The sequence below is a fragment of the Moschus berezovskii genome, chromosome 1 (assembly GCF_049115385.1).
Source record: "Moschus berezovskii isolate FMDL1 chromosome 1, NW_MosBer_1.0, whole genome shotgun sequence".
Classification (NCBI taxonomy): domain Eukaryota; kingdom Metazoa; phylum Chordata; class Mammalia; order Artiodactyla; family Moschidae; genus Moschus; species Moschus berezovskii.
The window spans coordinates 124,212,827-124,357,005 of NC_142460.1; the positions used below are offsets into that span (position 1 = coordinate 124,212,827).

The 144,179-nt window shown below is 36.7% G+C and overlaps 1 protein-coding gene and 1 pseudogene across 2 annotated transcripts; one reads left to right on the forward strand and one right to left on the reverse strand.

Annotated features, from left to right (window-relative positions):
- Positions 1 to 5,262: 5,262 nt before the first annotated feature.
- Positions 5,263 to 100,494, forward strand: BCHE (butyrylcholinesterase). Of its 2 annotated transcripts, XM_055410476.2 has the most exons (4): positions 5,263 to 5,381; positions 12,018 to 13,542; positions 78,818 to 78,984; positions 90,583 to 100,494. In XM_055410476.2, exons 1-4 carry the CDS (start codon positions 5,267 to 5,269, stop codon positions 90,705 to 90,707), a joined length of 1,932 nt encoding a protein of 643 aa, XP_055266451.1. In that variant the 5' UTR covers positions 5,263 to 5,266; the 3' UTR covers positions 90,708 to 100,494. The 2 variants fall into 2 exon arrangements, with proteins under 2 accessions (XP_055266451.1, XP_088695455.1); XM_088839329.1 differs by lacking the exons at positions 78,818 to 78,984; positions 90,583 to 100,494 and adding an exon at positions 63,836 to 64,102.
- A 14,656-nt stretch (positions 100,495 to 115,150) lies between these two features.
- Positions 115,151 to 115,819, reverse strand: LOC129551772 (phosphomannomutase 2 pseudogene; annotated as a pseudogene).
- Between the last annotated feature and the right edge of the window lie 28,360 nt (positions 115,820 to 144,179).

The following is a 144,179-nucleotide window of genomic DNA, read 5'->3' on the forward strand; positions in this document are numbered from 1 at the left end:
CCTCAATAGCAGGGCTATTTAGTTTTGTATTGTATTTATCATACTGTTAGGAGAAGCATACTGATTGAAACCGCCCACCCTGGCCAGCCACCATAGTAACCATTTGCATGAGTTGTTTTAGGACAGGTGGTCCTGCTAAGAAACACAGAACTAATAAGCCACCACCAACTGGAAGAATTCAGGAAAGGTCAAAAGGAGACACCACATGTCCGACCACCTCCCAGAATCCTTCTCTCTGGCATCCATCTTGGCTGAACAAGGCATGCACCTCTAGGAAGGACTCTGAGTCAGAATAATTGACTAAGGACAACCCGGAAACTAATCCTATCACCATAAAACCTGAGGCTGCAAGCCATATGGCAGAGCAGTTCTCCTGGGTTCCCTTACCCTACTGCTCTCCACCTGGGTGCTCTTTTCCAATAAAATCTCTTGCTTTGTCAGCGCATGTGTCTCCTTGGACAATTCATTTCCGAATGTTAGACAAGAGTCCAGTTTCGGGCCCTAGAAGGGGTCCCCCTTCCTGCAACTATACTGCTGACTGAATTCACTTGTATCTGCAGCAGGTGAATTTCCATATATTTTAAAGGAGTATTCAAAGAAAATGAGAATTATGCCTGCAAATAACACTGAAATAATTTAGGAAAAATAATAGTCAATATATGCACATACGTATATATATTTCACATGAAGAAAGAGAGCATGATATTGAAAATACGTCAAAATAGTAGCATGCAGTGAATCTGGGGGCATCCCATGTGGTTTAGTGGTAAAGAACCTGCCTGCCAGTTCAACCAGTGTAAGAGACAAGAATTAGATCCCGCAGTCAGGAAGATCCCCTGGAGGAGGGCATGGCAATTTACTCCAGTATTCTTGCCTGTAGAATCCCATGGACACAGGAGCCTGGCAGGCTACGGTTCATAAGGTCGCAGGGTGTTGGATGTGACTGAAGCCACTTAGTATGCATTCATATGAATCTGGGTAAATGTATATGAGAGTTCTTTACAGTGTTTTGAAATTATGTCTAAATTAAAATACTATATTTCAGGAAACTGATAAACACATGGTTGATCACAGTAACACAAAATAGTTAAATATAAAGTCGTAGGTTATCAAGTGAAATGGAGAAACAGGAAAATACATAATCAGTTGTCTTTTAAACATAAAGAAGACACATTAGATTGCCAGTGGAAATATAAATTGATGATATTTTGTAGACATAGTTGGTGATATGTGTCTTAGCCATAAAAGTCCATGTACCTTTTGAAAATTCTGATTTAATTATTCCATGAAAAATAAGAAATGTATAAAAATATCTACAATTGTTATGCTTATGTTTATGTTACTATTCCGATAACTTTACAAGAACAAAAAAACAATGAGTTAGGTAAATTATAGTACATTGAAAAAACAATACACAGGCAATGAAATTAAAGTGAAGAGTATTTATTTGATATAATTAGTCATTTGAAAGTACATTATACAATATTACATTTGACACTTTTCCAAATTCAGTTCAGTTCAGTTCAGTCGCTCAGTCGTGTCCAACTCTCCGCGACCCCATGAATCACAGCACGCCAGGCCTCCCTGTCCATCACCAACTCCCGGAGCTCACTCAAACTCATGTCCACAGAGTCGGTGATGCCATCCAGCCATCTCATTCTCGGTCGTCCCCTTCTTCTCCCGCCCCCAACCTTTCCCAGCATCAGAGTCTTTTCCAGTGAGTCAATTCGTCGCATGAGGTGGCCAAAGTATTGCAGTTTCAGCTTCAGCATCAGTCCCTCCAATGAACACCCAGGATCGATCTCCCTTAGAATGGACTGGTTGGATGTCCTTGCGGTACAAGGGACTCTCAAGAGTCTTCTCCAACACCACAGTTCAAAAGCATCAATTCTTCGGCGATCAGCCTTCTTCACAGTCCAACTCTCACATCCGTACATGACCACGGGAAAAACCATAGCCTTGACTAGACGGACCTTTGTTGGCAAAGTAATGTCTCTGCTTTTTAATATATTATCAAGGTTGGTCATAACTTTCCTTCCAAGGAGTAAGCGTCTTTTAATTTCATGGCTGCAATCAGCATCTGCAGTGATTTTGGAGCCCAAAAAAATAAAGTCTGACACTGTTTCCACTGTTTTCCCATCTATTTCCCATGAAGTGATGGGACCAGATGCCATGATCTTTGTTTTCTGAATGTTGAGCTTCAAGCCAACCTTTTCACTCTCCTCTTTCACTTTCATCAAGAGGCTTTTGAGTTCCTCTTCACTTTCTGCCATAAGGGTAGTGTCATCTGCATATCTGAGATTATTAGCCAAAGCAAAAGGTGTAATTACATATGAGTATATCGCACAGAGTCAGACACGACTGAAGTGACTTAGCAGCAGCAGCAGCAGATAGAAAAAGATAAACCATAAATATGGTTTATTAAACATTTTAATAAAAATTAATAATGTGAAATAAATTTTAAAAGTAAGGAAAATTGTAATAACCTAATTGAGTATTGTTTTATACATTTCTGATTATAACTATGTACATAGATTTTTTTTAAAAGTAAAATGGAAAATTTCAAATGACTTTTTCCAACTCTGTGATACATAAAACATTGGGTATTTTTTTGGTAACCCATATTTTTTTAAAGAAGGCATTGTTCTTGTAAAAAAGAAAGTATTAATGAAAGATTAGGGCATTTTCATAGCATGAGTATGCCTAATGAAGACTAATGTATAACGTGGTATTGCTATTTCCCACACTGTCTCAAATCTCCTTCAGACCTGCTATCTAGAAAACAACCAGATAAGTGGTAATTAAGTAACAATAAAACCTTAAAAGTAAAAAGTCTGTGTGATAGACTAACTGAAAATGTTCAGTCAAGACCATATTGGTTGCCTTGCCAGACCTTTAGCGTATATGGTTGCAAAACCTGAGCGGTATTAACACCATTTAAACACTCTTGTGGTATTTGAGCAGCATTACTTAGGAGGCAGTCTCAACATTTAACAGTATGATCATGAACCCTCAAGGGTTCTGTCAGGTGATAGAACAACCCTTGCCAAATAACCTTGAAACAAAATTCATTTTGTGTGACCAAGTCCTCTTGCTGGATACATGTGAAAAAATATTCGCATCACAGAAGTAAAGTAGCTGCTATATGTTGAGCCAGAAATGAACAAAATCTCCAATAAGACAGGAAAAAGAAATACACTGAAATAATGCATTAAATAGGATGGCATGTCTGAGGAACGGCGAGGGTAAATGAAATAAAGAGAAAAAATTGCCAGATTTTGTCATCAGTTGACATTGCTAGTCAGCCAGTTTAAACATGTGTTAAAGATATAAGGATAAAAGATTTTATTGTTTACTTTCCTATTTAAAGATGAAAATGAAATATATTAATATCTGATATATTTTCATTGTGATGTGTAGATACTACAGGCAGAATGTTCTCCTGTATTCGCTAACATCAGAAACATTGCTCAGTAATTGCAGGAGAATAAGATCAACCACATGCTAACCCAGAACAATGCAGTGCAGCTGTGTTGGACAGAAGAAATTTGGCATTTCAATGAAAAAAAGGCACATATATTAAACTAATGAACTCTGTTCCACATGGATTACTAGAATGACTATATTTTAAACAGAAATGCCATCACATTACTATTCGCTGCGTTATTGTCAGTGTACTGTTTTCGAAAAAAAATCTTTATTCCTTTAGATAAACCATTTACTCTGTAAGTTTTGTGTTAATAGATTGTCATTACATAAACTATTCTAAATACAATATAAATCATTGTGACAGTGAAATTTATTGTCTAATAAATACCTCCTAAGGAGCAAATTTCCCAGAAAAGATTATTTAAAAAGGCCAAAGTGGTTAGTATCTTGGAAACAGTTGACATGAAATGACATCAGAAAAATCTAGGTTAAAATTCTGATGGCAATTCCTACTAGTGGTAAAATATATATATAGCCAAGTTTCTGATCTTTAAGAGCCTTCGTGTCCTCATCTGAAAATGCAATTAGTAATATTTAACATATATTTGTTGAAATAAAATAAGACAAGTTATGTAAGCCGCCAATTATAATAACTGACACAAGACAGAATTAATAACAAATGACAGCTCTTACATTTGCATATTTGAAATCTTAAACATTATGTTTTAAAAACAAAAAATAGGCTTATCCACAATTACATGCCTACCGGTTAGTCCATGACAAGCCCCATAGCGAGAGAGATTTAAAAGTGAAAGTGATCTTTTGTGAGAGATAAAGAATATAACTGCATTGAGAAGTCAGGCATTAAATGGTTCATTAAAAAAAAAAAAAAAAATTATGTGTTTTTTTCATTTGCCCGAAACATCAAGTCAGGAAAGATAAGGTTGAAAGACACATATACATCCTTGAGAGTTCACACAGTTTCAGCTGACAAGTATGTTTTTCTATAAAGTATAGTGATGAATGTTTGTTGTATTTTATTTTCCCTGTCTCAAGCAGAAAATTTGTGGCTTTTTATAACACTTGCCTGCCTGCAGGGTCCCCAATTAGGAAATTATCAAAGCTGAGATCTGTATGATTTACATGGATGTTGGGGTATAACAGATGGAAGGACATACATATCACATTCATTCATTGATAAAACTAGTCTTTTCATGTTCATAGTTTTATCGACAGAATAGTTTCCTATTTAATTTTTTACACTCCTTTATAACTACATGTGAAGAAGGAAATGGCAACCAACTCCAGAACCCTTGCCTGGAGAATCCCATAGACAGAAGGGCCTGGCAGCCTACAGTCCATGGGGTGGCAAAAGTGAGTAGGACACAACTGAGGGAGTAAACAACAATAATAACATAGCTACATGCTTGACAGACTGAAGGTACAACAGTTTCAACAACATTTCTTTAAAGCAACATATATATATTGAAATCAAAATCAGCATGAGAAAAATGTAGATTCCGTAAAGGAGAATAAAACCTTAAAAGTTCTGGTGGTGTTTAAAAAGATAATGAAAACAAAGGATTAAAAAAAAAAAAAAAAACACCTGTGTATTTTCTGTTCAATTTCAGCATCTGCACTGTAGCTTTCTATTTCTTCACTCTAGATGAGTGCCTGCAATCGTAAAACACGACTCCGGTAATACTTTTGTAAATGAATCACTACAGCGTTCATACAATTAGCCTCTGAACAGATGTCAGAAAGTAAAGACTGGCTGCTTCTAGATCAAGTTGCCGCTGCCAACTCTCGCGAGCTTTGTCAGTAACTGTTGATTGTAATGTCAGTGCAGTCCAATTTACAGGCTGGAGCAGCAGCTGCATACTGCATTTCCCTGAAGTATTATATGATTTCCACTCCTTGCAAACTTTATCATCTTTGTTGCAGTGAGTCGGGTAAGTTGCTCTGAATTTACGTCTTCCTGTAGAGATGAAAGTTACCCTGAAGCTCATTCTGTAGGAGGAATGTGATCCCTTCACGTGTTTGTTGTGCCCCTTTGGTGCTCTGTGGGAGGCAGTCATTGGAAATGGGACAGATGAGGAGAGAAGCCACATACATCAAATCTTCTGATTATTCAGGGGACACAGACTGAGTCCATTTAATTGCTAAGGAAATAATGAATTTGTTCAACTTTGTATAAAGGGCCGTAGCACTTAATGGGATCACTGTAATGTATGTTCCTAATGTACCCTCTAAGGGAAAACATTTTATGCTGTGTTTTACCCTTAAATGCTCTGTTTGGTGAATGTCTCCTTAAAAGAGTAACAAAAGTGTTTCTTGACCAACCTTACTCTCTATTTGTTTCTTTTTTTAAAGTGGTTTGAAATGAATAGTTCTCTTATTGTCTGGTTTTACAGAGTACTTAACATTTTGCCATCTGAAACTTTAACAAAATCAATTTGCAAAAGAAAGGTCTAAGTTTGTTTTATATAAAAGGAAAGAGCTATTTCTTGATTTGATTTACAAACTTTTGTCTAGTTTGCCCTGTTTATTCTCTTTTATAAATATGTGTATTTATAGAAAAGTATTTTACATTGTTATTTTTATTATTACAGAAATAATAGCAAATACACACTTTCTGCTCATCCTATATTTTTGTAAATCTACCTTTATTTTGATATCAATTCTTGTTTAACCAGAGGATTAAGCATTGAGTTTTTATAAAACCATATGAATGATTAAAAGTGAACTGAAATGTGAACAAAATTATTTCACTATTTATGATTTCTATTTATATATTTTTTCAAAATAAAGTTATCCCTTCCAACTTTTTATGAATATATTGCATAATAACAAACTCAGGAGTTACTGTTACTAGTCTGTATAATGCCTTCCATAATACGAGCTACCTCACAGCTATGATAAATATAATTATATGTCACTTATGTAGTTATTAAGGATAAACATGAGGTTTTAAAGAATGATTTTTACTTTAAATGCCAACCTTTAGAATTCTCTGTGTGTTTGAGATAGAGTGGTCTTTTGGATGCAAATTAAATTTCTAATTGAATTTGCCAAGTTCTGTTTTGTTCTCCTAGACATATTATTGTCCGTAGTTTTTTAATTATAAGAAAATATTTGGTGAAACTCCAACTATAAATCTTAGTATATTTATTTGAAACAAAAATTTGTATTATATAGTAGAACTATACATAACTTTGTTCTGTAATTTTAAAGTCTTCTGTAAATGTGTTAGCATATTTTCAGGATTTAAAAAAATAAAAAAGAAAGCTAAAAAAAGAAAATATAGGGATCTATTCCATATTTCAGCTTTTAAAATATAAGCAAATGATATCTTATTTACAGATTTAATTTCTGTTTTGATTTATTTCTCGGTAACAATGAATAATACATGCTTAAATTATATGTTGTCTTCATTTTAATGCTTTCTTGCCAAAATCTGCTAATTCTTATCAAAATTGAACTGTTCCAAATGGAGAATTATAAATGAATAGATGTCAACCTAAGAACAGATTGAACTTTGCAAGAAGACCCAAGATATCTAATATTAAATTTTCAAATTATTCACACAATAAAGTTTGTAAAATTTTTTCCTAATTGAGGAAAGTTATAAATCTGTGTTTCATACCTAATATAGTGTCTTCTATCTATTCATCCTTTTAGTGTCTATTGGGTATCTGAACGATCCCTGAAAGACAGTGGTGTAGTTTTTAAACAGACTTCCTCAATTCCCCGCTTCACTTAGCATACAACAAAACAAGCTTTTTAGGTTTGATATAAAGGCTCAGTTGTTTTAATTGGACTATCTACATTTTAGTGGCTCTTGTTCTAGATCATATTATCTAGATGGCTCTTTTCCTACCATTTTAACAGTCTTTATTTTTATATGGAAGTATACATTCTACTAAAACTTTTTTTAAAAGACAATAAAACTACATTCAGCAAAAACTATTAACAGGTTTTGCTTGACCATCCTTTAATAAGTCCTTGACTGCCCAATTATTTTGAAAATTTGGTTGATATCCAATTATGACAAATATATGGCAAATAAACAGCTTTTTATATCAATGATTTTCTTATACTCATATCTTATAGCATTGCATATTTTTAAAACTAGTCAAGAAATGTTGATACTACTTTCAAAATTGAATTAAAAATGCAAAAATAAGAAAATAAATTTTTACATTTTTAATTTTGAAAGTTTTTTTTTTTTTTAAGTTTAGAATAATTTCCCCAAATTGCCAGTAGATGTTGATGTCCTGGAGCATTTGATAAACTTGGAACACTATAGTATTCATTATTTTCCAGGTTTGTCTCCCTCCCCACTCCCATCAATTTTCTTTTGCAATTCCAAACAAAACTTCTGCCTTTAATCAAGTATTAAAGATTATTACAATAAATTAGTTGATCTAAGCCAAATATTTCTAAATTCATTTACTCAGTTGTCCTTGGTATGAAAATTTACCCCATTCTTGTGATGAACATGTTATGTGTTCTCAGAATTTAAATTGTTTAACGTACCAGTAGTCAATTTGCAACAGAATTTATAGGATGGAATAAATGAAATTTTATTGAATACTTTAATTATTAATAAACACTTAGAGATACAGAGCAATAACATTTTTTAATCTCCTTTGTCTACTTTTTGATTGCTTAATCATGTGATAATGTATATTAAAAACATAAACATCTCTTAATGGTAAAACTACAGTGCAATATGTTAGACTAGAGAATACTAGATTATGAAAAAAAAATTATTCTTATTTAAATAAAGGACTGCAGTGGCTCAGCAGTAAAGAATCCTCCTGCAATGCAGGAGCCACAGGTGACACAGAATTCAATCCCTGGGTTGGGGAGATCCCCTGGAGGACAGCATGGCAACCCACTCCAGTATTCTTGCCTGGAGAACCCCATGGACTGAGGAGCCTGGCAGGCTACAGTCCATAGGGTCACAAAGAGTTGGACATGACTGAAGTGACTTAGCATGCATGCAAATAAATATAAACATATTAGTCTACACTAATAATGAGTATGCAAATAGAAGCATATTTTCATGTTAAAACCTAGATTTAATAATATAGTTTTTAAAATGTACTCCAACAGGTTAACACCAAGGTGAATTAGAATTATATTGCCATTCTTGCTACAAACACAGGCTTATATGATTGAATGTTACTAATTACATTATTTACAATTACAAGGTGTAAGTACTTAATATTACTAATACCAAGATGATGACTCAAAGATATCACTGTTGAAAGATTATTGTTCATATAAATCATATTATATAACATTAAGTTCTACTTAGCACAAAATATAAATAAAAGCATACAAGTACTTATATAAATCAATTAAGTGACATGGAATGTTATTACAACCTTTTGGATGTTATAGTAGCCTTTCATAATACATGCAATGAAAATTATTATATTTATTAATTACATACAAATGCAAAATATGTTGGTAGTAATTTTATATTCGCTATGGAATAAAATTAATAAACAATAGAATGAAAGTTCGAAAACTGTCAGAAACCAAAAATTATCAGGATCTGTTATATGGTTTATATAAAACCAAACAAAAAGAATACAATCTTTATTAGACTCAGTAGAGATTGATTGAGCTAGGCCAAATGCCTACTTCTAATTATTTAGAAGAAATGTCTTAGGATTTATCAGAAGAGGGAAAAATAAAACTAGTATGTGGTAGTAGTATCTCTAAAACTAACTCTCTGAAATATAAAATTTTATTAGTGTCAAATTTGCTACTGCTGCTGCTATTTAGTCACTAATTTGTGTCTAACTCTTTGTGACCCAATGGACTGTAGCCTCCCATGTTCCTCTGTCCATGGGATTTCACAAGTGAGAATACTGGAATAGGTTGCCATTTCCTTCTACGGGGGATATTCCTGACCCAGGGATTCAACCAGGGCTCCTGAATTGGCAGGCAAATTCTTTATCACTGAGCCATCAGAGAAGCCTCAAGTGTCAAATTCACAGGAATCTTTACCATGCTGCTGCTGCTAAGTCACTTCAGTCGTGTCAGACTCTGTGCGACCCCATAGATGGCAGCCCACCAGGCTCCCCCATCCCTGGGATTCTCCAGGCAAGAACACTGGAGTGGGTTGCCATTTCCTTCTCCAATGCATGAAAGAGAAAAGTGAAAGTGAAGTCGCTCAGTCATGTCCGATTCTTAGCGATCCCTGGACTGTAGCCCACTAGGCTCCTCTGTCCATGGGATTTTCCAGGCAAAAGTATATACCATGACATTATATTTATTATTTTTAGGAAAAAATTACATTTGACTATAATATCTAAATTTCATAATAGTATATATATAGTGTTAAAATATTATATACTTCAACAGTATATTTTATTGGTAATAAAGAGTCATTTATTTCAAAATTGAGAGCTAAAAAATCTCATGGCTTGATTTTTTAAAGCCTTACTATTATAGCAATCATTATGTATAAATATATATGTATATATGCATAAACATGCAGATATAACTAGAATTAAATATATATAAATATAGACATAGCCATAATCATAGACAAAGAGACGGAGATAGAGGTAGAAGTGGATATACATCTATAAGTACTGTACACTGAACAAAGTAGTGTATACAATGGATTAGTTTATTCAGATATTTTGAGGGATCAAAAAATACCTGTTGGTTACTAGCTTTCCTATGAGCAGTGGTGAATGAGGCTCATTAACTGTGAGGATCATAGATCTAAGACAGTTATCTTAAAAGGTAGTGTCTAAATCACTGCCTTCTAAGACAATCTAAAATTTAAGAAAAAAAATAAAAAATCTAATACAAATTCGCAGTGCTCACAGGATTAGTTTCTCCGACACATAGTTTGGATTTATTATTACACTCTCAAAACATAATGAAGAAAATTTTTGTACATGTATGGAACTTTGCTATTGTTTTTTGGGTGAGAATCAGTGTTTGTATTTGACAATTTTAATCAGATTTTCTTTTTTTTATCAGTTGTATAAAGATATTAGTTCTTTCAGATGTTACCTGCATTACATTTTTCTATCCTTTGTCCCTTAGAGTTTCAGAATATGATTTAAATTGTTTTATTGAAAAGAAACTCAACTGTGCATTATGAATTTTTAATAAAACTTTGATTTCCCCAAATGTTCTTTTCATATTATTAAATAAATATTATTTCATTAAATGTCAAATAGTGATGATTTGGCAGGTATCAAAGATTACTTTTGCTTCCCCCACTTTTCCCAGTAATTCCTCAATTTTTAATCCTCTTATTTCACTGTCCACTACCAAAATATAAGCAAATCTGACCATGCTAACACATTTAACCTCCCTAGTTGCATATGCTTTTGAAGAAGGCAATGGCAAGCCACTCCAGTACTCTTGCCTAGAAAATCCCATGGATGAAGGAGCCACTGGTAGGCTGCAGTCCATGGGGTCGCTAAGGGTCGGACATGACTGAGCGACTTCACTTTCACTTTTCACTTTCACACATTGGAGAAGGAAATGGCAACCCACTCCAGTGTTCTTGCCTGGAGAATCCCGGGACGGGGGAGCCTGGTGGGCTTCTGTCTATGTGGTCACACAGAGTCGGACACGACTGAAGTGACTTAGCAGCAGCAGCAGCAGCAGTTGCATATGCTTTAATAAATTAACAGATTAAGACATGTATTGAGTCATCTCTGAGTGTAAAATTTCTTTTAAATTGATTTCCTCATCCACACATTACATTATCAGTCAGTCTCTTCATTGACAATATAATTTAGCTAGAAAAACTCTTCATGGTTATTCGGTTCCAAAGGACTGGTATATATTCAGTCTTCTCTATCTGATTTTTCTGGTAGACCTTTATAGTGGTAGAAGATTTGTTTGTTTTCACAATTTGTAGGATAAATGGCAGCTACTGTATTTTTTTGTTACTTAACATTTTATGAATTGCTTGTCCAAATTCTCTTCTGACCTTACACTATGCTTATGCTTATACAGAGGAAAAAACCACTAAGGCAAAAGGGACCACAGATAGGACTGTGGAAACAGAAAAATACAGTAATAGAAGTCTGAAGATCCTTAGAATTTCTTAACCTACTTCACAGCTCTGTCAAGAGCAAGTCAGCCATGATTATATTGAACTGTATATATTCCAGAGAATATGTGAGCTTGTATTTCTTCCCCTAACCATGGTAGAAATTTAATCTACTATATCTGTCATAAATAGACTGCCACTTAATGCCTGATAAAGTCATACACACACACACACACACACTTACACCTTGGACAAATTTTCTCCTTAAAATACTCAATCTCTCTTTCTTACAGAGGTTTGTAAATGAATCTCTTCAAATCGAAATCATTTCTTTTTCCATTTCTATTTCACTCATTTCTTTCCTAAATTGAAAAATGAAATATGTCCAACCATTTTCTATTGTTTGTAGCAGTAACAGATTAATTAGTTTTCATAATTTACAAGATTAATAAGAACTGCTAAATTTTAGTTAGTTATCATCAATAAAATATAACATTAGATGCATGAAGCTGTTATAACTTCCTGCTTACCTCTCTTGCAGAAACCAGTATGCAGAGCCGGAGTACAGTCATATACATCAGCTTTGTCTTGCGGTTCCTTCTGCTCTGGGTACTCTTTGAGACATCACACACTGAAGAAGACATCATAATTACCACGAAGAATGGGAAAGTCAGGGGGATGCGCTTGGCAGTACTTGGTGGCACAGTAACAGCCTTTCTTGGAATCCCGTATGCACAGCCACCTCTTGGTAGACTACGATTCAAAAAGCCACAATCCTTGACCAAGTGGCCTGATATTTGGAATGCCACAAAATATGCAAATTCTTGTTATCAGAACACAGATCAAAGTTTTCCAGGCTTCCTTGGATCAGAGATGTGGAACCCAAACACTGACCTCAGTGAAGACTGTTTATATCTGAATGTGTGGATTCCAACACCTAAACCAAAAAATGCTACTGTAATGATATGGATCTACGGTGGTAGTTTTCAGACTGGAACATCATCTTTGCATGTTTATGATGGCAAGTTTCTGGCACGGGTTGAAAGAGTTATTGTGGTTTCAATGAACTATAGAGTGGGTGCCCTTGGATTCTTAGCTTTACCAGGAAATCCTGAGGCACCAGGGAATGTGGGTCTATTTGATCAACAGTTGGCTCTTCAGTGGGTCCAAAAAAATATAGCAGCCTTTGGTGGAAATCCTAAAAGTGTAACTCTCTTTGGAGAAAGTGCAGGAGCAGCTTCAGTTAGCCTTCATTTACTTTCTCCTAAAAGCCACCCATTGTTTACCAGAGCTATTCTGCAAAGTGGATCCTCTAATGCTCCTTGGGCAGTGACATCTCTCTATGAAGCTAGGAACAGAACATTAACTTTAGCTAAATTTATTGGTTGCTCTAGAGAAAATGACACTGAGATAATCAAATGTCTTCGAAATAAAGATCCCCAGGAGATTCTTCTTCATGAAGTGTTTGTTGTCCCCTCTGGTACGCTCTTATCAGTAAATTTTGGTCCCACTGTGGATGGTGATTTTCTCACTGACATTCCAGACACACTACTCCAACTTGGACAGTTCAAAAAAACCCAGATCTTGGTGGGTGTTAATAAAGATGAAGGGACAGCATTTTTAGTATATGGTGCTCCTGGTTTCAGCAAAGATAACAACAGTATTATAACTAGAAAAGAATTTCAAGAAGGTTTAAAAATTTTTTTTCCAGGACTGAGTGAGTTTGGAAAGGAATCGATCCTTTTCCACTACATGGACTGGTTAGATGATCAGAGAGCTGAAAACTACCGTGAGGCCTTGGATGATGTTGTTGGGGATTATAATATCATATGTCCTGCTTTGGAGTTCACCAAAAAGTTCTCAGATATGGGAAACAATGCATTTTTCTACTATTTCGAGCACCGATCCTCCAAACTCCCTTGGCCAGAATGGATGGGAGTGATGCATGGTTATGAGATTGAGTTTGTCTTTGGTTTACCACTGGAAAGAAGAGTTAATTACACAAAAGCTGAGGAAATTTTTAGTAGATCCATTATGAAACGCTGGGCAAATTTTGCAAAATATGGGTAAGTGCCAATTTTTGTAACTGTTCTTGTTTGTTTTGTTTTGCTTAGCTTTGCATGGTTCCCAGGGTAGACTTCATTCAAGGTACAGAAACATTTTGATTATTTATTCTCTTCACACCTTAAGCTGGTTTAGTTTTTCATTATGTAGTACATTTCAGTCCCTTCCAACATAGTGCTTAAAAGAAATAATCAAAGAACATTTATGAAAAATATTTTCTGATTTCATTTCCAAAGCACCATAAAGTACTTTAACAACGCTTGCCAAAGTTTGTATGGAACTAGATGTCCACCTTGCAAATAAGATGTCCACCTTGTCAAGTATTTTTCAGCTTAAAAGTTCACAGCATTCACAGGTTTAAGAAGGATCAGGAATATCTCTCTTTTTCTCATGCTCTTAAGCAGTGGTACAGTTACATGATACTCAAAGAAAGACATACCATCACAGGAAAATCAAAGCTCAGGATGGTGTTAGGGTTGGCCCTCACATTACTCAAAATACAGAATTTGACATTTTATCAACGTTTTTTATTACCTAATATGTTTGTTCAGAGGTTTTAGGTAACCTTTGTTGAACAAGAGCTGCAAGGCTCATCTTGTTTAGCTAAGCTGTTTTCCACTTGAGTAGTCATAAGGGTGACATTACATAAAAACATATTTTCCCTCATATGTTATAAATATTGTGATAGTATCCTTCAATAGAGTAAAAAAGTTCTTTTAATATCAATATATTTTCTATGTTTTAATACTTCATGTGTAAAAAAAATAAGGATTTTGTAATAGTGTGTAACCTCAAATTGAATTTTATACACTGAAACAGTTTGTATCAGTGAGAATAACCAAAATATTTAAAATTGGGGCATCTCTTTTTTTGAAAAATGCTTATAGAAACTCACAAACTGATTGATGCATTAATCCAATATGTCATCCTGTCTTTATAATCAAAAAGAATTTGGGGAATGATTTTCTTTCTGGTTTTCTTTTCCATCCTCCATTTGGAATTCATTGTGTTGATGCTTCATGTTATTGTAGGTATCTCTCTACAAAGTACCTGTATGATATAATTCCTCTTAAAATGTTTTGACACTTATTCACTGTATATAAGGCTAAAACTTTTCCATCTGGCATTAAGATGCTTCTGTAACCTTGCCACAACCCATTCTCCCCAGTACCTGTTTCCTTGGTAGAGGAGTTATCTCATGAATATCAAAGATTTCAAATTTAACTACACCTTAGAGCCTGTTCTTGCTGTATGCCCTGTTTAGAAAATTTACCTCTCTGATTTTTAATGACACAAGTCCTACTATTTTATTAAGTTTTGACCAATTACATGTTTCATACAGAGTATCTTTAATTTTAACAGTTGTAGTTGCTTCAGACCTGTTTTACACTCAGAGAAACCATTGACAGTCATGTATCTAAATGTTATCTTTCATTGTATTCTGAGCCTCCTAAACTAGACTAAGAACTAACTTCTTGAAAGAGAAGTTGTGGTTTTATTGAATACTCACTGAAGTACTGACATTGGTATATGTCCCACTTAACAAATATTTAGATTCAGTAAGAACAAGTTAAACTTTTTTAAAGATATGCAGGCTATTATCTGTAGCTGTATAATATATTGCACCTTCTCAACATCAGCCTAAATTTCTGCTTAACGAGGAACATCTTATTTCTAGAGCTGCTTTAGAATTATGTATATTTCATTCTGCTCTCTCCCTCAAGGCTTTAATCCAGATTAAATCACTTGAGTATGTTTTTAATTCTGTCTGACAATTCTAGAGATTATAAATAATTTAAGGTGACTATTAAGGGACTTTAAGGGAAACATCAATAGTTCTTCAAATTATTGATGCCTATAATTTTTAAAAGACTTTATATCTTACATGTTTAAATTATCAAGAAATATATATTTTCTTATTGCACAATGGAGAACACAGAACCAGGTGAAATAATGGTCATATTTATGTCAAATGAGTGCAACAGGTCAAAGAAGAGAATATTTGATACTTAATGGAATAAAAGATTGTTTAATCCTAATTTACTTCTATGATTAGCATATTTTAATAGGGAATAAATGAATGTTCACAAATTTTTATTATAATAATAAATTCACATGAACAAGATTAAAACCATAAAGATTAAACTTTTTAATGTAGTTCAGCCATAGATAACATTCAGCAAGATACCATTTTAACCAGTGAGTTTATAGTCCATGCTTGCACAGTTGGACAGAGATAATAATATGTCAGATGTATTGAGATTTGACTTGATGGCAAACATAATGTTAATCTCCTGGTGTACGCTATATTTTTTCAAAGTATACCTATGTAATAAATATAGAAGCTTAGAATGATTAAATAAACTCCATGGTAACAAAGTTGGTTTAAGTGTTGGGTTTGGAAATCCACTCACATTCATTTTCCCACAAACATGATGTTTGATGTTCTCTTCCCAGGGAGATGCTCCCCTTTGGTTTGCCTCCATTCCCCATACCAAGGACATTTAATAATATCTGGAGTTATTTTTGCTTATTACTGCTGGAACGGGGCTGGGGTGGGGGGTGGGTACTAGCTATATAGAGGCCAGGGATGCTGCCAAACTTCTTACAACATTAAGGATAGTCCCCCAGCAACAAATTATTCATTCCAAATGTCAGTAATGCCTAGATTGGGAAACTACAGATTTTTACTCCCATATAACCCCAAAATCACACATAAAGAAAGTAAAAAGTAGAAATAAGAGTTGTAATTATCATTCAGGAAAGTGAATTTTCAAGTACATGGTTCATAAAATGTTTTAATGTATTTTTCTCTTTAAATAATGTTTAGTATATGTTATATTTCTTATTAGGACTAAGTTCAAAATAATTTTGAACTTTTCTTTGTGATATTTTATTTTCCCAATGGGTTGTTTAGTAGTCTTTGATTTAACTTCCAGCTATCAGGATAATTTCTAGATAGTTTGTTGTTGCTTTATAATTTAATTCAGTTCTGGTTAGAGACTCTACTCAAGATTTTCTGGTTTGAAATACGTTGAGAATTATTTTATGACCCAGAATATGATTCATATGGGTGATTATTTTATGTACTCTTGAAAAGAATGTGTGTTCTTACTTGATATGATATTTTCTGTAAATTAATTAGTCCATGATTTCTCAGGTCTTCTAATATTTTTGTCTATTTATTTTAAATACTGAGAGAAGGGTATTAACATCTTTGACTATAATTGTGATTCTGCTTATTTCTCCATTTAATTCTACTAATTTTCCTTTTACTATTTTAAATTTGTACTATTAATTCTATGTACGTTTAGGATTATGTATTCCTAACTAGTTGACTTTTATCATTTTGAAATGTCTCTGTCCTGAAATTGACTCTGCCTAATAGTAAGAGAGATACATCAAGTTTCTCATGCTATGTTTGCACAATATATTTTGTTCCATCCTTCTACTCTAACTCATCTAATTAAAAAAAAAGAAACCTTTCTTAGACTTAGCATGATTAACCCAATTGGCATTTAGTATAATTATCAATGTGTTTTGTTAAATCTACCATCTTTCTATTTTTATTTTTTACTGGGGTCCTAAACCCTTCAAAGGAAATTATTTATTTATTTTTTGTAAAATAAGCATTTTATTTATTTACTTATTTTATTTTTTTATGGAAGCTAATTATTTTACAATATTATATTGGTTGGTTTTGCCATACATTGACATGAGTCCGCCCCGGGTGTATATGAATTCCCCTTTCTGAAGCCCCCTCCCACTTCCCTCCTCTCCTTATCCTCCCTCTGGATCATCCCCGCACACCAGCACCGAGCATCCTGTATCATGCATTGACCCTGAACTGGCAATTAGTTTCACATATGATAATATACATGTTTCAATGCCATTCTCCCAAATCATCCCACCCTCACCCTCTCCCACAGAGTCCCAAAGACTGTTCTATACATCTGTGTCTCTTTTTAATCCATCCTTCTGATTGCTCATTTGCAACTCTTATTTCTTTAATGTTTATGCTATTGTATTTTTTATGGATGTTTAGTTTGTCTTTAATTTTTTCCCCAGTGTTTATTTTAACACTAAAATTGTTTCACTTATAACTGTCTACTTAGAGTTAATACTGACCTACTTTGCTGACATTTCCCACTTTCTAAACAATTCATGCTTCCTATTTTCCATTTTACTCTTAACTACTTCACAACTATAAGAAATTAACAATGAAGTTTCATGTATTCTCCTTATTTTTTATATTGTCCTACATTTATGCAATGTATAGTATAAAATATCTCTTAAAATTGTGTTTGTTTTTTACAATCAAGTTATATCAATGTAAATTCATAAAATAAAAAGCATAGTCTTTTATGTTTACTTGTGTATTTAGTGGGGTTTCCCTCGTGGCTCAGATGGTAAAGAATCTACCTGCAATTTAGGAGACCTGTATTCTATCACTGGGTTGGGAAGATCTGGAGAATGAACTGGCAATCCACTCCAGGAATCTTGCCTGGAAATTTCCATGGGCATATACCATTTCCAGTGTTCTTGGCCCTTCCTCTGTATTCTGATTGTCATCTGGAATTGTTTACCTTTGTGCTAAAAAACATCCTTTAGAATTTCTCATTGGCAGTTTGAAGAGTTACAAATTCTCTCGTCATTTTTTTCTCTTTTAATCTGAAGATACCTTTATTTTCCTTCAATTGAATTTTTTTTTAAGATAGATTTCTGGTTTAATCTTTTTTTTCTTTTTATTTCGTTAGTTTAAAGGTATGTTCCATTATCTTCTTGTCTCTTCAGTTCTGATGTAAAGTGAACCTTTATTTGTATGATTGTCCTCTCTATACAGTGTGAAAATTTTTTTCCTCTAGTTGATTTCAATATTTTCTCTTTATCTTTGGCTTCAATTGTTTGTTCATGGTATTTCCAAGAATGATTTCTTTGTCTAGAGATTTTTTCTTGTTTTGTTTTTGTCTGATGTTTGCTAAGCTTTTTCTCAGTAATTTTTAATATCATATTTGAGAAAATTTATATCAGCATTCCATCAAATATTATTTCTGTCCCATTCTTACTCTCAACTCTTTCTAGAACTCCAATTATAAATGCACTAGATTATTAAATTTTGTCCCGCAGGTCACTAAGCTTCTGTTGTCTTTTCATCAGATTTGCAAATTAGATACATTTAAAAATTTTCTCTACAAGCTCAATGACTCTTTCTCTATCATCTCCAATCTGTGACTGAAGGTAACCATGAATTTTTTATTTCACTTATTTTAGTTTCCAAATTGAATTTTTTCAATAGTTTCATTATTTTGCTGAGTTCCTCCCTGTTTTCTATTTAAAGATATTATTCTTTAAGTTTCTGAGCATATTTAAAATAGCTGCTTTAAGTTGCTCATTCAATGTATGGTTGATAGGTTCATGTACTGTTTTCCTATTTCTTTGCATGTCTAGAAATTTTCACATTTGTACTAGACTTTGTGGATGATACAGCAGAAATTCGATATTATTTTTGCTTTCTCTGAAGAATATATGCTTCCACTGAATGATGGTTGGTTGTTTTTAATTTTACCAGACAGTTCAGTTAAGGGTTGTATATATATTTCAATTTGTCTGAAGTATGTGTAGACTTGGTTTTATATTTTGAGTGAATCCATGAAAGGTCCAAAATATTTTATAGACTCTTTAAGTTGGCAAAACTTAAACTAATGTCTGTTTTCACTGAAGATATTGCAATTACTTGTTTTGTGTCTATTAGAGTGGAGATAGTGCTTCCCATGTGGTGCAGTGGTAAAGAATACACCTGCCAATGCAGGAGATGCGAGATACACGAGTTCAATCTTCCTGGGTCAGGAAGATCCCCTGGAATAAGAAATGGCAACCCATTCCAGTATTGTTGCCTGGTAAATCCCATGGAAAGAGGAGCCTGGCAGGCTACAGTCCATGGGGTCGCAAAGAGCCGGACATGACTGAGCACACACACGCACCATGGCAGAGATCGACTGGGTCTCCTTACTCTGAAGTTATGGCCTTCAACTCAGCTGGCCTGCATGTAAATGAGATGAAAGCAAAGTGTTGACAACATTATACTAGTTATTCACTCTCCAGCTGTCCCATCTCTTCTGCTCTCAGCCATGCAGTATCTTCTCTCTATTCCCAGCCTCTCATGTTCTCGCTCTGAATATATTCAGCCCAGGCCTCAGCCAAAGATGTGCAGGGAGACCTGTCCCACAGATTCTAGCTACTTTGATACCCCAGAATTCATATTTTCTGTTTTTTAGCCTCAGTGAAGCTACTGTACTCTGCTTAGTTTCAAGCTCCCTGCATCTTGGACAGCCAATTATCTTCATGTGAGTAATCACAGTAAACATGGCCTCACCTTGAAGTTCCTCTTCTCTCAAATAACATAGATTTGTGTTGCCTGTTATCCAGTTCCTGAAACTCGTCATTTTATTGTTTTGTTTTTTGCTTTTGGTCCAGTATATACTTGTTTATGGTGGGACAGTTAATCCAGTTTCAATTATTCCATCATGGATGACAATGAAAACCCAACCCCGTTTGTATTTTAAGAGAATCTTAACCTTTATGTATTTCATTCAGTTCCATGAAATTCATTTTTCCAGTTACTTTTAAAACACCAATTTCCAAGGTTAAAAAAAAAAAAAACTTTTAAAATTTCATCTCTTTGCAAAAATAAAAAAAATGTTATCCTGTGAAAGCACTGAAGAGTATTTGAATTTGGTTATCTTTAGTTGCAAGGTTTGAAATTCCTTATAAAATATATACAATATAACTTAAGCCTTAGCTAATTGGAATTACTACCTATATGCATTTTGCTTGCTTTTGCTTTTCCCTCAATCCCATCTCTAAAAATGAACTTAAATCTAGATCCAAATAGCAGGCATGTCCACATGTGCATCACACCCAGTATTCTATAACAGAAGATATTAAAATATCAATATATCATATATATATATATCCATCAGTTATTCATCTAGTCAATACCTTGATGACCAATAGATTAGATTAACCAGCACTTAATGATGTATCTTCAGCACTGCCTCAGTGATACAGGAAATTGGTGAAATCAAACTTGATTTGTCAAACAGACCAGAACAGCTAAAGGAGGAAAATAAGCCAAAATACAATTAGTAGTATAACGTCAGATAGAGGATCGTTATTCCTGGACCCCTCCAATTGCCTCCTGCTGCTGCAGAGCATCATTTGTTTACTGTGTTCTCTCTGGGTTCTATTTTCAGAATTCCTCCAGGGCACAGCCTCAAGTAGAGCTATTCACAGTGCAGTTACATAGCCTTCCCTATCATAAGTGATAGCCCTGACGTGTCCAGGGTTAATCTTACTAGGGATCCTTTATATATAATCTCAGTCAAGTTACTTAACATCCCTTACTGTGTTTTCCTATCTGAAAAAATGAGGCTATAAATATACCTCCCTTATTGACGTGTTGAAATAAACCTTATCATTGACAGGAAACTGCGTTCCTCTATTTCATTAAAAAAATTCTGTTTTTCCCCTACCAAGCATAAACTACTTCAATCTATTCTTATCTAAGTTTAAACTTGGCTTCCTCCCCCAAATGTACAATTGTTTAACTTCCTAGCTCAGCATTAGTCAAGTTTTCAAACAAATAAAAGTAAACTACAAAATTGAGGCAGTTAACTTTCTTCTCTTTGGTGAGAATTCTTTTATTCAGGATCCTCTAAATTGGTTAATGTTTCCTAATACTTTTTTTTTTTTTGTCAGAAATAAGTGGTATGACACAAATACTTTTTGTCCTATTTTGATGTCATGACACCAAAAAGTTACTTAGCAAAGTATTTTTAGTAATCTCACAGCAGTATACCTGCTGTTATCCTCATGTGTCTTATTTATTTATTATTTATTCCCTTGGAGTGTGAGGAACTACTTTTTACATAAGAACAAAAATATATTACTAAACTTTCAGTCCCCTGGTTTACTGATCTGTATAAAATAAATATGAATAGTTCATGACATTTGTCCTGGAAAGTAGGTGAGATTAAATGAATGCTGAGTCAGAGTTTCTTAGTGCACAAGATTATTTCAAATAGTTGTTGTAATTTAAAATAGGCTTGCTTTTGTGTACTAAATTATAATTACAACCATCAGAAATTTACAGATTTGCCAGATTTCTAAAATAATGAACTTTATAGCTATATTCCAGATATATATAAGATGGGTATTACACATGTACTTCCATAACTTCATTATACTAGTAAGAATATGCTTATTTTCTAATATTTATGTAAAGTTGATTTAATAATATTTAGTTTTTAATAGGTGTAGTTCTCTTGTGTTTACATATATATGACACAAGAAATAAAGTGATTGAAATAACACTTCAATTCCAGTTAATTTTCAAACAAATCTGTTTTCTTTGTATATTCTCTTTTTCATCTCCTGGAATCATTTTATATTTTTAAAAGGTAATAGAAAAACTGAAGAAAAGTTAAAAAGAAAATGTTAGTGGAGAACTGGTGCTCCTTTATTCTAATTCTCTGTATAGGGATTTAGTGTGTATCTGTTCTCATTTGATAGAGTTCATATACTGTCACCAAGAAATTAATTTTAAAATTACACAAGTTTATTTTTATTATTTTTTCAACTTGAAATAAATATTCTAGGACTTAATTACAATATACCTTTTAAGAAGTGATTTCTTAAATATACTAAAAGGGTAGCAGTTGAAGATAGTTTTAAAAGTGGACAGTACGATTAAATTGACAAGGTATGAAATATATGTATGCTATTATTAGAATGAAAATTTGCTGAAATGATGACACTATCTAACATTTTCTGATGAGAAAAGTGTGGTCCATAGAAGAATAGTGAATTGGAGCTAATAGGTGACAGAATAAAGATTAACTATGACTCAAGACTATTAACTTTCATTTCCTTCTATTATCCATTCACCAGGCTGCCTTCACCATGAATTATTGAAAGCAGTCATTAAATATGCTTATGAAATGCATTTGGTTACAAACTTATAATTTTAACATGTTAGCATGCTGATACTTGCCTGGATAATGTTACAGAGGTAAGGACAGAGAATAAACTAAAATTAAACATCATGACAAACAGAGACAAGTTTAAGTTTGTGAAAGACTCATCTGGCCATCTAGTCCAATTATTATCAGGCTTGTAATTAGATTTTTTGACAGATAATAGTTCATGTGGCTTCCAGACTCAGAGAAAAAGTCCTTGCCCTCCGATTCTATAATTATTTGTGGTGCCTTATCGTAATTAACTTTACTGGAACATTTTGATGACTTTACAAAGAGGTCAGGGTGTAGATCCTCTGGGATTTATTTTATTGTTATCATGAATGCATCAGTGTTGTATCACTTCAAATACTTTTCTCCCCCTTAGGAATTAGTTGAGGAATTAGCTGGGAATAAAACAATAAATGTTGTCTGCAATATTCCTAAAAATACCCTAGTTTAACAAATATATTATATATGTAGGTTAAATATATGTACATATATATGCATTAGGTGAAGGTCACTCAGTCGTGTATGACTCTTTGTGACCCCATGGACTATGCATTTCATGTAATTCTCCAGGCCAGAATACTGGAGTGGGTAGCCTTTCCCTTCTCCAGGTGATCTTCCCAACCCAGGGATCGAACCCCGGTCTGACATATTGCACGAGGATTCTTTACCAGCTGAGCCACAAGAGGAGCCCATTTTTGTGTTAGTGTAACCTATTTGAAAAGGAAGAATTATGTTCCATGACAACTTAAAATGTACGGAAGATGACTTGCAAACCGTTTCAGAGTGCAGTCATATTTTACCATCAGTGACAGTGGAATGAAAGGAGAAACCAGATTCCCCAAAGAGCTACTACATCTACAAAAATGTTTGACTGTTTTGAAGTACTGTGGTATTAAGGGAGCTCATTAAAACATGGAAAATCATATGTATACAATCAATTTACTTAGATTAATGTGATTTGTTCTCTGAGTTTTCCCAAAATTTTTGTGTATTTGGAAAAATTATAACATTCAATCTGCCTGTAAATCTTCTATTCAATCTGAAATTAGAATTAATCATTTTTTAAAAATCAAAGTCATATTTTCAGGAATGTACATATAAATGCAGTACTTCAAAGGATGTGTCAGGTACAAAATAACAACTTCAAAAAAAAACTGAATGTGGCTTTAAATATTTTGATGTTTAAAATACTATATTTTTCTGACTGTTCCAAAATCAGAAATTATTAAAATGTGTTTGGTTAGATTGATAAGTTCCAAGAAGTTATTCTTGCTGCAATTTTTCTCCCAAGTCAATAACACTCAAGATCAGAGTTAACAAGCATAACTCTACTCTCTTAAATTTTTTGCTTGTTAATATCCCTCCTGGACACCTTCACATTAGCATGATAAATACTATTAACCTGATGGGATAGTCTGTAGATTTTTTTATATATGAAATGTTAATATTAACTTTTCCACAGACCTCTGTTATGTAAAAGCAATTAAATCTTTATCTTATGCAAATTAAATTTAATTACTTATGAATTGATACATAATAATATCTGTCTTATGACTAGATTTTAAAATACTAGTTATAAATTATATTTTATCTGATAAACCATTATAAAACAATAAACCAATTATATCAAAATGTTAGAATTTCATATTTTTCTTAAAAGTCATAATGCCAAACATGCTCTTGCTGGTTTGATATTTATAAAATAGGAAAATTACACATTTTATGAAATTCCTTATAATAAAAGTTTGCATCTTTTATAGACCTACTAATCACAAGTTAATATTGTTTGTTTAGATGGGTCATTATGTTGATTGGTTTATTCATTCTTCCACTTAGTCATTCAACAAATATTAACATATCTGAAAGCTTACATGAACCAAGTATTACTTAGGTGATATGAATACAGTAGTCATCAAAATACACTCAAGGAATGAAAGAAAGGAAAAGCAAAACATTAGAGGGGAAAAAAAAAATCCCTGAGAAAGTTTCTACCTTCAGGGGCCATACAATTTAATAGAAGGAAAAAGACAACTAACATATATATATTAAAATTTTATAGTGACCAGAGTTCTGAAAAAATATTAAGCATAATTAGGAACCTAGAGCCTGAAGTGAGTGGAATGTGATGATATTTGTAGGATTGCCATGAAAAGTCTTTCACGAAGTTATATTAGAATGAAATGACAGAGTTAACAGGAGTAACAGGCAAATTTGGCCTAGGAGCATGGAATGAAGCAGGGTAAAGGCTAATAGAGTTTTGCCAAGAGAACGCACTGGTCATAGCAAACACCCTCTTTCAACAACACAAGAGAAGACTCTACACGTGGACATCTCCAGATGGTCAACAGCGAAATCAGATTCATTATATTCTTTGCAGCCAAAGATGGAGAATCTCTATACAGTCAGCAATAACAAGACTGGGAGCTGACTGTGGCTCAGATCATGAACTCCTTATTGCCAAATTCAGACAAACTGAAGAAAGTAGGGAAAACCACTAGACCATTCAGATATGACCTAAATCAAATCCCTTATGATTATACAGTAGAAGTGAGAAATAGATTTAAGGGACTAGATCTGATAGATAGAGTGCCTGATGAACTATGGACAGAGGTTTGTGACATTGTACAGGAGACAGGCATCAAGACCATCCCCATGGAAAAGAAATGCAAAAGGGTAAAATGGCTGTCTGAGGAGGCCTTACAAATAGCTGTGAAAAGAAGAGAAGCAAAAAGCAAAGGAGAAAAGGAAAGATATAAGCATCTGAATGCAGAGTTCCAAAGAATAGCAAGGAGAAATAAGAAAGTCTTCTTCAGCGATCGATGCAAAGAAATAGAGGAAAACAACAGAATAGGAAAGACAAGAGATCTCTTCAAGAAAATTAGAGATACCAAGGGAACATTTTATGCAAAGTTGGGCTCGATAAAGGACAGAAATGGTATGGACCTAACAGAAGCAGACGATATTAAGAAGAGGTGGCAAGAATACATGGAAGAACTGTACAAAAAATATCTTCATGACCAAGATAATCACAATGGTGTGATCACTGACCTAGAGCCAGACATCTTAGAATGTGAAGTCAAGTGGGCCTTAGAAAGCATCACTAAAAACAAAGCTAGTGGACGTGATAGAATTCCAGTTGAGCTGTTTCAAATCCTGAGAGATGATGCTGTGAAAGTGCTGCACTCAGTATGCCAACAAATTTGGAAAACTCAGCATTGGCATAGGACTGGAAAAGGTCAGTCTTCATGCCAATCCCAAAGAAAGGCAATGCCAAAGAATGCTCAAACTACCACACAATTGCACTCATCTCACACGCTAGTAAAGTCATGCTCAAAATTCTCCAAGCCAGGCTTCAGCAATACATGAACTGTGAACTTCCAGATGTTCAAGCTGGTTTTAGAAAAGGCAGAGGAACCAGAGATCAAATTGCCAACATCCACTGGATCATGGAAAAAGCAAGAGAGTTCCAGAAAAACATCTATTTCTGCTTTATTGACTATGGTAAAGCCTTTGACTGTGTGGATCACAATAAACTGTGGAACATTCTGAAAGAGATGGGAATCCCAGACCACCTGACCTCCCTCTTGAGAAACCTGTATGCACGTTTGGAAGCAACAGTTAGAACTGGAAATGGAACAACAGACTGGTTCCAAATAGGAAAATGAGTACGTCAAGGCTGTATATTGTCACCCTGCTTTTTTAACTTCTATGCAGAGTACATCATGAGGAACGCTGGGCTGGAAGAAGCACAAGTTGGAATCAAGATTGCCGGGAGAAATATCAATAACCTCAGATATGCAGATGACACCACCCTTATGGCAGAAAGTGAAGAACTAAAGAGCATTTTGATGAAAGTGAAAGAGGAGAGTGGAAAGGTTGGCTTAAAGGTCAACATTCAGAAAACTAAGATCATGGCATCTGATCCCATCACTTCATGGGAAATAGATGGGGAAACAGTGGAAACAGTGTCAGACTTTATTTTGGGGGGCTCCAAAATCACTGAGGATGCTGATTGCAGCCATGAAATTAAAAGATGCTTACTCCTTGGAAGGAAAGTTATGACCAACCTAGATAGCATATTAAAGAGCAGAGACATTACTTTGCCAACCAAGGTCCGTCTAGTCAAGGCTATGGTTTTTCCCGTGGTCATGTATGGATGTGAGAGTTGGACTATGAAGAAAGCTGATCGCCGAAGAATTGATGGCATCACCGACTCGATGGAGGTCAGTTTGAGTGAACTCTGGGAGTTGCTGATGGATAGGGAGGCCTGGCGTGCTGTGTCATGGGGTTGCAAAGAGTCAAAAACGACTGAGCAACTGAACTGAACTGACAAAGTTAATCATGCGGATTTCCAGGAGAAAAATGTAACGTTAGTTATCTTGAGAATAAGTTTTCTCCAGAGAAAAAGCAGCAAGGACATGCCCTAAGACTGAAATATTTAGGATGTTGCAATTCCCAGGTGGTGCAGTAATGAATCCGCTGGCCCAATGCAGGAGATGCCAGAGACACAGGTTCAGTCTCTGTGTTGGGAAGATCCCCTGGAGCAGGAAATGGCAACCCCCTGCATATTCTTGCCTAGAAAATTCCACAGACAAAGGAGCCTGGTGGGCTACAGTCCATGGGGTCACAAAGAGTCGGACATGGCTGAGTGACTGAACACAGACATAAGCTAACGTAGGAAAAGCCGGAAAGCAAGTGTATGTGAAGGTAAGTGGTGAAAAGCAAAGTCTGAGAAGTACAGAGTGTCAAAATATATAAAATGTGATGCTTAGATTGATTTTCTGGAATCTACTCTGAATGAAATGATAAGCCATGGGACATTTGGGGCAATTGAGTGGCATAATTTGACTCAAACTTTATAAGCATCTCTCTGACTGGTAGGTAAATAAGGGTGAAGCAGGGAGAGGAGATAGGAGACTCCTATTATAACAATCCAGGTGATGTCTTGAATTGTTTTTGATCTGAGTCACCAGAAGAACAGAGCTGCTGTTTTGTGAGATAGGGATGACTGTGTAGGATAGTGGTTGAGATTGTGTGATCAAAAGTGCTGATTTAAACATTTTTAAATTTAAGGTGCCTATTCTGCAGACACCTAGAGCAAAAAAATAAAAGCTATTCTGACACTGAAGTCTGAAATTCAAAGGAGCGGTAGAAGTTAGAGATCTAAACTTTGTACATAATAACATGAAAATGGTATTTAGAGCCACAGAATTATATCATTTATGGAGGCAGATATCTGAGCTCTTCAGAGATTTGGAGGAAAAGAGTAACCAGCAGAGAGAATGAGTAGCCAGTGAGTCAGACGTACAACTAGAACAAGGTATCTCCGAAGACCGATAAAGAAAGAACTTCAAGGAGGGTGTAGATATCTGCATCACATATAGGATAAGTATCAGGGAAACTATATGAAACTGTATATATAGGCTTGTGGGTTTGGAATTATGGAGGTTATTGGTGAGTGACAAAGATACCTGATATTTTGATGAAAACATAGAAACTAAAATCTTAGTGGAAAGTCAAAAAACAATGAGAGGAAAATGATTAGAAATTGCAACTCAAATCATCTTTTTAAAGAACTTTACTCTTAAGGGGAATTGACTCTGGGGATATGAGAATAAGAGAGAACAGAAGGGTTTTTGATTGTTTTTGTTTTTTTGTGGTAGATATTGCAACATGTTTGTGTGCTGATGGCAATGGTATAATGATTAATGTGACTAATTTTATTTTATGTCAGCAACATAACCATCTACCTAATTTTACTCTTTTATTTATTTTCTTTTGAGAAAACAATGCAGTTAAATGCAAAGCGCACCCTTTGGTTAGAAATCAGGCTGTCAGTAACTTGGATTTTGCAGAACACAAATTAAGGGACTCAAGAGATGGGAAGCAAAGGGAAAATAAAAACAGAACCCAAATATTCTGAACATCCAGAAAAAGGTTGTCATGAAATACTTCTTTGATATTTATTCCACAGAAAAGATTGTATTTCATTCTTTAGAACTTATGGACTTATAACGTGCCCTAAATTCTGGAAGAATTATTTCTTCATCTTTTAAGATGAGAGGCAAATCAAAAGCAGCAGATTTCTGAGAGCTAAGGCAGGAAGCAAGCAACTTTACAACAAAACTAAGAGGTCACAGACTAAGTCAGACCAACAGCTGTCGGGGTGGGGAGCCTATAACCTCTGGTATGTAAGCGCCTATAAGTAGTGACAAAATATTAGCCTTTAGACCAAAAAAAAAAAAAATTGTGTAATGCTTTCATTAATGTGTCCTTTAACATTCAGGGAAGAAATATACAATATCTATTAGGAAAATTTTCTTTGTTAAAATTAATGTGGTTACCACAAAAGTAACTTAGCCTTTAAGGACTATGCCTCACACATGACCTATACATAATAATAATTTAGCCTACTGTTGTAGTAGGGATATTATTAAGAAGGTACTGACCAAGTAGTATTTGGATTAATAAATTTAAGTCTATTGTAATATTCATGTTAATAATAACATTAGTTAAAAATTTATTAACTGCTAATGATAAGGACAGAGAGAAGGAACAAAGTAAATGATTAAATAGTTAATACCACTAGGGTATGGTAAATAGAAAATAAATGGGAGATCCCTGAAAGTTAATGATTACTCAAGAAAGTGGGTTTGCTTAACCACAAAACCAAGCAAGCATGCTTAGCAAAAATACCATTCAACAGATGAATGAGACATGCCCCCAAATAATAAAACAAGGTGGAATGAGACCCACATTCTGCCCAGGGAACTCCGTTCAATTCAGTTCAGTCACTCAGTCATGTCTGATGCTTTGAGACCCCATGGACTGCAGCATGCCAGAATTACCCGTCCATCACCAACTTTCGGAGTTTACTCAAACTCATGTCCATTGAGGCAGTGATGTCATCCAACCATCTCTGTCATCCCCTTCTCCTCCCACCGTCAATCTTTCTCAGCATCAGGGTTTTTTCAAATGAGTCAGTTCTTCGTATCAGGTGGCCAAAGTATTGGAGTTTCAGCTTCAGGATCAGTCCTTCCAATGAACATTCAGGACTAATTTCCTTTATGGTGGACTGGTTAAATCTCCTTGCAGTCCAAGGGACTCTCAAGAATCTTCTTCAGCACCACAGTTCAAAAGCAATTCTTTGGTGCTCAGCGTTCTTTATAGGCCAACTCTCACATCCATACATGACCACTGGAAAAACCATAGCTTTGATTAAACGGACCTTTGTTGTCAAAGTAATGTCTCTGCTGTTTAATATGCTATCTAGGTTGGTCATAACTTTTCTCCCAAAAAGCAAATGTCTTAATTTCATGGCTGCAGTCAACTCTGAAGTGATTTTGGAGAGCCCAAAAATAAAGTCTGTCACTTTTTCCATTGTTCCCCCATCTATTTGCCATGAACTGATAGGACCAGATGCCATGATCTTAGTTTTCTGAACGTTGAATTTTAAGCAAACATTTTCACTCTCCTCTTTCATTTTAATCAAGAGGCTCTTTAGTTCTTCTTTGGTTTCTGCCATAAGGGTGGTGTCATCTGCATATCTGAGGTATTGATATTTCTCCTGGCAATCTTGATTCCATCTTGTGCTTCATCCAGTCCAGCATTCTCGTGATGTACTCTGCATATAAGTTAAATAAGCAGGGTAATAATATGCAGCCTTGACGTACTCCTTTTCCTATTTGGAACCAGTCTGTTGTTCCATTTCCAGTTCTAACTGTTGCTTCCTGACCTGCATATAGATTTCTCAAGAAGCAGGTGAGATGGTCTGGTATTCCCATCTCTTGAAGAATTTTGCACAGTTTGTTGTGATTCACACAGTCAAAGGCTTGGTTTAGTCATAAAGCAGAAATAGACATTTTTCTGGAATGCTCTTGTTTCTTTGCTGATCCAACAGATGTTGGCAATTTGATCTCTGGTTCCTCTGCCTTATCTAAATCCAGTTTGAACATCTGGAAGTTCCTGGTTCATGTATTGTTGAAGCCTGGCTTGGAGAATTTTGAGCATGACTTTACTATTGTGTGAGATGAGTTCAATTATGCAGTAGTTTGAGCCTTCTTTGGCATTACATTTCTTTGGGATTGGAATGAAAACTGACCTTTTCCAGTCCTGTGGCCACTGCTGAGTTTTCCAAATTTGCTGGCATATTGAGTGCAGCACTTTTACAGCATGATCTTTTAGGTATTGAAATAGTTCAACTGCGATTCCATCACCTCCCCTAGCTTTGCGTAGTGATGCTTCCTAAGGCCCACTTGCACTCCAGGATGTCTGACTCTAGGTGAGTGATTATACCATCATGGTTACTGGGTTGTGAAGATTTTTTTTGTATACTTTTTCTGTGTATTCTTGCCACCTATTCTTAATATCTTCTTTCTGTTAGGTCCATACTATTTCTATCCTTTATTTCACCTATCTTTGCATGAAATGTTCCCTTGGTATCTCTAATTTTCTTGAGGAGATCTCTAGTCCTTCCCATTCTATTGTTTTCCTCTTTCTCTGCATTGATCACTGAGGAAGGCTTTCTTATCTCTCCTTGATATTCTTCAGAACTCTGCATTCAAATGGGTGTATCTTTCCTTTCCTCCTTTGCCTTTTGCTTCTCTTATTTTTTTAACTATTTGTAAGGCCTTGTCAGACAACTATTTTGCCTTTTTGCGTTTCTTTTCCTTGTGGATGGTCTCAATCCCTGCCTCCTGTACAATGTCACACACCTTTGTCCATAGTTCTTCAGGCACTCTATCAGATTTAATCCCTTGAATCTATTTCTCACTTCTACTGTATAATCATAAGGGATTTGATTTAGGTCATACCTGAATGCCTGGTTGTTTTCCCTACTTTCTTCAGTTTAAGTCTGGATTTGGCAGTAAGGAGTTCATGATCTGAGCCATAGTCAGCTCACAGCCTTGTTTTTGTGACTGTTTTTTCTACCCCCACCTTACTTTCTCCACCTTTGGCTGCAAAGAATATAATCAATCTGATTTCAGTGTTGACCATCTGGTGATGTCCATGTGTAGCATCTTATAGTGTGTCATTGGAAGAGGGTGTTTGCTATGATCAGTGCGTTCTCTTGGCAAAACTCTATTAGCCTTTGCCCTGCTTCGTTCTGTACTCCAAGGCCAAATTTGTCTGTTACTCCAGGTATCTCTTGGCTTCCTACTTTTGCATTCCAGTCCCCTATAATGAAAAGGACTTTTTTGGGTGTTAGTTCTAGAAGGTCTTGTAGATCTTCATAGAATCATTTAACTTCAGCTTCTTCAGCATTACTCACTGGGGCTTAAACTTGGATTACTGTGTTATTGAATGGTTTGCCTTGGAAATGAACAGAGATCATTCTGTTGTTTTTGAGATTGCATCCAAGTACTGCATTTTGGATTCTTTTATTTATTATGATGGCTACTCCATTTCTTCTAAGGGATTCTTGCCCACAATAGTAGATATAATGGTCATCTGAATTAAATTCACCCATTCCAGTCCATTTTAGTTTGCTGATTCCTAAAATGACCCCAGTGAACTAAGTTAATAATCCATAAAAAAAAAAACACATAAAAAACCATAGTTTATAAACTTAGCTTGACCATGCAGAAACAGGAAAACTCCCCTGCTCATCCTGGAGGAGTAACTGATGATGGAAACATGATATCTACTTAAGAAAGACAAATAAGTTCTTCTCCCCCCACCTTACTTTTCCTTTGATTTTAAAACTTTTTCCCTCTAAGTTCTGTGGTATGGCATTTCTTGCCCACTTACTTACAAGCCTCACAAACATCCTATTCTAATAAATCACTTCTTACCTATCACTTTGCTCTTACTGAATTCTTCTCTGCATTCAGACATAAAGGACTATGGTGCTGGGGCTATCCACAACCCCCGGAATGATGCCAGATTGTTTCACTGACATGTGTCTGTTCTCTGCATGGGACTTCACTTTCATTAGGACAGACAGCTTTCTAAGAAAGTATGATCATCATCAACAGATGGTGAGAAGGATATTGAGAGTATTTAAAGAACTTAAGCTGCTCAAAATTCTATAGGTATTAGTAAAAACCAGAGCTCTAGTTTGAACCCTGTGGTCTGATGGAAGAACCCAAGTCCATCTTTTCCACACTTTGCTTCTTTTGTATTAGAATTTTTATGGATCAGTGGGAAAGGGAAAGAGCAAAAACTGAATGTTTTCTGCCTTTGGTTTCCTTGTCTTTGATATGGGAGTGCTGATAACTATCTCCTAGCTGTCATGGAAATCTGAGAAACTGTATGTAAAATATCTAACATATTTCTAGACACATAGTGCAAGTAGGATTAATGCATAAGAAACAGGATACCCAGTTAAATTAGTACATGTTGTTTAGGTCAGCTAAACAAGAAATATTTTTTAATATAAGATTTCTCATAAATCCACATGGAGTATGCTGCTGCTGCTGCTAAGTCGCTTCAGTTGTGTCCGACTCTGTGCGACCCCATAGATGGCAACCCATGGCTCCCCTGTCCCTGGGATTCTCCAGGCAAGAATGCTGGAGTGGGTTGCCATTTCCTTCTTCAATGCATGAAAGCATACTTATACTAAAATAAAGTGATTACTTGTTTAGCTAAAATTCACAATTAGTTTGGTGTTCTGTTTTGTTTAGTTTTGTTTGTGCTGAATCTGGTAATCTTAACAAGAAGTCCGATAGCTTACAGAGAATGTGAAGTAACCCCAAGGAGCAAAGTTTGGTAAAGCTGAGAAAGGTGTCAAAAATTCAGTGAAAGTTCTGAAGCAAAATCTAGCCTCTGTATCCCGACACCAAATTGATTCTCAGAGACAGAGTTTTGGGTCAAGTGGAAAAGAATGGCTTTGTTGCTTTACCAGGCAAAGGAGGACACAATAGGCTCTAGCTCTCAAAACTGTGTATCCTAACCTGGAGGGGTAGTGAGAAGTTTTATAGTAATGGTTCAAAGAGGGTATTATCAGTTTGTGGACATTTTTCTAGTTGGTTGGTGGTGAGGCAAGTGGGGGTTAGCATCGTCAACTTCCTGGTTCTGACAGGTCTGGGGTCTACATCCTGGTGGGCAACATACTTTAACTTCTTCCACCTAGGGAGATTTCAGCATCTGCAAAACTGCTCAAAGATATTGCTATGTGTATCCCTTGAGGGGGAACCAGGACCCTGCCCCAAGACTGCTATATTGTTTCTTTTGACTGTTCCTCCTCTGTTTCCACATCCCCTCCCTTCAGCAGTTAGCAACTGTTTCAACCTGCTCATTGGAAACCAGGGAAGGCCAAGGAGGCTGAATGAAGCCTATTCCTATAACCAAGAAATTGGGGGGAAGAGAAAGGCTTTCGTGCCCAGCAGCCCCACAGGGCATTATACTTGGTATCAGGCTCACAGGTTGGTAAGAAGATGAACAAAATAAAAAACCAGATAATGAATTCTGTTGTGAGAATTCATTCTCACAACTGGATCAGACCAGCAGGATTAGGGAATCTGGGCTCTGAAGGGACTCACTGTATTTCTGTCCTGGCTGTTATTTCTCATGGTTGGCTTGGGTTAGGGAGGCCTCAGTCTGCATGTTTAGGGTTTCCATTATAAGTGAGCTGAGGAAAGTAAAGACCAACATCATAAAAGAAAAAGTTGGTCTAAATATTAACTTTATAATAGAAGCAAGACTTTCTTTTCCCTTAACCTAAATCTTTAAAGCTCTGAATATGTATTTACTTGTGTTTATTTCATTGTTTAATTTTGGATTTTTGTTTTCTTTTCTACTTTAAGGAAAGATAACCTCTGGGAAATGAATGTTTCATAAAATATATTCATAAAGACTTTTGAATAGTAGTAATGAACCCTGTAATAAAGAATGAGGGGGGAATGACATAAACTAGAAAATATGTTATTTGTATATTCTTCAAACTAATTCTGTTTATAACACTACACTGCAATCTCAGATTTCATTTTTATTACCTCCAAAAATTATTTACAGTGTTCTATATACTCATAAATTTGTGTTATTAGAAAATAAACTACTCAGACCTTGTAATATAAGAGGTTTTCTTACAAAATAATCATTGTGGAAGTGAGTGAACTCCGGGAGTTGGTGATGGACAGGGAGGCCTGGCGTGCTGTGATTCATGAGGTCACAAAGAGTCGGACACGACTGAGTGACTGAACTGAACTGAACTGCACTGAATAATTATAAAAATAATTAAAATTCAAGGATGTAGAAGTCTAAATCTTATCTCTTCCATCAACTTTGGAGTAGAGAGATCCTATTAGTTATCAAGGCTTCTACTGTATATAATGTAAGTAGATTTTTTGATCTCTACCTAAATTATAAAGCCACACTGGATGGTTTATACCTTTCCCTAATTACATTTTTTTCTACCATTAGTAACAATGGAGATCATTATTTATTTTTGCCTGCATGCTCAGTAACTCTGTTGTGTCTGACTCTTTGTGACACCATGGACAGTAGCCCACCAGGTTACTTGGTCCATGGGATTTTTCTGGGCAGGAATACTGGAGTGGGTTGCCATTTCCTCCTCTAGGGGTTCCTCCGAACCCAGAGATTGAGCCTGTGTCTCCTGCATTGGGAAGCCACCTGGGAAGCCCTATTTACATGCAATGACTAAGCAACTTTAAAATGAGAAAAGTTAACTTCTAAATATGAAGTTGAATCTCATCTTTGCAGTTGCCCTTTCTTATGTGGAAACTTTTACAGAAATTTTGCTTAAAACCTGTTTATATTCATTTTTGTCAAATGACAAAAATAAAACAATTTAGCAATGAGTTTGGTGTTCAAGGGGAAATAATATATAGACTACATATATATTCAAGGGGAAATAATCTATAGACTGGGGGAGTACAGTGCCTTACAAGCAGTGGAGCCTTCTTTCCAAGGTATGTTTGGACAGGAGCAAGTTTTATAGACTCTAGAAGCAGTAAGGAGGGACAGAACATGACTAACTGGGGTTACATATATGAACTTACTTAGAAAGATCAAGGATCAAGGAAATAAGTATGGAGTCCAGAACTGACCTGATGTTTGGGTATTGGCTACCTGGATGTACAGTTGACACTTGAACAATGCTGGGCTTACTGGGACTCAACTTCCTGTGAAATTGAAAATCCAGTATAATTTATAGTTATCCTCTGTATACATGGTCTACAGCCTTGGAGTCAAATCATGGAGGATCTTATAGTACTATAGTATTTATTATTAGGAAAAATTATTCCTATAAATGGAGCTGTGCATTTCAAACCCATGTTGTTTAAAGGTCTGAGAAATCTTTGAACAAGGATATTACAGTATATTTTTGTCTCTTCAAACTGTTTATTGATAAAATTGTGTATTCCAGAGTTAGTACCAAAATGTTAAGTGTATAAAGACTAAAAATATTTACTCATATAAATTTGTTTGTTCCTGATAGAATGATGTGGTCCTTTATCTGTTCTTGAAAGTCTCTATTCATAGAATCTTCAGGATCCACCTTGCAGATATTTTGAACTCTTGAACTGAGCTTCAATAAAAAAAAATCTCTAGAGAATGACAGGTGAGAATAAGAGAAAAGAAAGAAAGAAAAAAAAATAGGAAACTTAAATTTATCCAGTTTCTATCTTTGGACTAATGTGTTCACATATATTAACAAATTTAATTTAATTTTCATAACAAATTCATTTAGAAGGTATTATCTCTCCTAGTTAGATGAAGAGAGAGGGTGAATTAAACTGGGCAAAATCAAATGCTAGCTATGGTATAAAGTGGGCTTCTGACAAAATTATTTCTGAAACCAAAGCTGTTTTTTCCCACTTGGTCACGTGGCCAACTTGCTACTCTATATTTTACTATGTTTATTATTATTTTTTAATCCCAACTGCCTATAGTGTCTAGTACTTGCAATTCTGTGTTTAGGCTGAAATTCCATGCACTAGGAAGATAACAATGGTTATTCATGTATCCTACTATATTGTTGAGGGAATAAGAAATCTAAATTATCAGATTGAATTGTCTGTATTTCAAATTTAGAAATTAAATTTTTAATACTGAAAAGAGTAACAGAGAATTTTTGAAGAGCAAATCAAAATGATTTCTTTTGTCAGTTGAGTTTTGTGTTTCTTGGTAGATGCAGATAATTTATTTATTCCCAGAAATTACCACTGTTTTTTCATTTTATTTTAAACCTCTCTTATTTTAATTAACTAATAAAATAATTTTATTACTTTTCAGTTTATCCTTTATTCATGAATTCCCTCTCCACATTTATACTCCTCTATTTACACACATGTGGGGCATTTGCTCATGAATATATATAGGTGTTATTGCTGGCCAAAAGCTTGGCTTTCTCTGCTCACTGAAGTCGAATAAAAATTATGGAGACAAGTATGGAGGAAATAGAAAGGTGGCCTAAATTCTCAGTCTGTAGAGAGGGTAATATACTAGGCTCATGCCTCAATAACTGTGCCTGTCCCCATCCCCCGTGAGGAGTCTAGGGACTTATATAAGATAAGGGCTCACAGTCAGGAGTCTATGAGGACAAAAGTTGTTAGGATTTTGATTTCTTCCTCCTGATTGTTTCAAAGACAGTTATAGGCTGGCATCAGTAACCCAGTAATTGAGTCTGGCAGTCCAATGACTCTGAGGCCTTCTTTCTGATATGTAGAAAGAACTAGAAGGGGAAGAGTGTTGTAAGGGTAAACACCAGATAAAGGATATATTTTGCATAGAGTCAGAAAAATAGGTGCAAAGTGTAGTTCCTGTAGAGTTGGGGGCAGAAAAAGGAAACTTAGTTACAGACCCTTAAAAAAAAAGCTAGGAATGTTCAGGCCTGCTCACTGTTCTCAGGAAAAAAACAAACCACCCCCCCTTTTTTTTTCCCTATCAATGCAACAGTGTGTCTTCACTTTTATTTCAGACTCATGTCCTTTGATATTAAATAAGAAGAAGAATTAGACCTCCACTAGCATGAGCAGAATAATTTCTGATATCAATTCTTCTGTGAGGTTTGTAACTGCCTCTTAAATGGAGAGATCTAAATCCAAATCCCTCCTCTTTAGATTATTTAGCAGTTTGAGTCTTTGAGCCCGATTGTTTCATTTCTCAATGGTTATATTGTACTAGTTAAATTCAACATTGCTTCTGTTTTCATGTGTGTGCTAAGTCCCTTCAGTCCTGTCTGGCTCTTTGCAACCCCATGGACAGGAGCCCACCAGGCTCCTCTGTCGGTGGGATTCTCCAGGCAAGAATACTGGAGTGGGTTGCCATTTTCTTACTCCAGGGGATCTTGCCAACCCAGGGATTGAACCTGTGTCTCTTGTGTCTCCTGCATTGGGAGGCAAGTTCTTTACCACTAATGCCACTTGGAAGTTGTATTGGCCCACATTGGGCTTACATTCAAAGTGTTTTCAAGGCTGCATCCGTTCTGGAGGCCCTAAGGAAGAATGAGTTTCTCGCCTTTTCCAGATTCCAGAAGCCACACCCATTTCTTGGCTTGTGGGCCTCAATCTATCTTCAAAGCCAGCACAATTGTGTTTGAGTCTTTTTTTGTAATTATTTTAATTGGAGGCTAATTACTTTACATTATTGTATTGTTTTTGCCATATATTGACATGAATCTGCCCCGGGTGTACATGTGGTCCCCATCTTGAACCCCCCCTCCCACCTCCCTCCCCATCCCATCCCTCTGGTTCATCCAGTACACCAGCCCTGAGCATCCTGTATTATGCATTAAACCTGGACTGGAGATACGTTTCACATATGATAATATACATGTTTCAATGCCATTCTCCCAAATCATCCCACCCTCGCCCTCTCCCACAGAGGCCAAAAGACTGTTCGATACATCTGTGTCTCTTTTGCTGTCTCGTATACAGGGTTATCGTTATCATCTTTCTAAATTCCATATATATGCGTTAGTATACTGTATTGGTATTTTTCTTTCTGGCTTACTTCACTCTGTATAATAGGCTCCAGTTTCATCCATCTTTTTTAAAATGCCATCTCTCCAGTTCCCCACAGCCAGGATTTTGCTGTTGTTCAGTCACTAAGTCGTGTCTAACTCTTTGTGACCTCATGAACTGTAGCCCATTAGTCTCCTCTGTCCATGGAATTCTCTAGGAAACAATACTGGAGAGGGTTGCCATGCCCTCCTCTAGGGCATCTTCCCAACCCAGGAATCGAACCTGTGTTTCCTTCAATGGCAGGCAGGTTCTTTACCACTAGTATCATTCATGGCTGATTTTAAAAAATGGAATATTTATTATGTCTACTTTGGCTACCAATTGTGTTCAGTTCAGTTCAGTCACTCAGCTGTGTCCGACTCTTTGCGGCCCCATGACTGCCCCACAGCAGGCCTCCCTGTCCATCACCAACTCCCAGAGTTTTTTCAAACTCATGTCCATTAAGTCGGTGATGCCATCCAATGATCTCATCCTCTGTCGTCCCCTTCTCCTCCCACCTTCAATCTTTCCCAGCATCAGGGTCTTTTCAAATTAGTCAGTTCTTTGCATCAGGGCACCAAAGTGTTAAGAGTTTCAGCTTCAGCATCAGTCCTTCCAATGAATATTCAGGACTAATTTCCTTTAGGATGGACTGGTTGGATCTCCTTGCAGTCCAAGGGACTCTCAGGAGTCTTCTCCAACACCACAGTTCAAAAGCATCAATTCTTCGGCACTCAATTTTCTTTATAGTCCAACTCTCACATCCATACATGACTACTGGAAAAACCATAGCTTTGATAGATGGACTTTTGTTGGCAAAGTAATGTCTCTGCTTTTTAGTATGGTCTCTAATTTGGTTATAACTTTTCTTCCAAAAAGCAAATGTCTTTTAATTTCATGGCTGCAATCAGCATCTGCAGTGATTTTGGAGTCCAGAAAAATAAAGTCAGCCACTGTTTCCATTGTTCCCCCATCTATTTGCTATGAAGTGACGGGAGCTGATGCCATGATCTTAGTTTTCTGAATGTTGAGTTTTAAGCCAATTTTTCCACTGTCCTCTTTCACTTTCATCAAAATGCTCTTTAGTTCTTCTGCGCTTTCTGCCATAAGGGTGGTGTCATCTGCATATCTGAGGTTATTGATATTTCTCCTGGCAACCTTGATTCCAACTTGTGCTTCCTCCAGTCCAGCATTTCTCATGATGTACTCTGCATGTAAGTTAAATAAGCAGGTTGGCAATATACAGCTTTGACGTACTCCTTTCCCTATTTGGAACCAATCTGTTGTTCCATGTCCAGTTCTAACTGTTGGTTCCTGACCTGCATACAGATTTCTCAAGAGGCAGGTCAGGTGGTCTGTGATTCCCATCTCTTGAAGAACTTTCCACAATTTGTTGTGATTCACACAGTCAAAGGCTTTGGCATAGCCATAAAGCAGAAGTAAATATTTTTCTGGAACTCTCTTATTTTTTCAATGATCCAGCAGATGTTGGCAGTTTGATTTCTGGTTACTCTGCCTTTTCTAAACCCAGCTTGATCATCTGGAAATTCATGATTCACATACTCTTGAAGCCTGGCTTGGAGAATTTTGAGCATGACATTACTAGCATGTGAGATGAGTACAATTTTGCAGTAGTTTGAACATTCTTTGGCATTGCCTTTCTTTGGGATTATAATGAAAACTAACCTTTTCTAGTACTACAGCATAATTTTATCATTGTTTTGAAATAAATTTCAGTCAATTTATCTTATAACTCTTGAGTAAAATGTAAAACAAAAAATGCAATTAATTCAACTGGTGTTTTACTTAGAGGTTTAATATTAATCATGAATCAGATGTCTCTGCTTGTCCAGGAGTTTCCCTCAGTCTTATGTGTTGATCTTGCCACAGGTTGCCCTTTGAGATGAAAGCACCACACAAGTTCTTCATTTAATGTTATACTGAAGAACAAAATATTTGAAAGAGATAACAACTTACATCAAAATCTGCTAAGCAAGCCAATGTCTAATAACTTGCTATTAATTTCAAATGGAGAAACGATTCTCCAAATGGCCACCAAAACAGAGCTGATGAACATATTGCATCCTTATTCCCAATGGCATTGTGCCTAGTCCTGTTTGTCCCAGTATCACAGCCTAGCTTCTAAGCCATAAACTGGTAACAAAATAATACCCCAAGGACAAAATGGGAACAAATGGTATGAAGTGATAAAGCTATGCAAATATTCAGCAAATCCCTTAAAATACAACATTAGCACACAAATGAAGTATATATCCTGGAAAATCCACACTCCCGGGAAAAACTATATGGTGTATATCAAGATATTTTGATATGATTTTTCCAGTAGTCAGGTACAGATGGGAGAGTTGGACCATAAAGAAGGCTGAGCACTGAAGAATTGATGCTTTTGAATTGTGGGGCTGGAGAAGACTCTTGAGAATATCTTGGACTTCAAGGAGATCAAACCAGTCAATCCTAAAGGAAATTAACCCTGAATATTCATTGAAAGGACTGATTCTATGAAACAAGTGACATAGAAAATAATATAGCCATAGCTAGCAGTTATTAGTAAAATAAGAATTATAAGTCAAGAACTTTCATTAGATAAAGCCTGGTGTACCCCAAGTCACCTGACTTCATTTGTTAAATGATTGTAGTCTGGTGTTAATCTCCTGGTTGTACATTATGAAGCATCCCACCTTTATCTGAAGATTGGTTACTGAGGTAAGCCTTAGCAACTAACCTAGAGTGTTCTTTTTAATAACTTAATTAAATCTTTTAGCAGTATCATGTAACAAGGAACTGTCTCATCAGTGAGTCTTAGTAAACACTAGACATTAACAAAACTAGACACTTAATTTAACAATTTACAAAACTTAATATTCCGTAATTTTTCATTATGGAGGCCCTGCAGCCAGGGAGGCTTTAACCCATCAAATAAAAAATGAGGTTTGTCAGGGAGCTGGGAAAAGCCAAGCAGCCATCTTGGATTTCCCATAGCCCTGACTCTGATTTCCAGCTACTGTTTTTAATTTTCCAATTTAGAAGCAGACTGTTGCCATGGTTTAAGGACATTAGGACACAAGAGTTTTTGTATAAGCACAATTAGCTTTTACATGACTACAAACCCGACAATTGGATTAATTTCTAAAATTAACATAGGATCAGGCCTATGGTAGAAAAGCATTTGATTTATATGCAGAGGGCTAAGAAGTCAAGAAAACTTTATAAATGATCATACAAATCAAGTCCAGCATCTTGGGCAAGCTGTCTACCTCTGATGTCGTCGTCTTCTCATCCTGGTGTATTGTAGTTTCTTCTGAAAAATGTCCTTCCATCCAGGTTGGAGACAGTCCTTTAAATTTTAAATTATGTCCTTTTTTTTTTTTTTTTAGTCCTGGTTGCAGGTCATGAGGCATCTGATCTTCATCCAAAGATAGATCACTGAGATAAGCTTCAGAAACAAACTTAGGGTGTTCTTAAAAGCAACAAGAGGAAATATTTTCCTGGACCAGGAGGCTAGTAAGACAGTGGTCCAGAGACTTTTTCTACTTGCAAGGCCTGGTCCAATTTTAGCACACTGAGTGGCCCATCACTTCCCTAGACCTGGGCATGAGCCTTCCAAGCACCGTGGGACACAATGGCCATGAAATGGTGTCACATGGTCAGGTATGTGGCTATGAAGGGACCCTGCTGACTGGAAGTTGGTACTTGCTAGCTGCCTCTACAAAGATTACATCATGACCATTGCAAGCTGCTGACCTTCAACACCCCCTGAAAGTAGTTCAGGGTGAAAATCAGGAATGAGCCACTCAGTGCTCTGAAATAAAAAACAAAACAAAAAACTGGCAGAACAGGCCTTCAGATAGTTAGATCTTTTCAGAAAAAGGTTTTATGAATTCCAATTCTTGCATCTTCTCATACCTAGAAAAAACACTGATGTCATTAATGGTGACATCTGCTTTGGCTATTACAAAAAATTTTTTTTTTTTTTACAATTAAAATTCAAAATAGAGTAGCTATGGTTCAGACATCCTGGAAAATAACTATTTCCCAGATATCCTGGAAAATGGTATTGTGGGTGTGATTTCAGATTAGACACTGTGACCTAATGTAGAACTTAATGCTCCTGTAATGCATTTTTGCTTCTGTACTTTGCTTGCTGCTCGTAAAACTAAAGTTACTCCATTTTAAGATAAGATTGTTTTTAAGTAAAGATTCCTAAAATTGTTTTTGAAAAAAAATGAATGCAGATCTTCAAAAAAATAAAATAAAAAGACAAAGCATCAATCCCGAGGGAAAAAATAATAATAATAAAGTTATATGAATAAGCTATAAAAAAATAAAAAAGAAAGGACTGATTCTGAAGCTAAATCTCCAGTACTCTGGCCACCTGATGTGAAGAGTTAACTCATTTGAAAAGACCCTGATGCTGGGAAAGATTGAGGGCAGGATTAGAAGCAGGTGATAGAGGATAAGATGGTTTGATAGCATCACCAACTCAATAGGCATGAGTTTGCACAAACTCTGGGAGATAGTGAAGGACAGGGAAGCCTGGCATACTGCAGTCTATGGGGTTGCAAAGAGTTGCATATGACTTAGTGACTGAACAAACAACAGCAAAGATATTTGGCATGGGCATAATCCTCCTAGTAGACAATATGGAAAAATTTCATAAACATTTTGCCAATGAATTTGAATTTGCTGCTAGAAAAATCACAAATTGAACACAAAAAAATGTTCTGTAGCTCATATTGTGTATCAGTTTAGTTCAGTCACTCAGTCGTGTCCGACTGTTTGTGACCCCATGAATCACAGCACGCCAGGCATCCCTGCCCATCACCAACTCCCGGAGTTCACTCAAACCCACCTCCATCGAGTTGGTGATGCCATCCAGCCATCTCATTCTCTGTCCTCCCCTTCTCCTCCTGCCCCAAATCCCTCTCAGCATCAGAGTCTTTTCCAGTGAGTCAACTCTGCATGAGGTGGCCAAAGTATTGGAGCTTCAGCTTTAGCATCAGTCCTTCCAATGAACACCCAGGACTGATCTTTAGAATGGACTGGTTGGATCTCCTTGCAGTCCAAGGGACTCTCAAAAGTCTTCTCCAAGACCACAGTTCAAAAGCATCAATTCTTCAGCGATCAGCTTTCTCCACAGTCCAACTCTCACATCCATACATGACCACTGGAAAAACAATAGCCTTGACTAGACGGACCTTTGTTCTAATTCTTTTTCCCCAGTTTTATTGAGGAAAAATTGACATATATCGCTGTATGTTTAATGTGTACAGCATGATGGTTTTATTTATATATTTTGTGAAATTTTTACCACAATAGATTTAGTCAACTTCCATCATGTCACATAGATGCAATAAAAAGAAAAGAAAATATCTCCTTGTAATGAGAAATCTTGGCATCTATTCTCTTAACTTTCCTATGTATAATATCAAACAGCAGTCGTAATGTTTTACTAATATATCTTATAACTAGAAATTTGTTCCTTTTAACCACTTTGCTCCAGTTCTCCCTCCCCATTCTCTGCCTCTGATAACCACAAATCTGATCTCTTTTTATCTGAGTTGTTATGTTTTTGTTTTAGGATTCCAAGTATAATGACCTAATACAGTATTTTTCTTTCTCTAACTTATTTTATTTTGTATAATGCCTTCAAGGTCCATCCATATCATTGCATATGGTAAGATTTTCTCTTATTTTATGACTGACTGATATCCTATTGTGTGTATATATGTGTGTGTGTATGTATGCATGTGTGTGAGAGTGTATGTGTATGCGCATATATGTGATGGTGGTGGTTTAGTTGCTAAACCATGTTTGACTCATAACCCCATGGCAAAGTAGCCCACCAGGCTCATTTGTCAGTGAGATTTCTCAGGCAAGAATACTGGAGTGGGTTGCCATTTCCTTCTCCAGGGCATCTTCCTGACCCAGGGATCGAACCTGTGTCTCCTGCATTGTAGGAGGATTCTTTGACCTACTACTGAGTCATCAGTGAAGCCTGTGTGTGTGTGTGTGTGTATGTGTGTGTATATATGTATACACACATATGTATATATACTTCTCTATCCATACATCCATTAATGGATATGGATATATGTTTTTAAAAATTTAGTTAGCAAGAATACAGCCTACCTAAAACTCATTATTTTTGTCTCCAAAATAAATCTCAATTTCTACAATTAGTGTGAAAGTACAGAATGAATTTAAATCACCTAATATAATGTCTATCATAGAGTAAGCATGACTAGTAATGGAAATTTTTAATATTACTAATAATCATAAACATTAAAAATCTTCTTAAGAATGCCTAGTACTACTGACCACTATAAAATACTAAACAGATAGGGGTATTTCCAATAAATTATGTTAAAAACATAATTCTTATCTAGACAACACGTTTTTTTTTTATAGCTTGACAGTGAAGAAATTTAATTAAGTGCCATGCTCTACTAAACATGCTAAAGTCAGATTTTACTATAATAAATTTAATCATAAAAACCATGCCAGTTCTCTTAGGTAATTTTTGTATATTTTTATATTATGTGCTTTACATTGGCAGATACTGTAAATATGAAAATATGCTACTCTTAGATTATAAAAATACAGTTATATAAGTGAAATTAGTTAGAGAGGAATTTATTTAACACATAATTGTCTTAAGGTATCACTGATAAACTTATGCTAAACATGAGCAATGGATTTAAACAGTTATGCATTTGAAATTGTATCAGTTCAGTTCAGTCACTCAGTCATGTCTGACTCTTTGCGACCCCATGAATCACAGCACACCGGGCCTACTTGTCCATCACCAACTCCCGGAATTCACTCAAACTCATATCCATCCAGTCGGTGATGCCATGCAGCCATCTCATTCTCTGTCGTCCCCTTCTTCTCCTGCTCCCAATCCCTCCCAGCATCAAAGTCTTTTCCAGTGAGTCAACTCTTTGCATGAGGTGGCCAAAGTATTGGAGCTTCAGCTTTAGCATCAGTCCTTCCAATGAACACCACAGGACTGATCTCCTTTAGAATGGACTGGTTGGATCTCCTTGCAGTCCAAGGGACTCTCAAGAGTCTTCTACAACACCACAGTTCAAAAGCATTGAAATTGTATCAGTTCAGTTCAGTCGCTCAGTCGTGTCCGACTCTTTGCGACCCCATGAATCACAGCACGCCAGGCCTCCCTGTCCATCACCAACTCCCGGAGTTCACCCAAACTCATGTCCATAGAGTTGGTGATGCCATCCAGCCATCTCATTCTCTGTCGTCCCATTCTCCTCCCGCCCCCAATCTTTCCCAGCATCAGAGTCTTTTCCAGTGAGTCAACTCGTCGCATGAGGTGGCCAAAGTATTGGAGTTTCAGCTTTAGCATCAGTCCCTCCAATGAACACCCAGGATTGATCTCCTTTAGAATGGACTGGTTCGATCTCCTTGCAGGATAAGGGACTCTCAAGAGTCTTCTCCAGCACCACAGATGCATACAAAATGGCAAGTGACATATTTTAATATACCTTGAATATCAAAAAAATCTTTAAAATGTACTCATTCATCCTAATTTCTTGTTGAAGAAGTGAAAGTGTTAATCACTCAGTCATGTCCAACTCTTTGCAACCCCATGGACTCTAGCCCACCAGGCTTCTCTTGTCCATGGAATTCTCCAGGCAAGAATACTGGAGCAGGTTGCCATTCCCTTCTCCAAGGAATCTTCCCAACCCAGAGGTCAAAACCAGGTCTTCTACATTGCAGGTAGATTTTTTACTGCCTGAGCCACCAGGGAAGCCCAAATTCTTATTATATAACAATAAAATAAAAGTACCATGTATTTAAGTTGTTATGTTACACAAGAGACCTACAAACATTCAAATTTGATGATAGTTTGATGTCTTGACATAAAAGTTGAAAAATTCTCATAAAATTTCTAAATTGAAACCACATGGAAATTGGTTAAGGAATTTTTAACTTGGACTTCAATATTTTAATTGATTGACCATTTTATCCATCCAACCTCCAAAATAGTCCACAGATTAATTAAAGGATAAACATTTTTATAATACAGAAAAGTGAAAGTTCATAACAGTTTTGTCTTCTAAAAGCTAAATACTAAATAATATCATGGACACCCACTTATCATAATAACAAATGATTTCATATCAACTTGAGAAATGCTTGTAAATTATCTATTCTTTAAATATTAAAGGTAAAAATAGTCTTTAGCTTTCTTAGTGATGAAATAATAAATAATACATGTAAAGTCAAAAGGAATAAATAACTGTAATTCACCTCTCCATAATCGATGACAGTTTTCTTATTTTCCTACATTTTACTTTCTTAACTTAACCACAGGTAAGATTATAGTCAAGACTTTTCTGCAGTATACAAGTCTGTTTTGTAGATTTAAGTGGCATTTTGGAAGAATATTCATAGCAGTCTAAGTGCTTTCAAAATGGCCTTTTTGAGTTGTAGCAGAAATAAACTACAATATTGTCATAGTCTTTGAAATTAAATATTTATTATGTTTATGAAATAAGAAATAATGGTATTTGTTTAAAATAGAATATATTTCCTAATGACAATCTTACCATAATGGATTGATTACATAGCATTTGTTCACAAAATATCACTGGTATATTAGAAATTCAACATACCAAAAATTACTTTAAAAATTACAAATGTCTTTCATTGTTTCCTTACACTGTATGTAACTAGAAGAGAAAGATTAGGCATATATTTGACAGTCCAAAAATTTTCTTGAAATCAATTTTTGTCAGCGTTTGTGAATTCTTAAGGGGCACCTGACATATATATCATTCCTTTTCCAATAATTGATGTCAGAATACTTAATGTTGTTTAAAATAGGCAGGACTATACTACTTGGTAGTCAGTTTTTCTTAATGACATACAACTCAAAAAAAAAACCCTTAAATCATAAAAATGTTTCTGTGAGTAACATACTTTAAAAAATCTAATCAAATTTCATTTTAAGCGAAGTCATTTTTAAAATGAATATCTCAGTGTCTTCTGCAGTGATAACTGGTTATTGAAAACAATTGTAGCTATTTTATGAAAATATTATAATGTTCCAGTCAGGGAGAATTTCAACTCTGTTTTCTAAGGAAACTTATTGGGCAAATAAGCTTCTAAAAAATATTACTTTGCTTAAAAGGTGGCCTTTATCATGAGAAATTAGAACAAAAAAAAATTTTTAAAGGTCTTATATGATGTCAGAAAGGTAGACAAACATTGTAATTCAACTATAATTTACTTTAATCCATAGGATTTTTGTTCTGAATTTATTTGTAAAAAAAAAAACATGCTGGAAATTTTTAATAAATTAATGTGAGGAACCTAATGAAACATTTTTGTTCCACTGTAGTATTTACCTCAAAAAATAAATAGAAATGAAAATTATACGCTATCTGAGTTTCTGTATCCATTCCACCAACCAAAAAATAGTAATGCCTTCTTCAGGAAAATATGATAGATCATAGTTGCTTAAAATTTTGATAATATCTATTCAGAAACATAGGATCATTCTTTATAGTTGTTCCTCAAAGATTATAGTATTCTATCAAGCTATTTTTTCTAACAACTGAATTTTTCAGAATCAACCAACATAACCATGGAAAGCACCCAATTTAGTCATTAAAATAATCAGAACAATATTTCATGCACTTTGATTACTATTTAGGCAGATTAAAATAAATTACATAATCATTATGCTAAAGATATTATTATACCATTATTTCAGCATCTGGTTCTGGTCCCTTTTTGTTGTATCCAATGTTATGAACTTAAGTGATGATTATTAAAAAAATCAAATGCTTTATGTTAAATTTTATCTCACTTCTCTTTTAATATTTTATACTTTCATTTATTGAACAAATATTTATTGAGCAACAGTTACAAACCAGGCAATGTGCTAAATACTGTGGAGTCAGTAGGAATATAAGAAAATGCAGACCTGCTAGCAGGAGGTTACCACCTTCTGCTGGAAGACAGCAGCAAATAAGTAACGTACCATAAGGACTATACATGCTTAACTACAGACTTCTCAGACCAATCCTAGAAACCTTCCTGAAGGAGACAAACAAGCCTTTGGGAAGGTTATTGGTGGTTTTTTTTGTTTGTTATTTTCCCTTTAAGGCCATGCTCTATGATATGTGGACTATCACCAACCAAGGATTGAACTTGTGCCCCTTGCATTGGGAGCACAGAGTCTTAACCACTGGTCTTCGAGGGAAGTCCCTGGTAATATTAGTTTGTATTTGTAAAGACCCAGAGATGATAGAGGGCTTCCCTAGTGGCTCAGTGGTAAAGAATCACCTGCAATGCAGGAGACACAGGTTTGATCCTGGGTGAGGACGATACCCTGGAGAAGGAAATGGCAGCCCACTCCAGTATTCTAGTCTGGGAAATCACATGGACAGAGATGTCTAGCGGGCTAGAATCCATGGGCTTGCAAACTGTCAGATGTGACTGAGCGACTAAACAAGTGATAGAGTGATAGAAAGTAAGAAAGTGAGAGGGTAACAGGCAGGAAGGCCAGGCATCTCCAAATGGAGGAAACAGGCTGCAAGTGTCAATTTTGTCTCTCCCTTAAGTGGCAGGAGGAAACAAACTCTCTATGGAAATGTTTTTCTTAAGATATGTTCATGAAGTTATGTATTTGCTTTGGAATTTGCCTTTCTTTGAAATGGTTCCACCTAAGACTAACTTTTTTTTTTTTCTTTTCTCAAACCTTGAGCTGATAATAACTCAACAAACCAGTATTCATATCAATTGTTTTACGGCTGGGGGATGACACACCTCATGTCATCCTATCTCAAAAATGCATATTGTGGGAGAGGGGCCTGGTGAAACTCCTTCAGCCTTGAGGTGTCTCTGTTATCTGATTAACAGCTTTCTAACTTTGCCAACAAAGGTCCGTCTAGTCAAGGCTATGGTTTTTCCAGTGGTCATGTATGGTTGTGAGAGTTGGACTGTGAAGAAAGCTGATTGCCGAAGAATTGATGCTTTTGAACTGTGGTGCTGGAGAAGACTCTTGGACTGAAAGGTGATCCAACCAGTCCATTCTAAAGGAGATTGATCCTGGGTGTTCATTGGAAGGACTGATGCTAAAGCTGAAACTCCAATACTTTGGCCACCTCATGCAATGAGTTGACTCACTGGAAAAGACTGATCCTGGGAAGGATTGGGGGCAGGAGGAGAAGGGGACGACCGAGAATGAGATGGCTGGATGGCATCACCGACTCTATGGACATGAGTTTGAGTGAACTTCAGGAGTTGGTGATGGACAGGGAGGCCTGGCGTGCTGTGATTCATGGGGTCGCAAAGAGTCGGTCATGACTGAGTGACTGAACTGAACTGAACTGAACTGAACAGACATAAAAAAGCTTGCTACAACTAGCAAAAACTGGGCACTCCCTGTCCCTCTTCTGATGTCTCTGTCAGAAGATTCTCTGTCACTGTTCTTACTTAAATAAAACTCTCCTGCACAAAAGCTCTTCAGTGATCAAGCCTGGTCCCTGATCCTGAAGCTAAATCTTCTTCAGAGATCACGAATCCGACATCGTTCACAGTAAGCTATCAAAAGGAGGTGCAGAAAGATATGACTCTAGTGAGGTATGGAGGAACCAGGTGATACTTTTGCAGATTCCACCAGTTATGGATTATATTCTAAGGTTACCATGTGGAAACATTTTGTTTGTTTAAATCAGGGAATAATGCTTATTGACTTTAAATTTTGTCTGCAGAGGAGAGAATGACCTAATGAGCCAGAAAGGTGAAAGGGAGATAATTTGGAAACATGTCACAATCAGTTGGAGCAGAGGCAGCATATTAATGGTCTCAATTAGCAGTGTTTCACTGGAAATGAAAAGACTAGGTAGAAGATGGCTTTGAGGGCTTCAGTGGACATCAATCAAATTGTCTGGTGATTACTTAGGTATGGAGAAAGAAGTAAAGGTAATCAAGGAATGTTACCTGGTTTTCTGACTTGACTGCTGCTGCTGCTGCTAAGTCGCTTCAGTCGTGTCCGACTCTGTGCGACCCCACAGATGGCAGCCCACCAGGCTCCCCCGTCCCTGGGATTCTCCAGGCAAGAATACTGGAGTGGGTTGCCATTTCCTTCTCCATCTGACTTGACTAGCCAGGGTCTTTTGCTGAATTTGGTGCATGTGGAGGACAGGGTTAGATTGATAAGTTCAGTCATTCGTATGCTGAATTAGTGCTCAGGACACATCTGTGGGGATATGTTGAGTAGGCACTTGGATACAAATGATAATTTATCATTTACATCCACATCAAACTGGATGTGATCACTGAGATATTTTATGTAAGATGAGAAGCCTATTAGGTGTAGGACCTGACAATCTTCAATGTTAGGGAGGAAGAAAAGGTAAAGAAGCCTACAATTCAGAGTAAGAAGGAATGATTAGAAAATTAGAAGCAAAAAATAAGAAATTTGTGGTGTTTATAAAGACAATGAAAATTAGTTTTCAAAAAGAAATGTGAACAATTTTCAAGCAGGGGCTAAAAATATCACCTTTATAGGTAATAATTTAGGTCATTGGGGTGTATTTAAGTCACTGCGCTGTATCTTAGATCTTCCAGAATCATAAGAAGATAGAAAAATATTTCCCATCTGCCTATATACATATGACTGTGCAAGCATCGAGTTAAATATTCAAAATACATGACAAGCCATATTATGTCACTAAGGAATGTAACCTTGTGTTTAATAATCTCCTTGAAAACATAGTTTTGTTCCTTTAATAATCTGTACTAACAAATATACTAATCATATTACTACTTTTCTCAAACCTTCAAACCCCATCAACTCTTCTTTCTGGGATTCCAAAATTCACTACCGTTTCAACTTCTTGAATATTTTCTTAACTCTGGCTTTGAGTGATGTCTGGCTGATTGTAAAGATTCTATTTCAAAACCTTCAGTCTGTTCAACTGATGGCTGTTTTTATTTCACTATTCTTGTACCACAGAGTTTTATTTATATCCACCTGACTAGTGGTTACCATTTTTAAAACATTACTTCTCCCTCCTCTCTCACAATATTTCAATTTACTTGAAGCAGAGTCTGTCAGACTATATTGCACTATGCTATCCACTCCCCATTTTTGCTGTATCATCCTCTTAAATTCTGGTGAATCCTATTCATTCATTGGAGATTTTAAGCATCTAGTTTACTTTCCTTCTGTTTACTGTAAATCATACAGGCACTTTTAATTATTTTAGTGTTCATAATAATAACCTATCTAATGTTTTGACTCCTTTATCTCAATGTTTCTCATCATCAAGAATCAAAACTTTATGTATAAATATATAATTGTGGGCTTCTCTGGTGGCTCAGTGGTAAAGAATCTGCCTGCAATGCAGGAGAAACGGGGTTGATCCCTTGGTCAGGAAGATCCCCTGGAGGAGGAAATGACAACCCACTCCAGTATTCTTGCCAGGGAAAATCTTATGGACAGATGAACCTAGAGGCCTATAGTCCATGTGGTCGCAAAGAGTCAGACATGACTGAGAGACTGAATGCACAAAGACACACATATAATTGTAATCAAACAGCTTAAAGTGCCTGGAAACATTTACACACACACACATACACCTTGTTAATAAATTAACCTCAAAGTTTTTAATGTTGCCCACTGTTAAGTGTTCCCAGATAACATTTATATCTTGTCTCTCTTCAAAACTTAAAAATGCCTCCTCCAGACACACTTTCAGTTATAAACTTTCATTTTACATTGAAGTATAAAAAACCCAGACTCGATCAGCTCACCAATCAACCTATCAAAATCCGTACCAAAATATTTTACCTTCCTCCTTCCATAGTGGATATTCTGTCTCCCCTCTCTATGCATGGATGAGATTCTGCAGAGTTCACGCTTGACAGTGAAAGAACTTAAATCTTAAATTTATTTTTTTCTTTTTCTTTCATCATCATCTTTTCCTCTCTATGGAAACAGTCCCATCAGTTTACTAGTACATAACAGTATAAGCTTTACAAAAGACCTCACATTGGAATCTTCCTGGTGATCCAGTGATTAAGACTCTGCACTTCCAGTGTAGGGGAGGTGGTTTTGATCCCTGTTTGGGGAACTAAGATCCCATATGCCAGGCAGCTCAGTCAAAAATGGGGAAAGAAAGGACTCGTATTGTTCAATAACTATTTCCTCACTTTCCTATTCTCTTTGACCACAGTTCAGTTCAGTTCAGTCGCTCAGTCGTGTCCGACTCTCCGTGACCCCATGAATCACAGCACGCCAGGGCCTCCCTGTCCATCACCAACTCCCGGAGTACACTCAAACTCATGTCCATCGAGTCGGTGATGCCATCCAGCCATCTCATTCTCCGTCGTCCCCTTCTCCTCCCGCCCCCAACCTTTCCCAGCATCAGAGTCTTTTCCAGTGAGTCAACTCGTCGCATGAGGTGGCCAAAGTATTGCAGTTTCAGCTTTAGCATCAGTCCTTCCAATGAACATCCAGGATTGATCTCCTTTAGAATGGACTGGTTGGATCTCCTTGCAGTATAAGGGACTCTCAAGAGTCTTCTCCAACACCACAGTTCAAAAGCATCGATTCTTCGGCGATCAGCCTTCTTCACAGTCCAACTCTCACATCCATACATGACCACGGGAAAAACCATTGCCTTGACTAGACGGACCTTGGTTGGCAAAGTAATGTCTCTGCTTTTTAATTTACTATCAAGGTTGGTCATAACTTTCCTTCCAAGGAGCAAGCGTCTTTTAATTTCATGGCTGCAATCAGCATCTGCAGTGATTTTGGAGCCCAAAAAAACCAAAGTCTGACACTGTTTCCACTGTTTTTCCATCTATTTCCCATGAAGTGATGGGACCAGATGCCATGATCTTTGTTTTCTGAATGTTGAGCTTCAAGCCAACCTTTTCACTCTCCTCTTTTACTTTCATCAAGAGGCTTTTGAGTTCCTCTTCACTTTCTGCCATAAGGGTAGTGTCATCTGCATATCTGAGGTTATTGATATTTCTCCCAGCAATCTTGATTCCAGCTTGTGCTTCCTCCAGCCCAGCGTTCCTCATGATGTACTCTGCATATAAGTTAAATAAGCAGGGTGACAATATACAGCCTTGACATACTGCTTTTCCTATTTGGAACCAGTCCATTGTTCCATGTCCAATTCTAACTGTTGCTTCCTGACCTGCATACAGGCTTCTCAAGAGGCAGGTCAGGTGCTCTGGTATTCCCATCTCTTTCAGAATTTTCCACAGTTTGTTCTGATCCACACAGTCAAAGATTTTGGCATAGACAATGAAGCAGAAATAGATGTTTTTATGGAACTCTCTTGCTTTTTCCATGATCCAGTGGATGTTGGCAATTTGATCTCTGGTTCCTCTGCCTTTTCTAAAACCACCTTGAACATCTGGATGTTCACAGTTCACGTATTGCTGAAGCCTGGCTTGGAGAATTTTGAGCATGACTTTACTAGCATGTGAGATGAGTGCAATTGTGTGGTAGTTTGAGCATTCTTTGGCATTGCCTTTCTTTGGGATTGAAATGAAGACTGACCTTTTCCAGTCCTGTGGCCACTGCTGAGTTTTCCAGATTTGCTGGCATATTGAGTGCAGCACTTTCACAGCATCATCTTTCAAGACTTGAAATAGCTCAACTGGAATTCCATCACCTCCACTAGCTTTGTTCGTAGTGATGCTTTCTAAGGCCCACTTGACTTCACATTCCAAGATGTCTGGCTCTAGGTCAGTGATCACATTATCGTGACTATCTTGGTCGTCAAGATCTTTTTTGTACAGTTCTTCTGTGTATTCTTGCCACCTCTTCTTAATATCCTCTGCTTCTGTTAGGTCCATACCATTTCTGTCCTTTATCGAGCCCATCTTTGCATGAAATGTTCCCTTGGAATCTCTAATTTTCTTGAAGAGGTCTCTTGTTTTTCCTATTCTGTTGTTTTCCTCTATTTCTTTGCATTTATCACTGAGGAAGTCTTTCTTATCTCTCCTTGCTATTCTTTGGAACTCTGCATTCAGATGCTTATATCTTACCTTTTCTCCTTTGCTTTTCGCCTCTCTTCTTTTCACAGCTATTTGTAAGGCCTCCTCAGACAGCCATTTCGCTCTTTTGCATTTCTTTTCCATGGGGATGGTCTTGGTCCCTGTCTCCTGTACAATGTCACGAACCTCTGTCCAGAGTTCATCAGGCACTCTATCAATCAGATCTAGTCCCTTAAATCTATTTCTCACTTCCACTGTATAATCATAAGGGATTTGATTGAGGTCATATCTGAATGGTCGAGTGGTTTTCCCTACTTTCTTCAATTTAAGTCTGAACTTCGCAATAAGGAGTTCATGATCTGAGCCACAGTCAGCTCCTGGTCTTGTTCTCGCTAACTGTATACAGCTTCTCCATCTTTGGTTGCAAAGAATATAATCAATCTGATTTCGGTGTTGTCCATCTGGTGATGTCCATGTGTAGAGTCTTCTCTTGTGTTGTTGGAAGAGGGTGTTTGCTATGACCAGTGCATTCTCTTGACAAAACTCTATTAGCCTTTGCCCTGCTTCATTCTGTGCTCCAAGGCCAAATTTGCCAGTTACTCCAGGTGTTTATTGACTTCCTACTTTTGCATTCCAGTCCCCTATAATGAAAAGGACATCTTTTTTGGGTGTTAGTTCTAAAAGGTCTTGTAGGTCTTCATAGAACCGATTAACTTCGGCTTCTTCAGCATTACTGGTTGGGGCATAGGCCTGGATTACAGTAATATTGAATGGTTTGCCTTGGAAACGAACAGAAATCATCCTGTCATTTTTAAGATTGCATCCAAGTACTGCATTTCAGACTCTTTTGTTGACCATGATGGCTACTCCATTTCTTCTAAGGGATTCCTGCCCACAGTAGTAGATATAATGGTCATCCGAGTTAAATTCACCCATTCCAGTCCATTTTAATTCACTGATTCCTAGAATGTCTACGTTCACTCTTGCCATCTCCTGTTTGACCACTTCCAATTTGCCTTGATTCATGGACCTAACATTCCAGGTTCCTATGCCATATTGCTCTTTACAGCACCGGACCTTGCTTCTATCACTGGTCACATCCACAACTGGGTATTGGTTTTTCTTTTGCTCCATCCCTTTATTCCTTCTATAGTTATTTCTCCACTGAGCTCCAGAAGCATACTGGGCACCTACCGACCTGGGGAATTCCTCATTCAGTATCCTATCATTTTGCCCTTTGTTACTGTTCATGGGGTTCTCAAGGCAAGTATACTGAAGTGGTTTGCCATTCCCTTCTCCAGTGGACCACATTCAGCTGTGGTCCATGTGATCAGATTGGCTAGTTTCCTGTGATTATGATTTCAGTTTGTCTGCCCTCTGGTGCCCCCTAGCAATACCTACCGTCTTATTTGGGTTTCTCTTACCTTGGTCGTGGAAAATCTCTTCACAGCCGCTCCAGCAAAGTGCAGCCGCTGTACCTTACCTTGGGTGAGGGGTATCTCCTCAAGGCCGCCCCTCCTGACCTTGAACACGGAGTAGCTCCTCTCAGCCCTCCTGCGCCCGCGCAGCCACCGCCTGTTGGACGTGGGGTAGCTCCTCTCGGCCGCCGGCCCTGTCCTCAGGCGTGGGGTAGCTCCTCACGGCCGCACCTCTTTGCGTCGTTCATTGCGCCGGGGCCGGCGTCTCTCGCGTCGCGTCTGCGCTAAATGGAACTATCACTACTTACTTTTCTCCTTTTATTCTATATTTACACTTTTACTATCCCATTTATTTCATGTTAATTGCTCTCATCATAATTTGCAGTTACTTCCACTCTGTCAAATCATATAGTCATTTCTCCATTTCCTTATTTAACCTGTCATTGATACTCGATTCCTTTTGAATTCTCTCTTCCTTGAAACATTTTCTTCAGTTAGGTCTTGGGAATCCAGCAGTGACATGATTTTTGGCTAACCTTTCTAAACCTGCTATTTTAGTCTCCTTTTTGGTATTCCCTCCTCTCAGCTGTAGGGGCTTCCCTGGTGGCTCAGACAGTTAAAGAGTCTGCCTGCAATGAGAGAGACCCAGGTTCAATTCCTGGGTCGGAAAGATCCCCTGGAGAAGGGAATGACAACCCACTCTGATATTCTTGTCTGGGAAATATCATGGACAGAGGAGCCTTGCGGGCTACAGTTCATGGAGTCTCAAAGAGTAGAACATGACCAAGCAACTAACACTTTCACTTCCATTTCATCTGTAAACATTAGTGTTTCAAAACTCAGCTCTTGGACATGTTGTCTTTTCTTTATGTATTTATTCCGTAGATAATACCACCCAGTTTCATACCCACCATCTACATGTGGATGGCTTTCAAAGTTATATCTGCAGCCCAGATCTTTGCCTGAACCCCTGGACATAATGTACATATCCACTTAAATATCTAGTATCACAAACTTTTTATGACCATAGTTTTCTTTTAATATTTTCCTCCCAGGCTTTCCCATTTCAGTTAAAAACCACTCCATTATTCTACTTGCTTATGCCCCAAATTTCAAGAACTACGTTGTTGTCTCCCTCATCATTCCCCACATCCAGTTCAGTAAATTCTGTTAACTTGACCTTTAAAAAAGTAACCAATCACGCATTTCCCTGGTTGTCTGGGGCTTAAGAATCCACCTTGCAATGCAAGGGACACTGGTTCGATCCCTGGTCTGGGAAAATTCCACATGCTGTGGAGCAACTAAACCTGTGTGCCACAACTACTGAACCCTCACTCTAGTGCCAACACAGTGCAACAGAAGAATCCACAGCAATGGGAAAACCTTGCACCTCAAGGAAGAGTAGCCCTCACTCACTCCAACTAGAGAAAGCTTATGCACAGCAACAAGGACCCACCAGTCAAAAAATAAAAATAAATCTTTTTTTTTAAATGTAGCCAATCAGAATTCTCGTCAAGAGTACACACTGCTTACAATTGCTAATGTCCATTGTATATCTTTTAATCTAAAATAGTCTTAAATATAGTCTGGCCATTGTGTGTGTTAGTCACTCAGTTGTGTCCAACTCTTTGTGACCCCCTGGACTGTGGCCCACCAGTCTCTTCTCTCTATGGGATTTCCTAGGCAAAACACTGGAGTGGGTTGCCATTTTCTTCTCCTGGGGATCTTCCCATCCCAGGGATCAAACCCAGGTCCACTTCTTTGCAGGTAGATGCTCTAATGTCTGAGCTATGAGGACTAGCAGTCTGGCCAATAGGTGATTAAAAGATCGTTGTTAAATTTATTAGCTGTGATGTTATTTTGGATAAATAGAAAAAAATGTCTTTTTTGAGAGGAGAAAGATGCATCCTGAATTTTGTAAAGAATGTGATGTCTGTACTATAGCATAAAACAAACAAATAGAATGAGTTAGAAAATACATAGAATTTAACCAGTCTTGGCTACTTCCACTGCTGCTAAATAGGTTCAAACAAACATCATCCCATAGCTGTGAAAAGAAGGGAAATGAAAAACAAATGAAAAAAGGAAAGATATACCCATTTGAATGCAGAGTTCCAAAGAATAGCAAGGAGAGATAAGAAAGACTTCCTCAGCAATCAATGCAAAAAATAGAGGAAAACAACAGAATGGGAAAGACTAGAGATCTCTTCAAGAAAATTAGAGATACCAAGGAAACATTTCATGCAATTATGGGCTCAATAAAGGACAGAAATTGTAGGGACCTAGCTGGTAGGCTGCAGTCCGTGGTGTCGCTAGGGGTCGGACACGACTGAGCGACTTTACTTTCAGTTTCCACTTTCACACATTGGAGAAGGAAATGGCAACCCACTCCATTATTCTTGCCTGGAGAATCCCAGGGACGGGGGAGCCTGGTGGGCTTCCGTCTATGGGGTCACACAGAGTCGGACACGACTGAAGTGACTTAGCAGCAGCAGCAGCAACAGAAGCAGACGATATTAAGAAGAGGTGGCAAGCATACACAGAACTTGTACAAAAAAAGATCTTCACGACCCAGAAAACCATGATGGTGTGATCATTCACGTAGAGCCAGACATCCTGGAATGTGAAGTGGGCCTTAGGAAGCATCACTAGAAACAAAGCTAGTGGAGGTGATGGAATTCCAGTTGAGCTATTTCAAATCCTGAAAAATGATGCTGTGAAAGTGCTGCACTCAGTAAGCCAGCAAATTTGAAAACCTCAGCAGTGAACACAGGGCTGGAAAAGGTTAGTTTTCATTCCAATTCCAAAGAAAGGCAATGCCAAAGAATGCTCAAACTACCGCACAATTGCACTCATCTCACACGCTAGTAAAGTCATGCTCAAAATTCTCCAAGCCAGGCTTCAGCAACACATGAACCATGAACTTCCAGATGTTCAAGCTGGTTTTAGAGAAGGCAGAGGAACCAGAGATCAAAATGCCAACATCTGCTGGATCATTGAAAAAACAAGAGAGTTCCAGAAAAACATCTATTTCTGCTTCATTTACTATGCCAAAGCCTTTGACTATGTGGATCACAATAAACTGTGGAAAGTTCTTCAAGAGATGGGAATCCCAGACCACCTGACCTGCCTCTTGAGAAACCTGTGTACAGGTCAGTAGCAACAGTTAGAACTGGACATGGAACAACAGACTGGTTCCAAATAGGAAAAGGAGTATGTCAAGGCTGTATATTGTCACCCTGCTTATTTAACTTCTATGCAGAGTACATCATGAGAAAAGCTAGGCTGGAGGAATCAGAAGCTGGTTTCAAGATTGCCGGGAGAAATATCAATAACCTCAGATATGCAGATGACATCACCCTTATGGCAGAAAGTGAGGAAGAACTAAAGAGCCTCTTGATGAAAGTGAAAGAGGAGAGTGAAAATGTTGGCTTAATGCTCAACATTCAGAAAACTAAGATCATGGCATCTGGTCCCATCACTTCATGGCAAATAAATGGGGAAAGAGTGGACACAATGGCTGACTTTATGTTTCTGGGCTCCAAAATCACTGCAGATGGTGATTGCAGCCATGGAATTAATAGATGCTTGCTCCTTGGAAGGAGCAAGTTGTGACCGACTTAGATAGCATATTCAAAGGCAGAGACATTACTTTGCCAACAAAGGTCCATCTAGTCAAGGCTATGGTTTTTCCAGTGGTCATGTATGGATGTGAGAGTTGGACTATAAAGAAGGCTGAATGCCAAAGATTTGATGCTTTTGAACTGTGGTATTGAAGAAGACTCTTGTGAGTCCCTTGGACTGCAAGGAGATCCAACCAATCCATCTTAAATGAGATCAGTCCTGGGTGTTCAGTGGAAGGCCTGATGTTGAAGCTGAAACTCCAATCTTTTGGCCACCTGATGCGAAGAACTGACTCATTTGAAAAGACTCTGATCCTGGGAAAGATTGAGGGCAGGAGGAGAAGGGGACGGCAGAGGATGAGATGGTTGGATGGCATCATCAACTCTATGGGCATGGGTTTGGGTGGACTCCGGGAGTTGGTGATGGACAGGGAGGCCTGGAATGCTGTGGTTCATGGGGTCACAAAGAGTCGGACATGACTGAGCGACTGAACTGAACTGAACTTAACTGAACCGAACATGTATTTTTGCACTAGCCTCCTGTCTGGTATCAATTTTCTGTGTTTGTTCAACCTATCTGTTCTCAATGTAGAAGCCAAAAGAAGCTATTAAGTTTGTCAGGACATGTTAAGTCTTTTGTTCCAAGTCCTTCATTTATTTTCATCTTACTCAGCGTAAGAGGAAGTATTTTACAATGATTTATAGGCCCCTTGAATAATCTCTGCTCGACTTCATTTCCTCTACCTTTACCACCTCCATTCCACACCAGCCACACTGGTTTCCCTTCTGTTTTGAACTTCCTGGGCAAACTCCCATGCTAGTCAGAACATTTGCACGGAGTTTCCTTCAGTGGTCTCTTTGTCTCCTTCTCTAGAGAAGCATGTGAATATAGCTTTCATTTTCTTCAATTCAATCGAAAATCACCTTCTCAATAGAGACTTTCCTTGTCACCTTACCACATTTTCAACTTTCTGCATACTAAATATCTCTTTCTTAGTTTCTTTTGTCCCCTTAGTTTGTACTATTTAACTGGTTGATCTTACATACCCTCTCTTTCTTTCTCTCACCAAAATGCAAGCTCCAGAAGAAAAAGGAGTTTTATTTATTTTGTTCAGAACCATATAATCCAGTACCCGGAACATACTTAAGCACATAATAAGCAATAAATAATTGCTCAATAAGTGAATAATTGAATAATTAAGTGGATTCTTTTTATCTTCCCTTTATTTATAGCTTTCCAGAGCTTTAAATCTCTTCCCTCCTCTTTTCCTATGTGCTTCCCAAAGTAAGATTATCTTATTTCTATGATGTTAAACATCATGTATACACTCTTGTGAATTTTGCTTATATCTCTGTAAATATCTCCTATATTTACAAAAGTTACTCAAAACCAAATCTTTGCTCACTAGGAATCCTTATATTTTCCATTCCATATCAGCAAATTCTACAAGCTCAATCTTCAAAATATGTCAAAAGCTAACTCAGATAATACTATTCTCAGATAAGAACCTAATCAATGTCAGGAGTGTGACTGGGTTTCCTACAATAGCCAGCCTCCCTGGTTCCACCACTGTCTCTCTGTAGTTTATTCTCCTCAATGTGGTTGTAATTATCTCCTCAATGTGGTTGTAATTATCTTTCCAAGATGTAAGCTAGATCTTATCACTGCCTAGATAATAACTCTCCAGTGACTTCTTACTTTATATAGAATAAGATCCAAATTTCTTATCATCGTCTAAAAAAGCCTATATGGCATGTTCTTTGTCTACCTTGGTCTCTTTGATACAATTTATTGAAAATGTATGGATAACTAATCTCTGAGAAGTTGAAGAATTCTATGTAAGTTTAACCTGTTTTAGTAGTAGTTTCTGGTCACAAAACCTGTGGTTACAAATCAAATATTATGTGTTCCCTTGGATTGTAATGTGACACTTGATCCAGGTTGAGGACATCCACTGAATTAGATAAAACAAAAAGTGTGCACTTTTGTGGAGGTTAAACATCGTGTGGCCTCACTGAGTTGAAGGGAGAGGTAGAATGCTAAATATAGGTTTATACACAGTGGCTGGGATTTTCACTAGGGTCAAGCAAAGTGCTGTGGATGAAGAATGTGAAGAGAGGCAGGTGAGTTCACTACATAGAGGAACAATTAAAACTGAGAGTGGGCAAATTTGTTAAAGGAGTGAATAGAGGCAGAAAGGAAATTTAAGCTTGGGACTATGAACCTTAGAAAAAGCTATACCTGGGGAACCCAGAATCTGAATGGCAATTTGATTTTTACTTATTATAAACCTTTAAGTAGTAAAGTCTTATTTGCCTTTAGAATATTGAGTCACAATGATAGTGCTTTTAGCGATAGAGAATAGGACATCTATCGTCATCAACGTTTCTAGATAGGCACATGCAATTTTAAAAAGTCCTGCAAATAAGTCTGACATGATTCCAGATGGATGTGTCCCCTAATTCCCACCATTTCCTTCTACTCTTATTTCCCTTCCCATTAAGAATTGCTGATTTACAGTATAAGAAGCAGAAATACCTTAAAGTATTTTTCAAACTACATCAATAAGAAAAGGTTAAAAATATAACAGAAAATGATGGTAGTAGCTAAAGAGACACAGAGTAAAAATATATATTTTAAATTAAAAGCTGTATCATGGATAATAGTCATCATTGCACAGATAATGTAAATTACTGGTATGTGAGTGTCTGAAAGAATGTACCTTCTAAAAAAGAGTTGTGTGATAATATTTAAAAGTACAAATACATTTAAAAGATGCAATGCTTTTATTTTAATTACTTTTCAATCCTGAACATATTGAAATAAATTATGTTGAAAATCTAAACACATTAGTATGAACTTATTTTACCTCCACAAAAAATTTTTATAGAGGTCTTACTTTTTAGGCTTCTAAAAATGATGCATCAGAAATAGCATGCCCTTTAGACAAACACATAGTTGAATTTTCAAAACCATGTTTACCACAGAGTTGCCAAGGTAATTAATTCTGTCTCTGTTTCCTGAATAAAACCTATCTCACATCTTTATTGGCAAGTCTTGTCCAATAACTTGTGGATCCTACTGTGAGAAGTTGCAAACAGCAGCCAGAACAACTCCGGTGGTTACAGGATAGTGTGGGTTTTGCCTTCACCACTGCTGCCATCTTCCTCTTCATCATCATAGATTCAATTTGTTAAATATTCTATTCAGACTCAAGCATTTCTGTGAAATTATGTATAAATATTTCATATTTAATTTACAACTACTTTACGTAAAATGCATTAATATCCCTATATTACAAATCAACTAACAACTGGAGAATTTAGACAAATTGCTTAAGATCATGGGCTTCCCAGGTGGCGCTACTAGTAAAGAATCTGCCTGCCAAAGCAGGGGACATAAGAGACCCAGGTTAGATCCCTGGGTCCTGAAGACCCCCTAGAGAAAGGAATGGTAACCCATTACAGCATTCTTGCCTGGAGAATCCCATGGACAGAGTAGCCTGGTGGGCTACAGTCCTAGGGTTGCAAAGAGTCAGACAGTGAAGCCATTTATCATTCATGCATGCTCATGAACCACACAACCAGTAACATTTTAAACAAATACTTTTCCACCTCATTTTATGATATTAAAATTGTCTTTAAATTATGACACCTGCAATAACACTTTAATACTAGTATCAAAGCAAAAACCAAAAACACCTTTGAAACATAAGATTATATTTTTGGCAGTAATATTTATCTTCTTTAAATATCTACCTTTTCTATGCAGAAAATAAACATTTATCTCACCTGTCAGATTAAGGATATTTTAATAGCTTTAATTTCAAAAATCATACTTATATAATATAAATATTTGATAATTTATATTTCAGGTTTCATAGTTCTATAGTCATGTAAATTGTTGACAATATGTCTCATCATAACAAGATAAAGATATCTGTAGCTCTAATCATAAAACAGAATACAATTTAATAGGAAAGGTATTTTTAATCTTTCATTACCCTAATATTTTTGCATAAAATTCATGAAATAGTGTCCAAGAAAACCTGTCTTAAATTAACAAATTATTACATCATACTTCCTTAGTAAAATAATTATCTTTGTAGTTTTTGTTATTGTCCATCTGCCTTGGACATAAGAAGTTGGATCTTGTGATTGACTTAACTGTAATTCTCAAGTCATTCGGAAGTCATATGCATCACTGTCACTGAAGAAGAGTCCAGAAGGTATTGCCTGGGCTGTATTTAGCATCTATGAGAATTGCACAATCCATTGTTTCTCATGTTTCTCTTTCTAGGTAAAAGCCAGAAAGCTGTAGCCAAGAACCAGTGCTGGAAAGAAGGTTCGCTTTCATTACCCTTCCTCAGTTTGTCTCACTTCTCCTTTCCATGACCCAGTAGCCAGTTCTGAATTATTTCATGCTCTTTGAAGACATTTGGCCATACTGCTTATCTTTTCTTCATAGTAAATATAAGGACCTGAATTTTTACTTTATTTTAGTACCTGAATTTTTAATAATGTTACTTTACTTCTAGTCCATCTTCACTCATTAAATTGATCAATCTCTGTGATCAGGGACTTTATCAGTCTTGTCACTGCTATATCCATTGCCCATGGAGTTCCTGCTGCACACTGGGAAATAAAATTTAGTAAATGAATGACAAACAACTTCCTGAAAAAAGTAAGTTTGATATTTTATTGTGGATTAAGGAAAATTCAACAGAATATTGGCTATCATGTGACACATCTCCAGATAAGAAAACCTCATTGTCTCATGAAGGAAGAGATTATCTTTAGTCTGGAGGACTAAAAGAGGTATTTGGGTGAGGAGATGAATGTATCTGATTTCAAGTAAAACAAATATGTGTCAAATGTGTCATAAAGAGAGTTTGGATATATTCTTTGTGGACATAAACCAGGGAACCTTTGGGTAAAATTCATAGATATGTCAATTTAGCTTAATATTAAAAAAAAAACAAAACAGCAAACTACTTCTCTTTGAGAAAAAGTGAAAAATAGCTGCAGTGCCAGGAATTCTGGAAGTGCTTTAATACAAATGTGTTTTATCAACTAGAGTTAATAATGAATAAAGTTGTCAGGATTTGGAATGAACTTGTCCAGAATCTGACACACACCCCATGATGTAAAATGAGCAAATAAGCTAGAAGACCTTTAGCAGATATTCTATGCAGAATGAAACACTGAATAGGAGATGAAACAACATTACCTCAAGGAAATTTCAACTTTATTTAAATATCATAATATTTATCTCTGAGTAAAAAAAAAAATTAAAATTATTTAATTAATAGAAAAGCTAGGAAAAGTATCCAGAAAAGAGTCGAAACAATTTAAGAATAGAAAATCTTTCATTATAAAATATGTCCAACTTCATGCCAATAAAATACAAGGCTTGGAAATAAGAGCTTTCCTCATGGCTCAGACAGTAAAGAATCTACCTTCAATGTGGGAGACCCAGCTTTGATCCCTGGGTCAGGAAGATACCCTGGAGAAGGGAATAGCTACCTACTCCAGTATTCTTGCCTGGAGAATTCCATAGACAGAGGAGCCTGTTGGGCTACAGTCCATGGTGTCGCAAAGAGTCAGATACAACTGTAGTGACTTAACATGAATGCTTGCATGGGACATCATAAAAGTTTTAAATAATTGAAAATTATGAAGATGACTATTTTAATTTACTAATTATTAGTCAAATAATTAATATGATAGAAGAATTATTAAAACAATAGCATTGTTTTTTTATATGGTAGATAGCAAACATATAGATTTAATATCAGTTGGATCAAAGGATTTTACCAATTAGTTAGGTTATACAAAATTTATCTTAAATAAGATTATTTTATTTATATCACCGTGTTAATAATTAGAAATTCAGTATGCTTTGATGCTCAGTTTGAAAAAATTATCAATCATGAATTGGGTCTATTGTGTACATATGTGTATTGCAATAAAGCTTACTTAAAATATTTATTTATCCAAAAATAATGTCACTGCTATCTCTGCAGATTAACTTGGCATATTTTTTCCTTCATCTTACTTTCCTTAGAATCAGTGTCCTGTAAATAAAATCAAATATACATGGATATTTATATAATATTAGTTTGCAATGTATCATTCATCATATTACCTAAATCTTTGTGTGTGTGTGTGCTTTTGTGCTTTGTATTCAAAATTACATTGGGTTTTGGTACAATCAAATGGTTTACTTACTTAAGCAAGCCGTCTGTAAGGAAAAATCTTCAGCAAGCAGTTTTATTGAGTATAGACTATGCTAGGCTACAGGAATAACAAAACAGGCATGTTTATCTACTCTCATGGAGTTTTCCAGCCTAATGGAGTTGATTATTAAAACAAAGGAACCTCAAGTGAATGGTGTTACAATGAAAAATATTTGAATTCAAGAAGAAGTATTTTTTATATACTCAAAGTCTCCCATAAATAAAAAAAAATTGCAATTAAGTTTTTATGTAATTTCTTAGAGCATTTGATCTCCCAAGTCCCTTCTAATGTTCAAATGTTCCCTTAAAATCAACCTGTTTTAAGAATTGCATATGCTACTACAAAACTAAGTTTCCAAGACTTTTTCTTGGCATTTCCTAGGCTTATTCTTGAAACTGTGGGCTTGTTGTCATCAACTTTATGGCACAGATTAGAACAACCCGACATGAAGAACAAAACTGGTAAAATTTGGAAGACTCAAAAGAGAAGCCAATGTGTTTCAAGCTTGGGGTTATTTTCTCATCCATGATTAATACTAAGTCTGAACTCATTAAAAGAAATGCTCTGTTGCCACTATGTAAAAGTGCATTTGAACTTAATACAGACTATTGCCCTGTAGCCCTTCTGGGGTTAATATGATTGCATTCAATGATAGCAGTTGCTCTGATGTCACTGGAAGACAGATATAGGTACAAATATAATGTATTTTCACATTAGAAATTAGGCAGATTATCTGGATACACTTGCAAAACTAATAAAGAAAAGAAAGAAGGCAGGAGGAAAGGAGAAAGAGAAGGAGAGAGGGAAGAAAGAAGGAAGGAGGGAGGGAAAGAAGGGAGAGAGGAAACATTTCTGCTTCTCTTTAAATCAGTCTTAGTATTCAGTCCAGTTCATTTTTCTAGAGAGCTGGAGGAGGCTAAACATTGCCTGTTGTTTCTCTGTAGCTCTCTAGCTAATTAAGCCAACCCTTCTGTCCAAACAATGCAGAGGAAAGAAGAAAGAATAATCCTCCAAACCATGAAAGCTTTGTTCATCCATCATATCAACCATCTAGTCAGGATCTTAGAGATCTTTTGTCTGGCAACATTTTGCCCTTTCAACTGATGAACAACTGAAGCTGTGCTGTGCTACCTAATTGCTAAATGCAAGCTGTGTTCTGGAAATCGATTTGTTTGCATGATTCTATCCAAGTACTTTAGTCAAGCATTTAGGAGACTAGGTTAAGTACAGAAACCTCTCTTAAATACTAATTACAATCTAAATGTCGCTATAAAATAATAGAAAATATGCTTTAAAATGGGCATCTGACTTTTAGTTATATATTTAGAGAAAACAAAGAAAGAAACAATGTCTCAGCAAAGGTGAAAATGTGTTGGAACATACAGATTTGGATTAAGAGGAGAAGCATGTTTGTGTGTTTTTAAGATATTTTGAACTCTTTATTTTCCCCTTAAATATGATCAAGTTCAACAACACTGAAAATCTGTGGCAATTTCTTTATTAAGTGCTAGTAAAAAATAAAAATGAAAAGATCAGACAAGGTTCTGACAGTCAAGAAGTCTTACCTTTTATGAAATGTTCAGCTTTTAGACCGAATGTTTTTTCTTACTTCCCAGGCATCCATTTCATAGCGCCTATCTATCTATATTATATAATAATTGGCCTATGCTTATTGCTAGAGCTGAAACTTCATCCCATATTCTGAATGCCTCCAGTTACTACAGTTACTAATTTTATTTTTAAAGTTAGAAGATGATGTGCAGCTAAATATATCTCATCTTCCTAATGGCATTTATTTAACTGAAATGTAATTTGCTCCTTTTTATTAGTGCTGAGTGAAAATAAATCTTCCTTCTTTTTTTCCTTCCCCAGAAAATTTAGATCATTGGTGTGTTTTGCCTTTTGATCAAATTTTATAGCAGGATTATTTAATTTATATATTTCTATGGGACTCTCCTCTTTAGTTCCCTCTTTTCTCCTGCCTTCTCTTTTCTCTTCTCTTTCTCTCATAAAAATTCTGAATTCCTATCTCTCTGTGAAGTTGAGAATATATCCCAATCCACTAGTTAAGAATAATGAGATAATAAAAATTTAATAACCAACTTGACCATGGATCCTGCTTACATAGTATATTTAGATGGAAGAAATAATTTTTAGAGAATTTTTGAATTACTGCAAACTTTTACAGTCTACTAGTATAATTCTGCCACCCTGGGTACCCATATTCCTACCTTGAAAAACAAACCTGTCAAAGTAAGGAGGAAACTTAAACTCATGAAGCTAGGGAATGGTTCTTCAATAATTGCTTCTTTCATTTCCACAGTTTTCAATGAAAATGTCAGGAGATGGGGGAAACAAATACCAAAAGTGAACTAGATTAAGATATTTGCATTAAAATATAATCTAAATTGCAAGTGATCCACTTATAAAAAATTCTGTATGCACAAGTGAATTGTTATAAACTCCATATTGCTTTCGTAACATTTTTTTTGGCCCTTATTACCTCCAGGGAGAAAACAGTACAGTGATAAAAACCTTTCTGATAATGTACAGTGCATCTGGATGGAAGAAATAAGACTTGGAAAAGAGTTGAGATTCAGTCTGTGAACAGGCTTAAGAGTAACTCACACACATTGTGACCTTCCATTAGCTCATGTAGGACTTTGAAGTGAAATGTATTATTGCTTTAGGCACTTGAAGAATCAATGTGCGTTTTTAGGTTTTTATTCTTAAAAGAGTAATGTTTACCATACATTTTTATTCATCTTAACCCAAGAGAATAAAGTGAATTTCTCTCTTCATATAGTACTGTGAAAAATATTTTATAGCTCATATTGAATTAATTCAAAATATAGCCAAAGTAATGAGGGTTATTCACTTAGTTCTCATTTCAGCAAGCATTTATTGAGCATATACTTTTTGCTCAGGATTATTTCAGGTACTGAGCATACAAAAATAAATAAGATATGATTTATTTCATAGCTCGATATATAGTTGTTGTTATTATGTAATTTGTCACTGTTACAGTGAATTGCAATAATATGCTACTATGATATATCTTGGGCTTCCCTGGTGGCTCAGAGGTTAAGCGTCTGCCTCCAATGCGGGAGACCCGGGTTCAATCCGTGGGTCGGGAAGATCCCCTGGAGAAGGAAACGGTAACCCACTCCAGTGAGAATCCCATGGACGGAGCAGCCTGGTAGGCTATAGTCCACGGGGTCGCAAAGAGTCGGAAACGACTGAGAGACGGAACGGAACAGATGATATATCTTAATCTTTATGTAAATGATATTTGCTCAATTGTTTTTGGCTTCCTTAATATTTGGGCTTTCCAAGTGGCTCAGCAGTAAAGAATCTGCCTGCAGGACAGGAAAACTGGGTTCCATCCATGGGTCAGGAAAATCCCCTGGAGAAGGACATGGCAATTTGCCTGGAAAATCCCACAGACAGAGGAGCCTTATGGACTGCAGTCCATAGGTTCTCAAAGAGTTGGGCACGCATGCACATCCTAAGGAGAAGACAATGGCAAGCCACTCCGGTACTCTTGCCTAGAAAATCCCATGGACGGAGGAGCCTGGTAGGCTGCAGTCCGTGGGGTCGCTAAGGGTCGGACACGACTGAGCGACTTCACTTTCACACGTTGGAGAAGGAAATGGCAACCCACTCCAGTGTTCTTGCCTGGAGAATCCCAGGGAAAGGGGAGCCTGGTGGGCTTCCGTCTATGGGGTCACACAGAGTCGGAAACAACTGAAGTGACTTAGCAGCAGCAGCACATCCTAAATATTTAAGTTGTGTAATAAACACACACACATATATATGCACATGTAATATACAGTAATCAGGATCCATATTAACCAGAATATATACATTTACGTGTATATTTTTGAAGAAAACTTGTTTACATTATTAAATTCATCATTGAAGTTTCATCATGGAGGCTTGTAGAAAATCATGAGATTCAGGATAAGAAGTTTTATAAAACTAATTAGCCTAGGTTATAACCTTATAAATTAAGATGGAATCAGTATCCTTGAATTACTGAAATGGATTTATGAATTAATAGTTGTTTTAATAGAATTCAGTGGTTATTAGACTAATTTTATTTGGTTATATAATTAAGAAGAATGTTATAATTTATTTAATTTAAGAAAGCTATCTTTGGGTCAGTTTTAAAAGTGTTCGGATTTTTGAACACTTAATTAAATACAATTAGTAGTGGAACCTGATCAATTTTACAAATACTACAGTCACAGAAATTCTTCTGGAAGGAATCAAAAAACTACTTCAAAACATATTAAATGCTTATTTTTATCCTGAGAAGTTTACTATATGCAAGAAGATATGGAGAATATGACCTTGCAAGAAACAAGATGGTATTTACCCTTTTCTCTTTGTTATCCTTTTCTGTTTCACCTGTGTCTCCATATTTACTTAAAATAATAGATTCTGTTAGGAATACACGTTCCTTTTTATATGCTTAAACATGATGGGTAAATTTATTTGCTATATGAAAATTGCTTTGTCTGTTCTTTATGTAAATATGTCAGTATAATAGAAACAACATGTGAAATGATTCAAGTACTGCTCCTGCTACTAATCATGATACTCACTGAACGTCTACTTTTTTGAGCTCAATTTTGCTTAGTTGCTTCCTGATTTTTTTTTCTAAAGGTACTAAATCTGAACATCTCACTTTTAAAATGTGGATCCTTTAGGCACAGGCTAGGAAAAGGAGTACGTCGAGGTTGTATATTGTCACCCTGCTTATTTAACTTATATGCAGAGTACATCATGAGGAACACTGGGCTGGAAGAAGCACAAGCTGGAATCAAGATTGCTGGGAGAAATATCAATAACCTCAGATATGCAGATGACACTACCCTTATGGCAGAAAGTGAAGAGGAACTCAAAAGCCTCTTGATGAAAGTGAAAGAGGAGAGTGAAAAGGTTGGCTTGAAGCTCAACATTCAGAAAACGAAGATCATGGCATCTGGTCCCATCACTTCATGGGAAATAGAAGGGGAAACAGTGGAAACAGTGTCAGACTTTATTTTTTGGGGCTCCAAAATCACTGCGGATGCTGATGGCAGCCATGAAATTAAAAGACGCTTACTCCTTGGAAGGAAAGTTAAGACCAACCTACATAGTATATTAAAAAGCAGAGACATTACTTTGCCAACAACGTCCATCTAGACAAGGCTATGGTTTTTCCAGTGGTCATGTATGGATGTGAGAGTTGGACTGTGAAGAAAGCTGATTGCCGAAGAATTGATGCTTTTGAACTGTGGTGTTGCAGAAGACTCTTGAGAGTCCCTTGGACTGCAAGGAGATCCCACCAGTCCATTCTAAAGGAGATCAGTCCTGGGTGTTCATTGGAAGGGCTGATGCTAAAGCTGAAACTGCAATACTTTGGCCACCTCATGCGACGAGTTGACTCACTGGAAAATACTCTGATGCTGGGAGGGACTGGGGGCAGGAGGAGAAGGGGACAACAGAGAATGAGATGGCTGGATGGCATCACCGACTCTGTGGACATGAGTTTGAGTGAACTCTGGGAGTTGGTGATGGACAGGGAGGCCTGACGTGCTGTGATTCATGGGGTTGTGGAGAGTTGGCCACGACTGAGTGTCTGAACTGAACTGAACTGAACTGAAGGGACATGTAAAAACTGTTGCATGGTGTCTTATAGCCATAGTGAAAATTTATTTGATGCAAAGTTTCACATTGTTTAGCTCAGCATGTAGGACACTCAGCTGGTGTCAAAGACTTGCTTATTGTTGTGAAATGGTGGGGCAGACTTGTGGAACTGAGTCCTTTTCTGTTGGATCTGATGCTCTGTCCAGGTATTGTCAGGATTGAATTAAATTGTAGGACACTCAGCTGGTGTCAAAGACTAGCTTATTGTCATGAGAAAAGTGTTCACACAGTTAATGTCCAGAAGGGTCAGTAGTGAAGTGTTCTATGTGATAGAAAAGGAGACTAACGGGAAAGGAATATACAGTAAGGAAAAGCTGCATTTTTTCCCCTGCATAGGAAAGGAAGAATCTGACATTCTTCCTAAAGACCTGGGAAGAGTTGAACTCATGCTATTTTCCTCCAGCTATGCTCTTCTGGATTAATTATAACCTGGAATTAAGATAGGCATGAGAAACATCAACAATCTCAGATGTGCAGATATCACTCTAATGGCAGAAAGCAAAGAGAAACTAAAGACCCACTTGATAAGGGCGAAGGAGGAGAGTGAAAGAGCCAGCATAAGACTAAATATTAAAAAACCAAGATCATGACATCCCAGCAGTATTGCTGCATGGCAAATAGAAGGGGGAAATGTGGAAGAAGTGACAGATTTCTTCTCTGGCTCCAAAATCACTGTGGACAGTGATTGCAGTCATGAAATCCAAAGATGATTCCTTCTTGGCAGGAAATCAATGACAAACCTGTTTAAAAGCAGAGGCATTACTCTTCTGACAAAGGTCTATATAGTCAAGGCTATGGTCTTCCCAGTGGTCATGTATGCTTGTGAGATCTGGACTGTAAAGAAGGCAGAATGACAAAGAATATATGCCTTTGGACTGTGGTGCTGGAGAAGACTCTTAAAAGTTCTTTGGTCAGGAAGGAGATCAAACCAGTCTATCTTAAAGAGATCAACCCTGAATATTCCCTGGAAGGACTGATGCTGAAGCTGAAGCTTAAGCTCAAGTATTCTGGTCATCTGATGTGAACAGATGACTCATTGGAAAAGTCCTTGATGCTGGGAAAGACAGAGCAGAATGAGAAGAGGGTGTCAGAGGGTGAGGTGGCTGGATGACATTACCAATGCAATAAACATGAACTTGGGAAAGCTTCATGAGTTGGTGAGGGAAAGGAAGGCCTGGTGTGCTACAGTCCAAGGGGTCACAAACAGTCTGACACAACTGGGTGACGGAACAGAAATAGCAACATGCTCATCTTATAGGATTTCCTATTTGAATGATGGCACCTCCCAAGTCCTCAGGCCAGAATTCTTGAAGATATCTTTGACTGTTCTCATTTCTCTCCACTTCTAATTCATGGCCAATTATAAGGACTCTCCCTTCAAAATATTTGCAAGCTCTGAGCACTTCTCTCAATTTCTGCTACTACTTCCATGGTTTCACACAACCATCATCTCTCACGTAAATTATTCCTGTGGTCTCCTAACTGATCTCCCTGCTTTTACCTTTGGATTCTCTGCAGTCAATTCTCAGAGATAATCTTTTTAGAAAGAATAAGTGAAATCTTGTCCTTTATTTGTGCAAACCTTCCAATTGCTTCTTCTCTCTCTCAGAGCAGATGTAAAAAGATTATAAGGTCCTACAGGTAAATAAATAATATCACCTTCTACTCCTTCCTCCCTGACAGGCTTCACTCGAGTCACACCCTCCTACTTAGGTTCTTGGGAAACCTCCAGGCACACACCTATCTCACTGGCCTTTGCTTTCTGCTTTTGTTAGAATACTCTTCCCTCAAATAAATTGCATGGCTCACTCTTATCCTTTGCAAACTCTTCACTTAAAAGTTTCTTTCTTTTCAAATATTGCAGACTTTTCCCTACCCAGAGTCTTCCAAAGTCAAGGTTAAGGCACAGCCCTTCAGACTGTCAACTTGTCCCAAGATTTCAGATCTAAGTTGCGAGTTCAGAGTCCACATGCATTCCCTCAGATTTGATAATTCACAAGAATGACTCACAGGACTTAGAAAAATGCCATTAATTACAATTAACAGTTTTAATATAGCAAAGGTCTTCCCTGGTGGCTCAGACAGTAAAGAAAATCTGCCTACAATGTGGAATACTTGGGTTATGAAGATCCCCTAGAGAAGGGCATGGCAACTCACTCTAGTATTCTTTTCTGGAGAATTCCATGGACAGAGGAGACTGGTGAGCTACATTCCACAGAGTCACAAAGAGTTAGACACAACTGAGTGACTAACACACACACAATGTAGCAAGAGAATATAGTTCAGAACCAAAGGAAAAGATACAGAGAGCAAGATCTACAACTAACAAGCTTCCAAACAGAAATCTTCAACATCCTCAGAGACACTTCATCTTCATGGCATCAACTGTGGTAATGCACACATGGAGAACTGCCAACTCAGAAAGCTCACTTGACCTTGAGGTTTAGTTTTATTTGGGTTGCATTAGAAAGTCATGGTACAGCCAATTATTGGCCAAGTGGTTCAACTCACTCTTTAGGCTACTCCTTTTCCTAGAGCTCAGGCTGATATCAGTTGGCTCAAAGTCCCAACCCTCTAATCACTGGTTAGTTTTTCAGGGGAGGTCAGTTCCTTCCCTAAGATTATCAGTGTGTGCAGCCCCACCATGAGTCATGGCATTAGCAAAAGCCATCATGTGCATAACATGAATCACCCTGTTAGTATAAACTATCAGGTATGGTGCAAAATTCCAAAACTTAGAGGTTATCTCACAAGGAAATTTGCACAAAGTCAAATTCCTTATTATTCACTCCCTATCCTCTGCCCTACACACACACACACACATACTTAACATATTTATGATTTCCTATCATCCCCACTTTCCGCTTCATTATTTCTAGGAGCTATTACTATTCAACATACTATATATTTTTCTTTTATTATTATCATTATTGTCTATCTTTCTCATAGAATGAAAACTGTATGAGGTAGGAATTTTTTTTTTCTGTTTTTGTTGTTGTTGTTGCATCTTCTGTGATTCAAACAAGTTTGACAAAGTATGTTCTCAATTGATATTTGTTTAATGAAAGAATAGGTTTAATCTCTAAATTCAGATTCTTTTATAACCCTTCTATTCTTTAAAGTAAAATATAGTTTTATTTAAGCATGACATGATAGAATATAAATCCATGAATATTTGCATATAAGAAATTATCCACTATGTACTATATCCTCGTTGCCTGCTTATGATTGTGGAATATCTCAGGTGGCCTTTCAGTTTACAACTACTAATCATGACTTTATTTTACTAGATTGTAAAGTACACTAAAATATATTCACTTTAAAATAACTGTATAGCACAGGGAACTTTGCTAAGTGTTATGTGGCAGCCTGGATGGGTTTGAGGGAGGATACATGAATATGTATGACTGGGTCCATTCAGTGTTCACCTGAAACTATCACAACATTGTTAATTGGTTACACTCCAATATAAAATAAAATGCTTAAAAAGGAACCATAGATCTTAGTTAGAAATAACCATCTCTGAATTCTTAAAGGAATCTTAATTCCTGTGTTAGGATTGGGTAAGCAATATTGGAATTTGTATTTCTAAGAAAATTGGATGCATGAAGTTGAGTATATCCTAGTTCTTCATACTAGGCACCCTGAGTCAATAAATTTCTTTTTAAAGACTCTATTTATAAAATGAATAGAAAATGTTCAAATACCAATGACAAGCAAGCAATTTTCTGTAATACAATTGTTCAAATGATATTCTGCATTTTTGGTTAAATAAACCATGTCTTAAAACTTTTCAATCTTACATTAGAGGAAAAGTGCAATGAATGATTTTTAGACTCTTTTGTACAACACAAATTAGAAAAAAAACAACCTGATAACAGAAAGAGAAGAGATTTCTTTATTTGATGGAAAGTGTTGCATATTGTAACTTTGAGGTCTTTATTTTGTAATTGGAATATAAAATATTTTTAAAAAAATAGCAAAGTCAGGACATTTAAACTTATCTTATAATTTTGAAATTAAAATTATATAGTGTTTCAAAGGGTTTCCCAGGTGGTTCAGTGGTAAAAACATCTGCCTGCCAATGCAGGAGATGCAAGAGATGTGGATTCAGTCCCTGGGTTGGGAAGATGGAGGAGGAAATGGCAACCCACTTTGTTATTCTTGCTGGGAAAATTACTTGGACAGAGGAGTCTGGTGTGTTATAGGTCATGGGTCGCAAAGTCAGACACAGCTGAGGGACTGAACATGCACAGCACAGTGTTTCAGAATTTTGTATCTGGAGAATATATAGCATTTTACAAAGTTTTTAATTGATACAAATAAGAAGAGAATTGTGTCTCTAGTTAAGTTTTAGTCTTTGCAGGTTTTTTCAATTATAGAATAAAATGTTTCATCACTTCAATAGCTATTTCAATCACTTTTTGAAAACAATATCTGCATCCAGGGGCAAAGGAATTTTATTATCTCTGAACTACAATTTGGAATGTCATGAGTTATTTCATAGGACAAAGTTTGTTAAATGAACACTGGCAGTGCCATTAGTGCTTCGCTCTTGAACTCAAGTACAAGTCAGCTCTGTTTAAGTTACCATTTGCAGAAGCCCGAAAAGAATGTGCAGTTAAAATGGTGCCATAAGTTAATTAGAATAGAATTAGAAGGAAAGTGGGCTATTTAGGAACATAAGAATTGCTGTACCGAATCAGACCAATGGTTCTCCTGGTTTAATATCCAGCCTCCAGCAGCTGTACTTGTTGGTTTCTAAAGCTTTAAAATAAAAGAAAAAGACTACATAATTCACCTAGACAAGTGTGCCATCTGTGATCTGGAGAAATTTTCTTCCTGACCTCTTTCAAATAATACCCTAAAGCAAGAGGGTTCAATCCTGTTATGATATTGGTTTAGCTTGAATAGCTCTGGCTTTTAATAATTCTTATTAAATCATCCAGTTCCTACGTAAAATCAACCAGTTCATCACGAAGCTGTTTATCTCTATAGCTCTTGACTCATAGTTGAATATGTCTGCATCTGTGATAAAATAGGAACTTATGATACTTACTCAACACAAGTTCTTGATGGCAAAATCTGCCTCAGATAACCATGCTGATGAATGCCTGCTTCTCTTTCCAAATTCTAGGGGTTCACAGGCTTTTGGCAAGAAAAAAAAAATGTATATTTTATCAGTACTCCCAGGTTTCTGTCAATAATTTATAAAAGATATGTTAATTAATGGTGAAGAATTTTGTGTGGTATACTTTTATAAAGGTTCAACTGGAGATTTTCTTATATGGTTTTGCTTAAGTTAGAAAGGGATGAATTGCATTTGCCTTTCACTTTAATCTTTTCTTTCTTCTTTTTTGATACAAGTCTCAATGACTTCAGTTCAGTTCAGTTCAGTCGCTCAGTCGTGTCCGACTCTTTGTGACCCCATGAATCACAGCACACCAGGCCTCCCTGTCCATCACCAACTCCTGGAGTTCACTCAAACTCATGTCCATCGAGTCGGTGATGCCATCCAGCCATCTCATTCTCTGTCGTCCCCTTCTCCTCCTGCCCCGATCCCTCCCAACATCAGAGTCTTTTCCAGTGAGTCAGCTCTTCGCATGAGGTGGCCAAAGCATTGGAGCTTCAGCTTTAGCATCAGTCCTCCCAATGAACACCCAGGACTGATCTCCTTTAGAATGGACTGGTTGGGTCTCCTTGCAGTCCAAGGGACTCTCAAGAGTCTTCTCCAATACCGCAATTCAAAAGCATAAATTCTTCGGCACTCAGTTTTCTTTATAGTCCAACTCTCACATCCATACATGACCACTGGAAAAACCATAGCCTTGACTAGGCGGACCTTGGTGACTTGTGACTACTTTCTAGGTTTCTTGGTTATTCTAGATACCACCTCTAGGTTAGTAATTCTAAACTATTATGTTTACAGTAAACCATTAGGCCAAGAATTCCTCAAGAATTGTAAATGCCTACAAATTAAAGTCTAAACCATTTTCCTAGATTGTCAGATCTTATTGCTATAATACTAATATCCTAACGCTATAATTCTAATAGAATCTCCTCTTAGAGTTCAAGAAAATGACTTTTTTTTCCCTTCATTGCTATTTGAACTAGGAGGAACATAATTTTGTACCTATTTTAATTTAGTTCCCTTTCTTTAGTTTTCCAAAATTTTCTTTTTGGTTCAGTTTCTTATTTTTTTTCTCCTTACTTCAGGTAGAATTGCATTTCTTTAGGTAATTTCCTCTTCTGACAAGTCATGTTTATGCTTGATTTAGGCTACCATATATTTATATTTTGATTCTTTGTTTTCATGGATGTCCTTTCTTGTAATTCTCTGAGGGAAACTATGTTTTCCATATGTATTTGTATTTCTAAAGCCTAGAGCAGTGTCAGACTCATAAATGTAGCATACAAATATATTAAAGGGAAATCTTTAGAATCACCAGTAACTATCTAGATGGTCACTTCCAGAATATTTATTCTTTGATTTTTTGTTTGTGTGACCTAGGCAATAATATATTATTGAATCCTACACGGTGTAAATGAACCAAAAATTATAAATTTCTGAAAAATTGAGTCAAGCACTATTGATTCAAAAATCACAATTGAAGGTATGGGAAGCATCAGCATGAAAACAGTATCTGAAGGTTCTGAATTGGTTTTGACACCTGATGTTAGGAAATGAAGCAATTCCAGGCAAAAGTAATAGCTAGGCAAAGACAGGAGGTGAAATAGAGAAAGAAATCACTAAGAAAGTGTCCCTAATTCATGTTGGCTGGTCTGCAAAGAGAATACCTAAAAGTAAGGTTGGAAATGTGGGTGGCATGTCCACTAATCTTTATCTGATCTCACAGGGGGATTATTGAAGGATTTTTAAGCAGTGAACTAATTTATATGAATGAAAGAACAACTTAAAGTTAGACCTAGAGTGATAACGGTTATTACATACTAAGGAAATAAGCAATCAGTCCCAAATTAGATATATATGTTCAAGTGTAAATAAAACATTAGTATTTTAAAATAGAATATATTTTTCTTCCTATATGTTAAGCAGAAATATGTGCAAAAATTTCTTCTTTAGATTTTAATTCCTACAATTTTAACTGACATAGTGCTTCAAGATACTGAAAACATTCAACTAGTTCTTTTGAGCTTGACATTATCAAACAAATCCACATTTTTCTGACTTTTTAGAAGCTCTTATTGATTTCTGAGAACACTATATATGTGTAAACACACATGATATATGTGTGTACACACACAGACACACACACAGACACACACACACATATTAATCCATCAGTGACTTCAATAGAACTATAATGCCTCTCTATTTTTTTAGAAATCCGAATGGGACCCAGAACAATAGTACGAGATGGCCTGTCTTCAAAAGCAATGAACAAAAGTATTTCACCTTAAATACAGAGTCACCAAAAGTAAATACCAAACTACGTGCTCAACAATGCCGATTCTGGACACTATTTTTTCCCAAAGTTTTGGAAATTACAGGTATGTGTTACTTTTTTGTTCTGTTAGAATTAGGTTAAATAATTAGTTGTGGGCTATGTAAAAGAGGAAAACAGTTACACTATCCAGGGTAGGGTGATAATGTTCATATGCAACTTTACAATTAATTGATTCCACTGTGTACATTATTTAAAGAAAGTGAAACCAGACATTTTCTCTAGAGAAAATGAAACCTAATAGTGGAATTAAGATAGGGTCATCTTGCTATTCAGCAAATTTTTGTGGAATTATTTAATAGAAATTGAAAGAGTAAATATATAAAATAAACAACTTATAAAACTGAAAAATTGAAATGATATAAAACTAAATACAATTGATAATCCAAAAGAGGCAAAAACAAATTTAGTGATACATTGATTGATTTTTAAGGGGGAAAAAAATCTCCAAAATTTATATATTTAAAAACATTATCCAAATATTCCTAAATATTCTGAGCTTGGAAATATTTAAGACCAGAGATATATATTATATAACATAATAAACAAGTAGTAATTTAGTTAGCTATGCTTCTAAAAGTGATTACTTAGATTTATATAAGGAAATATTAGGAAAATGTTTCAGATCATCATATTATTTCAAAATTCACTAGTAAAATATTTAACTAAGCTCAAACAATCAACTTGAGTGATTGCATATTCTCAAGAAAAATGACATACATATACAATTCATTGCCTTTTTTTGTTTGTTTGTTTTGTTTTGTGTTTTTAATGCCCAGCTCTTTATAACTGATGTGGCTCCTCAAATCTATTTTCTATATTTTTCAAATAAAAGTAATTTATTTTCAACCACTGGACATGCTGCTAGCCAGTTCCTTTAGACTTTACCCTTCTCATAATACTCCACAGTTTTCAAGCTATATTTTAGATATCACTATATAGTAGTTATTTTTGTTTCTTCTTTAAAGAGGTTAGTTTCAGGCAAATAAGGACATTTCAGAGTTATATTTGATTGTTTAATACGCATTTTTATTTTCTCAGACATTACTCACCAAAATTATAGTTACAGACTCCATCTGTTTGGGAAACATTACTTATAGACCAGGGCTCTGTGTACTCCCAAATGTTCTGTGACACAATATACAGCAGAGATGGGCTTCTGGATCCCTTGGCAGAGCTACAGTGCTGCCCTTGTGTCCTCTGGGTGTGAATAGCAGCGAGGTAACGTGCATAATCTGCCAGGAGACTAGAAGAGGTACCATTTAACATGTCACAGATTATAATATTCTCAATCTTTACTTAAAATATCAGTATTTTGAAAAGGGAGGATCATAATTTGAAGCAAAATAAGCTGAGAGTAAGGGAAATTTTTAAATGATTAATTTATTATAAAATAAGCTTAGTTGTTCAGATTTAGCACATTTGGTCTATTGGAGTGTGCGTGTGTGTATGCTAAGTCGTTTCAGTTCTGTCCAACTCTGCAACCCTATGGACTGTAGGATGCCAAGCTCCTCTGCCCATGGGATTCTCCAGGCAAGAATACTGGAGTGGGTTGCCATGTCCTCCTCCAGGGGATCTTCCCAACCTATGTATCAGACCTGTGTCTCTTAAATCTCCAGCATCTGTTGGCTGGTGGGCTCTTTACCACTAGCGCCACCTGGGAAGCCCCTCAGTTCAGTTCAGTTCAGTCGCTCAGTCGTGTCCGACTCTTTGCCACCCCATGAATCACAGTACACCAGGCCTCCCTGTCCATCACCAACTCCCGGAGTTCACTCAAACTCATGTCCATAGAGTCGGTGATGCCATCCAACCATCTCATTCTCTGTCGTCCCCGTCTCCTCCCACCGCCAATCCTTCCCAGCATCAGACTCTTTTCCATTGAGTCAACTCGTCGCATGAGGTGGCCAAAGTATTGGAGTTTCAGCTTTAGCATCAGTCCTTCCAATGAACACCCAGGATTGATCTCCTTTAGAATGGACTACTGTAGTGTATTTGTGGATAAAATAAAATTTCAATATCAGCAATTTTTGAAGATGTACTTCAAAATCTCTCTCTCTAAATACCCAACTTCTATAAAGCAGTTGACTAAACCAATTCCTATGTTTTTGGCTAGATGCTGCTCTATCCTACACAGGGCTGAACAGCTTCCTAATGAAAAGAACACTAAACTGTATGGAAATACAATCTCACTCTGGGATACTTACAATGTGTCTTGAAAACATATTTTATATTAATCACTATTTTTTCAGATAGTTACCCAAAAGGAGTTTTATGATATATTTATTTATTATTAAAGTAAATGTGTGACATAATTGTTATAATATAAAAAATGTATTCACTAGTAATAATAATATTTACACTTATAAACATAATTAGTTTGCAATGTCATGTCTTTAGGTTTTATAAATAAATAATGTAGAGGGATTTAAATATTAAGAAGATATGTTCTTACCATACCTTATATTTTTCAAGTCATAAAACTTTAAACATTTTACTCTTCAAAATTCTGAAAATTGGGTTGTTCAGATGACTTGGGCTGAAGATTTTATGGAAATACTCCTTTTGGTTTTTTAAAAGCAAGGTAACTTTGCAAGCAAAGGAAAATTAAAAAAAAAAATACTGAACAGGACTTCTTAAAAGGAGAAATGTTTACTTCACTCACAATGGAAGTACAATAAACATAAGTACCTTCTGTGCAGTTATTTACATCTGAGTAGTAAATATGCTCAAAAAAATGATCCTTAAGATTTGTTTAACACACAAATTCTAACACTTAACTTCAGACTGTATTTCATCACATACTAATGCTCTCCTTGCAAGCACCTGCAAGAAATAAAATACACTATTTGTTTCAACTGTTAAAAAATTCAGATTTTTTGCTAAGAATATAACTACAATATTTCATAATCATAGGAAATGGAAGTAGAGAAATGACCCATTCAATGTGTATGAAACATCAATATTTTTCATTAAAATTAAGGAAGTAAATTCATATAAAGGGAAAAAATTGACCGCATTTTCTCAGATTAAAAAAAATTCAGATCCAATTATTCCTCCTTTGACCTTTGAATAAATCATGAAATACTGCTTGATACAACTAAAGAAGACTAATATAAATTTAAGAGCTGAGATATTATTCTGATTGGTCACATTGGAATCCATATTATGCTGCTGACTAATTAGCAAGAATGCAAACGAAAATGATATAGTGAAAAAGTAGTTTGAAGGAAAAATATCAAGCAATTTTTCATATTTGACTTTTCCATGCCTTGTTAAAAGCAAAACAGAGCATGTTCAGTTCAGTTCAGCTGCTCAGTCATGTCCAACTCTGAGTCATGTCCAGCTCAGTCATGTCCATGAACCACAGCATGCCAGGCTTCCCTGTCCATCACCAACTCCCGGAGTTCACACAAACCCATGTCTGTCAAGACGGTGATGCCATCCAACCATCTCATCCTCTGTCATCCCCTTCTCCTCCTGCCCTCAGTCTTTCCCAGCATCAGGGTCTTTTCCAGTGAGTCAGCTCTTCGCATCAGGTGGCCAAAGGATTGGAGTCTCAGCTTCCACATCAGTCCTTCCAATGAACATCCAGGATTGATCTCCCTTAGGATGGACTGGTTGGAAATCCTTGCAGTCCAAGGGGCTCTCAAGAGTCTTCTGCAACACCACAGTTCAAAAGCATCAATCCTTCAGCACTCAGTTTTCTTTATAGTTCAACTCTCACATCCATACATGATCACTGGAAAAACCATAGCCTTGACTAGACAGACCTTTGTTGGCAAAGTAATGTCTCTGCTTTTTATTATGCTATCTAAGTTGGTCATAACTTTCCTTCCAAGAAGCAAGCATCTTTTAATTTTATGGCTGCAATCACCATCTGAAGTGATTTTGGAGCCCCCCCAAGATAAAGTCTGACACTGTTTCGATTGTTTCCCCATCTATTTGCCATAAAGTGATGGGTCAAGATGCCATGATCTTAATTTTGTGAATGTTGAGCTTTAAGCCAACTTTTTCACTCTCCTCTTTCACTTTCATCAAGAGGATCTTTAGTTTTCCTTCACTTTCTGCCAAAAGGTTGATGTTATCTGCATATCTGAGGTTATTGATATTTCTCCCGGCAATCTTGATACCAGTTTTGTGCTTCCTCCAGTCCAGTGTTTCTCATGATGCAATCTGCATATAAGTTAAATAAGCAGGGTGACAATATACAGCCTTGACATACTCCTTTTTCTATTTGGAGCCAGTCTGTTGTTCCATATCCAGTTCTAACTGTTGCTTCCTGACCTGCATACAGGTTTCTCAAGAGACAGGTCAGGTAGTCTGGTATTTCCATCTCTTTAAGAATTTTCCAGTTTATTGTGATCCACATGGCCAAAGGCTTTGGCATAGTTAATAAAGCAGAAATAGATGTTTCTGTGGAACTCTGTTGCTTTTTCCATGATCCAGCGGATATTGGCAAGTTGATCTCTGGTTTCTCTGCCTTTTCTAAAACCAGCTTGAACATCTGGAGTTTTATGGTTCAATTATTGCTCAAGCCTGGCTTGGAGAATTTTGAGCATGACTTTACTAGCATGTGAGATGAGTGCAATTGTGCGATAGTTTGAGCATTCTTTGGCATTGCCTTTCTTTGGGATTGGAATGAAAGCTGATCTTTTCCAGTCCTTTGTTTACTGCTGAGTTTTCCAAATTTGCTGGCATATTGATTGCAGCCCTTTCACAGCGTCATCTTTCAGGATTTGAAATAGCTCAACTGGAATTCCATCACCTCCACTAGCTTTGTTCGTAGTGATGCTCTCTAAGGCCCACTTGACTTCACATTCCAGGATGTCTGGCTCTAGGTGAGTGATCACACCATCGTGGTTTTCTGGGTCATGAAGATCTTTTTTTTGTACAATTCTTTGTATTTTTTCCACCTCTTCTTAATATCTTCTGCTTCTGTTAGGTCCATACCATTCTGTCCTTTATCGAGCCCATCTTTGCATGAAATGTTCCCTTGGTATCTCTTATTTTCTTGAATAGATCTCTAGTCTTTCCCATTCTGTTGTTTTCCTCTATTCTTTGCATTGATCACTGAGGAAGACTTTCTTATCTCTCCTTATTCTTTGGAACTCTGCATTCAAATGGGTATATCTTTCCTTTTCTCCTCCGCTTTTCAGTTCCTTTCATTTCACAGCTATTTGTAAGGCCTCCTCAGACAGCCATTTTGCTTTTTTGCATTCCTTTTTCTTAGGGATGGTCTTGATCCCTGTCTCCTATACAATGTCAAGTACCTCCATCCATAGTTCATCAGGCACTCTATCTATCAGATCTAGTCCCTTAAATCTATTTCTTGCTTCCACTGTATAATCATAAGGGATTTGATTTTGGTCATACCTTTATGGTCAATTGGTTTTCTCCACTTTCATCAATTTAAGTCTGAATTTGGCAATAAGGAGTTCATTATCTGAGCCACAGTCAGCTCCCAGTCTTGTTTTTGCTGACTGCATAGAGCTTCTCCATCTTTGTCTGCAAAGAATATAATCAATCTGATTTCGGTTTCGACCATCTGGTGATGTCCGTGTGTAGAGTCTTCCCTTAAGACTTTAAGTTATTTTATGATCAAAGTAACTGATCTATTTATTTCACTGTAAAAGCATACAAAGGCTTCACAAAACGCACCCTGAGTTATCATGAAAGTGAAAGTTGCTCAGTGTATCCTACTCTTAGGACTACATGGATTATACAATCCACAGGGAATTCTCCAGTCCAGAATAGCCTTTCCAACCCATGGAACGAACCCCGGTCTCCCCCACTGCAGACAGAGTCTGTACCTGCTGAGCCACCAGGGACGTCCAAGAATAATGGAGTGGATAACTTATCCCTTCTCCAATAGATCTTCCTGACGAGTTTATTGTAGTTTACTCTATCTCACCACACACCTCAAATTATAACAGGGAAATTAATGTTTATGATTTACTCCATAAAGAATTATGAATCCCTTTACAATTTTAATAACTGGTTGAAAAACTGGAAAATAAGCAAGTAAAGGGGATAGAAGATATTTTTATGATCTCTTAAAGCACAGGACATATGTTATTTTTTATTTTAATGTTCAGTACCATTCAGTATCAATATAATTAATGTCTTCTACCTTCATCTTGATTAGCAATAACAATAACTTCTCTTATGTTCTGTCCTAAGTCTTCAGACTTGGCTAGTTAGACTTAATTCTGGTAAAATATTCTCACCCTTTTTCAACTGACAAGACAAAAAAACAGTTTAATTATTATCCTTCTTTCTGTAGGGAAGACTGCTGACTTTCCCCCAAATGAAACACAGTGTGGACAAAATAAAGATCATGAAAATCCTGAAAAAGTTGTATCAGTGTGTTTTTAAATTACTGGTATTGATCTAGGTCTACACTGATTCAATAAGGAGCAAAGTTAGGAGTGAATTTTTGTAACAAAGGCAGTAAGTTCATTTCCAGAGCTCCCCATAGTTGCGTATAGTTTAATTCCAAAATGTATACACCATCTCAATTATCCCTCACAGCAACACTGCAAAATAGGGACTACCAACTCCATTTACAGTTGGAAAATTAATTTTAAAAGTTAATTTCTTTTATACTAATATCATATTTGGTCAAGCTGGAAATTCAACCCATGTCACTCCAAAGCCTATATTGATGTTCTTTTCTTTATTTCACAGAGAAGCACCCTGTTAGCTACAAAACAAATAGAACTACATCTCACTGATGATGATAAATCTATATCCACTTAAGTATAACAGTATTCCAGTTTGGGAGAAAAAAAAAGGAGGGGAGGAGAAAAATATTCTAATTTTGGTTATGATTTATGACATAGGACTAAGGCTTTTCTTTTATTGTCTTTTCATTAGGGTGAATTTCCTTTAGATTCTGTTAAAAAATAATTAAATGTTTTGTACTGTATTATCTCAATCAATATTCAGTAATTCTAAAGGGAAAATTTAATCAGATTTACAGAGCATTTTGACATTAGAAAGTAAACTTTTAATAAGTAAATTGTATAGATATTTGATTATGACACAAAAATAATTAAATTTGTGTTTATATGAATCAATGGATTTTACATAATTCCATGAAGAAAATCAGATATAAAAACTTTTCTATAAATATTAAAATTCATCATCTAAATGCTAAATTTCCAGTCATTTATTTGTTATACCAAATGTTTTGTCGTTTCTAAACTTTACAATTCTTATTTTGTGTAAATAATTTTAAAACAGCATTTAATTATCATGAAAAAAGAACAGAAGAGTGTATCATTTGGTAGGATATTTAATGTCTTTCTTCCACATTTACTGTTTTTTGATTCTTTAGAAAAGTTCTTGTATTCACAAAAAAATATAAAGCCATTGACCTTTTCAAAGGCATTTTACATAAAAATAGGACATTTTTGTCCTATAAACTCAAATATAAACTCACAAATATTTGTCCAATGTCCAAGCACTGTGAATATTTCAAATCTAAATATATCCTAAATTACAGGGGATCTCTTAATGGCTTTAAATATTTTGATTTTCATTTAACAAAAAACAAATCACTGAATGCGCTCCATTGCTAATAATATGAAGACATTTTTATGTATACATTATAATGTAGTATGAGATCACATGAACATTCTTCTCCTAATTAACACCTTACAAAGTTATAATTAATTTCAAAAATTCCTAACTGAAAAGTATATAATAAAAATTTTCAGTTTTCATTTTCACCATAGTTGAAATAACTTAAAATTTTGTTTTTAATTTAATGACTGTAGCTCAGCACCCTGCTGCTGCTGCTGCTAAGTCACTTCAATCGTGTCCGACTCTGTGTGACCCCATAGATGGAAGCCCACCAGGCTCCCCCTTTCCTGGGATTCTCCAGGCAAGAACACTGGAGTGGGTTGCCATTTCCTTCTCCAATGTGTGAAAGTGAAGTCGCTCAGTCGTGTCCGACCCTTAGCGACCCCACAGACTGCAGCCTACCAGGCTCCTCCATCCATGGGATTTTCTAGGCAATAGTACTGGAGTGGCTTGCCATTGCCTTCTCCGAGCTCAGCATCCTAAAGACTAAGAAAGTGACAGAACTACAAATATATAAAATACCTATATATTGAAATAAACCATCTTCTAGCTTTACTCATTTAAGTTCAGTTCAGTTGCTCAGTCATGTCCGACTCTTTGCGGTCCCATGGACTGCAGCATGCCAGGCTTCTCTGTCCATCACCAACTGCTAGAGCTTGCTCAAACTCATGTCCATCGAGTAGGTGATGCCATCCAACCATCTCATCCTCTGCTGTCCCCTTCTCTTCCTGCCTTCAATCTTTCCCAGCATCAGGGTCTTTTCCAATGAGTCACTTCTTTGTATCAGGTGCCCAAATTATTGGAGTTTCAGCTTTAACATCAGTCCTTCCAATGAACATTCAGGACTAATTTCCTTTAGGATGGACTGGTTGGATATCTTTGCAGTTCAAGGGACTCTCAAGGGTCTTCTCCAACACCACAGTTCAAATGCATCAATTCTTTAGCACTAAGCTTTCTGTATAGTCCAATTATCACTTCCATACATGACTACTGGAAAACCATAGCTTTGACTGGATGGACCTTTGTCAGCAAAGTAATGACTCCTCTTTTTAATATGCTGTCTAGGTTGGTCACAGCTTTTCTTCTAAGGAGTAAGCATATTTTCCTTTCATGCCTACAGTCACCATCTGCAGTGATTTTAGAGCCCCCCAAAATAAAGTCTGTCACTTTTTGCATTGTTTCTCCATCTATTTGCCATAGATCCGGATGCCACGATCTTAATTTTTTGAAAGTTGAGTTTTAAGCCAACTTCTTCATTCTCCTCTTTCACTTTCATCAAGAGACTCTTTAGTCACTCTTCACTTTCTGCTATAAGGGTAGTGTCATCTGCATATCTGAGGTTATTGATATTTCTCCTGGCAGTCTTGATTCCAGCTAGTGCTTCATCCAGACAGCATTTCTCATGATGTGCATATAAGTTAAATAAGCAGGATGACAATATACAGCCTTGATGTACTCCTTTCCCTATTTGGAAACAATCTGTTGTTCCATGTCCAGTTCTAACTGTTGCCTCTTGATTTGCATACAGATTTCTCAGGAGGCAGGTCAGGTGGTCTGGTATTCCCATCTCTTTAAGAATTTTCCACAGTTTGTTGTGATCCACACAGTCAAATGCTTTAGTGTAGTCAATAAAGCAGAAGTTGATGTTTTTCTGGAATTCTCTTGCTTTTTCAATGATCCAACAGGTGTTGGCAATTTGATATCGGTTCCTCTGCCTTTTCTAAATCCAGCTAGAAAATCTGGAATATCACTGTTCACGTACAGTTGAAGCCTGGCTTGGAGAATTTTGAGCATTACTTTGCTACCATGTGAGATGAGTATAATTGTGCAGCAGTTTGAGCATTCTTTTGCATTGCCTTTCTTTGGGATTGGAATGAAACCTGACCTTTTCTAGTCCTGTGACTACTGCTGAGATTTCCAATTTGCTGACATAGTTATGCAGCACTTTCATAGCATCATCTTTTAGGATTTGAAATAGCTCAACTGGAATTCCATCACCTTCACTAGCTTTGCTCATAATGATCTTCCTAAAGCCCACTTGACTATGCATTCCAGGATGTCTGGCTCTAGGTGAGTAATCACACCATCGTAACCATGTTATCTGGGTCATGAAGATCTTTTTTTGTATAGTTCTTCTGTGTATTCTTGCCACCCTTTCTTAATATATTCTGCTTCTGTTAGGTCCATACCATTTTTGTCCTTTTTTTGTGCCCATCTTTGCATGAAATGTTCTATTGGTATCTCTAATTTTCTTGAAATGATCTCGAGTCTTTCCCATTCTATTGTTCTCCTCTATTTCTTTGCATTGATCACTGAGGAAGGCTTTCTTATCTCTCCTTGCTATTCTTTGGAACTCTGCATTCAAATGGGTGTACCTTTCCTTTTCTCTTTTGCTTTTCACTTTTCTTCTTTTCTCACCTATTTGTAAGCCCTCCTCAGACAACTGTTTTGCCTTTTGCATTTCTTTTTCTTGGGGATGGTCTTGATCACTGCCTCCTGTACAATGTCATGAACCTCCATCCATAGTTCTTCACGCACTCTATCAGATCTAATCCCTTGAATCTTTTTGTCACTTCCACTGTATATTCATAAGGTATTTGATTTAAGTTATACCTGAACGGTTTAGTGGTTTAATGGTTCCACTACTTTCTTCAATTTAAGTCTGAATTTGGTAAGGAGTTTGGTCTAAGCCCCAGTCAGCTCACAGTCTTGTTTTTGCTGATTGTATGGAGCTTCTCCATTTACAGCTGCAAAGAAAAAAATCAATCTGATTTTGGTATTGACAGTCTGGTGATGTCCATTTGTAGAGTGTTCTCTTGTGTTGTTGGAAGAGGTTGTTTGCTATGACTAGTGCTATCTCTTGGCAAAACCTCCTAAAAACTTAAAGCATGAGAGTATTACAAATATATTAAATACCTATATATTTGAATAAACCATCTTCTGGCTTTATTACATCTGTTTATATTTTTTTTTTCTAAGTCACTTCAGTCGTGTCCGACTCTGTGTGACCCCAAAGACGTAAGCCCACCAGGCTCCCCCGTCCCTGGGATTCCCCAGGCAAGAACACTGGAGTGGGTTGCCATTTCCTTCTCCAATGTGTGAAAGTGAAAGTGAAGTCGCTCAGTCGTGTCCGACCCTTAGCGACCCCATGGACTACAGCCTACCAGGCTCCTCCATCCATGGGATTTTCCAGGCAATAGTACTGGAGTGGCTTGCCATTGCCTTCTCCTCTGTTTATATTAGGAACTTAAATATATGATTTTAAAAGCTTGTAATTTAAGAGCTTCTATTGTTTACAATCTTTATTCTTTAATATAATACACTTTTCAAATAAATCAAGATTTCAAGTTTTTTGTATTACATAAACTCTTTTTGGTTCATTGTCTCAGATTATTTCTGGTAGAAAAACTCCTCTCCCCAACACATACATATACTTTGCAAACTGCTGGGAAACAGGTATTTTCTTGGTCATCTTTCTAATTTTCAACGCAGTTAATAAAAATCTATATTACACTATTTTTAATAAACTCTTTTCAATGACCAGGCTTTGTGTGTAATGAAAATATACTGATACAGAATGAATGTAAAATCTATGTAGAATGCCAATTACAAAGTTCTCCTAATGCATTAATAATAAATATTTATATATGAACATTTTCATCAGAAATAATACTCTGCTATATAATTATATATGTAAAATAGATGTATTAAATGAGATTTTTGCTATGCTTAGGAGAGCCTAGAAAGTAATATTTATATATCTTCTCAGAAACTAAAGCAAAAATATGTAATATAATTTGACATAATATATCAACTCATGTGTGTTGCGTTTTATGTTGAATACATCTTGTATGTATATATTATTTTCATTTTCATATAGTATATTTTAAAATTTATTACAATTTTTTCATGTAGTGAAGGAAGTTGATAATAAATAATGAATATATCACTGTGCAGTGTGCTAGAAGAAACTGGTATCTGCAATCAAAATTATTTTTTAGTTACCATAAACAGAGATTGAAATGTAGATTAATACAACTCATTCCATGTTTTACAGGAAATATTGATGAAGTAGAACGAGAATGGAAAGCAGGATTCCATCGCTGGAACAATTACATGATGGATTGGAAAAATCAATTTAACGATTACACTAGCAAGAAAGAAAGCTGTGCAGGTCTCTAATTAATAGAGTTACCTTTTATAGAACTTTTGTTTTCCTGTTGATCAAGGCAAAACTATCATTGGCTCTCTTACACTCCTAGTAAGAAAGCTATTATGTATAAAACAAAAATGCCAAAAGGATAAAATTGATTCCTTTCTTCTTTCACTTAGTATTGTACCTAGTATTTCAAAACCCAAATAGTTAGAACTAGTTTAATTAAATTTCACATTATAAAGTATGACAATTAATTATATACATATTAAAACAATTTTCAGCTTCAAACTCTCTTTTCTGAATAATTTTAAGAAATTATTTCCCTAAAATGTAGGGTTTTGTTTCCAATCTCCAATTTATTTTTATTACCACAAATAAAAGATATTTTTTAAAAATGGGTGGGAGGTCTTGAAACATTACATACTGTGATTTACAATATTATTTCCTTTTAACTAATTTATGCATTTAATATTAATATGATATATTAAAACAAAGTAATTGGCTGCTTTGGATTTTCTTTTATATGAAGGCAAGAGAATTTATTTAAGAGAATCTTAAAATAAGAGGCTGGTCAATTGGAATCACATAATGATAGAAACAAAATGTCACAACCAAAAGACAAAATGTAAAAGAATATAATTACTTATATTTTGAATTTTTTAAAGATGTGTATGCTTATAGTCCTCAAATTATATTCCTGTTCTTTCAACTTTTTTTCTTTCTCACATCCTCACTCCTCAACTCTCCCAAACATGTCCACATGTAAATTTCTCTTCCTGTAATTCAAAAATTATGTACTATCTGAAACATCCCTTGACTGGACCCAGATATATCAGGATTTTAGTAAAGAAATTGTTCAGTTTCAAAAAAGAAATGATTATATTTTCTTCAGATAAATTATATTGCTTTAATAATTTTAAAATTACAAATTTGCACTTACTAATTTTCATGACAAGGGAACACATGCCATGAATAAATTTACTGTCTTTCATTAAAGGGAAGAAGTCAGGGGATTTTAAATCCCAGGAAAGTCCAACACTATTTTTGTTTTGTTTTTCTATTTTGCTTTGTCTTAAATGGCCATCATCTTTTTTTCTTTTCTCTTTACAATTTTATTTATTTTTCAGGCTGTGCTGGATCTTCGTTGTTGTGCAGGCTTTCCTCTAGTTGTGGCAAGTGGGGGCTACTCTTCTTTGCAGTGCACAGGCTTCTCATTGTTGTGGTTTCTCCTGTGGAACACAGGCTCTAGGGCACATGCACTTCAGTGGTTGTGGCACACTGGCTCAGTAGTTGTGGTTCCCAGGCTCTGGAGCAGAGGCTTAGTAGTCGTGCTGTATACACCGGCTTAGTTGCTCTTAGGCATGTGAGTTATTCCTGGATCAGGCCCATGTCTCCTGCATTGGCAGGTGGATTCTTAACCACTGAACTACCAGGGAAGCCCAGAGCAGTATTGTTGATTATGCTAATTCAGCACTGAAAACTACTACTCAGTATAAAGTGACTCTATCAGTCTATAGACTATCAGCAGAAACAGATCTCATTATTCATTTATCATAAGTATCTCTATAGTTAGATCCAATAAATATAGATCTGCAATCCTCATTTAGTGTGTCACTCAAAGATCATGGTATTTTATCAACTTCAGCTCATCAAAATGTGTTGTTATACATGCCAAGTTAATTCATTTCAGTGGTGCTGTGAATGGACATTTTATTTTATATTTCTTCCCTCATCTTGAGATGAATAAAAAAGCCACGCATAAGATAGCCAAATATCCTGTTTTCCATTATATAACCACCATCTTGGTTTCAGGTGCCATTCTCCTAGGATCTATTATGTTTTTCTGAATCACTTGAGTGTCATTTTGATATTCAGTTCAGTTCAGTTCAGTTCAGTTCAGTCACTCAGTCGTGTCTGACTCTCTGCGACCCCATGAATTACAGCACGCCAGGCCTCCCTGTCCATCACCAACTCCCGGAGCTCACCCAAACTCATGTCCACAGAGTCGGTGATGCCATCCAGCCATCTCATTCTCGGTCGTCCCCTTCTCCTCCTGGCTTGTTTTGGTTCATGGGGTCGCGGAGAGTCGGACACGACTGAGCGACTGAACAGAATTGATGTTCTTGAGAGTTTCAGGGCAGAAGAGGTGATGAGATAGAATTGTAGATATGCATAGTAAGTAATTTCACATTGATTTTTGGGTATTTAATTCCATGATTCTCAACTTTCATCCCTGACTACATGTTAGAATCTTGGAGTGGAATCTAGGCATCACTATTTTTAAGTTTCTCAGGTGATTCTGATTTCAGCAAGTTGGGGGTGGGGAGCACAATATTCATTCTGTTTTAGTACTCACAAGCAGATAGCTAAAACTTGCAATTTAATATGAGAAAGAAATATACTTATTATTGATATCTGAGGACCTAATTGTTTTTCTCTGAACAAGGAACTGTAGCAGATACTACTGGATGCATAAAATAAATTTGGCACACACAGTTTTTTCAATGACCTCCACACCAGAAAGGTATCCTTTCAGGATATCGTTTTTATCATAAATATATACTCTGAGAGGATGTTTTAAAAATAAGAAAGAGTACATGAAATACATAGAATATTTTACAGTTGTTTGTTAACTGAAGTTATTACTGAAGATCATCTTTTTGTTTGAGCAAACCCAAAATTTGCTTCAGTTTCCCTGGTGGCTCAAATGGGTAAAAGAATCTGCCTGCAATGCTGGAGACCCAGGTTCAATTCCTGGCTCTGGAAGATCCTCTGGAGAAGGGAATGGTGACCCATTCTAATGTTCTTACCTGGAGAATTCCATAGATAGAGGAGTTTGGAAGGATACAGTCTGTGACATTGCAAAGTCAGACATGACTGAGTGACTAACACAACACACAGAATTTGCTTACTTGACACTAAGTAATAATAGCAATTTAGATGCAAGATGACTAATCAGACTTTTAATTTCTGTTTCCCATCACACTTTTCATCTTAAAACTATTGACTGTTTTGTGAACTCTCAAAAATATGGACAAGTAATCGTTCTTGCCAGGTTCAGAAAGAGATGCTACTAGGAGTAATTACATAATGACTATTAAAATAGGTAGGTGAATACAAAGACTTGCTTTTCTCCTCAGAAACATTTGCGAAAGTCTTTTGCTTGAGGCAATTACTATATTACCTTGTTTTTTTGAGTTAAACATTCTAATTATTTTTTATTTCCTTCAATGGTTAGGGGAGAAAAAGCAGGAGCAGAGGGGATTTATCAAAGAAGTCTCTGGATAATAAGCTATAAAAATGTATTTAACAGTGTTAAACACCATTCTAAATCCTTGAAGTAAATATATCAAGAGAATTATCTAAAAATAGGAGAGATAGAATGATCTATCAATCATCTATTATCTATCTATCATCTATTAAGGATAACCGCTCCCAATTTTAGTAAAAGGGAGGGATAAAAGCCAGAGGAATGTTACTAATATACCTAATACAACCTGGAATATAAATTCAAAGACATTGCCTTGACCAAGATAGCCTTACTGTTCCCTTCAGCTTGACTAAGCTTTAGACAAATTTCCTCCTGGCTGTAGGCCTCTTACTTCCAGTTTCTTAGAGAATTTGCTTCAGAAATCTTGCCATTGTAAATTCTTTCTCTGCCCCTTTGAAATGTATGTAAATCTCTCAGCCTCTTGTCAGTTTTACTACCCTTGAAATGTCTTTCTCAAGGACCTGGAACTATTACTTTGAAATTAAACATTTAAAGAGATAGTGCCTCCATCACTCAGTCTCAATGGGAATATAGGAGCCTAACTTCTTTCGGAGCCAATTACAAAACACTGATGGCTTAATCCCAGAAGAAAACATTGCAAACTCAAAAATAACTCTATGTGCTCAACATATCCCTTTGGTCAACCCTCCCCCCAAGTCTGCCCATACTTTTCTACTAGCTCACCTCAACACATAAAAACCTTCACAACTTTTATTTCAGAGAAGTTGAGTTCAGTCTCTCTCCCCATTTGCAACTGTTGTTATTGTTGTTCAGTTACTCAGTCATGTCTGAGTCTTTGTAGCTCCATGGAATGCAGCATGCCAGTCTTCCCTGTTCATCACCAAATCCCAAAGTTTGCTCAAGCTCATATCCATTGAGTTGATGATTCCATCCAACTATCTCATCCTCTTTTGACCCCTTTTCCTGCCTTCAGTCATTCCCAGCATCAGGGTCTTTCCAGTGGTTGAAGCCAAAGTGTTGAAACTTCAGCTTCAGCATCAGTCCTTCCAATGAACATTCAGGACTGATTTCCTTTAGGATGGACTGGTTGGATCTCCTTGCAGTCCAAGGGACTCTCAAGAGTCTTCTCCAGCACCACAGTTCAAAAGCATCAATTCTTCAGTGCTCAGCTTTCTGTGTAGTCCAATTCTCACATCCATACATGACCACTGGAAAAACCGTAACTTTGCCTATACAGACCTTTGTTGACAAAGTGATGCCTCTGCTTTTTAATATGCTGTCTAGGTTAGTCATAGCTTTTCTTCCAAGGAACAATTGTCCTTTAATTTCAAGACTGCGATCATTGTCCACAGTGATTTTGAAGCCCAAGAAAATAAAATCTGTCACTGTATCCATTCTTTCCCCATCTGTTTGTCATGAAGTGATGGAATAAGATGTCATGATCTTTGATTTTTGCATGTTGGGTTTTAGGCCAGCTTTTCTACTCTCCTCTTTCACCTTCATCAAGAAGCTCTTTAGTTCCTCTTTGCTCTCTGCCATAACGGTGGTGTTATCTGCATATCTGAGATTATTGATATTTCTCCCAGCAATCTTAATTCCCCAATTGCCTTAACCTTGAATGAAGTCTTTATTGACTGTTAAACTTTGTTCAGTGTAGTATTTACCTTCACAGCCTAAACCAAAATTCAACACTTTTTAAAGTGCCTGGGGCACATTCACATCCATGTTAATATTCTACTACCATATTAGAAAATACAAGTATTTTCTGGCAGCAGATATTCTTTAGAAAGGGTGATCTCCTAATGAAGAGGTGAGTAAAATTTGAATTTATGAGGTTTTGACTATCTACTTTTTAGTGAATTTTTTCTGATATCTTTTAGACTTTAGTCACATATGATAATTTTCATTCTCATGTTAATCTTGATATTTTGGCATTTTTTGTTTTTAGCATTTCTTAATGTTTCACGATAGATTCTTTTTTTCCTTGACATCAAATTTTTATTGGTTATATTCTTCTCCTCATAGAATGACTGAGGACAAATGGATTCACTCATTTTGCATGTGGGCTTTTTTCTTCTTTCCTCTCATCTTTTTTTTTTATTTTTTCTTTTCCATGAATGTAGAAAATAGATACAGATTCTTGTGTTGTGGTCTAGGAATCACAGGTGATATAAAGGACTATGTATATATTTTTAATGCAAATTTTCATTATACTGTTAGGCCTTTGGGATGAAAAATAATATTTTCCAAGAAAAAAGGTATCATGAAGAATAACAAAGTTCAAGAATCATACTTGCAAGGATCCCTTTGAAGACACTGTGTGTAATTTTATTTTTGCTAAAGACAGTTTCCAGAAAGACCGGAGTTTCAGGAAAAGCAAAACTTATTTAGTTTCTGTTTTTCACTGCATCAATGGAAATGAGTCTTTAGTCTATAGCCTCAGGCACAAAACAACATTTTTAGTCCAAAAGGACTCTGCCTCCCTCCACTGCCTTTAAAGACATTCCACCAATTTTATATAGTTGAAATGTGCTATAATTGTTTTACAACATTGTAGTATGCTAATTTTGAAGTTACTATCTTTGTGCAAGGTAATAAGTGAGTAAAAACTCAAATGCTAACATCTGCTGTGGCATTTCAATTTTAAACCAAATGTGTGTATAATATTCTCTTTGGTAAGTGAATTAACATTTTCACATAACCATGAAAGATAAAATTTTAATAATCTCCCTTGGAGTTTTCTCTTTGAAGTCATGTGCAAAATATTAAGTGAGAAGAAGAACAGAACACTAGTTCTTTCTTATAAGATTACTGAAATTTTCAAAGAAAGAGAGTGAATACCATATCCTTCCTCTCAGCTCACCTGGAGTTACAGTCAGTTCTGAGAGGCAGCAATTTACTTAGAGTAGATTGAAGTCTACAAAAAATGCCTTAAATTCCAGAGCACCCATGGTTCTTGATCAATGGTTGACACTGCTGTACAGAATTCTACCCTTTAATGCATATTTTTCAATGCCTGAAAAAACTTTTTCTAGGATGTCTTTAAATCATCTTTTCAACCTCTTTTTGACCGTCACTGTCCCTCAGAAGAACAAATATTCAAATATGCTAATGTCTTAATGAAAAATATTTTATTTATCATATTACAATATTTCTGTTATAGACATTAGGTTTTGTTGTTTACTTTGCTTTTTTCCCCAGCACTTGAATCAGTGACATATTTAGAATTAGCTTTAAATTACAGGCCCAACATTATTTGCTTCCTCACCCTCAAATAGAAGCAGCATATAAAATTATGAAATCAAAGAGTTCTGGGGCCGATGAGGACTTCAGAAATTGTCTGTCTTCTAGTTTCAGAGTAGTAAAAAGACTAGAAAAGCCATCAACAGCTGGTTAGTGACACACATACGGGGTGGAGGGTACAATTTTCATATGAAAAATAGCCAAGAATGATAACTTATTTAAGGATTAATATAACTCAGCATGTTGTCTTACGTGTTGAGGGCTACGAACTGATAATCTTGTGTTCTATACAGATTGGGCCCAAGGCATGTCAATTTCAGTAAAGTAAGTCTTGGATCCCATCTAAAGAAATGAAGTAATAGAATATTTGGGGACATTGTCCCATTGAAGTTCAGGCAGAGGGAACAAATAAGAAGGTCCTATGGAGATCTCCTCACTTACTGTGTTTAGGGAACAGGTAAGAGGTCTAAGCTGCTGGAAGAAAAAAGGGGAGGTGATAGGAAATGAGGTGGGAACTGATGAGAAAGGCAGATGGCAAGTCATCACAGGGCATTGAGCAGATTGAGTAACACAATCACGATCATGCTTTTTTTTTTAGAAGGAGCACTCTAATTCTTTGCAGGCTAAACTATAAAAAGGCAAGAGTGGGCATAAAGGAAGCTGTTTAATTATCCAGATAAGAGAAAAGAATGGCTTGTAGTTAGTTAGTAGCTACTGAAAAGTAAGAGGTATTATATTTATAATGTTTTTAAGCAATAGCCAACAGGATTCACTAAAAGACAGAGAGGAGTAAACAATAAATATAAGATTTTCTGCTTAAGTAACTGGTAGAATGAATTTATCATATTCTGAGACAGGGAAAGTTGTAGATCCTGCAGGTCTAAATAGAGAAACAACAGTTCATTTCAGAGCATGCTGGCTTTCAGATGCTTATGAGGTATCTAAGAAAGAAAAAGAGAAAACACTTTGTTGAAGGAGTAGAGGGGAGATGTCTAGGTTAGAGATATGAATAAAGTTGTTTGCAGCATAAAGATGGTATATAAAGCCATGGAACTCAAGATTACCTAGAAATTGAGTGCAAATATGAACTGAGCCAAGTCAGCACTCCAGTACTGAGACTTAATTTGATGTTCAAACCTGTCAATTTTATAAAGTTCTCTGTTTATTACCAGACCTTTGCCTATCCTTAAGTTTCTAACCTTGATTCATCTCCCATTCATCTGTAGTTCAACACAATTTTTTCTTCAGAAGTAAACCAAGACTTTTTATAGATGAGAAAACCTTTTGGTGTCCTCAAAAATAAATGAATATTTGGTTGAATTTATAATATCACCATTTAAATATATTTTCCTCAACTCCATAGAATTCTCTACAAAATGAAAATCTATGAGCAACTAGAGTCTTATTTTAATGCTTATAATCTGTATCTTCTGTTTGTGTATTTTGCAAGACTTGCATGTGCATGCAAACATACATCTAATTCATAGGCTAAATAATGGACCCCCCAAATGACAATCACTTCCTAATTCCTGTAATTTGTAAAGGTTGCCTTATATTTCATAAAATAAGTTTGTAAAAGTGACTAAGTTGAAGACATTGAGGGAGGCAGATAATATTTTTTTATCTCGGTGAGCAATAAATACAACCACATGTATTCTTGCAAGAGAGACACAGAGGGAGACTTGACACACACAGAAGAGAAGGCAATGTGACCACAGAGGCAGAGTTCTTAGTGACACAGCCACAAGCCACGGAATGCCAGCAGCCACCAGAAGTAGAAGAGACAAAGAACAAATTCTCCCTTGGCATCTATGGAGGGAAGTGTGGCTCTGCTAACTATTTGGTTTTGACACAATGAAACCAATATCAAATTTCTAACCTCCAGAACTGTGAAAAAATTAATTTCCATAGTTTAAACCATCAAGTTTGTGTTATTGTATTATGGCAGCCATAAGAAACTATTACATGCGATAAAATTTCACCAAGATGAACCTAAGTATTGTTTATCTAACATAATTTCCCTAGATTTTCAAAGATACTTTAAAGCTGCAAGTTAATATGTATCTTAATTTGGCGAAAGTTCTCATGTGTATCTATTTGTTATTTCTGGTCTGGCTGCTTCATTCTCACCACCTGTAGTCCTACTATACACAAGTCATATTACCTGAATCTGTCTCATTTTAGCTTCATTTTAATTTTACTTTATTTTTTGCCTTAGAAATACTATAATTTGGGAAAATTTCCAAGCGTTTGCTCCTCCTCCAAGATTTGTCTTCTGTAACTGATTCATTATTTTTATTACCACAATTATTATTATTAAATGTTACATTTTTTTGCATCTCATATATTTTTACTTATTTAAACTTATTCTCTCATCATTCATTGTTATGATTTCATAAGTGTAAAAATTCCTTTAATCTTTCAAAAATAATGTTTCAGTTTAGTTCAGTTCAGTTGCTCAGTCGTGTCCGACGCTTTGCGACCCCGTGAATCACAGCATGCCAGGCCTTCCTGTCTATCACCAACTCCCGGAGTTCACTCAAACTCATGTCCACAGAGTTGGTGATGCCATCCAGCCATCTCATTCTCTGTCATCCCCGTCTCCTCCCACCCCCAATCCCTCCCAGCATCAGACTCTTTTCCATTGAGTCAACTCATCGCATGAGGTAGCCAAAATATTGGAGTTTCAACTTTAGCATCAGTCCTTCCAATGAACACCCAGGATTGATCTCCTTTAGAATGGACTAGTTGGATCTCCTTGCAGTCCAAGGGACTCTCAAGAGTCTTCTCCAGCACCACAGTTCAGAAGCATCAATTCTTCAATGATCAGCTTTCTTCACAGTCCAACTCTCACATCCATACATGACCACTGGAAAAACCATAGCCTTGACTAGACGGACCTTGGTTGGCAAAGTAATGTCTCTGCTTTTTAATATGCTGTCTAGGTTGGTAATAACTTTCCTTCCAAGGAGTAAGCGTCTTTTAATTTCCTGGCTGCAATCAGCATGTGCAGTGATTTTGGAGCCCCCCAAAATGTTTATATATTCATAAATATTCTAAAAATTTCCTTTATATTTGCACTAGCAGAATTTCAAAAGCAGGATACATTTAGATATAGTTATTCCTTTCAAATAAGTCATCTTTCCATAAGTCCAATATAGTACTATGTGATGTAAATATTGAAATGAATTTTAACAGAAGTAGGTGGGGATTCCTGGTCTAGTCCTTCAGACTGGAGAGGGCAGCTATTCCCTTCTCCAGGGGATCTTCCCAAAGCAGGGAATGAACCTAGATCTCCCGGATTGCTGGCAGAGATTCTTTACCATTTGAGCCACCAGGGAAGCCCGTAAAAAGGTATAGCCTGGAATTATGAGTGACATCTGTGCAGAAATTCATATGCTAGAAAAAGAAGAAGAAGGAAAAAAAAACTGTATCCTTAAAATCTGTCGGTAAATCAGTATGTCAGAAATCTTTCATTAGAAGCTCAGAGAGATATATTACCCAAGAACAAGTAACTCTGCTATAGTGATATCAACTGATGATCACAATATCAGGTATTAATTGTTCTGTACAAAAGAAGACAACTGAAAATATATCAAATAATAATCACAAGAACTATAAAATTATTTTTACCGGATCAGAGTACTACAGTTTTATTTTTGAATAGCACTTCCACCAATAATTTTATTTGCTTGTAATAGAAGCTCAAAAACTGTCAGATATACCTTCAATAATATGCAGCAGCATTTGAAGACTCCTTTCATTTTTCACTGAGATATTTTCAGTTAAGAGTCAAGAGGCATGGTGCTGCTGACTAGAAGTTTGAATAAATCAACTCAGGACTCAGGTATAGTAAATTCACCAAATGCTTCTTCCTTTTATTGCTTTAACGTAGCACTCAAGATGAACAAGTGGGACCACTAAGCTAAGAGATTGTAGATGCCATAATTAAATATAAAAATGTATTTTAAATATAATAATATTTGTTTATAATGAACTAAAGAAATAATGACCTAATTAGAAAAAAAATTCATGGAGCAGATAAAAATTGTAAGCAAATATATTACCATTAAATAAAAAATAACTTAAGTAATTATATGATCAATAATTCAAAGCAGAGATAAAAGAATTCAGGAAAGAAATGATAGGTAACAGAGATACAATACATGAGTCAGCAAAGGACAAAACAGAAGGAGGAAAAAAATAAACTCTCAGGTATGATGCTTACACTAAGAACATCATAAAAGAGAATGATCCTGTTTGAGAAGACACTGATGATATGACAGGATTGAAAAATAAGTAAAATAAGATAAAAGCAGGAGTAAAAGGAGAATAGAAGAGATTGCAAAAGGAGATACAACACAATCAGCTTGCTAAGAGTGAAAACTGAAAAAGGAGATCAAAAAAGAATTGATGATGTAACGCAGGGAAAAAAGGATGTTAAATACAACTTTTTGTCTGTAAGTTGAAAAATGGCACTATTTCTCAGGGTGGAAAACATGTTAGAGTAGTACAAAATCTTAGGACTTCTCCAAGACTTTTAAAAAATTCTTTGTTAGAATGATACATAAATGTCCACTAATAGGGAGGTGTTAAAGCTAATTTATTATTCAGAAGATGGAATACCATGTAGCTATTGAATGAGGTAACTAACTCCTTATGAGCTGATGTGGAAAGATCACCATGATTTTTTTTTTCACCAAATTTGAAGGAAAATAATGTTAATAATATTAAAGATGTGCTATGATTTCTATTTAAAAACATTCTGTTTGGTACCTATGCTTTAATGTATGTAGATGCTCTCTGAAAACATGTATTAAACTGTAGCAATGAATACCTCTGGGGAAAGAACTAGATGGCCTGTGATAAAAATGTCAGACTAAGAGTTATTTCTCATTTTCTGTCTTTAAGTGCCTTTTATACTTTGTAGCATGGGCATATATTACCTATTCAAAACAAATCTTAACATATAATTGTAAAAAGGCAGGCAAACCTGTTTAATTATTTGCAAGGAAAAATTATACAATAACAACAATAAGAACTGAATACCCATACTATTGTTTATGACAGGCATTGTTCTACAGTACAATTGATGATGCTAAATAATTCCATCCAATGTGAATACTTTCAACCACTTAGACTGTATTTTGCTGCCAGTTCATCCTGGAAGATCCATGAAGGCAGTGCTATTCAAAATTATACGTTTAACAAAGAGATTGACTAATGTCCTTCAATGTCTATCGATAACTGGGAACACCTGCCCTTAACATTTCCAGGCCAAAATGGCTCTCCCACCCTCCATGGTGTGGAACTCTGGGATCTCAATCAAAGCATTGATTCTTTTACAGGAAAACAAAACAAACAAACAAAAAAAAATAGTCAATAGAACTCTTTAAAAGAAAATACAATTTACAGTTCTTAATTTCCACAATTAACTGTTAAAATGAGTACTTACTATTTGCTTCAATCAGCATAAAATGTGTCTATTAATATAGTTTGGGTTTTTTGAACAGATGAAACGGATATGAGGACTTGCCCCAAACCCAGGCCATTTTGTCTTCTTATACGATAAAGGAGAATAAGCCCTTAGTTTTTAGTATCAACCACATCCACACAGAATTTCTTTGGATCTTCTTATTACCAATACACATTCCCTTTGTCTCTTTGTTGATAAGATAGAAGAGGAGGTTAGCAAAAGGCATAATTCCATGCCCAGGTAGGTTCTTCATATATTATGTCTGTTTTCTGATTAAGATAAAGGCAATTTTCCTTAGACTGTTCACCATACTGGTTTCTGTAGTTTCTGAAAAAAAGCAATTATGAACTTACGCACAAAATACTATAGTTGACAATTTTTTGCTACATAGCAAAATCTTCTCAAGTAAAGAAAGCAGTGCATTAATTTACGTTCTGTTCCAAGTTCCTTATTTACATTTCCAACTACTCAGAAGGTCTTATTTGAGAACAGTGATAGAATATGCCTGGGATATGGTTGCAAATAGTCCCCCAAGTCCATCTTGTAAATCTGAGGTGAAAACAAAAAGAATGAGAACATGACATAGATGTCTGAGGAAGAGCATCCTATATTAGTGCAAAGACCCCAAGGTGAAAATAAGCTTTGTGTGTTTGAGGAAAAGACTAGAATTTAGAAAGAATAGCAGGAGCCATAGGAGATAAAGTTGAATCATAAGAGCTCTAGGATTTTGCATTTTATTATAAATTCAATGGAGAGTTATTAGAAGGTTAATAAGCAAAGGAATGACATGATCCAATTTAGATATTGAAAGGTCACTCTGACATCTCTGTGGCAAAGATTCTTAGGATAGGTGGTCCGAGCAAAGCAGGGAGATCAATAAGGAAGCTATTAAAATAGTGCAGATAAAGGCTTGAAAGGTTTGAATTTGGAATATGGAAGAGGTGGAATATGCTTTGAAGGTGAAATCATCAAAGCTTTTTAATGGATTGAGTATGGGGTATGAAAGAAAGACTTGAGAGTGATTCCAAAATTTGTGTTTTGATTAACTCAGTGTTGTGGTGGAGTGAGGTGGGGCAGCTGAGATCAGGAAACTCAGGAAGTGGAACAAGTTCATTAGCTGAAGGTATAAATCAAGTGTTCCCTCAAATAAGACATACAATTCACATTGCCTATGCTTAGTAAATCCCATACTCCTTAGGAAAAATTATTAGATCTTCACTTAAAATTTTTTTTCTTTTCATTTTTTAAGTTAGGGGAAGGTATGATAACATATTTACAGGAGACTTGAAAAATACAGAACACAGTTACATATAGTTCCACTATATATTGTAAATATTTTAAAGTATATAGATTAAGATTTTTTCATTGGAGTTTCAATATCAAACTCTCAAAAATTAATAACATAAATAGAAAAGTAGAAGGATATAGTAGACGTGAAAACACTATGAACCAATTCAACATAATTAAGCTTTATACAATTTTCACACAACAGTAGAATATAAATTCTATTTAAGTTCCTATAGACTGTAAACTAGGAGACACTGAAACATATCCAGGGATATAAAACAAGGTGCAAATTTTTCATGATTTAAAAGTACCCAAATCAGACAGAGTCTGTTCTCTTATCACTGTGGAATTACATTAGAAATCAATATCAAAAGATATTTGAAAATAACCCACATATTTTCAAACTCAGTGTGACATTTCCCAAGAGAGATCCTTGATTTAGCTTTTTAAAGCCTCAATAAAGTTAAAAGACTGAAAAAACACAGAGGGTGATTGCAGAGAAGAAAGCTTTTAAATGAAAAATTAAAATCAAAATGAGTGATCAACAGCAAACATATTTTAAAAACCCTCTGTATTTGGAAATTAAATGTCCACTTTTAATGGACTTAAGAAGCCATAAGAAGGAAAATGAGAAAATACTTGTAGCAGAGCTTCATTTTTGATCCAAGACGATCTCGCAACCACATCTCTAGTTGATCCTAATAAACATATGTAAATTCCATTTCCAAAACAAACCTACTGTTCCATATTTCTTTGTCCAAACTACCTACATCCAGGTACTTTCCTAATGAAGTATTACACATCCTATAAATCTCAAGTATATGTCAATTTCTTTCTATTGTTTTCCTTGATCCTCATCAAGCACACTGCCTGCTCATCCCCCCCCCCTCCATATATCACTTCATTTTATTTGTACCTTTTAGGAGAAGGGATCACATTGACATTTCCATCAACTCTACTATGAGTTCCTCAATGGTGAATCTATCTCTAATTCATATTAAGATTCATGGAAACTTGCCCAGTGCATAAATTCTCACTCCAGACAAATTTTCTTACACAGTTCATGCTGAAAAACAGCTCACAATATTTTAGACCGTCCCACATGTCTAACTCCAGTATTCTTGGAATTCCCTGGTGGCTCAGACGGTAAAGCATCTGCCTGCAATGTGGGAGACCTGAGTTCAATCCCTGGGTTGGGAAGATCCCCTGGAGGAGGGCATGGCAACCCACTCCAGTATTCTTGCCTGGAGAATCCCCATGGACAGAGGGGCCTGGTGGTCTACTGTCCATGAAATCTCAAATAGTCAGACACAACTGAGCAACTAAGCACAGAACATATCTAAATAGCAATCCCTCTCTCTACATATATCTTCAAGTATGTATGTATGTTTGAAACATCAAAGGTTTAATTTAAAAACTAATAGCAGATACAAGATTTTTTTTATTAAAGAAAACCTTATCTTAAACAGTTTTATTTTTATTGCAGAAACATTCTATTCTGTACTAAGAAGAAAAATACTATTTTCAAGTTTCTCAGTTCCCATTCCTTCATTGGTAGTAAATATTACATGAAGGAACACATTATTTTCATATTAAATTTGTGCATTTGTAATTAAACCAAAATGGTTTCCTTGCAAGTCACAGATTTGGGTCAAGAATCTCACAGTGATCCAGGGGCTGAGAGACAATGAAAGCAGTGAGTCTGGCTCAATTTTGGGCCCCAGTGCAGAAAAGGATGAGTGCCAGCTGAATGAGTATGTGCTCTCCCTCTGCTTCTTTTTACAACTGTGGGGGCACAGCCAAAAATCTGTAGATTGCTGGCAGGCAAGCAGAGCCAATCCAAGCACCTGTGTTGCAAAACTCAGCAATTGTGTGATTGCCATTACCAATCCATCTGTGACGATGGTTATTTGCCACATGTCAGTTGACTCATATGAGGTGAGTTGGAAGGGAAATTCCATTAGATATGGAGGACAGCAAAATTAATAGATTGTTTATTCTTTTTGATTGAAAAAATATAGTGAACATTGATGGAAAGTGAGAATTATACAAATGGTTGGAAGAGATTAGTAATGGCTATTTCATGGCAAATGGAAAAACTTCAATTTGAAAGGCAAAAATAAATAATATTGTATCATTTGAAGAAGAAAGCTTTTACTTTATGTGTTACATACCTCACATTGCATACCTGGTGGCACAGAATGTAAAGAATCTACCTGCAGTGCAGGAGGCCCGTGTTCAATCCCTGGGTCAGGAAGATTCCCCTGGAGAAGAGAATGGCAGCCTACTCCAGTATTCTTGCCTGGAGAGTTCCATGGATAGAGGAGTCTGGCAGGCCGCAGTCCACGGGGTCACAAAAGAGTCAAATATGACTGAGCGACTAACACAGACACACAAATGAGGACTTCCCTGGTAGCTCCGTGGCAAAGAATCAGCCTTCCAATGCAGGAGATGGGTGTTCCAACTGTGGATCAGGAAGATCTCCTAGGGGAAGAAATGGCAACTCACTTTAGTATTCTTGCCTGGGAATTCTCATGGACAGAGGAGCCTGGCATGCTATAGTCCATGGGGTCTCAAAAGAGCGGGACACAACTTAGTGACTAAACAACAACAACAACAAAAACACACAGATGAAGTATCAGAGTCATAGTCCAGTATAGAGATAAAAGAATGATGTCTTCCCAAAGAATCTAAAACATTTAGTGAGGTTCATTATCTTAGATTCTTAAATAGCAAAATCTCAATGGCCGAGACTCAAAAAATTCAGACGTTGTGATAGTAGATCTTGTCTAAGCTGAAGTTGGGCTGCATTATGGGAACAGTCTTAATAAAAATATCAGTAATGCAAAAAATATCTATGGAAAAATATTGAAACCTCTTTTAAGTACAGACATGTTTAGCATATTTTAGTCTGTGAATATGTGAATAATATGCAAATTTAAAGTTACATACTAATATCAATTCACACTGATATACACTGAGCATATGATGTGCACTGGATGAAGTGCTACAAGCATCTTATTTTGCTTCTCTTGAAGCTGTTAAAGTTCTATAACTGGGGTTCAGAGTAGTTACCTGTCTTAAACATTATAATCTATTAACAAAATAGGTTATAACCCTTAACAAAATAGCCTATTTAATATTCTGTAAAATAAGTTTTACTTCCTTTACTTCCTTTATATTATTTTGTGGCACAATTCATAGTGGTGCCTATTACGCAGTACTTGATAAACATCTCAGTCCCTAAGCTATTGAGACAGTACAATCCGATAATACTGTATTATGAAGTACATGTAGAAGACTGTACTAGCTGAGAAAATCAATAGAACATAAAATACCCATGGGATAGGTCAATGAGAAATCCGAAGGATAAAAACAATATTTGTCATGATAAGATTCAGGTGGGAAATGATAAATTCAAATTTTAAGAAGCAGGGTTTCTGGCCAAATCTGTTAGATGACAAAGATAATACTTGCTTCCCATCTATTTGCTTTAATCACTCTCACTTTTAAAAGGGCATTTATTAAAGCAAATTCTAAAGAACACATACCAAGTATCTCTGAGTAGTAAGGATATAGATAATTTATATTTTCAGAGTTTGCTCTTTGTATTTAAAAGTGGATAGTTATTCATTATGAAATTAAAAACTTGAAAAAAAATTTGAGATGACCCATTGTAATCAGTGAGAAAGGCATACATTGAACTTAGAAGTTGAAAGGTAAATGAATTTAAAGCAACGTAAAATACTATCTGAAGTATACTAGGAATAAAGATTCTTCTAGACTCTCAAGTGCATAGAAATACTGAGAATGCATTCTTTATGTGAGCAAGTTCTGTTTGATTTGGTTTTTATTTTTTTCCCAGTATTTCATTGAGATAATTTTCAAACACACAAAAAGTTGAAAGAATTTTTCTGTAAAAATGCATACATGCCCTGAGAAGGCAATGGCAACCCACTCGAGTACTCTTGCCTGTAAACTCCCATGGACGGAGGAGCCTGGTAGGCTGCAGTCCATGGGGTCGCGAAGAGTCGGACACGACTGAGAGACTTCACTTTCACTTTTATGCATTGGAGGAGGAAATGGCAACCCACTCCAGTGTTCTTGCCTTGAGAATCCCAGGGACAGCGGAGCCTGGTGGGCTGCCGTCTATGGGGTCTCACAGAGTCGGACACGACTGAAGCGACTTAGCAGAAGCAGCAGCATACATGTACTATATCAGTGCAGAAATTAACATTTCACTTTATTTGCTTTATCACATATCTGTTTGTCTATATCCATCTACACATCCCTCTAAACAACGATTCATGTATATTATTTTTTGATGCATTTCAAGCAAAGTTACAGACACAGTACAGCCTCACAAAAACATTAACATGCACATTATTAACCAGAGTTCAATATTTATTTACAATGCTCTTTTGTTATTGTTGCTGTGGTATATATATATATATATATATACAGTTGAATTCATAGACCCTTAGTATTCTTTCAATTTTGACAAATGTATCTGGTTATTAATTTTAAAAGGGTGTGGGCTCATATTAAGCTCTTCTCCTTCTTGTTATTTTCTCAATATCTTCCCAGATTGGTGGGTTGAGGGCAATAAATGAAAGTAATTGTTTTTATGGGTGAGGGAATTTTTTAGATAAATGATATTTTGTCAACTTGGCCCTATTACCATATTTTCTGGTTTGATTGGTGAGTATTTGTCATATTGGAACAGTGAGATCACTTCCTCTGGACACAGTAGCAGGACCTATTGTGGTTAGACTAGAAGTACTTACTGACACTAGCTAACAACAAACAGCTCTTTAATGAGGCATCCAAACATTTAATCTTTATGATGGCACTCTCTACCACACGGATTTAGAGACAACGAGACAGCAAAAGAGACATAGGTGTATAGAACAGTCTTTGGGACTCTGTGGGAGAGGGTGAAGGTGGGATGATTTGGGAGAATGGCATTGAAGCATGTATATTATCATATGTGAAATGAATCACCAGTCCAGGTTCGACGCATGATACAGGATGCTTGGGGCTGGTGCACGGAGATGACCTGGAGGGAGAATATGGGGAGGAAGGAGGTGGGAGGGGGGTTCAAGAAGGGGAACACATGTACACCAGGGGTGGATTCGTGTCAATGTATGGCAAAAACAACCAATATATTAATGTAAAGTAATTAGCCTCCAATAAAAAAAAAAGTGAAGAGAAAAAATAAATAAAAACAGCATTTCCTAAAATTAAAAAAAATAAAATAAAATGGAAGCTAATAGCTGCCTTTTTCAGCCATGAGAAAAGGTTGTTCAGCAGCACGACTGAACCAGGAAACAGTCCAAGTGACTAATGACGAGGAAGCTCTAATGACAGTCATTTTGGTGGTTCCAGTTCTTTTTCTGAGGTTTGGACACATGAGGCCCTTGTGACCTGTAAGTTACCTTTATATTCTATTCTGGTAATAATTTTTTTTCTTTTTAATTAAACAAATCCCAACGAGCTTGTTATTTGCCAGTAAGAGTTATAATTATCGTATTAACTATAGGTAGACAATTTTGATCAGGAAACTCCTTTATACCCACATTGCAGTTATATGACAATTTATTAAATGTGGAACTCAATGTTTCTAACTATAACCTTACATGTAATTAATACTGAATTTATTGCCTCTTTAATAAATGACACCATAGAATGATGAGTTTCTTTTAAAACAAGGAATTCCTTCTTGTACCCTTAGAAGTAGCTGCGAGAGCAAAAGAATTGAAAAATATTAAAGAACCATCTCATCTTCATTTAAATTACTATCTGTTTTATCTTCTCCACCCCATTTCTATAAAACATTAATAAGGCTGTATGTCTGAGCTCTTATGTCATTGTAACTAAGTGTAGCTTTTGGACACTCCAAAAGATTGACTCCAAATATGGTATTTTCTTGCTACAAGTAATGTGCATATGAGAGGCAATAACTCATCTCTGCAAGCTCTAATTTCATAATAATTTATTCCAAGGCCTTGGCAGCTAATGCTTCAGTCACTATTAATAGAAAACTGTGCAAGTAGTGTAGGTGGTACTTTCAGTTTAGTGGTGCTGTAGTTAATTTCTTTAATTTATAAAGTATATAATTCTCATCTTTGCAAAGCTGCTGAAACTGTGTAGGCATAAACCAGTTATCTCCTTATCTCATAGCCTTCCAAATTGTATCTTCTGTAGCCTACATAATCACTTGCACTCCTCTCACTAAATCTGTGTGACCCCCATCTGTTACTTTGTATCTTGTGAAATAGCTAATTATTTTCATGCTTATGACTAAGAATTGTTTTGTCATTCCAATTACTCTACAGTAGTTGCTTGTTTTGTTTATTTTACAGAGGGTGTGGTACAATTTCAGATTTGTTGTTATTGATGTTGAGTCGCTAAATTGTGTACAACTCTTTGTGACCTCAAGGACTGAAGCCTTCCAAACTTCTCTGTCCTTGAGACTTTCCAGGCAAGAATACTGGAGCAGGTTGCCATCCTCTTCTCCAGGGGATCTTCTCAGCCCAGAGATCGAACAACATTGGCAGGTGGATTCTTTACTGCTGAGCCATCAAGGAAGACAATTCAGATTCCTGAGCTCTATATCAGCCCAGTTAAATATTGCTATTTCATCTTCATGAATTTGCCTGAGTTATATTTGGAAATCCCTGTACCCTCAAAGCCTCCTTTACATGATGCTAGGACACGACTGAGCGACTTCACTTTCACTTTTCACTTTCACACATTGGAGAAGGAAATGGCAACCCACTCCAGTGTTCTTGCCTGGAGAATCCCAGGAAAGGGGGAGCCTGGTGGGCTTCCGTCTGTGGGGTCACACAGAGTTGGACACGACTGAAGTGACTTAGCAGCAGCAGCAGCAGCAGCAGTATCATATCAGTTTTATCACACTCATTGTTTGTATGGTATGTCTTTTCTCAACTTTTTATCTTTCCATGTTATAATAAAACTTCATTTCTGCTTTCTAACATTTGAATTTCATATCATTTTTTCACTTATATTTTCTTCTTTTGATCCAGTTACAATGGAAAACCCATTCCTAGCCTGATGGCCATACAGAAATAAGCAGTGTGCCAAATTTAGCATCACTTGGCATTCCTTGCTCGACAATACAGAATAAACCTAATCCAATCTACAATGTCGGATTCAATATTCAGAGTTCATTTTTATTTGCTCATTTTGTATTCATTGATTATTCAAATTGGGAAAAGTGCTGCAAAGTTGCAAAGATAAATAAATAACACAACTGAAAGTGAAAGCTCAGTTGTGTCCAACTCTTTGTGACCCCATGGACTATAGCCTGCCAGGCTTCTCTGTCCATGGAATTATCCAGGGCAGAATCCTGGATTGGGTAGCCGTTCCCTTCTCCAGGGGATCTTCCAAACCCAGTAATCAAAACAGGGTCTCCTGCATTGCAAGCAGATTCTTCCCCAGCTTAGCTACCAGGGAAGCCCCCAAAATAACTCAAGCAGGACTCTATATATGTATTATTTCCAAAAGGAGAAATAATACATTTAAATTTGTAGAAAATCCAATATTAAATATGATAAGTGAAAAGGGGTATTATGGAAAATACTGGGCATTGATTTGAGGTTTTTTGGAAAAGAATTTGCATGCAATAAAAACCACAGGTGTATAATTCGAGAAGTTTGAAAAATGTGTACTCCTGTGAAACCACCATCCCGCTCAAGGAAAAAAGGTATCTCATTACCCTGAGAAAATATAACTTGCCCCTTTACAATCAAGCATTCACCAAGATCAACCATTACTGAGATTTACCTCAAATTAAATTAGTGTTTTGTGTATGTAAATAAAATCCTACTGTATGCCCAACAATAATTATGGATTTGTCTCATTCTCTCTTTAGTTCCAACAGTTATTACTTATGATTTGTTGAGCTCTGTTATTACGTACAAGAAATTTAATATTTTTCGATCCTTTTGTTAAATTGATTCTCTTACAATTATAAATATTCATTATACCTGGAAATATCCTGTGTCCTGACATCTACTTTATCTGATATAAGTACAGTCATGTCAGTTTTATTTTACTGTGCTTACGTAGCATATATTTTCTGATATTTTCACTTTCAACTTTCCTATGTTTAAAATTCAACTCATGTATACTGCATATGAAGTCTTCCCAGGTAGCTCAGTGGTAAAGAATCTGTCTGCCAATGCAAGAGACCTGCTTTCAATCCCTGGTTTTGGAAGATCCCCTGGAGGAGAAAAATGGCAATCCACTCCAGTATTCTTGCCTGGAAAATTCCATAGACAGAAGAACCTGGTGGACTACAGTCCATAGGGTCATAAACAGTCGGACATGACTGAGAACAGAGACACACGTACTGCATATAGACAGAATTTTGCTTATTTATCCAATTTGACAATCTTTCACTCTTAATAACAGCACTAAGTCCACTTATATTTAGTATAATTAGTGATATTTTGGGGTTCAATTGTACCTTTTTACTATTTGCCCTATTTTTTTGTCATCTGTCCTTTGTCCACTGTTTAGCCATCACTGTCTTTTTTGTTTGTTTGTTTTGATTTTTAGGAAACAAGTGAAAGAGGAGAGTGAAAAGGTTGGCTTGAAGCTCAACATTCAGAAAACTAAGATCATGGCATCTGGTCCCATCACTTCATGGGAAATAGATGGGGTAACAGTGGAAATAGTGTCAGACTTTATTTTTTTGGGCTCCAAAATCACTGCAGATGCTGATTGCAGACATGAAATTAAGAGACGCTTGCTCCTTGGAAGGAAAGTTATGACCAACTTTGATAGTATATTAAAAGGCAGAGACATTACTTTGCCAACCAAGGTCCGTCTAGTCAAGGCTATGGTTTTTCTCGTGGTCATGTATGAATGTGAGAGTTGGACTGTGAAGAAAGCTGAACGCCGAAGAATTGATGCTTTTGAACTGTGGTGTTGGAGAAGACTCTTGAGAGTCCCTTGGACTGCAAGGAGATCCAACCAGTCCATTCTAAAGGAGATCAATCCTGGGTGTTCATTGGAAGGACTGATGCTAAAGCTGAAACTGCAATACTTTGGCCACCTCATGCGACGAGTTGACTCACTGGAAAAGACTCTGATGCTTGGAAAGGTTGGGGGCGGGAGGAGAAGGGGACGACCGAGAATGAGATGGCTGGATGGCATCACCGACTCTGTGGACATGAGTTTGAGTGAACTCCGGGAGTTGGTGATGGACAGGGAGGCCTGGCGTGCTGTGATTCATGGGGTCGTGGAGAGTCAGACACGACTGAGAGACTGAACTGAACTGAACTGAAAAATCCTTTTAGTTTGCTGCTTTTCATTTCACTTGTTTTTTCATTTTGAAGGGTCATTGCAGTATCCTTTACTAAACTCTATGAGGAAAATTGCCCCTGGATGAGTGTGCCTAGGAATCACTGAGAAACAACAATCCCGTGTAGAATAAACAGAGTGGTTGAGCCAGGCAGACTTCACAGGCCGATGTTTTCTTTCTTTCCCCTAAACCAATCCAAGCTAAGAGAAGACTGAGTTGCCAGAAGGTTTGGAGGGAACCAGTTTAATCCATGATAAAGTAACTGACCGGGGCCTTGGAGGCAGAAGATGCAGAGCACAGGCTCCCCCCAGACCAGGATTCAGGTAGGTGATCCCCAGGAGAGGACTGAGGCTGGCCCTCAGTACCTATTTGTAGATGGTTAGTGGATCTCAGTTGTTCCAAACACTGAAAAGTGATGTTTGGACAATGACCTTGGGTGTTCTCTTCAGCTGTGTTCTAGACTGGGACCTTGTACTGCCTTCCAGTTTCACAAAGAACTTGTAGAATGTGGAAGGGAACAGAGAGGGTCCCAATCACAGCAGCTCTCACCCTTTAAGGCAAAATCTTGTGAGGGCCTGCTGAAGCTGTAGCTCCAACACGTTGGCCACCTGATGTGAAGAGCCAACTCACTGGAAAAGACCCCAATTCTGGGAAAGATTGAGGGCAAGGGGAGAAGGGTGCGACAGAGGATGAGGTGGTTTGATACCATTAGTGATCTCAATGAACTTGAGTTTGAGCAAACTCCAGGAGATAGTGAAGGACAGGGATGCCTGGTGTGTTGCAATCCACAGGGTTGCAAAGAGTCAGACATGGCTTAGCAACTAAACAACGATAACAAGGGCCTGAATAAACACCTATTATTAAAATTCTGCAGTGAAGTAAATTGCAGTTCCTACTGCTGTGGACTATCCAGACTCTTATCTGAGAAGCCAGAGGTGAATAATGATTTTGGGAAGCTAGCCAGGTCCAACAAGAAGACACTTTTGGTGAAATTTAACACCCCAAGGTAGTTTCTCCAGACCTGGGATCAGAATGTACATCCAAGGGAAGGACCATTCTGCTGTTGCCAGTTCTCTAGCAGAGGTTGTTGGTTTGGATTTCCTCCCACCTCCATAGTTACCGAGATCCAGACAGGTTATTCAAGGTGTGGTGAATATGGAACTGATCCACCTTCTAGGAGAGCTGAATGCAGACTAGTTGGGGTCAGTGGTCAATTGGTGGGTCCTCTGTCAGCAGTCCATGCTGAGGTCTACATCTCACAAACAGGGTACAGGATCAAAAAACAAAGACTGCATGCAGTCTTAAGCTTAATACTACCCCTTTGATCAGAGTGGTCTCAGTTTCAAAGCCTCATTTGCTGACACTCAGGAGGATGTTCCATTTTAAAATATATTTTTTCACTTTTGTCCAAGGCTTGGATTGTTTTAAGTGTCCTGTCCTTTCTTCCTCATATCAAATCCCCCTTTCTGTTATTGATGTACAATGTCCAAACATAAACATCTGTTAAATTTATCGTATGACCTATGAAGAGGGAGGGTCCAGGCATATTTCTTCTTTCTCCCTCTAGAAGGATAGGAAGTTTTTCCCAAACCCGTGTATACTGTGATGGAAAATATGGAACTGGGGGATAAAGTCTATGGGTGGGGTTATTCCTTTGTTCCATTCTTGACAAGTCTTTTCTTCTCTTGTCTTGTCTTGGAGATGGAGGGCATCATTTGTTTCAAGGAAGAGAGTGTTCTCTTGGCTGAGTGAGGATACCACTGTCAGGACTCATGAGATGACTGACCCTGTGGAGAGCCTGGCCTGGACTGGGGCACATGAGCATAAGAGGAAACCTCAGGTTTAGCCACTGAATGACCCTGTCAGTTCCCTTTTCTGCCCATGGGGAAAAGGATCATTAGGACAAGAATTCTTTAAGGATCTTGCATGTATCCTCAGGCACAGACTTGGTGTGGCCTGTGGTTCTCAGATCTGTGAATATCTCATGGTATTTCCTACTTGCCACGGTTATGTCTCCAAAGAGAGAAACAGTCTTATAATCATGATTTTCCACACGTCCCAGGAAACATCTCTTTCTCTAGCTATCAGGAAAGACATGAAAGCTGATCTGGCCTCCTAACAGAAAACATGAGGTTTTTATTTGCAAACTCTTTCTGCAGATCTGCTACACGTTTTTTGTCTTAACTTTTCTTCGTTAGTAGTGTGTATAGAATTACATGTGTTCTTTAGGGCTGCAGCTTCTTTCAGTAGAGGACACATTCACATCTCATTTAGAATTTCATTAAAAATACCCCTTTTCTTCAGGAGTTTCATTTCTTCAATGGAGCTCAGACAATCGATTAAATCTTGGATTAGGGCCTCACCCAGGTGACCTTGAATATTCTGTTTGTGTAAGAATTACCTATCTTTGTAGGCCACTGAGCCATTTCCTGGAAACGCATAATCATATCTTTTTAACCACATCATTTTCCAGCTTCTCCTGCACTTTATCAAAAGTCAACCCACCTATTACTCAGATTTTGATCTTCTGCCTCAATTTGTGTAGAATGCCATTTATTTCTTTCATGGCTTCCTGGCAAGAGGCCAGCAAGGTCAAGGAGGCAGCAGATGGGGCCAGGAACCCTCAAGCCCCTAGTTTCCATCTCCCTCCCTTACTTTCTGTTAAAATAATGAAAATACAGTAATAGATTGTTTTTACTATTCCACTCTACCTCCTATGCAGAATTTGTTATTCACTGTTTCAATTAGTTTTCTAGTAGTTATTTTAGAGATGACAATATGCTTCCTTAACTTTTCATCTCCCTGGAATTAATATCTAATTAATTCACACAAGGCAAAAATTATTTTCAGTCTCATTTTCTTCTGTTGGATCCACTTCCTGTGATGACCTTTGCAACTCTTCTCAGTTAGTCCCCGATTCTCTTTTTGTTTTCCTGAAAGTTTCTTTATTTTGCCTTCGTTTTTGAAGAATATCTTCACTGTATATAACATTCCAGGCAAACGTACTCTATTTTTAAAGCACTTTATAGATACCATTTCATCACTGTCTCTCTTGCACTAGCTGTCCTGTTCATCTTCTACTGTATACATTGCTTGTTCTCTCTCTCTCTCTTTCTCTCCTTTTTTTTCTTTTTTTCTACCTCCCTTTTTTCTTTCTTACTGGATGCTTTTGAGATATTTTCTTTATATGTCTTTAGTAGTGGTTTCACCAGACTGAGACCTGGTGTAGTTTTTATTGTATTTATCCTGCTTGGGATTTCTTTTTTCTTGGCTCCGTGGACTGATGTTTTTAAAAGCTTAAAAATTTTATTTGGGGTTAATATTTTTTCTTTCCCATTTTTGCTTCTCCTCCTGGGACACCAATTACATGTATAGTAGGTTCCCTTCATACAAACAGTTCTGTTCCAAGAAGATATTCGTAAGTCCAATTTGTTGGTTAAATCCAACAAAATCAGTCTAGGTACCCAACTACTGGCTATAGTATTGCACTGTAATAGGGTTTATAATACTTTTCACATAAATAATACACAAAAATAAACGTAAAAATATAAAGAAAGTGTTTTTAATCTTAAACTATGGTACCTTGAAAAGCACAGTAGTATAGCATAAGAGCTGGCATCCAGTGAATAGGCAAGAAAAGTTACTGACTGGAAGAGGGAGAGGTGGTGTGCTAAGGTAGAGCTGAAGGACTGTCAGCAATAGGAAATGGAGGACAATCTGCAATTTCACTTATGCTGGACACTGATAGCACAGGTTCTGGTTCCTTGCTGGAACAAGATGCATGTTCACAACTTCAAGAAGGTTCATATGGTGAGGTCTGTATTTAGACTCTTAGTATGACCACCTAAGTCTTTGTGGCTCTATTTTTTCAAGCTTTCCTTTTTATATCTGTGCTTCAGATTAGATTAGTTTCTACTTACTCATCTTCAAGTACATATTCTCTCTATATATTGTCATTATTCTCCTCCAATAATTTTATTTCAAATATTGTATCTTTTTAGTTCTAAGATTTATATTTGGTACTTTTAAGAGAGATTTCAATCTGTTCTGAAACTCCTTACCTCTTTAACATTCTATTCATCTTTGGCTATAAATTATTTAACATATTTCCAAGAGTAATTTTGATGTATTTGGCTGCTAATTCAAACAAATGTACCATCTGAGTATCTTTTTCTATCCACTTGCTTTCCACTTTGATTATAAATTTAATTTTCTTGCCTCTTCATATGTCAAAATTTTTTAAATTATATGTAAAATGTTATTGATGATATATTGAAGAAAATGTTGATTTTGTTACCTTCATCAGAGAGTATTGAATATTCTCTACCTGGCAGTTACATTATTGGTGAATCTCTTTATCTTATGAAGGCTCTTGTTCTAGGCTTTATTAGGGTGAATATATGAAGAAAGCTGATCACCGAAAAATTGATGCTTTTGAACTGTGGTGTTGCAGAAGACTCTTGAGAGTCCCTTGGACTGCAAAGAGATCCAACCAGTCCATTCTAAAGGAGATCAGTCCTGGGTGTTCATTGGAAGGACTGATGCTAAAACTGAAACTCCAATACTTTGGCCACCTCATGCGAAGATTTGACTCACTGGAAAAGACTCTGATGCTGGGAGGGATTGGGGGCAGGAGGAGAAGGGGACGACAGAGAATGAGATGGCTGGAAGGCATCACCGACTCAATGGACATGAGTTTGAGTGAACTCCGGGAGTTGGTGATGGACAAGAGGCCTGGCGTGCTGTGATTCATGGGGTCACAAAGAGTCAGACACGACTGAGCGACTGAACTGAACTGAACTGAATTGGCTTCCCAGGTAGTACTAGTTGTAAAGAACCCACCAGCCAATGCAATAGACATAAGAGACACAGGTTTGATCCCTGGGACTGGAACATCCCCTGGAAGAGGGCATGACAACCTACTCCAGCATTCTTGCCTGGAGAGCCCCATGAACAGAGGAGCCTGGCAGGCTACAGTCCACAGGGTTGCAAAGAGTTGGACATGAGGAGTGACATAGCATGCACACATTCAGGGTGAATCTACATTTACTCAGTTTTTCCTATACATATGTAACTCCATATTTTGAGAAAGACTTTTACTCCTAAAACTTTGGCCCATCTGTGTTTCACTGGAATTCTTGAATTGTTTGATATATGATCTGTTCAGATACTTTTAAAATCTTGATATGCATTCATCTTCTTTTTTTTTTTTTTAGTAGGCTTTTACTTTCTAGTGTAACAAGAATTTCCACTCATCTTTCCTTTCCCTGTACCACATCTATAATCAGTCAATGGGAAATTGTAAATCAGCCATAAGGATTTTTATTTCAGTTACTAATAGCATTTTAAAACAAAGATCTGGATATACTTGTATTGATGATGCATCGTTCTTTCTGGGCCCTTTTCAGGGAAAGAAATATAAAAAAACAAATTTAATGAATTCAAGGGTATTTCTACTTCTGGCCATAAAGCACTGCTTTTGGAATGACCCTGCTGCTATAAACAACTAAAAAACTATATATACCTCAACAGGTTTCAGACATAGAAAACCGCCAGAATAGGACTGTGATTCTTGAGAGAAAGAAAACAAATAAGTCAGACTTATGCTTGATATATGTTACTTTCTGAAGTCATTTTTCTGGGCTATGGTGCAGGGAAAAAGAAACCAAACAAAGCTGAGTAATCTCAACCAGCTGAAGAGTCGGAAGTCAGGTGCAAGGAGGTAGAGAAGGATCAATTTGATGGAAAAAATACTGGGGAGAAGACAGCATAGAGACAGAGGTTCAGAGAACTATAGCGAGGTCTTCTTGAATATTTACCTTATTATTTCTCTGTACATGAATAGGGAAGCATTCCATGAAGTGCTTGGGGTAACACCAGTCTAAACAAATCCTAGAGTTCAAAAATATCAAAAGCAGAAATACAAAGTTAAATACTTTATGAGGCCTTGGTGATAGTTCACCACTTTAGAAGTTGAGCTAAATCAACTATAGACTAAAGATTTCTCTGAATTTGCCTTCACAAGGTTTAACAGCCATCCCCAAAGGATCAAATCTCCTTTAAGAAGATTAACTACATGCTAGAGAAAACTCCAAGTTCATTAAAGAAATAAAATCTATTTACCCAACAAAAATATCATAATTTCTAAGATTCAATACAAAATTACTAGGTATGCAAATAAGCAGGAAAAATATGATCTATAACTAGCAAGAAAAGGAATCAAAAGAAAGAGATGCAGAAATGGCAAAGATGACAATGTACTAAAATAGCTAATGTATATGTCCCGAATGCTTAGAATAAAAACAAAACTATGAACATGAGGAGGAGAGATCTAGAAGACAGCAAAAAAGAGCAAAACTTTTAAAAAGAAGACTGTAAAACTTTTAGAGGAGCTAAACAATATTTGAAATAAACAGTGCACTGGATGATATGAACAGCAGATTAGATGCCACAGAAGAAAGATCAGTGCAATTGAAAACGTAGTAATAGAACGGAGCACAGAGAGAATCAAAACTGAAGATGGAAGAAAAAATATTTGAAGAAATAATGATCAAGAAATATTCTAATTTGAATTCTAACTGTGAATCTAAAGATCAATTCAGTTCAGTTCAGTTCAGTCGCTCAGTCGTTTCCGACTCTCCGTGACCCCATGAATCACAGCACACCAGGCCTCCCTGTCCATCACCAACTCCTGGAGTTCACTCAAACTCATGTCCACAGAGTCAGTGATGCCATCCAGCCATCTCATTCTCGGTCGTCCCCTTCTCCTCCCACCCCCAACCTTTCCCAGCATCAGAGTCTTTTCCAGTGAGTCAACTCGTCGCATGAGGTGGCCGAAGTATTGCAGTTTCAGCTTTAGCATCAGTCCTTCCAATGAACACCCAGGATCGATCTCCCTTAGAATGGACTGGTTCGATCTCCTTGCGGTACAAGGGACTCTCAAGAGTCTTCTCCAACACCACAGTTCAAAAGCATCAATTCTTCGGCGCTCAGCTTTCTTCACAATCCAACTCTCACATCCATACATGGCCACGGGAAAAAACATTGCCTTGACTAGACGGACCTTGGTTGGCAAAGTAATGTCTCTGCTTTTTAATATATTATCAAGTTTGATCATAACTTTCCTTCCAAGGAGTAAGCGTCTTTTAATTTCATGGCTGCATTCAGCTTCTGCAGTGATTTTGGAGCCCCCCCAAAAATAAAGTCTGACACTGTTTCCACTGTTTTTCCATCTATTTCCCATGAAGTGATGGGACCAGATGCCATGATCTTTGTTTTCTGAATGTTGAGCTTCGAGCCAACCTTTTCACTCTCCTCTTTTACTTCCATCAAGAGGCTTTTGAGTTCCTCTTCACTTTCTGCCATAAGGGTAGTGTCATCTGCATATCTGAGATTATTGATATTTCTCCCAGCAATCTTGATAAAAGGAGTTAAACTCAAGCAGCATAAACATAAAGCAAAGCACATCAGAGTCATATTTTGAAAACCACTGAAAAATTGTTTTAACCTTTAAAATTCAGTATTAATAAAGATTTAGTGAAAAACCTTTAAGTGTGAATTAATTATGTTGAATTTTTAATAGATCAGTTTGCTTGGCAAAAAATAACATGAGTCCAGAGTGTAGAAAGTAATTACCAGACCAAAGGATAAGTAGTAAGTGCTAAAAAAAAAAAAAAAAAAAGAAAAGAAATTATAATGTAGACAGTTAATAAGGAGTAATTGACCAATATTTGTCCACCCTAAGGCAATATCTGTTTTCTTCACTCTATTATTTAAATTAATGGATCTTTAATGCCTTCTTATTTTCTTTGTGAGTTTACATTTGTGAGGAGTTAGAACTGAGAACGGAGAAGGTAATGGCAAGCCACTCCAGTACTCTTGCCTAGAAAATCCCATGGTTGGAGGAGCCTGGTAGGCTGCAGTCCATGGGGTCGCTACGAGTCAGACACAACTGAGCGACTTCACTTTCACTTTTCACTTTCACACATTGGAGAAGGAAATGGCAACCCAATCCAGTGTTCTTGTCTGGAGAATCCCAGGGACGGGGGAGCCTGGTGGGCTGCCGTCTATGGGGTCACACAGAGTCGGACACGAGTGAAGTGACTCAGCAGCAGCAGCAGTAGCAGAACTGAAAAAATTCCATGTCCATCTATGATTTAATGATGTACTATTTTTAATATGTCATTTAGCAAGTCATTTAGCCTTCCACAGTGATAAATGCAAAGAAAAACGAGGAAAACAATAGAAAGGGAAAGACCACAGAGCTCTTCAAGAAAATTATAGATACCAAGGGAACATTTTATGCAAACATGGGCACAATAAAGGACAGAAATGGTACGGACCTAACAGAAACAGAAGATATTAAGAAGAGGTGGCAACAATACACAGAAGAACTATACAAAAAAGATCTCCATGACCCAGATAATATGATGGTGTGATCGCTCACCTAGAGCCAGACATCCTGAAATGCAAAGCCAAGTGAGCCTTAGGAAGCATCACTATGAACAAAGCTAGTGGAGGTGATGGAATTCCAGTTGAGCTATTTCAAATCCTAAAAGATGATGTTGTGAAAGTGTTGTACTCAATATGCCAGCAAATTTGGAAAGCTCAGCAGTGGCTGGAAAATGTCAGTTATCACTCCAATCCCAAAGAAAAGCAAAGCCAAAGATGTTCACACTACCACACAATTGCACTCATCTCACACGATAGTAAAGTACTGCTCAAAATTCTCCAAGTGAGACTTCAACAGCTCATGAACCATGAACTTCCAGACGTTCGAGCTGGATTTAGAAAAGGTAGAGGAGCCAGAGATCAAATTGCCAACATCCAATGGATCATCGAAAGAGCAAGAGTTCCAGAAAAACATCTATTTTTGCTTTATTAACTATGCCCAAGCCTTTGACTGTGTGAATCACAACAAACTGTGGAAAATTCTGAAAGAGACGGGAATACCAGACCACCTGACCTGCCTCCTGAGAAATCTGTATGCAGGTCAAGAAGTAACAGTTAGAACTGGACATGGAACAACAGACTGGTTCCAAATAGGGAAAGGAGTACATCAAGGCTGAATATTGTCACCCTGCTTATTTAACTTATATGCAGAGTACATCATGTGAAATGCCAGGCTGGATGAAGCACAAGCTATAATCAAGATTGATGGGAGAAATCAATAACCGCAGATATGCAGATGACACCATCCTTATGGTAGAAAGTTAAGAAGAAATAAAGAGCCTTTTGATGAAAGTGAAAGAAGAGAGTGAAAAAGTTGGCTTAAAGGTCAACATTCAGAAAACTAAGATCATGGCATCTGGTCCCATCACTTATGGAAAATAGATGGGGAAACAATGGAAACAGTTATAGACTTTATTTGGGGGGTTCCAAAATCACTGCAGATGGTTACTGTAGCCATGAAATTAAGACAGTTTCTCCTTGGAAGAAAATTTATGACCAACCTATACAGCATGTTAAATAGCAGAGACATTACTTTACCACCAAAGTCCATTTAGTTAAAGCTATGGTTTTTCTAATAGTCATGTACGGCTATGACAGTTGGACTACAAAGAAAGCTGAGTGCCAAAGAATTGATGCTTTTGAACTGTGATGTTGGAGAAGAGTCTTGAGAGTCCCTTGGACTGCAAGGAGATACAACCAGTCCATCCTAAATAAAATTAATCCTGAATATTCATTGGAAGGACTGATGCTGAAGCTGAAACTCCAGTACTTTGGCCACCTGATGTGAAGAACTGACTCATTTGAAAAGTCCCTGATGCTGAGAATGATTGAAGGCAGGAGGAGAATGGGATACCAGAGAATGAGATGGTTGGATGGCATCACCAACTCGATGGTTATGACTTTGAATAAGCTCCGGGTGTTGGAAATGGACAGGAAAGCCTGGTGTGCTGCAGTCTATGGGGTCACAAAGAGCCGGACATGACAGAGTGACTGAACTGAACTGAACTATTTTTAGTATCTCTTGGAGTTGCTGAAAAATTAACAATGCCACATATATGAAATAAAGAGTCTTGCTCTTTGAATTTGTCCCTTGAGAAATATTGATTTTAAAAATATCAATTACACGGTGGCATTTAATGAGTAGAGAATTTTCCAATGATATTAATGCTCTAAAATCACTTATACAAAGAGGAGTTTTCTAAATACATTTTAAGTCTTCATTCAGAAGTTCAGTTTAGTCGCTCAATTGTGTCCAACTCTTTGCGACCCTTTGAATCGCAGCATGACAGGCCTCCCTGTCCATCACTAACTCCTGCAGTTTACTCAGACTCATGTCCATCGAGTTGGTGATGCCATCCAGCCATCTCACTGTCGTCCCCTTCTCCTCCTGCCCCCAATCCCTCCCAGCATCAGGGTTTGTTCCAATGAGTCAACTCTTCGCATGAGATGGCCAAAGTATTGGAGTTTCAGCTTTAGCATCAGTCCTTCCAATGAACACCCAGGACTGATCTCCTTTAGAATGGACTGGTTGGATCTCCTTGCAGTCCAAGGGACTCTCAAGAGTCTTCTCCAACATCACAGTTCAAAAGCATCAATTCTTTGGCGCTCAGCTTTCTTCACAGTCCAACTCTCTCATCCATACATGACCACTGCAAAAACCAAGCCTTGACTAGACAGACTTTTGTTGGCAAAGTAACGTCTCTGCTTTTTAATATGCTGTCTAGGTTGGTCATAACTTTCCTTCCAAGGAGTAAGCATCTTTTTATTTCATGACTGCAATCACCATCTACAGCACAATAATTTTTTAAAAAGTCTAAATACGTATTCCTTCCACTATCTATTCACCTACCCATCCATTGATCCATTTACATTTTTTTTGAGAAAGCTACATTGATTATAACATCTAATTACTGTGCAATTGTGGAAACCATTCCAAATTAACTAAGCAAACATAAACATGAATATTTCACTAAGCAGTATTCTAATAGTAATCACAAATCTCATTTACATTATGTTTTATGAATGTATTTATTCATATCATTTCATTAGAATTTCAAAACTGTGTCAGGGGGAGAAAACTGACATGACTCCCATTTTCAGTATGGCAAATATAACTTACAAGGAAAAGAGATTTCCCTAAGGCTTAAGTGGCCAGTATTGGACTTGAAATCAGCTATTTTGGTTGGTCTTCCAGTGCTTTTTCTAATATGACAGAAAATGTCTTTGGAAATAGCTTCAAATTTGAATACTGCCCATATATTGATTATACATTCACTAAAAGTACAAATGGTATCATATTTATATCATTAAATTAAATATACAATTAAATTTAAGTACATGTATTGGTTTTTCTATGTGAGTAAGTCTCTGAAGTGTTGTCACAAGAACTAAGGAACCACAATAATAATTAACACTGATTTAGATAGTAAATTAGATTTCTATTGCTACATAATCAGTTGCAAACATAGCAGCTTATAATTACATTCTTTTATCATCTCCCAGTTTTGGTAGATCAAAAATCTGGCAAGACATAGGTGAATTGTAACCCTGCTGAAACATTGCTGTTGTTGTTTAGTTGACTCTTTGCGACCGCATGGACTGTAGCCAACCATGATCCTCTGTTCATGGAATTCTACTGGCAAGAATATTGGATTAGGTTGCCATTTCCTTCTCCCTGGGATCTTCCTGATCCAGAAATCAAACACATGTCCCCTACATTGGCAGGTGGATTCTTTACCTCTGAGCCACCAGGAAAGCACCACATAGTCGAATACATTATAGGTATTTTTAAATAGATAACGTTAAGCACTTTTGGTAAGTTTCTATTTGTCTATGAAACTGTGTATTATAGGTAATCACCTGTTTTGTCAATATGCAACTTAAATCTCATGGTCCTTTATCAGATTCATTATCATGAACAAGTATACATTTTTTATGTGACCCATGATCAGACACCAAGAAGATTTTTTAAAATTGCAAAATTGGTGAAAGTAGTATAATTGAAACTCACTGCAGATGGTGACTGCAGCCATGAAATGAAAAGATGTTTACCCCTTGGGAGAAAAGTTATGACCAACTTAGACAGCATATTAAAAAGCAGAGACGAGACGTTATGTTGCCAACAAAAGTCCGTCTAGTCAAGGTTATGGTTTTTCCAGTAGTCTTGTATGGAAGTGAGAGCTGGACTATAAAGAAAGCTGAGTGATGAAGAATTGATGCTTTTGAACTATGATGTTGGAGAAGACTCTTGAGAGTCCCTTGGACTGCAAGGAGATCCAAGCAGTCCATTCTAAAGGAGATCAGTCCTGAATATTCATCGGAAGGACTGATGTTGAAGCTGAAGCTCCAATACTTTGGCCACCTGATGTGAAGAACTGACTCTTTTGAAAAGACCCTGATTTGAAAGATTGACAGTGGGAGGAGAAGGAGACAACAGAGGATGAGATAGTTGGATGGCATCACTGACTCAATGGAGATGAGTTTGAGTAAACTCCGGGAGTTGATGATGGACAGAGGCCTGGTGTGCTGCAGTCCAATGGGGTCGCAAAGAGTCAGATATGACTGAGCAACTGAACTGAACTGAACTGATTTCATTAGATGCATCTGAGCAGTACTTTTTACTGTTCGAAACACTCTCACGCCATCCTAATGTACCTAATGACAACTTTCTCAAAAGCTCAGAAGATTTTGTATTGTATACTCTGCCTATTTCTCCAACCTTTTCTCATATCAATTATCCATCCTTCATGTCTTTGCTGCATTAACACTGTCCTTTTTTTAAAAAACATATATCAATACCTGCTTATTTTCACCTCAGAGGGTGTTAACATTTTAATCTTCCATACATGCTGCTGCTGCTGATAAGTCACTTCAGTCGTGTCCAACTCTGTGCGACCCCATAGACAGCAGCCTACCAGGCTCCCCCATCCCTGAGATTCTCCAGGCAAGAATACTGGAGTGGGTTGCCATTTCCTTCTCCAATGTGTGAAAGTGAAAAGTGAAAGTGAAGTTGCTCAGTCGTGTCCGACTCCTAGCAACCCCATGGACTGAAGCCTACCAGGTTCCTCCGTCCATGGGATTTTCAGGCGAGAGTACTGGAGTGGGGTGCCATTGCTTCTCTGAATCTTCCACACATACTTCAGCCCAATTAACTCATAATAATCGTTAAAACTGCAAATCAAATTTTTCCTTCTTTTCTTTTTTTAGTTACTATTAGGTATAGTGGTTTTATTTCATATAAAAAGTGGTTAAAATGTCTCTTAATTTTTCTGTGTTGTGGACCATTTTAAATAGCATGGTCTTGTTCTTATTTTAAAAGTTTGATAAAATTCTCTTTTTCTGATTCCAAGGATTTGGGAAGAGTAGCAGCAGTATTCTTGTATTATTTATTAAATGATGACTTTGCTTCTGCTTTTTTATGTTCCTGCTTTCTGAAAATCTTAGTAGATTGATATTGGATATCGAACATCCTGGGTCAATGCTTTAATTTTTCTGACTTCCTACTTTCCATCTCATTTTTGTTGCTTTTCTACATTACAGAAACTTTGTTCAAATTATTTTCTCAGTCTATTGAATTTTACATTTGTGCCATAATATTGTAAACCCTGAAGGTCTTTCTTGTTCTCTAAATGCTTTTATTTATTTACTGTCATTCATTGTGATGCTATAACCCTTTTTTCTTATGCAATATTTGCTCTTCTTAAGAATGCAAACTATTAAAATAAAAATTTTTAATAATTGTCTGCTTTCTCAGTATCTCTCTTTTTCTATTCCTCCCTTTCTCCATTTCTCTTTCTCATTGTCTGTTTCTTTCAATTGGAGTATTTCCTTCAAGTATATTTTACAGTTTTAAGAGTAAAAGTGAATGCAAAATTAAAATTTCCACATGTGTGTACCTATGGCTGATTCATGTTGATGTATGGCAGAAACCAACACAATATTGTAAAGCAATTATCCTTCAATTAAAAATAGAAAAAATAAACTTATGGAAAAAAAATATTCAGGTGTCACGACCAAATCTAGTCAAACCAAAACCAAATGTAGGTGATTTTAATCCTCTAAAGTAGTTAACATCTCTTAATTTTATTGCTATATTTTGTCATTTTACTTTCTAGAGTAGTTTCTAAATATTGGAGAAAAATGCAGTTTTTCTAAATTGTACGTCTGATCCTTCACATTCTATGTACAGAAAGTATACTCCATAGGTGATTAGTTTTATTATCTTGATTAACAAAGAAGCTAAAAAAGAGGCATATCAATGCACATGGATCCTCATGTTAAATGTTTGGCTCTATTGAAGTGCAATGAATAAATGCCCCAAATCTTCACCCTTGCCATGGCCACAGAGTGAGCATGGTGTTATTCTCTTCTTTCCTGACTTCACGACATGATTTTTGTACATGTGATTATTCTGGCTAATAGAGTACAGGTAAAAGTATCAACGTGTCAATTCTGAGCTTAGACTTAAGAAAATTCCTGTTTCCTTCAGAAGAGATCCCTTGGATATATATTAGTCAGGGCTCTCAGAGAAATAGAATCAATAAGATGTATGTATATTATTTATATGTATATTTAATTTATATTGTCTATAACATTATATATAATATTTATAATTCCTAATGTATAATATAGTAACAGTATTAGTCACTCAGTCATGTCCAACTCTTTGCGATCCCATGGATTGTAGTCTGCTAGGCTCCTTGGTCCATGGGATTCTATAGGCAAGAATACTGGAGTGGATTGTCATTCCCTTCTCCAGAGGATCTTCCCAACCCAGGGATCAAACCTGGGTCTCCTGTGTTTGATATATAATATATATAGAGGAACTAGCTCATATGATTATGAAGGCTTAAAATTCCCAAGAGCTGCAATATACAAGTCAATAGTTTCAAGACTCACAAAGAATCTATGTTTCAATTGGAGTCCAAAGGCAGGAAAAGACCCATGCCCCAGTTCATCGTAGTACGGGTGAAGAAAGAGCTCCTGTTCACCTTCCAGTAAGCCTTTCTGCTTTACTCAGAACTCCAGCTATGGAGAAGGAAATGGCAACCAACTCCAGTACTCTTACCTGGAAAATCCCATGGATGGAGGAGCCTGGTAGGCTATAGGCCATGGGGTCTCAAAGAGTGGGATATGACTGAGCAACTTCACTTTCACTTTCATGCATTGGAGAAGGAAATGGAAACCCACTCTGGTGTTCTTGCTTGGAGAATCCCAGGGATGGAGGAATCTGGTGGGCTGCCGTCTCTGGGGTTGCACAGAGTCAGACACGACAGAAGTGACTTAGCAGCAGCAGCAGCAGAACACCAATTGCTTGAATGAAGGTCATTCACACTGGAGAAGGGAATATGCTTATCCAGTCTATTGATTCAAATGTTAATCTCATCTGAAAATATCCTCACAGACACACTCAGAATTGGCCGAATATCTGGCAATCACAAGCCCAGTCCATTTGACACCTAAAATTAACAAACATAGTTGGGTCACTAGTACCTCCACAGCCTGGAGCCCAATGAACATTATTAAAATAGAGCTGTTCAAATCAGGCCTAACCAGGCTGACAGTCTGAAGTAAAGGATGGCCTATATTATCAAATTCTGGAAACCCACAGAACTGTGAGAATAAGTATGCTTTTTTTTTGTATGTGTGTGTTAAGCCATTGAGTTGTTAGATCAGTTCAGATCAGTTCCTCAGCCGTGTCCCATATTTGCGACCCCATGAATCACAGCACGCCAGGCCTCCTTGTTCATCACCAACCCCCAGAGTTTACTCAAACTCATGTCCATTGAGTCAGTGATGCCAACCAGCCATCTCATCCTCTGTTGTCCCCTTCTCCACCTGCCCACAATCCCTCCCAGCATCAGGGTCTTTTCCAGTGAGTCAACTCTTCTCATGAGTTGGCCAAAGTATTAGAGTTTCAGCTTCAGCATCAGTTCTTCCAATGAACACCCAGGACTGATCTCCTTTAGAATGGACTGGTTGGATCTCCTTGCAGTCCAAGGGACTCTCAAGAGTCTTCTCCAACACCACAGTTCAAAAGCATCAAATCTTCCACTTTCATGCATTGGAGAAGGAAATGGCAACCCACTCCAGTGTTCTTGCTGGAGAATCCCAGGGACGGGGGAGCCTGGTGGGCTGCCGTCTATGGGGCCGCACAGAGTCGGACACGACTAAAGCGACTTAGCAGCCGCAGCAGCAGCAGCATAGGGCTTCTCCGTCTTTGGCTGCAAAGAATATAATCAATCTGATTTCAGTGTTGACCATCTGGTAATGTACATGTTTAGAGTCTTACCTTGTGTTGTTGGAAGAGGGTGTTTGCTATAACCAGTATGTTCCCTTGGCAAAGCTCTATTAGCCTTTGCCCTCCTTCATTCCGTACTACAAGGCCAAATTTACCTGTTACTCCAGTTGTTTCTTGACAACCTACTTTTGCATTCCAGTCCCTTATAATGAAAATAATATCTTTTTTGGGTGTTAGTTCTAAAAGATCTTGTAGGTCTTCATAGAATCGCTCAACTTCAGCTTCTTCAGCGCAGTTGGTTGGGGCATAGGCTTGGATTACCGTGATATTGAATGGTTTGCCTTGGAAACAAACAGAGATCATTCTGTTGGTTTAGAGATTGCATCCAAGTACTGCATTTTGGACTCTTTTGGTTATCATGATGGCTTCTCCATTTCTTCTAAGGGATTCCTGCCCATAGTAGTAGATAGAATGGTCATCTGAGTTAAATTCTCCTTCCAATTGCCTTGATTCATGGACCTAACATTCCAGGATCCTACTCAATATTGCTCTTTACAGCATCAGACCTTGCTTCTATCACTAGTCACATCCACAGCTGGATACTGTTTTTGCCTTGGCTCCATCCTTTCATTCTTTCTGGAGTTATTTCTCCACTGATCTCCAGTAGCATATTGGGCACTTACCGACCTGTGGTGTTCCTCTTTCAGTATCCTATCATTTTGCCTTTTCATACTGTTCATGGGTTTCTCAAGGCAAGAATACTGAAGTGGTTTGCCATTCCCTTCTCCAGTGGACCACAGTCTGTCATACCTCTCCACCATGACCTGTCCATCTTGGGTGGCCCCACATGGCATGGCTTAGCTTTATTGAGTTAGACAAGGATGTGGTCTATGTGATCAGATTGGCTAGTTTTCTGTGATTATGGCTTCAGTGGGTCTGCCCTCTGATCCCATCTTGCAACACCTACCATCTTACTTGGGTTTCTCTTACCTTGGCCATGGGGTATCTGTTCATGGCTGCTCCAGCAAAGTGCAGCTGCTGCTCCTTATCTTGGACGAGGTCGCCCCTCCTGACCTTGAACTTGGAGTAGCTCCTCTTGGCCATCCTGTGCCCGCGCAGCTGCCACTTCTTGGCGTGGGATTGCTATTCTTGGCCACCGCCCCGACCTTGGGCATAGGGTAGCTCCTCTCGGCCGCCGACCCTGACCTGAATTGTTAGGTACATAGTGATAATTAATGTATACATTTAATATTTCCCTATTATATGACTGTGTAGCCAAACATATTTGTGAAAAGGCCAAGCACAATGTCACACTAATGCATTTAATTTGAAGATCACTACTGATATCTATATGCACTTCTTTATTTTGAGCCTTTACCACATTTGTTGTGTTGGAAAGTACACATGCATAGTTTTATGTAAGGGGTAGTACAACTGTCAGTGTATATACCAGATGTGATTGAAAGTAGTGTTTTAAAATGATGAAAATAGCTATTGAAGCACTAATGAAGCAATTTTATTTTTTGTTTTAAATGTGGCATTTCTTTGTAAGCATTTATTTTCTGTTCCTTGTTTTCAGATATAGTTTCTCCCATAATTTATGTTAAACCAACCCAATTTTCTGTTCCTATACTTGTCATCGCTTAATGACTTTTTGATAAGTGTGTTATGACAACCTTTATCTAGTCTTCAGGAATCTGATCTGTCACAAGTGATTTCTAGAAATATCATTTGCAATGTCCCTTATTTCTGCTGTACTTATTACAAAGTCTATGGATATGTATGCCATGTGTTTCTGACACAGAGTGTTTAATTTCCCTGAAGAACATTTGATGATACCTGATTCATGGGGTTGCAAAGAGTCGGACACAACTGAGCGACTGAACTGACTGACTGAATACTATTGGAAGATCTTTCTTAAGATGAAATAAATTTTCTTTTGTGTCAATTACACCTAAACTCAAGTTCTCATAGGTAAAGTTCCCTTTAAGATAAAGACAAGTCTAGTAAGAATCAAATCAAAGATTGAAAGCAGATAGACACCTGGGTTTAAATGCTGTGTTCACTACTCTGTAGTCATGTGATAGCAGACAATGCTTTATATCTCCAGCCATTTGTTCCTGTACCTTAATGACTTGCTTAAAGGTAGTTTATGATAATTAAATGAGATAACAAGTAGCAGATTATTTAAAAGTGGTAAGTTGTTCCATAATGGTAAGGAGGCAAGAATATAAAATGGAGAAAAGACAGTCTCTTTAACAAGTGGTGCTGGGAAAACTGGTCAGCCACTTGTAAAAGAATGAAACTAGAACACTTCCTAACACCATACACCAAAATAAACTCAAAATGGATTAAAGATCTAAATGTAAGACCAGAAACTATAAAACTCCTAGAGGAGAACGTAGGCAAAACACTCTCCGACATAAATCACAGCAGGATCCTCCAAGACCCACCTCCCAGAATATTGGAAATAAAAGCAAAAATAAACAAATGGGACCTAATTAAAATCAAAAGCTTCTGCACAGCAAAGGAAACTCTAAGCAAGGTGAGAAGACAACCTTCAGAATGGGAGACAATAATAGCAAATGAAGCAACTGATAAAGGATTAATCTCCAAATTATACAAGCAGCTCCTGCAGCTTAATTCCAGAAAACTAAGTGACCCAATCAAAAAATGGGCCAAAGAACTAAACAGACATTTCTCCAAAGAAGACATAAAGATGGCTAATAAACACATGAAAAAATGCTCAACATCCCTCATCATCAGAGAAATGCAAATCAAAACCACAATGAGATACCATTTCACACCAGTCAGAATGGCTGCTATCCAAAAGTCTACATGCAATAAGTGCTGGAGAGGGTGTGGAGAGAAGGGAACCCTCTTACACTGTTGGTGGGAATGCAAACTAGTACAGCCACTATGGAGAACAGTGTGGAGATTCCTCAGAAAACTGGAAATAGAACTGCCATATGATCCAGCGATCGCACTCCTGGGCATACACACCGAGGAAACCAGAATTGAAAGAGACACATGTACTCCAATGTTCATTGCAGCACTGTTTATAATAGCCAGGACATGGAAGCAACCTAGATGTCCATCTGCAGATGAATGGATAAGAAAGCTTTGGTACATATACACAATGGAGTATTTCTCAGCCATCAAAAAGAATGCGTTTGAATCAGTTTTAATGAGGTGGATGAAATTGGAGCCAATTATACAGAGTGAAGTAAGCCAGAAAGAAGAACATCAATACCGTACATTAACGCATATATATGGAATTTAGAAAAATGGTAACCTGAACCCTGTATAAGAGACTGCAAAAGAGACATAGGCATTTAGAACAGTCTTTGGGACTCTGTGGGAGAGGATGAAGGTGGAATGATTGGAGAGAATGGAATTGTAGCATGTATATTATCATAAGTGACCAGTCCAGGTTCGACGCATAAATTTTCCTCTGTTCAAAAAAAAAAAAAAAATAAAAGTGGTAAGTTGTTCCATAATGGTATTTAGTCTTTCTACTTTTACTTACAGAGAGCTCTTTTCATATAAAGATAGGTTCTTAATGCTATCTTATTTGTGACCTTGATTTAGAAAGAACTTAAAGTGTCTGCCTCCAACGCGGGAGACCCGGATTCAATCCCTGGGTCGGGAAGATACCCTGGAGAAGGAAATGGTAACCCACTCCAGTATTCTTGCCTGGAGGATCCCATGGACGGGGAAGCCTGGTAGGCTACAATCCACGGGGTCTCAAAGAGTCAAACACAACTAAGAGACTTCACTTTACTACTGAAAATGTCCAGTGGCACCTAAGTCGTCAGTCAGTTCAGTAGCTCAGTCATGACCAACTCTTTGCAACCCCGTTGTCTGCAGAATGCCAAACTTCCCTGTCCATCATCAACTTCCAGAGCTTGCTCAAACTCATATCCACTGAGTTGGTGATGCCATTCCCTCATCTCATCCTCTGTGTCCTCTTCTCCTCCTGACTTCAGTCTTCCCCAGCATCAGGGTCTTTTCCACGGAGTCAGTTCTTCACATCAGGTGGCCAAAGTATTGGAGCTTCAGCTTCAGCATCAGTCTTTCCAAAGAATATTCAGGACTGATTTCCTTTAGAATTGACTGGTTTGACCTCCTTGCAGTCCAAGGGACTCTCAAGAGTCTTCTCCAACACCACAGTTCAAAAGCATCAATTCTTCAGCTCTCAGCTTTCTTTATGGTCCAACTCTTACTTTCATACATGACTACTAGAAAAAACATAGTTTTGACTAGATGAACCTTAGTCAGCAAAGTAATGTCTCTTCTTTTTAATATGCTGTCTAAGTTGGTCACAGTTTTTCTTCTAAGGAGTAAGCGTCTTTTAATTTCAAGGCTACAGTCATCATCTGCAGTGATTTTGGAGCCCTCAAAAATAAAGTCTGTCACTGTTTCTATTGTTTCCTCATTTATTTGTCATGAAGTGATGGGACTGGATGTCATGATTTTAGTTTTTTGAATGTTGAGTTTTAAGCCAGCTTTTCCAGTTTCCTCTTTCACTTTCATCAAGAGGCTCTTTAGTTTCTCTTCATTTTCTGCCATAAGGGTGGTGTCATCTGCATATCTTAGGTTATTGATATTTCTCCCAGGAATCTTGATTCCAGCTTGTGCTTCATCCAGACCAGCATTTCACATGACGTACTCTGTGCAGAAGTTAAATAAGTCGGGTGACAATGTACATGTCTGGTTATAACTGTTGCTTCTTGAGCTGCAGAAGATTTCTCAGGAGGCAGGTAAGGTGATTTGGTATTTCCATCTCTTCAAGAATTTTCCACAGTTTATTGTGATCCACACAATCAAAGACTTTGGCATAGTCAATAAAGCAGAAGTAGATGTTTTTTCTGGAACTCTCTTGCTTTATATATGAATTAACAGATGTTGGAAACTTGATCTCTGGTTCCCCTGCCTCTTCTAAATCCAGCTTGAACATCTGGAATTTCTCGGTCCACTGAGGAAGAAAGCCTTCCCTGGTGATCAATGCAAAGAAATAGAGGAAAACAATAGAATGGAAAAGACTACAGATCTCTTCAAGAAAATTAGGGATATCAAGGGAACATTTCATTTAAAGATGGGCACAATAAAAGATTGAAATGGTATGGACCTAACAGAATCAGAAGATATTAAGAAGAGATAGCAAGAATACACAGAAGAACTATACAAAAAGGATCTTCATGACACAGATAACCATGATGGTGTGATCACTCACCTAGAGCCAGACATCCTGGAATGCAAATTCATGTGGGTCTTAGGAAACATCATAATGAACAAAGCTAGTGGAGGTAATGGAATTCCAGCTGAGATATTTCAAATCCTAAAAGACGATGCTGTGAAAGTGCTGCACTCAATATGCTAGCAAATTTGGAAAACTCAGCAGTGGCCACAGGACTGGAAAAGGTCAGTTTTCATTCCAGTCCCAAAGAAAGGCAATGCCAACGAATGTCCAAACTACCGCACAATTACACTCATCTCACATGCTAGGAAAGTGATGCGCAAAATTCTTCAAGTGAAGCTTCAACAGTATGTGAACTTAACTTGTTCTAGTTATAATAACAATAAGGAGAAGAAAATTGCAGAATTATGACTCAGTGATTACATATAAAAATATATTAATGGTTCTCTAACAGACAACCATTTTGTTATTTATCAGTTCATTTCAGTTCAGTTCAGTCACTCAGTCGTGTCCGACTCTCCGTGACCCCATGAATCAGAGCACGCCAGGCCTCCCTGTCCATCACCAACTCCCGGAGTTCACTCAAACTCACGTCCACAGAGTCGGTGATGCCATCCAGCCATCTCATTCTCGGTCATCCCCTTCTCCTCCCATAGACATTAGAATTTCTATCTAAGTAAGAAACTGGCTTCCAACGTGGCTCAATGGTGAATAATCTGCCGGCCAATACAGGAGCCACAGGAGACACAAGTTTGATCCCTATCCCAGGAAGACCTCCTGGAGGAGGAAATAGCACCCCACTCCTGTATTTTTACCAGGAATATCCCATGAATAGAGGATTCTGGCAGACTACAATCCATTATGTTGCAAACAGTCAGACATTACTGAGCAACTTAGCACACATGCACGCTAATTAAGAAACTGCTGTTATGTTGTTATCAAGGTTAGTAGTACTACTACTGTCTTATCCTTTGGGGAAAGATTTACTAAAGAAATGTGTATTAAAATTTGTTGTTTTATTCTATTCTGCAAAATACAAGGGTAAACATTTTTTGAACTGAGCATATATTATAGTCTAAATATGGAGAAAAATAAATCTGTGCCTTGTATATAATGAAAGTAACATTTGTGGAGAATTGACTGTGCTCTAAGTATTTGCTACACATTTGCATATTAATTAATTTAAAACTCACAGCAAGCCAGTGAAACAGCTATTTTTGTTACCCCATTTTATAGGTAGGAAATGTAAGTGCCAAGAATTTCTGTCACTAATCTTAAGTCACACAACTGGAAAAAGAGCCAGTGTAAAATAACCAATACAATTTACTTACATCCATGTCCAGCCACTTATACCTTGACATTACCCTAACATCCTCCACTCTGCACATTGAAATCTAGTATTCCACTTTCAGACCAAAGTTTCCTAATATTTAGTTGTCTCAACAATTTATCTTTCTTTTACACTTGGAAATATCTGCTGTTAGATCAGGAAATAGAAAAAGCCTTATACCTGTTTGTTGCTGTATATAGTAAGTCCATGATTCCCAAGTGAAATATTTGTCAATATCCTTCAATTCATCCCCAGTAAAATTCCACATGATGCTAAAACAATGGGCATTTCAAATCCTCTGATCTAAGTAATTACCACTCTCCTATCACCTCTTACTTGAGTACTACCAACATCTCACCACAAGAACCAGAAATACTTGATAATTCAGAAAAAAATGATTTTTCTTCTCTATACATCTCAAGAGTAACTCCTTAACCTCTCCCAGCACACTCATTCTCTTTATGTGTTATTTAACTCTGAATACTATTAGCTTATGTTTTCTTCCTCCAGATAGACTACTAGAAGTATTTTTTTACACTGCATATCCTCTCATCTTCCATTTCCATCAGCAATCCTTGTGATCTTACCTCTTACAGATCTCTAGAATTCATCCCTTGTTCTCCACACTCTTCTCCCAAGAACAGCTGCTACAATTTTCTACCTGAGGTATCACAATGCAATCCTATGAATGAGACCCTCTGCCTTCACTCTTGCCCATTGCTACTAAGGCAAACAGTTCAAAAAGCAAGTCTTAACAACTCAAGATCCTTACTCAAAATACTACAAATTTTTAGCAAAAAACTTAATAGAACTTGGCATGATCGTTAGTCTTAGTTTCTATGTCTTACACAGTGGTCTTTCACTGATGAACTGAACCTCAGACTTCACCACTGGGCCTTTTACATGTTCCTTCCTCTGTCTTAAATGCACTTTCCCCTTCTCTATGTGTTCATTTCCTGTTATTTCTTGATATCACAATTTAATTTCCTCTCCCTTGGTCCCCAGTGATAGGTCTTTCCCCTACTCCATGGCACTGTGTGATTTATCTTCATAGATCTTATTCTATTGTAATGTTACATGTCTGTGATCATTTTATTAATGTCTGCCTCATCAACTAAAGAACTGCAAACTCCACAAGAACAGAGATAGTGTCATATATTGAGTCTTGAAATGTAAAGTTCTTAATAAATATTTGTTATTTAATGGATTGATCTATATCAGTGGTTGGTAGAAGTGTTCTTTATTGTAAACATTTTGAACTTCTGAACTTCAGGATGGAAAGATAATAAATTTGCATTGTTTCAATCCACCAAGTCTGTGGTAATTTGTTACAGCAGCAGTAGAAAATTAATATACTGGTGTAGCATTTTTAACTGTAGAAGTTATTTATTGCACAGAATTATAATTTTCTGCTTGTTATGTCTCCCACCAGATCTTACCTCCCAGAAGAGATGAACACTTCTTGAATAAATAGCCTGAGTAAACTGCACAATGCTTGGCATATAAATTGACAGAATGAAAGAATAAATTCTCTTCTAACAATCTATTAAATAGGAATGACCTTTTACACATAGTGGCAAGATTTTTATTACTCTTTCATTTGGAGTAATTTTTGTGACCACTGAGATGTTGCTGGTGTGTCTCTTTAAAAAAAAAGCAAACAATAAAACTTCTCTTGGTATTCTATTTTCTCCTTCATGGTAAAAAATGTTTACTTCAGGCAGCCTTTAACATTTTTTTTTTTTACATTCTAGTGACAATGCAAATTAATTATTAAGAAGAATAAGAAAACACTATAATATTCATGTTTTTCTATAACAATGAGTTTTTAAGCCATAGTTTTACTTTTCTTTTTCTGATTTTTGGAAACTTTCTTTTCTGAAAAAAAAAAAAAAAAAAACTTTTCCAGTGGTCAGTTCTTTTAAAAACACCTGACAGGTGAGGGATAACTAACAAAATGCAATCATACTTTAAGCAATGTGCTATAAATTAAAATAGATGCAGAGTTAAGTGTATTTCTTTACTGCAGGCCCAGGACTAGAATTTAATGACTTACAATACCCACATGTGTGGGTGCTAAGTCGCTTCAGTCATGTCTGACTTTTAGCAATGTCATAGACTGTAGCCTGTAGCCCATGGAGTGGGTTGCCATTTCCTCCTCCACCCAGAGATGGAACCCGTGTCTCCTGCGTTGCAGATGGATTCTTACCGCTGAACCCTGGGGGAAGCCCCCATAATATTCATATCCATATGCAGTTGTATTGCAGATATTTGAAGTAGAATAAGAATTTACTGAATAGAAATATGAGTAAAAATCCTTATAGCAGATACAAATTTAAATGTCTACCATATCTTGTGACCATGTCCATCTATATCTAAATTGACAGCAGTATAATCATAGACTCACATTAATCCTTTTCAAAACATTCAAATAAGCTTTTATACCAGTTACTTTTTATCTTGTTGTGCTTCATCTGTTCGTGTAATATTATATTAATAATAAAATTATAATGTAAATATAAGTGACAGAGCAATTCTGAGAATAAATGTAGCATGTAGTAAGCACACACTCCAACTTACAGGAGGAGAGGGCATGGGATCCACGATAGCGGGCTCTTAACCCAGTTCTGCATTGGGCCCCGTGAAATGAAGAGGGGCAGTTAACCAAAGTAATTAAGTGGAGATTGCTTACTAGAGCCACTACTCAGAATGACCTTCTTAATGTTACTCTGTTTTCTATCTGGAAATTTCTTACTCCTCTTTTATAATTCAGTGTACATTTTCCCTTCTCTGGGAGGGTGTCTCCAATGTCACCAGATAGAATTAACAGAGACAGTATTTCTCTGTTTTCTCAGAGTACTTATACTTTCTGTAGTACTTATAATTGGTAACGGTCAGTCTATTATTTGCCTTCTTTGGCAAAGTTTCTATGATCTACAAAGAACAAGGATTGTATTCTATACATTTTGCATCCCACTGACACCAACATAGGCCTGCTTTTCAGCTAACAGACGATTAATAATTTTTTGTAGTGAGTGAATGACAGTTTAGATAAAAATGTGTGCTAGATAAAGATTGGGTTCATACACTGGGGGAAAAATTGTTAAAATAAAGTAAACATAAAGGAAAGGTATTATAATGGATATTTAAGTGAAAGTTTTAGGTTAGGAAATGATTTAAAGAAAAAAAAACAGATTTGAAGCAAAGAAGAATTGAATTCTAAGCTTTCATTTATACACACATTGTTGTATATTAAGGAGAATCAGTACTAATAAAGTCATTATAAAACTGCTCAGAGATATGGGAAATGGGAGTAAAATAGAATGAAACAATAGGGTTTGGGAGGCTGAATTATCCCTTCATTTAGCAAATATTTATTGACCTGATTCTTACTGATCTTAATGAGGCTTTGAGTTATCTGAAAGTAAAGAGGCTTTGATTATAATATATTGGGTTGACAAAAAATAATGAACTTGGAGGGCATTATGCTAAGCAAATAAGCCAGAGAGAGAAAGACAAACTTTGCATCATATCACTCATACATGGAATGTAAAAAATACAATAAACTAGTGAATATAACCAAAATGAAGACTCGAAGATATAGAGAACAAATTAGCAGTTACTAGTGGTGGGGGAGGGTCAATGTAGGAGTGGAGGTGAGGAGGTACAAACTGTTATGAATAAGACAGGCTCAAAAATGTACAACACAAGGAACATCGCCAATACTTTGCAATAACTGTACATGGAAGATAACCTCTAAATTGTATAAAATTTTTTAAAAATGCCATTGGAATTTTAATAGAGAAAAAAATAAGTTAAAGAAATGATAATATAGAGGTATGGGTTTAACAGATACAAGCTACTGTATATAAAATAGATACAGGAGATTAAGAGACATGAACTATTATGATAAAATACATAAGCTAAAAGGATATATTGTACAATACAGGGAATGTAACCAATACTTTATAACTATAAATGGAATATTTCCTTTAAAATTTTGAATCACTCTGCTGCACACCTGAAACATGTAATATTGTACATCAACAACACCTCAATTAAAAAAAAGAAATGGTGATTTTCCTGAGTGTTTAATCATAAAGGGTGAACAAACATATAAGAAAATTTTTAATCAAATATATAAAAGAAAATAGTGACTTTCCTGGCAGTCCAGTAGTTAAGACTTTTCCTTCCAATGCAGGGGATGAGGTTCAATTCCTGGCGGGAGAACTAAAACTCTACACATCTACACACCTTGGGACTAAAAAAACAGAAAGAACATAAAACAGAAGCAATATTGTAACAAATTCAATAAAGTCTTTAAAAATGGTCCACATAAAAAAAATCTCAAGAAAATATATGCAAGAGAAAACAAAGAAAACCACAAGTTAACCTCTGCCAATTAAATATAAATGAATAGATAACATTGGGTATGATATTTTAAAAATTTAATGAGCAGAGAGCGTGAACACTGACAGAATAGACACAAACCAGTTTGTCCAGTGGGAGCTAATCCACTCTTTAGTATACCTGAATGTGGTATTTCCCTCCTAGTAGACACAAATTTGTTTATACTTCTCTGAAAATGTTTGGGATAATTTCAGTCTCTACTTTCAAGAATTAAATTCTTAACACTCAGTGTCTTCTTTATTTAGCCCACTATTCTACTCTTCTAGGCCAGGTGTTAAGTCACCTACTTAGATTTTTTTTATTTTTTATTTTTTTTATTGGAGGCAAATTACTTTACATTAATATATTGGTTGGTTTTGCCATACATTGACACAAATCCGCCCCGGGTGTACATGTGTTCCCCTTCTTGAACACCCCTCCCACCTCCCTCTTCCCCATATCCTCCCTCCACGTCATCCCCGTTCACCACCCCCAAGAATCCTGTATCATGCGTGGAACCTGGATTGGTGATTCATTTCACATATGATAATATACATGCTACAATGCCATTCTCCCAAATCATCCCACCTTCACCCTCTCCCACAGAGTCCCAAAGACTATTCTATACACCTATGTCTCTTTTGCTGTAGATTTTGAACTTTCAGCAGTTTTTAATAATGCTGATTTTTCAGAGTTTTTCACTGTAATTTAAATTACAATTTTCATCAATATTTCTTTTCCGTATTATAATGTGCTTAGTGATATTGGGAAATATAATTACTCTTTGGCTGAAAAATGCATGGTCCAGCAAGAAAATTTTATTCTGCTCTGTCAAAAATAGCTTTCAAAATAGAGCTACAAATATAGATTTTTTTTCAAAATACTTTTATGCTTCATGAAATGATGTCTATGTGTATTTTCTCTTTTTTATTAACAAAATCATCTGTTGACATCTTTTCAATATGACAATATTTTGTGAAAGTGTGTTTCTTTAATAAAATAGAAATCATATTATTTAGAAAATAGTAGATTTATAAGCTGTAACTCTAAACAATGAGAATAATTTCAGTTGACCAATTTAACAGTTTTCAATATTTTTAACATTGAATTAATTACTTCTATTAAAATGACTGTTATTAAAGACTATATATATATATATAAACATTTCAACTTAAATTCTGTACTTTTTCTTAATAATAAAATAATAGATTAACTGAAAGTTTAGTTAAATATTTAATGAGCATATGATTTTTTTCAATCTGTCTGCAACCCCATTCACCCATCCAGTTCCAAAATAAAATCAACATATAATGAATGAAATCATAGGTATACTGAAGTTGAAGAAGTGAAGTCGCTCAATCGTGTCCGACTCTGTGACCCCATGGACCAGGCTCCTCCCATGGGATTTTCCAGGCAAGAGTACTGGAGTGGGTTGCCATTTCCTTCTCCAGAGGATCTTCCCCAACCAGGGATTGAACCTGGGTCTCACACATTGTAGGCAGACACTTTAGCGTCTGAGCCACCAGGGAAATCTTATAGGTATATAAAGTCACTGTAAAGAATCAGAATGGCTATGGAGCTAGTTGACTTTTTAGTGTTAAATTGCTTTAAAATATAAACCTCTTAAATGGACTATGACAATTAAAAATGAGATGGTCAGATACAGGATCACAGAAAAAGCATTTAGAATTTCAGAGTAAAAGGAAACAATGTCCACTCCAGAGATTCTTAGAAATGGGAGAATTTGTCCTCTTATTTAACCTATTTAGATCATGAACAAGTTCCACACAGCCATAGTGATGGTTTTAGAAACCTATTTTAACCTCCCTTAAATAATGAGAGTCTGCAGGACAAGTTCATCACAACTCACCAAATCTTTGCATGCATTTCAACATTTCTCAGCCCTCTTCCAACTTGGCAATGCGACTTATTCTGGGCCAGTTGTTTGTGAGCAGAGTGATGTGTGTCACTTTCAACTGTATTTTTTAACATTGGATGCATATTCCTCCACCTCTCCTAGAAAGAAATGAACCCTAGTTAAAATAAGTCACTGAGGTTTTAGGGGTTTTCTGTGACAGATAGCCCAGATTTTCTAAATTTTGCTCTAGACCACTTTGCTTTTGCAAAAGACCTACATTAGTACCTATTTTCACTATCCTAAAGCAATCCGAAGAGGATTTTGGCTTTTACAGAAAAAGTAAAAAGAGCGTTTTTCATGTGCTCTGTAGCCAGTCTTTTGGAGGATGAACCCTGAGCTGTGAGAGTGGCGCCACCCAGCCCCTTCTTGGGAAACTCCTCTAAACATCTCAGCATCAAGGCGCCTTGCCATTGAACTGCATCTGCAACCACCTGTGAATTATTAGGATTTTTTTTGTGTGTGCACGACTCTGTGGACATGCCTTTGAGTGAACTCCGGGAGTTGGTGATGGACAGAGAGGCCTGGCGTGCTGTGATTCATGGGGTCGCGGAGAGTCGGACACGACTGAGGGACTGAACTGAACTGAATTGGTTAGATGTGTCCTAAGGTGATTGCTAGAGGAGATCAATCCTGGGTGTTCATTGGAAGGACTGATGCTAAAGCTGAAACTCCAATACTTTGGCCACCTCATATGACGAGTTGACTCACTGGAAAAGACTCTGATGCTGGGAGGGATTGGGGGCTGGAGGAGACAGGGACGACAGAGAATGAGATGGCTGGATGGCATCACCGACTCGATGGACATGAGTTTGAGTGAACTCCGGGAGTTGGTGATGGACAGGGAGGCCTGGCGTGCTGTGATTCATGGGGTCAAAGAGTTGGACACGACTGAGCGACTGAACTGAAGGTGATTGCTTCTTTGTTTTTTTGTCATTTCATATTTGAAACATTTTATATAGTAGGAGAAACCTATACCACAGTCTATACTGGCCTATCTGCCTAGTGTGCTAATTTACATCATTATAATTTCATATTCACCAAATAAAAAATATAGTTTTGCTCCACACATAATTAAGTAATTAATTTAATATTAATAATTATATCAAAATAATGTGTTGATCAGGCCATGAAGATTCTTGTAAATGTGACAGGTACATGACTTATGTCAGTTCCATATGCTGGTAGTAGATTTTTATGCATCAGTTTTCTTATTTTGGTTAGTTTTAGTCTTTCAAGATGATAAGTATTTCTCCTGTATAAAATATAAAGTTTTAGAGCCTAAAATACTGAGTTCCTTTATCAATAGTACCTGACTTTGTATACACAGAGGCTCACCTCCATCCTGGTAAAATCATTTTATATACTTTCACTCTCCCATTGCTGCATGCATTTTTCATTTAATAGCTTTTCACTATATACATTTAGAAAAGCATTTGTTAAAGTCATAGAAGGATGTATAAAGATAAAAATAAATAACATTTTCTTTTTATCCAAGTAGAACTAAATATAATTCAACTGAGCTTAGGAGTTTAGTTTCTTGCCCTCAAAATTCTATAAAAGCACCAAACTCAGAAACGATTCAAGTGTATAACATCATAGTTCATCTTTATGTTTAACCTTTCTTCTCGGTACACTTTAAGTACATTTTTACATGTTCTGTTTTTGGTTCAAATAGAATTTTCAGTAACTCAATGCTCAGGATTCTCCTTTCTAAGCCAACCATCTCTTTTAGCCTTCTTTATATTTCTTATTTTCCAGACCATTTAGTATTATCATCACCCATTGCTGAGCTCTGGATTCTTTTCAGAGTTTTCTTTTCTTTAAACTTTATACCATCAAATTCTCAGAATAGTTTAAACTTGATACACACACAAAAATATCCACGTTTACTGACATA

Coding starts and splice junctions, on each gene's coding strand:
- BCHE (XM_055410476.2), top strand. CDS start 5,267: ATGTCAGTGCAGTCCAATTTACAGGCTGGAGCAGCAGCTGCATACTGC. Junction 5,382..12,017: donor TCTTTGTTGCAGTGAGTCGG/GTAAGTTGCTCT, acceptor CCTCTCTTGCAG/AAACCAGTATGCAGAGCCGG. Junction 13,543..78,817: donor GCAAATTTTGCAAAATATGG/GTAAGTGCCAAT, acceptor CTATTTTTTTAG/AAATCCGAATGGGACCCAGA.